This window comes from Melanotaenia boesemani, chromosome 8, assembly GCF_017639745.1.
Source record: "Melanotaenia boesemani isolate fMelBoe1 chromosome 8, fMelBoe1.pri, whole genome shotgun sequence".
NCBI classification, from domain to species: Eukaryota; Metazoa; Chordata; class Actinopteri; order Atheriniformes; family Melanotaeniidae; genus Melanotaenia; species Melanotaenia boesemani.
In genome coordinates this window covers 33,631,753-33,743,411 of record NC_055689.1, presented here as the reverse complement: position 1 = coordinate 33,743,411, position 111,659 = coordinate 33,631,753, and the positions used below count along the sequence as shown (strand labels likewise).

At 41.2% G+C, this 111,659-nt stretch overlaps 4 protein-coding genes and 1 long non-coding RNA gene across 6 annotated transcripts; 2 read left to right on the top strand and 3 right to left on the bottom strand.

Annotated features, from left to right (window-relative positions):
• Positions 1-2,786: 2,786 nt before the first annotated feature.
• LOC121645000 lies at positions 2,787-13,793 on the bottom strand. Its single transcript, XM_041993275.1, has 7 exons — positions 13,606-13,793; positions 13,193-13,513; positions 7,201-7,248; positions 5,294-5,589; positions 4,021-4,039; positions 3,283-3,582; positions 2,787-3,159 (listed from the first exon to the last, which is right to left on the bottom strand). Exons 1-7 carry the CDS (start codon positions 13,646-13,648, stop codon positions 2,858-2,860), a joined length of 1,329 nt encoding a protein of 442 aa, XP_041849209.1. The 5' UTR covers positions 13,649-13,793; the 3' UTR covers positions 2,787-2,857.
• A 2,850-nt stretch (positions 13,794-16,643) lies between these two features.
• LOC121645167 (immunoglobulin lambda-1 light chain-like) lies at positions 16,644-43,183 on the bottom strand. Its single transcript, XM_041993578.1, has 5 exons — positions 42,965-43,183; positions 42,552-42,872; positions 18,895-18,963; positions 17,322-17,621; positions 16,644-17,198 (listed from the first exon to the last, which is right to left on the bottom strand). Exons 1-5 carry the CDS (start codon positions 43,005-43,007, stop codon positions 16,885-16,887), a joined length of 1,047 nt encoding a protein of 348 aa, XP_041849512.1. The 5' UTR covers positions 43,008-43,183; the 3' UTR covers positions 16,644-16,884.
• Positions 43,184-45,321: 2,138 nt separating this feature from the next.
• On the bottom strand, positions 45,322-103,377 carry LOC121644999 (immunoglobulin lambda-1 light chain-like). The gene is made up of 6 exons (XM_041993274.1): positions 103,252-103,377; positions 102,830-103,159; positions 74,303-74,347; positions 72,398-72,706; positions 45,786-45,848; positions 45,322-45,506 (listed from the first exon to the last, which is right to left on the bottom strand). The coding sequence occupies exons 1-6, from the start codon at positions 103,292-103,294 to the stop codon at positions 45,322-45,324; spliced, it is 975 nt and encodes a 324-aa protein (XP_041849208.1). The 5' UTR covers positions 103,295-103,377.
• LOC121645172 lies at positions 60,351-91,113 on the top strand. Of its 2 annotated transcripts, XR_006011360.1 has the most exons (4): positions 60,351-60,688; positions 62,266-62,565; positions 62,681-63,084; positions 90,840-91,113. XR_006011360.1 is itself a non-coding variant. In XM_041993583.1 (3 exons), exons 2-3 carry the CDS (start codon positions 62,274-62,276, stop codon positions 62,992-62,994), a joined length of 606 nt encoding a protein of 201 aa, XP_041849517.1. In that variant the 5' UTR covers positions 60,352-60,688; positions 62,266-62,273; the 3' UTR covers positions 62,995-63,235. The 2 variants fall into 2 exon arrangements, 1 of the variants encoding a protein (XP_041849517.1); XM_041993583.1 differs by lacking the exon at positions 90,840-91,113 and having other exon boundaries at positions 60,352-60,688; positions 62,681-63,235.
• Positions 97,944-100,423, top strand: LOC121645195. Its single transcript, XR_006011363.1, has 3 exons — positions 97,944-98,062; positions 98,125-98,185; positions 99,491-100,423. It is a non-coding gene; the product is annotated as an uncharacterized LOC121645195 (long non-coding RNA).
• Positions 103,378-111,659: the final 8,282 nt, after the last annotated feature.

Genomic DNA, 111,659 nt, shown 5'->3' with positions numbered 1-111,659 from the left:
GAGGATGTAAAACTCTACGCTGATGACACTGTTGTTTCCACACATGAACAAACAGCAGAGCAGAGATGTTGTTTGAAGCTACAAATAAACATCCAGAGGTTTGACCAGTCAGGACTGTAGGTAGAGAAAAAAGACAGACAGCAGAGAGGGAGGGGAGGAGATGAGTGTGTTCAGCAGCAGATATGAATCTGTTCACAGTGGTTATTAGAAAAGAAAAAACTTTTTTTTTTTTTTTTTTTTTTTTTATACCTGTCTTGTCCAGCATCGTTGCAAACAGAATGATTGTCTGGCTGCTGTCTGGTGCTGGGCAATTTTACTCTATCAAGCAGGGATTTATACTACATGTATAAAGTCCCTCTTGATGAAAAACTTTATTAAATCAGACTCTTAATGCTGGACTCGACCGGAGGGGACAGAGAGAGAGAGAGAGAAAAGAAAGTAGAGAGAAGAGGGAGGGGAGAGAGAGGGACAGAAAGGGTGTGGGGAGTGCGGGTGGGGACTTGAAACATCATACAGAAGACCATGTAATCCATACTACTTACAACATATATAGCTACGATCATCCTGGCCAGTAGGTCATTACACAACTAGTTGATAATAGTAACAATAATAATAATAAGAGTAAGAGTAATAATAATAATAAGAACAGAAATAATTAAAAAAAGAAACAAAATATGATAATAGATATAAGTGAAACTGCTGTATTCAAGAACACGCGCAGAGAAACCTGTGTGGATGTGTTGGAGAACTCGGCCACACGGCGACTCAAAGACTGCGTGGAGACGTTCAGGAAGGAGTAACCATGCAGAGTGATCATGCAGATGCCACCTCACATGAACAGAGGCCAGAGTCAGGCCAGCGGTCCCGAGACCCAGGCCACCAGCCCCCCCCGCAGGCAACAGATCCCGACCGGTCCACAGAGACGACCACTCGCCCGCCCAGGAAGGCAGCAGCAGGAGACCCCAGCAGGAGCCGCCCCGCGGACACAGGGCACCGGCCCCGGCGGGCCGAGGCCAGCAGTCCCCGACCCCCCCGGGCACCGGCCGCCCGGGACAGACGGGGCAGAGGGCCCGGGCCCAGGAGCGCAGGGACACCCCCCACCCCCACAGGCCGAGGGCCAGCACGCCACCCGGGGGGACCCGGCCCGCCCAGACGGCCACCACCAGAGGCCAGCCCCACACCCCAGCGCCCAGCCGCACACCCCGAGAACCAGTCCTGCCCCCCCCCAGACCAACACACACACACACAAACACACACACTCTCCTTCCACTCCTCCATTTATCCTCCCACGCATACACCATTCAACCCTCACATACTCTGTCCTCCCACACACACACACCATCCTTCCACCATCCATCCTTCCACACACACACCATCCTTCCTCCCACACACTCACCATCCTTCCACCATACATTCTCCCACACCTACCCCATCCTCCCACACACTCACCATCCTTCCAAAAAAAAAAAAAAAAAAAAAGAAGAGAAAAAACTGCTGACAGCCAATCAAACTTCCTTTCCTGCAGCCGTGTGGCTTTCTGCTCTGCAGCCTCCACACCGTTAGCTGTGGCTTTTCACCTTAATAACACAATGACAGTTACAACCATCGACTGTGCTTAAAGAGTCGTTCCAGGAAACATCTGTGTTCTTCATCTGTGAGAGAAACAGCTCAAATCCTGAACTCAGAGCTGAGAAATGAACTTTGATGGAAGAAAAGGAGAGATGAGAAACCTCCTGCTGAACATTTGTTGCTGAACATTAATAATAAATCATTTAAAGCTCATCTTCTCAGACATTTCTGCTCTTTCAGCCGACTGTACTTCTGTTATCATTCATCAGAGCAACACAAACCACACTGAGACAGACTCACAAACCACCGACACAAACAAGTCATGTTGTTTGGTTGGTCTGAAAACAAAAGCAGGATAAGACGTCCATGTTGGTTCAGCTCAGGTCTCATTTTTTTCACCGGCTGATAGTTGATTGAAAACCTCCTGCAGAGCCGTCAGAGGAGTCTGTTGATCTCAATCACAGCTGAGTTTTTATTGACTTCTCTTCAAACTGGTTCGGCCTCTGTGAACCTGCTCTCCACAACTTCATTTAAGCTTCTGTTGATCACTTTTAAATCCTTCATGGTCTGGATCAACTTTCCATGTCAGAACTCTTCATTCTGCACTTCGACCCCTCAGATCAGAGACTCAGCTGTTGTTTAAAGTTCCACAGTTCACACTTAGAACAAAGGGAACCATGACTCTACTGTTTTAACTCTAGAACTAGAACGTGGAACAAACTCTCCGTCAGCATCAGAACAGCTGATGGGGCTTATTACTTTATTACTTATTACTTTTAGGGTTATATCAGTGGTTTTTGTAAAACTTTATTGCTTTAAAAAATTATTTTTAGCTTGTTATCATCAATATTATTATAAATAAACTCCACTGAGCGAAGAAATACATAGACCTGAAGAAAAGAATCATCTTGTGATTTAATGTGATTTAATATGAAAAACCTTTATTTTGTTTTTTTTTTTAAATCTGTTTATTACAGAAAAACTATGTAATATAAAAACAGAAAATATGGAAAGAAAACTTAAAATAATCTAATATGTAAAAGACAGAAAGCAGATATAAAATAAACTATGAAGATCAAACTTTCCTTCAGAATTTACAGTTCATGACAGCAAATATAAATGTTAATAAATGGATGGAAATTCTGAAAATAACTGTAAAATCTGCATAAAAAGAGACATTTTAAAGCAACTACAACATGTCATAACTAACATTTGTGAATCCTGATCAAAGTGATGAATGAGATGAATTGATGAGATTTGATGGAGAGAAAAGTCCAGCAGAAAACAGTCAGTCAGCATGTGTGCAGTTGGTGGACGGTCCCTTGTTTCTGAGGATCATCAGCAGAGAGAGTCCACAGCAGTACACCAGACTCTTCACTATCAGCACTGTGGACAGCAGCAAGAGCAGCTTCACCCTCAACTCAGACTGGAAGGACACTGACAGCTTCACAGGGTGGAGAACAGGAACAGAGGTTGTAGCTGGATCAGATGGTGGAAATATTTCTTCCTGCAGAAGTGGAGGAACTGTTGCATGAACTGGTGGAGGAGAAGCAGGTGGAGGAGGAGGTGGTGGAGGAGAAGCAGGAACCTCTGGAAGAGAAAAATGTTGGAGTTAAAGTCAGAAATGTCAGTCCTCTGCTCCTCTGCTCTCTTTGACAGCGTCTCCACATGAAGCTGAATCTCTGCTGAACACAGTCTCCAAGCCTTCATTACCTTGTTGTGTTTGGGCCTCCACTGTTCCCCCCTCATGCTTGACGTAGCAGATGTATTTATATCTACAGAGAGCATCACCATCAACCACTCTGATGACGGCGGATTGTCTGGACCCTCTGAACTGTCCCTCAGCAGGGAGCAGCTCCTCCAGAGAGCCGTCCTCCTTCTGTCTTTTCCAGGAGAACTGGACCAGAGGAGGAAACATGGCTGAGGCCAGACACAGCAGGGAGCTCTTCCCCTCCTGGTGGACGTTGGATTCAATGGGGCAGACGTTCACCACCTGCTTCACCATCTGCGCATCTGAAGTTTGACAGCACAAAGTTCACTACATACAGGGAGATTTCCAATGTAATGAAATAAAATACTTGGGTCAAAATGCACTTGAGAAAAAGTAAAATTACCCATTTCAAAAACTACTTGAAAAAATTACAAATTACTCACAAAAACTACTTACTACTTAGTTACAGTAATTTAAGTAAATATAATTCGTTACTTTCCTAGTCTGTTTTAATAGATTCTTCGTCTTGTGACCTTCTCATGGAGAGCTGTATTATGGAGCTTTGGGACCACATGGGAACACCAAGATTTTTTTTTCCAGTTTATGTGTGAAACAAGTTTGTAATTAACATCTAAATCAACATGTCGATAATCTGAAATAATACAATAACACAAGCAAAGAAATCACTATTAGCGCCCCCTGGTGGGTCCATGATGCCATAACATCACTGTAGAAAATACCAGGATTTCCTGCATCTGCCTACAATGTGAAAACAGCTGAATCTGGTGAAAATTAAAAATGCCAAATATCACAGCTTTTTTGCAAATAAAATGCTAACATTAAATAATGAATAGTTTTAAACTGTGATTACAAATAAATTAAAATATATAGTTGTAACCAAAATCAATGGAACAGTTTTACCCAAAAGTCTCAAGAAGAAGCATTTGATACTACAGTAAATATACAAGGAAATTTTTTTCCATTCATTTATTTATTTATTTAGCTAATCTTAGACATATCCAAAACTCCAATTGTTATATTTGTTTTACTTTAAAAAGTGAATAATTAGTAAATAAGTCATTCAAACAAAATGTCATTTAAAGGGGTAAAAATGAACGAGGGTCACCAGAGAGGGCAAAATGAAGTTGTGTACGAGTTGGGTTATGGGATTTGTTATGTATTTTAAAATTTATGCCCAACGATGTGTCCACGCGGAGGCGTTTGCGTCAGACCGTTTCTGATATTGGACACCTTGAAGGGCATTATCCTGCTTATACCATGGTCACTTACGAAATAAATAAATAAATAAATATTAAATCAATTATTTATACATTATTGTTGTTTTTTACCGTTAAAATTGTAAGTTTTTCACAAGAAGCAGCTGAGTGGACTATTTAATATCTCTCATTGTGACGCGTTGCCAGGACAACCGGCTCTGACGCGGAACCTGCAGCTTGGTCAGCCGAAGTTGCGTAACACAAACATAAGATTTCAGAGGGCGGGTGCAGGTCTTACAGTTTGTGTGTGTCTAGAGGATGATGCGACATTTTGTTTCAAACAAAGTCCACAGATAGTTTCCTACATCATTTTTATTGCAAGAAATATTATTCACCATTAACTCTGATGATTAAATGTGTATCAAGCTAGTAAGTCTATCCTAAATCGTTTTTATAATGTTATCCACCGTTCACTTTGTATCAAGTATGTAAGTAAGGTAATCAAGACAGAAAGACAGGCGACGACATGTTTAAAATTAAATGCAACATGGCCGTTGATCATGACGTTTGAAGGACGGAGATTTAACTGCGACAGATGTGTATACGGAGAATACCATACACTAGGATTTCTTAAAGTTGTGTATATGGTGGGTATCCAATGCTAGGATCTATCACAGAAGTGTATCCGCGGCATATCCTGTACTAGGATTTGCTAGATGTGTATACGGAGGGTATCCTATAACAGGATCTGTTACAGACCAATCTTCCCGTATATCCCCGGAAACAGTCAGGATACGGAGACTTGTATCCTCTTGGATCTCTCCGGATCTTGGGTCTGTTTGTCCAGTGAGAAAGCATCACGATCGACCACCCTGATGGCAGCGGAGCGTCCTGACTCTCTGATCTCCAGCTGATCTCCCTCAGCAGGGAGCAGCTCCTCCAGAGAGCCGTCCTCCTTCTGTCTTTTCCAGGAGAACTGGACCAGAGGAGGAAACATGGCTGAGGCCAGACACAGCAGGGAGCTCCTCCCCTCCTGGTGGACTCTGGATGCTGCTGGGTACACGCTCACCACGGGCTTCACTACCTGCTCATCTGAAGTTTGACAGCAGCAACAAGCAGCACACACACATTCACACAGTCAGCAGCAGCTTCCAGCACTGCACTGCATTCAGTCTGATCCTGGAAACATGGACTCTGATCAATAAACTCCTCATCAATACAGCACAAAGTTCACTTTCACTACATACACTGGATTCAGCTTCATATCACACACACTCATCACCTCATGGCAGCAGGTGGACCACGTGGAAATCTTCCTTAGAAAGTCAATAAAGTTATTTTAAAACTTGATTATTTTTTATTGGTGATTTCTAAATGAAAATAATAATAAAAACTATTTATAGTGGTATGTTTGTTATTTTTCTGCAACTCTTTTCATATATTAACCATTTCATGCATGAATTATAAAAACTACATTGATGCTTTTAAATGAAGAAATTCATAATTAATTTTTATTCTATGAAAATATTTATTTAAATATAAATATTTCTTTTTCTTTTCCTGTTTATTACTGATGCAAAGTACTAATTACAATCTGTGTATCTATATAATATATTTATATTTTACAGCTTTTACACGACACATGAAAATGTTTAATGAAACATGTAATAAATGTGTTTCTGCCGAGGAATTTAATAAAATAATGAACACATTTAGTATTTACCAGCAATTAGTCCAGTCAATGAAAACAGATCAAAATCTTTTAATTTATTTTTTTTTACCCTTTAACTATCTTTTATATTAAAATTTATGAATAAAAAATAATAATATTTGAGGACTGCTAATTATTTTTTAAATAAGCTAAATGATAACACGTGAATTCAAATCTAAATTCATATTTTATGTTTACGTTTTCTCAGAAAGATTTTTCTCAATTTTTCTATTTATTTCCATAAGAGACTTGAACAAGTTGTACACAAAAATTTTAATGAATTAATAAACAAATATTTACTAAATCGAACATTTTTAGTTTATTTTTAAAAAATAATTTAGTCAAAGTTAAAACAGTTAAATATGTTCTCTAAAACATTTTCAGATGATTTTCAAGGTTTAAATCTTTGATTAAAAACCAGAAGATTTTAGTTTAATTTTTCTGCTTCAGTGTATTTATTCTTATTTCCAACATGGAATTAAAGCTCATGTACCATTAAAATGTTACTTATATTTTACATAGAAATTTTACTGAAAAGTTTGTAAAACAATTCATCAAAGCTTAGAATTTTATTCCAATTTCACATTTGTTTTAGTTCCTTTTTAAAATACAATTTTATTCACATGTTAAACATTTGACCTTTTAATGTCAAGTGACATTTAATTTAGTTTTGTCCTCTACAGAAAATTTAAACTATTTTTTAAGTAACAAAAACCAGCAGATGTCAGAGAATTACTGAGAAGATGAAAAAGTAAATGTTTGTATCATGACTAATATTTGCAGAAATAAAGAATAAGTTTAGTTGTTCAGTGAGATTTGAACATGTTCTCAGGAATTATTGAGCTTTTCTTCTGTAACAATGGCTGCATGATGAATTCTCTACTACTGATGAAAAAACTAACATGTAAAGCCTGAAGCAGCAGAAACTGACTTTAAACACATTTTAACTTCTACAAGAAAACAAGTGAAGGAAAAGAAATGTTTGTTCTTACCTGTTACATACAGTTTAGTCCCAGAACCAAAGATGAGGTAGCTCCATCCTCCACACAGTGAGAAAGACTGGTACAAAAACCTGTCTGCTGGTGAACGTGTCAGCTGAGGTGAAGGAGTTGAAATGATGAAGCAGGATCATATTTCAGCTCCATGATGTGTTTCTCTAATGTTCATATCAACATGACTGTCTCTTCTTCTCTTCTCTTTTAGCCACACTAGCAGCATGGCTCTGATGTTAATGTCAGTCTGTTGGTCAGTCCACTACTTTAGTCCAGATGGACTGGATCTGGACTAAAGGATGGAGGGATGGATTGACATGAAACCTTTAACAGACATTCTTGGTCCCCAGAGGATTAACTTCATGAAGGGACTTTGTTGATTTTGACTTTTTATCTAGCGCCACCATCAGGTGGACATTTGTGGTTCAGAGTGAAATATCTCAACAGCTACTGGATGGATTGTCTGGTTCAGATGTTCATGTTCCCTCAGGATGACCTGATGACCTTCTTCTTTTGTTTGTAGTGTTGGTGTATGGGACGGTGAGGAAGCTGCCTAGGCCGTTGAAATGCCCTTTCTGACCTGCCGGTCGGATACTAATTCCTTTAGATTATTATAAATAAACTTTTGTATTTCAGTATTTTCAACTGGTTTGTGGTGGGTGCTGTTTTGCCTCTGAAACCGGACCAGACCAAACAAACAAAGGTGGTGGCAGCTTATAGCGTTTAATAATGGAAATGGGAGTTATGTGTCACTAAAAGCAGCTTTGTCAACGTGTTTAGATCCCCGCTTTGGTGATGAATGGAACAGGGTTACTTTTTCTAAAAGGAGACGATTGCCGAATGAGACTGTGTTTGGGAATGCTTTGTGTAGGTTGGTGGCTAAAGCATAACCTTCTGTAGATGAACATACCCGGGACTTATTGGCTAGAGACCATTTTATCACCCATTTTACCACCGGGGATTTCTGGATTAACCTTCATGCAGCAAAACCTAAAACTTTAGAATCTGCAATTCAGCTGGCTGCTGAGATGAAGCTCCTTAGAGCCTTGGAGCAAACACGTGTTGCCCCGATACTAAAGGTGGATTACAGAAGACCCCCACAGAACAGATGACCACTTGGAGGCATTAATAGAGACTGTTAAAGGCCTGTGTAAAGAGGTCAAAATAATACAGGCTGCGGTACAGGGGTCTAAAAAGCCATCAGGTGCAGCAGCTTCTTCGAGTTTCCCTAGGCCAGGGACCTTGATACCAGTTCTGGAGCTGTACCAGGATCTGCCTCTAGGTGGAGGGTTAATAAACAGGCTCCGTGTGCTGGGAGTGTGGGTGTGATCGACACCTGCAGCGCGATTGCCCCTATGATTGCCTATAGATAATAGATAATAGTGTTTGTTGTGGCTCCGATGGGAAGTCATACAATTATACATAGAAGTGGATGTAGCTCAAAAAGTTTGAGAACCTCTGTCTTATAGGATGTATTTTTGGAAGTCTGCCATAGTTTCCTCCAAGTATTGTATAAAATACATGATTCAGCTATTTTTCTAGAGTAAAGATACCAGTACCATCACCAGTATATGATGCAACTATTTCCCCACGTTTATCTAGATACCAGTACTGTGATCATCTGAGCAAGTCCATCAAGTGTCGTTCTTTCTCTCATTTTAAAGGTTTCCATGTTCGAGGAAATATTCTGTGCTGCTGTGTGTTGGAGAAAACATTAAAATTGCACGAGTAATAAAGAACAAGTACTTCTTCCCACATTATTAAATTAGGCAGGTACTAATTTCCCACTTTCCTAATTAATCAGGTACTGTTCCACACAATTTCTTTATACCTTTCTCTTTAGATTCTTCTCCTGCGTGTTCTTTGATGGATCAAAATATGACAGACTACTTCTCTCAGTTAACTAATTTATTAATTACAATAGATATGAGAAATGTGCAAATACAGAACTCTGGATTCGTATTACCTGTCCCCTGGATGAGCTGGACTCAGACTCCACAGAGCATCAGGTGATTGGCTTTCTACAAGCCAAAGGAATCAAATGGACAGTAACTACACTGAGGCATGTCACCCTCAGAAAAAGAGAAACGTCAGTGACGGACCAACTCTACTTCTGAGATTCACAAATAGAAAATACAAGAATGCACTTCTGAAACAAAGAAAAATTTAAAAGGAACAGAGGTGTTCATAAATGAGCACCTAGCCAAACACAATGCTGACATTAGCCAGAAAAGCACATCAGCTGAAGAAACAGAAGAAAATACAAACACCTGGACTACAACCTGCAAAACCTTCATTAAACTTATCGGATCATCCGAGGAAGCCAAGGTGATTTATATTAAGGAACGTTGAACAACTGGAAAAGTCCAATGACTGACAGAATCTGGTCTACAGCTAGAGGAACAAAGATCAGCATGGGTGAACTGCTCTGGACTCTGAGGTAACTAACAGAACTAAACTATGACAACGATGGAATTCACTCTATATCTGGGGATTCAGTCTTTACACAGAGGATAAGTTAAAATCATCAGTTGGAGCTGGAAGTATTTCAATATACTGATCCCAACATCATGGATGTGGAACAGGATTTAGATCCAGAAAATAACTTTTTAGCTGCCATAAAAAATAATTACTGCTACTACACAGATGATCAATACAACCAGAACATTGACTCAGGGAGTAAATTATCACCTCTGCATTTTAATTGTAGAAGCTTATATGCTAACTTTAATAATATTAAAAGCTATTTACAAACATTTACTAAACCATTTAGTATAATAGTATTATCTGAAACATGGATGTCTATTGACAAAAGTATAGACTTGGAATTAAATGGCTATGAGCTCAGGTATAAGAATAGACTAAATAAAGGTGGTGGGGGTGGTGTCATGTATGTAGATGCATCTTTGAACTTCAGGGTTTTAGAAAGAATGACATCTGTGACTAATAGCTTACGTTAATACTTAATAATTGAAGTCTTTATGGAAAAAACAAAAACATTGTTAGCTGTGTGTACAGAGCACCTGGGTCAAGCATTAATACATTCAGTGTGTGGATGGAAAGTGTGTTTTCAAAAACAGGTAACAAAACTAGTTTTGTGTGTGGGGACTTCAATATCGACAAATTGAATCCCAACAATCACAATGGTACTGATGCATTTATTAATACAATATACAGTATGAACTTATTTCCAAAATTCACTAGACCCAGCAGAATCATGTCTCATTCTGCCATTCTGATCATATTTTCACTCATGACATTAACAATAATGTTATAAATGGATTGTTAATCAATGACATAAGTGACCATCTGCCAGTGTTTCCAGTTCATGACGTCAAGTTACAAGAAAGAGTCAAAAAAGCAAATAAAATATAGACAAGTAAGAACTGAGGAACGCACTAAAAATGAATTACTGGAAAACAACTGGGACATAATATACAGAGAAAAAGATTTTAATTTAGCATATAACAAGTTTCTAAAATATTTTCTCCATTATATAATAAGTGTTTTCATATTTTGAAATATAGCAGAAAAGTAGCCCATGAATCACCGAAGGAAACACCTGTAAAAAGAAAACTTTACTTTCCAGAGACGTCCTAAGAACGAAAACTAAAGAGACAGAATATAAACATAAAAATACAAAAATTAATTAACTTAAATCATAAAGGCAAGAATAAAAGATACTATAAGAGGATATTAGAGGAAAATAGCAGGAATACGGAAAATACTAAATAATATTAGAAGAAATAGATTCAAACAGAATAGTTTGTCTAAGTATTTCATGGATGATGACGTTGGAAATTACAACATGAAAGAGGTAGATAATAACTTTAATGAATACGTTGTTAGTGTAGGACCTGAACTTGCTAAAAAAAATCCCTGATTCAGGAACTTATGATCATTAAAGTGAGAGAAATCCTTGTTCATTGTTTCTTCAAGCAGTGGATGAAAAGGAAATTCTGAATATTGTTATGAAATGTAAGAAGAAACAGGCCACTGAATGTAATGATGTTGATATATTTCTAGTAAAAAAGTCATTGAGGGCTTTTCTAAACCATCAACATACATCTTTAATTTATCATTTCAAACTGGTACATTTCCCAATAAAATGAAAACATCTAAAGTCATCCCCCTGTTTAAGGCTGGAGACAAACACTATTTTAATAACTACAGACCGTCTCCTTACTACCACCATTTATTTTAAAATGCTGGAAAAACTCTTCAATAACAGATTGGACTCTTTTTTTAGAAAAACACAAAATTCTTGCAGAGAATCAGTTTGGGTTCCGGTCAAACAGATCAACATCACATAACGCTGTTTGGTAATAAAGCAAATAATACACTGTTATTAATAACAATAGAAGCAGTGGAAACAGACAGAGTGCATGAAATAAAATGTTTGGGGGTAATCATTGATGACAAACTCAACTGGAAATCACATTTTAAACACGGACAAACTAAAGTCTCAAGAAGTATTTCTATAATAAGCAAAGCTAAGAAGGTCCTGGATCAGAAATCCCTCCATACACTTTACTGTTCTCTAGTCTCACCGTACTTACAATGCTGTGCTGAGGTACGGGGCAACTACTACAAAACATCATGACGGCCACTGACTACTATTCAAAAAGAGCAATACGGACATTTCATAACAGCTATCAGGAACACACACACTCATTATTCCTTCAGTCAAAATTATTACAATTTACTCACATTGTGGCCAAAATATCAAACAACCTCAATAATGTTCAAAGCTAAAATAATCTATTATCAAAAAATGTACAGAAATTATTAACAATTCATGAGGGTAATTATAATTTAAAGGGGAAAATTAACTTTTATATCTCCTTAATTCGTACAACCAGGAAAAGTTTTGTGTTTCGTTAATGGGGTGAGACTATGGAACAGGGTCACCATGGATTTGAAGCAGCGTCCAAGCATGAAACAATTTAAAATGAGCTGCAAAGACACTGTTTTCCAGAGGTATAGGGATGAGGGAGGTGCTGGGTAGCACTAATGGTTAAGAGGATAGTGTGCTGGTGTTAATTCTTTCTTCAGGGGTCATTTTTCTGGTTTCGTCTTCTGATTGTATGTGCATGTGTGTATGTAGGTGTGTGTATGTACAGGTATGTGTATATTTACATTTAACATTGTTGTATTATGAGTATATTAATTAAGTTTACATATTTATGAATAAAAGGCCAGAAACCAAATTTATTTAACTGCTAATATCAGGCCTTGGCTTCTAGACAGATTTAAACCAGGAAACTTATCACCAGTATTTATTATTTAATGAGAAGAGGTCAAAGTTCACAAGTTAAACTTCTTCTCACTCCCTTTCAAATATGTATTTGTATGTCTTATTTGTTTTCTATGTCTTCATTTGTATGTTTTTAGTTATTTTCTTTCTTTATTTTTTTATCTTATATTTTTCTTATTAAAAATTAAATAAAAATTGAGATCAGTCCAAGATTTGTCTTTTAAAATGGAATAAAGTAAAATGATGAGCTGGAATCTGCTGAAAGCTGTTGAACAACAAGAGCTGCTGGAAGTGTTTTCATGAAGAGATCATTAACATTGTGAAGGAGGAATGGACTTTATTCCAGCAGCAGCTCAAAGCAGCAGATTCATATTTATCTGGATATTTGAAGGAAAACATTCATTATTAACCAAAGATGCTGAAAATGGATTGATTTGATTGATGGTGTGTTGAGGTTTCATTTCATCATTTAACACTGCAGATATCTGAAATCTTCACAGAGTTGATGGTTTGAGAAAATTCTGCTAATAAGAAAAAGAAGAATAAAATGTTAAATCCATAAAGACAGCAGTAAAGAAGAAACTCCCTCAGCTCAGTGTGTTTGTGACTCTGTCTGAGATGGAGGTGAAATATGTGAACCTGGGCTGTGCTTTACTGCTCTCTTCCTGTCACTAACACTGCTTGACATCTGCTCATCTGAAGGTTTTTGTACAGGCTGCAGGGATCATTTCTCACTGTGGAGAACAGATTTATAACAGCTACAGTAGTAGGTGGCTGAATGAACCAGTTTAACTTTCTCTATCTGCAACTCACAGCCGTTCTGAATATTCACAGCTGAGAAATCATCTTCCTGAGGATGGTTGAAAGGTTTGTGGACAGAACCAGAATTTTTATCAATTAAAAGAATTGCTCTGAATGTTTCTTTCTTCTGGTACCAGTATATATAGGTTTGATCACACAGGTGAATGTTTCCACACCTGAAGGAGACACTTTGACCAACTCTCCTGGTCAATGTTAAATCATCCTGAATCAGCTCTGCTGCCATGGCAACCAGCGCTGTAGAGACACAGCCAGACAGATGAAGGTTAGTGTGACAGTGTTTGTTCCAGGTGGAGTTTGTTGGCTCCTGATTGGCTGGAAACACTCACCTGAACACAGCCAGCACAGAGCAGCAGCTGGGAGGAAAAGCATTGTGTGCAGTGGTGTTTCCTCTGGTGAACCTGGGGAGAAGTGGTGCTCTGATGCAGCTGAGGCCAAACAAGGACGAGCTGTGAGATCAGAGCAGGACCACGTGCTTTCTAACAGGTCCTCAAAGCTCCCATCAGCCCCTGCGGCCCACAGATCAGACTGCTGCTGCTGATTGACAGCTCAGCTGAAGCTGCTGTGTGCTTTCATGCTCTTGATTTCAATCTGACAGCAGATGAAAAAAATCTGCCTCACATGATGCAGAAAGACTAAAAACATTCATGTTCCCACAAACACGTTCAGGTTGGTGGTGAATTTAGTACCACACACTGTTATCTGTTGTTTAGCAGCTGGGATGAAAATACACAACTACAAACCCACACAGCTCCTCAACTCTCATTCAGCTCTTCAATGTGGGTCTGTGGATCCTCACTGGGAACACAATCAAACATACTGGGACATGTGGGAAAGCATCCCAGTGTGCATACTGGACATATATTACAGCATCCACAGGAAGACACTTTCTTATCATTTCCATGTACTGTAGATTCTGTCATTTGAAGCTCTTTCACAGTCAGATCTGGACTATAAACCATGTTCTACACTGTATGTTGACATGTAGAAATAATTCCATTCTGCTTGTAAGAAGCTCTTCATAGAAACAAACATGGCTACACTGGTGTTACTGGATTATGTTGATGCATGAAAACAGCTTTGCTGCACAGCTGAATGATTGTGCTGAAAACACTGAGAACAAACTGAAGATGGAGCTGTTGTGTTACTTTGGCTTCACAGTCAGTGTAGACAATATACAAAGCAGCTTCAAAGATAAATGTGGAATCAAACAGAGTTCAGGAGCTGCAGCTTCCATCTTCATGGAAAACAATCAGCTGATTATTTCATTATTCTTCATATAGACGACTCAATAAAGACGAAACCACTTGATTTCCTAAATGTTTACTGGTTCCAACAAGTTTCTCCAGTCCGACCCGACTTGGAACAGAAGCAAATATATTGGGACATGTGGGAACGTCAGCTGGAATATTCTGGAGCCTCCAGACAAAGAACTTTATCATTGATCTCTTTACTATTGAACATGTTTAAAAAGGGACTTTGAACATAATTAACATTCATCAACATGATGATCAAACTGGATTTTTCTCCAGTGTTTCATGTTTGTGTTTCTTTGGGAATGATTGGAATATTCTGTCTTCCATATTTACACATTCACTGTCTGAGCATAAAAACGTCTCCACCTGGATTTAACTCAGCAGATGATCTGGAGCTGCTTCAGTTGCTCAGGTCCAGGTTCAGCAACATGATGTTCCAGAAAAATCCGCTCAGCCGACTGTCAAAAGAAACTGGAAGCAGCTTTTTCCAACCAGAGTTTTTCCTCTGAATGATTGTGCTGAAAACACAATCTGTTTTTTTTTTCAATTAAAAATGAAACAAATGTTTTTTTTCATGTTAAATCACAACATGATTTTTCTTTCTTCAAGTCACAATATATGTCTTTACTACAAAGTTTGTTCATAATTATATTCATGATAACAAGGCAAAAAGTTTTTAAAGCACAAAAGTTTCACAAAAACCACAGAAATCATTCCCAAAGTAGAAAAAGTAGAAAGAGCAACAATAAAAAATCAGAACAGAGATTAGAAAATATTCTCCAAATTCAAGTCTGTACAGGAGGGTTTATAAAATCTTTTAAACTGGCTCTGACTCAGCTGTTCTGATGTTGACTGAGAGTTTGTTCCACGTTCTTGGAGCTAAAACAGTAGAATCATGGTTCCCTTTCTTCTAAGTGTGAACTGTGGAACTTTAAACAACAGCTGAGTCTCTGATCTGAGGGGTCGAGGTGCAGAATGAAGAGTTCTGACATGGAAAGCTGGTCCAGACCATGAAGGATTTAAAAGTGATCAACAGTAGCTTAAATGAAGTTGTGGAGAGCAGGTTCACAGAGGCCGAACCAGTTTGAAGAGAAGTCAATAAAAACTCAGCTGTGATTGAGATCAACAGACTCCTCTGACGGCTCTGCAGGAGGTTTTCAATCAACTATCAGCCGGTGAAAAAATGAGACCTGAGCTGAACCAACATGGACGTCTTGTCCTGCTTTAGTTTTCAGACCAACCAAACAACATGACTTGTTTGTGTCGGTGGTTTGTGAGTCTGTCTCAGTGTGGTTTGTGTTGCTCTGATGAATGATAACAGAAGTACAGTCGGCTGAAAGAGCAGAAATGTCTGAGAAGATGAGCTTTAAATGATTTATTATTAATGTTCAGCAACAAATGTTCAACAGGAGGTTTCTCATCTCTCCTTTTCTTCCATCAAAGTTCATTTCTCAGCTCTGAGTTCAGGGTTTGAGCTGTTTCTCTCACAGATGAAGAACACAGATGTTTCCTGGAACGACTCTTTAAGCACAGTCGATGGTTGTAACTGTCATTGTGTTATTAAGGTGAAAAGCCACAGCTAACGGTGTGGAGGCTGCAGAGCAGAAAGCCACACGGCTGCAGGAAAGGAAGTTTGATTGGCTGTCAGCAGCTTTTTCTCTTCTAATAACCACTGAGAACAGATTCATATCTGCTGCTGAACACACTCATCTCCTCCCCTCCCTCTCTGCTGTCTGTCTTTTTTCTCTACCTACAGTCCTGACTGGTCAAACCTCTGGATGTTTATTTGTAGCTTCAAACAACATCTCTGCTCTGCTGTTTGTTCATGTGTGGAAACAACAGTGTCATCAGCGTAGAGTTTTACATCCTCACTGTCACATGTTTCCTACACAAGCTAAATGATCAGAGGACACACACCCCATGACATGCTGGTTTCCATAGAAACACTTCATCTTAATACTGAATCAAAATGGCTTCCTTCTTCTTCCTGTTTATATATTTTTATGATGTGAAACTCGTTGAGGTTGGAAGAGAAAGAAACTTACAACCACAGTCTAACGGTTGTCAACATACCGAACCTGTAAACAAGCAGAGAAACAAACACCAACAACCCTGTTTTACACTTTATTGAGATTATCTGAGTGAATAAATGTGGAGAACCTACCACACTGTGCAGATACAGGAGATTACAAAGAAAAACAAGATAAATGCTGAAATATCTACAAGGCAGCTAATAATTCAGCTTCATTTAGTTTCTAACATGTCATATCTAACATTTGTGAATCCTGATCAAAGTGATGAATGAGATGAATTGATGAGATTTGATGCAGAGAAAAGTCCAGCAGAAAACAGTCAGTCAGCATGTGTGCAGTTGGTGGACGGTCCCTTGTTTCTGAGGATCATCAGCAGAGAGAGTCCACAGCAGTACACCAGACTCTTCACTATCAGCACTGTGGACAGCAGCAAGAGCAGCTTCACCCTCAACTCAGACTGGAAGGACACCGACAGCTTCACAGGGTGGAGAACAGGAACAGAGGTTGCAGCTGGATCAGATGGTGGAAATATTTCTTCCTGCAGGAGTGGAGGAGTTGTTGCATGAACTGGTGGAGGAGAAGCAGGTGGAGGAGAAGCAGGTGGAGGCGGTGGTGGAGGAGAAGCAGGAACCTCTGGAAGAGAAAAATGTTGGAGTTACAGTGAGAAATGTCAGTCCTCTGCTTCTCTGCTCTCTTTGACAGCGTCTCCACATGAAGCTGAATCTCTGCTGAACACAGTCTCCAAGCCTTCATTACCTTGTTGTGTTTGGGCCTCCACTGTTCCCCCCTCATGCTTGACGTAGCAGATGTATTTATATCTGCTGAGAGCATCACCATCAACCACTCTGATGACGGCGGATTGTTTGGACCCTCTGAACTGTCCCTCAGCAGGGAGCAGCTCCTCCAGAGAGCCGTCCTCCTTCTGTCTTTTCCAGGAGAACTGGACCAGAGGAGGAAACATGGCTGAGGCCAGACACAGCAGGGAGCTCTTCCCCTCCTGGTGGACGTTGGATTCAATGGGGCAGACGTTCACCACGGGCTTCACCATCTGCTCCTCTGAAGTTTGACAGCACAAAGTTCACTACATACACTGGATTCAGTTTCATATCACACACACTCATCACCTCATGGCAGCAGGTGGACCACGTGGAAATCTTCTTTAGAAAGTCAATAAAATGATTTAATAACATGTTTATGTTTTTATTGATTATATTTAAATGAACCCTTTCATGGATGAATTTTTAAATAAAAATGCTTCATGTTTTTAAGTTAGAATATTTTACAGATGTAAACAGTGATACTTTATTTCTTCATCATATTTTACTTTTTATTTATTTTATTTACTTTATCTGTTGTCTAAAATATGTAGATCATAATATTTATTATATAATACATTTTCTCTTCCTTTTTATTACTAAAGCAAATTTACAGTGTATGAAAATACAAATATACCGTCGTTACCCATGAATTTCAAATAGACGTCCACTGTAGTGGACACTACACATGAAATAGTTAGAATATGATTGAAAACTATTTATAGTTTAATATTTAAAATTTTCAATAACTTTTTTAACCAGCAAGTTGTCTAATGTGTTAGAAAATGAAGAAATCTGATTTAAATTGTTTAATTAATTAACTTTACTAATGAAACACAAACAGTAAATTATAAATCTATTATATGAATCATTATAGATTAAATAAAATAAAAAAAAATAATTCTGTATTTTTTATTTCTGTATTTATGTCTGCTTCAGTGTTTTTATTCTTATGTCCAACATGGAATTAAAGTTCATGTAACATTAAACTGTTACTTCACATGTACATAGAAATTTAGCTGACAATTTTGCACATAAATTTATCAAAATGTAGATTTTTATTCCACTTTCATGTTTGTTTTAGTTTTTTTAAAAACACAGATTTGTTCACACGTTAAACATTTAACCTTTTAATTTCTTAAAACACATTTTTCAAGTGACAATTAATTTGGTTTAGTCCTCGACAGAAAATTTAAACTTTTTTAAATAAACAAAACTCTCTTTTTCCCCAAAAAACCAGCAGATGTCAGAGAATTACTGAGAAGATGAAAAAGTAAATGTTTGTATCATGACTAATATTTGCAGAAATAAAGAATAAGTTTAGTAGTTCAGTGAGATTTGAACATGTTTTCAGGAATTATTGAGCTTTTCTTCTGTAACAATGGCTGCATGATGAATTCTCTACTAATGATGAAAAAACTAACATGTAAAGCCTGAAGCAGCAGAAACTGACTTTAAACACATTTTAACTTCTACAAGAAAACAAGTGAAGGAAAAGAAATGTTTGTTCTTACCTGTTACATACAGTTTAGTCCCAGAACCAAAGATGAGGTACCACACATCGTATCCATATATATCCACCACACAGTGAGAAAGACTCGTACAAAAACCTGTCTGCTGGTGAACGTGTCAGCTGAGGTGAAGGAGTTCAAATGATGAAGCAGGATCATATTTCAGCTCCATGATGTGTTTCTCTAATGTTCATATCAACATGACTGTCTCTTCTTCTCTTCTCTTTTAGCCACACTAGCAGCATGGCTCTGATGTTAATGTCAGTCTGTTGGTCAGTCCACTACTTTAGTCCAGGTGGACTGGATCTGGACTAAAGGATGGAGGGATGGATTGACATGAAACCTCTAACAGACATTCTTGGTCCTCAGAGGATTAACTTCATGAAGGGACTTTGTTGGTTCTGACTTTTTATCTAGCGCCACCATCAGGTGGACATTTGTGGCTCAGACTGAAAAATCTCATTGGACGGATTGTCTGGTTCAGACGTTCATGTTCCCCTCAGGATGAACTGGAATATCTTTTCCGACTTGGAATATAACTCTTTGTTCACAACTTAAAATGGATAAGCACACAAATGTTGCCCAGGCAACAATACCTGGAAACAACCCAGTAAATCCTGGTTTCATAATATGTATCACAGCTAAAGATCAGCTAACAACTAACAGCTAACAGCTAACGCTGCTGACGTTGTTCTCTGAGAACACTTCGTGAGTATTTTAAGTGTGTAAATGATTAATGATAAATGGTGTGACCAGTGGGATGTTGTGAATAAACATCTCCACATATGCTTCTAAACACTTTGAAAATTACACTAGTTTGTATTAATTGTGTCACCTTTATATAATTAGCCTTGCTGCTGCTAATTTCCTGTTTTATTTAGTAGAGTTCATCTTTCTATGTTTTCTTTACTTCCTGTTCTTCACACATCTGAGGTCTCATTTATAAAGCTGGCGTAGGTACAAAAACCGGCGTACACCAAGTATAGCCAACTTTGGAGATTTATAAAAATGAGACTTGGCAGGAAAATGTTTCTAACTGCACAGCAACTCTGGCCCTCCCATACATACAGAATCTAGAGAAACTGGAAACTGCAACACCACCGGCACAGAATACAATTGAGGAAATGCTGAGAAATGTGAGACATTTGTGGTACTGACCAAAAGCGAAGTCATTTCCTACTTTCATCTATTCTTGGTAAACCATCACCACCACCATGTAAGCCGGCTGGCCAGAGTGTCTCTGAAACAGTGACGGAGATAAAGAAGTGGAAAAACTTAAACCACCTTAGACAAAAGACAAAACGAAGAATCTAAAAATAAGACTTAGTTAAACAAACTTTTGTTTGGTGTCTGTCCCTGTTACTCCACAGCTCAGTGGGACAATTTGTGATAACAGCATTGAAAAGTCACCAGACCCAACGGGCAGCCCAAGAGACAACAAAACTAAACATTTAACAAACCAAAAGCACATTTTTAGCTGAAGCTGAGCTGCAAGCACTTACTGGTAGCATAGAAAAGCAGCAAAACTAGCAGTAGAGCAAGCAGCAAAATGTTTGCAAAATTATTCTGCGACCCCCTAAGATTAATCATTACAAGGAGCTCAAGCTGTCAGGTGTCAAGATCGGGAGACACAAGACAACTCAGAGACCCGAAAACAACAAAGTACAACAAGACCCTGTTCCCTCTGACACTGAAGTTGCTCCAGGGCTCTATGGTGGTGTGGTGGCCTCACAGCAAGGAGGATGCTGGTTGCAGCCTGAGGGGAGGCCTTTCTTTGTGGAGTTTGCATGTCCCCATGTTTGCGTGGTTTCTCTCAAGGTTTTCACCATCAACCATCATTTTAATGGTGGCAACCCTTTTTTGTGTTTGACTGAAACTTGGCAACAGCCAAATAACTACGTCTCTCTGAATGAAGCTAACTCGCCTGGGTTAACATGACTCTGGCCCGGGAGGAGGTCTTGCACTGTTCTCCCGCGAGAAGTGGAGAATCTCGTCTGTCTCTGTCCCGGCCTCCCTCTCCTTTGAGTCTGTGGTCTCAGTGGCCCTGTTCCCACAACTGTGGCAGCAGTGGCCCTGTTCCCACAACTGTGGCAGCAGTTTACCGTCCACTTCAGCCTAATAAGGAGTTCATAAATGAATTTATTGTGTTTCTGGCTGAGCTCTCTTTACTCTTACCCAATATAATAATTCTCTGTGATTTTAATATACACATGGACAATGTAAATAATACTCTCACCAGGGATTTTACACTTTGTCTTAGCAGTCTTGGCTTGTAACAGTTTACTACCGTTCCAACTCATTCAAAAGGACATACTCTCGTTTTAATTTGTTGTTCAGGTGTAATTCCCACAGGTTGCAAAGTTGATGTACTTCCCTTCTCTGATCACATGTTAATTTCTTTTGATGTTAATCTGGTTCTCTCAAAACACAAGCCCTCTCGTGATATATTTTTTCGCAATATTAAGGACATTAACCTGGACACTCTTTCAATCGGTATTAACTCTCTACCCCACCCTGAAATTCTCTTCAGCCCTGACGAACTTGTTTCATATTACAACAATAATCTCCAGAATCTTCTCAACAACCTAGCTCCCCTGAAAACCAGATCTGTCACTTTCATTTGCTCTTCACCCTGGTTTACCCCAGCCCTCACACAACTCGAAGCCAAAGGACGCCAGCTGGAACGCCTCTTCAGGAAATCTGGTTTAACTGTTCATCAGCAAATGTATCAAAACCATATGACCTACTACAAGGACTGCTGCAAACCCACCAAATCCACCTACTATGCCAGTTTAATCAGTTCCAATGAAGGTAACACCAAAGCCCTATTCTCTGTTCTGAAAACCATCACCCAACCACCTGACTCTCTTCCTCCACACATAGCCTCCTCTGCATTCTGTAACAGCTTGATTTCATTCTTCACCTCCAAAATTCAGAATATTCATCAACAGCTCGTTCCTACAGGAAGATCTCCTACAATCCATCACCAATATTTCCATCTCTGCCTCCTTCCCTCTCCCTTTCTGCTTTTACTCTTCCCCCTGTCTCTGCCATTTCCAAATTAATAGGAAAATCCAAATCATCCACATGTTGATTAGACCCCCTCCCAACCATCCTTGTCAAAGCATCTGCTGTGGAAGTAATTTTAATGCATATGGTAATCGATCATATTTACTCATATAACAATCACAAGTGGAATCATTCTTTTATTCATATGATACATTTATTCATTTATTATCCTATATTACATTTTATAATGTGTATTTCCTTATACAGAACATTGAAGTTATTATTCTCCTGTTGTGTTCTTGTGTGAGGTCAGGCTGACCACTTTCCTTCCAGACTCGTGATATGGGGAAAGGTTGAGACTGATGGGCAGTGGCTAGACATGAACAGTTGTTTAGAAAATATCAGCCTGTTTGGGCGAAACAATAAGGGAACGGCGCCTCACAGTCTCTCCTTCCTTTTATCAGTTCAGAGACTGGCCTTCAGCTTGGATCAGGTTGAATAAAACTGATTCCTAAAATGTAACAAGTCAGAGTCCTCTTGTTTGCCTCCGGAGTTAACAAGACAGCTCTCGCAAAGTTGCAAGTATGGACTATATTTTTCTTATACTTCTCCTGTAATAAACTTCATATACTCTTACTCGTTCGGGACTCTTGGTAATTCTTCTACAACACCGCGTCCTCACTGGCACCTCTAATTACCCACATCATTCATGCCTCCCTCACCACTGGACTGGTTCCTTTACTGTTAAAAACATCTGCCATTACCCCTACACTTAAGAAACCTGGTTTGGATCCAAACAATCTCAACAACCTCCATCCCATTTCCAATCTCCCATTTATTTAAAAAATCCTGGAAAAAGCAGTTGCCTTTCTGCTCCAAGCCCATTTATCCCACAAAAATCTGTATGAACATTTTCAATCTGGTTTCCGCCCACTCCACAGCACAGAATCCCCATTACTTAAAATCACTAATGACCTCCTCCTGGCAGCTGATTCCCGTCTCTTATCTATTCTCATCCTCCTTGATCTGAGTGCGGCCTTTGACGTCATTTCCCACTCCATCCTCCTGGCTAGACTCTCCTCCATCGGCATCAACCACACCCCCCTCAGCTGGTTCAAATCATACCTCTCTGGCCGCACTCAGTTCATCCAGTTGAAAACATTTACTTTCCAGTCACTCCCAGTCACCACTGGTGTGACCAGGGATCTGTCCTGGGGCCCCTGCTGTTTATCATCTACCTCCTCCCCCTCGTTATATTTTTTAGAAACACCACATACATTTTCATTGCTATGCGGATGACACCCAGCTCTACCTCTCCACCAAGCCTAACTCTACTCTCCCACTATCCTCCCTCACAGATTGTCTTCAAGAGATTGAGTCCTGGTTCACCTCAAACGTTCTTAAATTAAACAGCAGCAAAACAGAAATGTTATTAGTAGGCACCAAATCCACTCTCTCTCCAAATCTGACAGTTTCTCCATTTCCATTGATGAATCTTCCATTTCACCCTCCCCTCAGGTAAAGAGTCTGGGTGTCATCCTCGACAGCACTCTGTCTTTTACATGACATACCAATAACATAACCAGGTCAGCATATTTTCACCTTCACAATATCAAACGCTTCTGCCCCTTTCCCTCACCCCTCACACCGCCGCCATACTCGTTCACAGTCTTGTCACCTCCCGTCTCGACTACTGTAACCCCCTTCTGTTCGGTCTTTCCCAAAAAACACTTCATAAATTTCAGCTGGTTCACAATGCAGCAGCCCGGGTCATCACAAGAACCTCATCCACCCATCACATCACCCCTGTTCTGCAGCAGCTCCATTGGCTCCCCGTCACCTACCGCATCCACTAAAAAATCCTGCTGTTCACCTACAAGGCCATCCATAACCTCGCTCCTCCCTACCTTTCTGATCTCCTCCATGTCTCCATACCAGTCCATTCCCTCAGATCCTCCTCCTCCATCCACCTCACCATCCCCCCAGCCTGCCTTGTTACCATGGGGAGCAGAGCTTTCAGCTGCTCTGCTCCTCATCTCTGGAACTCCCTCCCCCCAGACCTCCGTAACTCTGATTCTATACAACTGTTCAAATCCAAACTCAAAACACATCTTTTTAAACTGGCATACTCACTGTAATATTTCACACTGCTTTTATTATTGTTTTATGCATCCTTTAATTTATAAGTGTATTTATTGATTTGTTTTATTCTCGTGTTTTATCCTGTGAAGTGACCTTGAGTATCAAGAAAGGCGCCCACAAATAAAATGTATTATTATTATTATTATTATTATTATTATTGAGTGATATGGGTGTTGTGGAGAAAGCAATGGACAGGCTGGAAGGGGCTGACTCGGGGTTTGATCACCAAGTTCACACGGGGTGCTGGCCAGAGCACTTCTTCACCCACCGTTGCCAGCAGGTGTGGAGGCGGGCCCGCCAGGCTCTTCTAACTACTTCTGCTGTCTATTCCAGGACCGCTAACAGGCGACGGACTCCTGCTTCTGACTACCGGGTTGGCCAGGAGGTGTGGCTGTCCACAAAGGATCTCCCTCTGCATGTGGAAAGCCGTAAGCTGGCTCCATGCTTTATTGATCCTTTCCCTATTTTAACCTGGTGGCTGTTCATCTTAGTCTTCCCAGGACTCTTAGAATACATCCCACCTTCCATGTCTCCCGGATCAAGCCTGTCGCTACTTCTCACCTGGTTCCCGCCTCTGCGCCCCCTCCTCCCGCCCGGTTCGCTGATGGGGGTCCGGTCTACACTGTGCGGCGCCTCCTCCTCTCCTGGCGCCATGGCCGTGGGTTGCAGTATCTGGTGGACTGGGAAGGTTAAGGGCCGGAGGAGTGCTCTTGGATTCCCTCCCGTTTCATTGTGGATCGTACGTTGGTCCGGGATTTCCATCGCTCTGATCCTGCCATGCCTGGTGGTCCGTCCGGTGCTGGACCTTGGGGGGGGGGGGGGGTACTGTCATGTTTGCTGCTCTGCTGGGCCTCCAGTCCCTCATCAAGCTCATCTGCTCCACCTGTGGCACCCCTGATTACCACATTACCTACACCTTTGCTCTGCCCAACTTAAACCCTCTCTCGTTCATGTTTCCCTGCCAGATGGTCATTTACCTTCCCTGTGAGATATCCTGCAGTAATTCCTTGTCTTGTTCTAGATCTCTGTTGCCGACCTTGCCACCGCACCTGGACTCCCTGTTGCCTGATCCCCTGCCGGACTTACCTGATCTCTGCCTATCTAGAATTGACCTCTTTCTGGACCGACCACCTCTTTCTGCCTAGCCCCACTTCCCGAACCTGGTTGCTGTGCCTGCCGTCAACCTGCTCCCTTCCTGCCTCTACTCTTCAGCGCCAAATAAACTGTTCAAACTCATCACCGTGTGTGAGCTGAATTTCCGGGTCTTCCTGAGATGATCTTTACACATTCAGTACAGAGTTTACAGTCTGGTCAAGTCACCATCAATAATAACAATAGCACTTCCAGTAACGGAACTTGCAAAGCGCTCTTATTGTGAAGGTCTACATTTGCTACTTCCAGTAACGCGTTAAAATTGCTTTGCAAGTTTGCAGATTAAACACTACACTCTCACTATTGTACTGAACCCAGACTATGCATAAACATACATAACTCTATGAACAGAACACATTTACATCCAGTCCAGATTATGTAGAGTAGAATAATCTGTTATGTTAATTAATCTGTGCATGTTAGTAGAGGAATGTCTACCTTTTAATAAAGCTTGTTTCGTCAGGAGAATTATTAGAGGGGTTATTTTTTCTATCCTTCTGGCCAAAGCTTTGCTGATTATTTTCAAGATACATTTATAAATGAAATTGGACGGTAACTGGATGGAAGTGTCGGGTCTTTTCCTGCTTTTAATAGTAGAGTAATATTAGCTAGGCTCATATTTGGAGGTATTTTTTTGTTTTTTTCTTTATTTCTAATATCATATTGTAGAAAGTGGGTGCCAGCATTGTCCAGAATTCTTTGTAGAATTCTGCTGGGTAACCATCTCGACCTGGAGCTTTATTGTTGGGCATATGCTGGAGAGCTTCAAGGAGTTCGCCAACTGAAAGAGGTGAATCCAAGGTTATTTAATTTTGATGTTTTAATAATAGAAGATTGATGTTATTTAAAAAAAATCATCAGTATAATATAATATCTGTTGTAGTTAGTTGTGATGTATATAATGTTTTATAGAATTCTTTGAAAGTGTTATTTATCTTGTCAGGGTCGTGGCTGATGTTTCCTTCTGGATCTTTGACAGAGGAGATGGTTGTTTTCTCCTTGGTTTTAACTCATTAGCCAGCAACCTTCCAGATTTGTTTAAATTTGCAATGTTCAAAGTTCTCCAAGCGAAGTCTTTGCACCAAGAATTGTGTCTTTTTTATCTCTTATTTTGTTAAGTTCAAGTTTAGATTTCCTTATAGGCAGGGTGCGATTTGTGAAAAAAAAAACAGCAGGAGGGATAATTCTAAACATTTTGAGCAACATTTTGATAATTTTGAGAAAAATTACCACAACAGCGGACCAACAGTATAACAGGATAAAAATGTTTGTTTCTCCTGTAGGCTATATAACTACGGCGGTAGGGTCTCTTTTTTTTAAAACTAGAACTTAACCCCTGCATTTGCAGAAATATTTGCTCATTATTTTGAACTTAAATTTGTGCCAAATAAAAATAAGTGAAGTTAATTTTTTAAAGTCCTTATATAAACTTAAAATAAAAATATGGCAATGTCTACCATAATGTGCTGTCAAAGTGTTATTTTTTTTTCTTTTGTGGTTAATTGGGTAGCCGATACATTGCTACAAAAACAGTCTGCTCTGATAAAGCATCTCGGCCTTTTTTACTGCTTTCCGGTTGGTGGATCAATAGCAGCGTGGTGTCACTGCTTCAACCACACCTCCGCAAATTTGCGGGCCGGGAAGGAGGCACCATTTGGTCCATTTACAGCAATGAAAAGCAGATTGTTCAGTGTGGACACATTGATTCTGTTTCTGCCACTGGTAAGAATGCGGTTCATCACACTGACACCTCGTTCACACTCGGCTGTGGACACTGGGAGCGTGGAGACAACAGTCAGGAGACATCTTTCTGCTTGTTCTCTCCTGTGAGACAGTGACTCCTTCAGGAGTATGGGACTGGTTGTGGTCTCAATCGCAAAAGTTTTGTGGATGGCGGGAAGTTTCTCATCACATAGAGGATGCGCTCATCTTCATCAGAGAGCCTGTTCGATGGACTAAGAGCCGCAGCAGCAGAGATTATGCAGACATTCTGCGCTTAGTGTTGTCAGCCAGGGAGACAGGAAGTTGCACACGAAACTCCTCTGCTTTGCGAAGCCTCCACCACCTGGCTGAGACACACTGACCCCCTTGAATTATGCTAAATTTTCTATTTCCTCCCTCGTGCGTTTTGTGTTCACGCGTTGACACGCTGTGTCACGCCCGCCTCTGACTCGCTTTCACAGCCCAACCAGAGTGAACACGGATCCCCGGGCTGGACCAAGATGGCGGCTTGAGCGGACGCTCTTTTTCAACCTGTCGCGCCAAACTCTCTAAAATAGTATGGAAAAGTTTTAGTTAGACGCTACTTTGCAGGTATAAACTAAAAAGGAAGCATTTTCGACGATCCAATGTTTTCTCGAGACAGGAAAAGAGTCTCTAAAGAGAGCAAAAACCCGGCTACTAGCAACAGAACTGTTGATGCGGGCGCGGGACACGACTACACCAAAATGGCTAATGCTAAACAAGACATAATATTCTCGGGTGAAGAAGACTTCCCACCCCTGCCTCTTTCACCCGAAGGGACCCCATGTAAAGAACCAGCGCACAAAAAAGCTCTACTCACAACGCTAAAAGGTGAGGGGAAAAGCGGCAACGGTCGTGATAAAGACGTCATTGATGTTCTATCAAATCTGATTATTACCCGCTTTGACGCCATGGAGAAACTGGTTAATGATAACTCGCTAAAAATTGAGGGCCTCAAGAAATCGGTCGACTTTGCCTTTCAAGAAATTAAAGATGTAAAGAAAAGGGTCGATGTAATTGAAAACAAGACAAACAAAGATGCCGCTATCGTTGTCCGACTGCAGGAAAGACTCGTTGAGTCTGAACGCTACTCAAGACGGTGGAATTTGAAACTGTACGGTGTACCAGAGACGGTACCCAAAGAAAATGTGAAAAAAGAAACAATCTGAATTTGCCAAACTATTTTTCCGGAAGGAAAACAGAAACTGCCTGACATGATTGATACTGTACACCGTTTAGGAAGGCTGAAGGACAATGAGATCAAACCGAGAGGGATCATTCTCCAGTTTTCGTCCAGAACCTACAGAGACTCCGTGTGGAAAGCCGCGAAAAATAACGCCTTTCCGAAGGAACGCCATCTTCGCTTCACAGAGGACCTGTGCGGCGGACCGGGAAACCAGAGCAGTGCTTTGGCCACGGATCCAGGCAGCGAGAAGAGAGGGGAAGATCGCCTACTACGTGGGTGCTCGTGCCTATATCGACGGTAAAGAAGTTGGTCTTCCTGGGGAATGAGAACTACCCGCCTTTGGTAATAGCTCAACCTTTTTATTTTTTTTTTATTTTTTTTTTTTTTAACTTGTCCTGTCCAGCATCATAGCAAGCAAAATGATAATCTGGTTGCTGTATCGTGCTGAACAAATTTGCTCTGCCAAGGGGAGGCCTATGGGTAAGGCTCCTCTTGATAATCTGATTCATTTATTTATTTATTTACTTTGAATCACGGAATCTATGTAATCTTTGCTGGACCTGACCGGAGGGGACAGAAAAAGATGGAAAATAGCAAAAATAGCAAAAGGGAAAGAAGAAAGGAGATCAGACAGAAGGACGACCCTTCAATCCATACCATCACCAGACAACAAACTGTTAAACCTGTACATGAACACACCAAAAAAAATTTCCTACAACTTTTACAAAAGCAGAAACACACACACAGAAAAAAAAAAATAAATAAATAAAAAACAGGGCAGCCTGTCATTAAGAGTTTTTAAATAATAACCAAATCAAAAAGACATAACAGCGACCAGATACTGACTCACAGAAAAAAAAAGAAGAAAATTTAATAATTATCGCTTTGTATTAAAACCCACTAGACAACTCAGTGACTGTGTCAGCATGCAGAGCATGAGAAACATGGAGTGATCAGTGATGAAGAATGGTGAGTGAGATCATGCAAATGCGACCACGCCCCCACGGAGGCCAGAGGCAGACCAGGGCCTGGGCCAGGCCCTCAGCAGTAGACCCGGAGCACCAATCCAAGCCACCCCACCACCAAGACGACTCCAGCCCCACCCGAAGGGCGACAGAGAAGAGCCCCAGCAAGAGCCCCCCACAGTCTCGGGGCACAGGTCCCAGTGGGCCAAGATCAGCAGCCACCGGCCCCGCCGGGGACCGGCCACCCAGGGCAGCCCAAGCGAAGGGCCCAGGGCCCCAGGAGCCCAGAGGCGGCCGCCCCACCCCCCAAAGGCAGAGGGCCCGCAACATGCTCAGGAGGACCAGGCCCCCCCCAGACAGCCACCCGGCGCAAGCCAGCACACACCCCGATGTTCCAGCCGCACACCCCGGGAACCAGGGTGCTATCGGCCCCCTCCCCCCACTCCCCACCTACTTCAATCTGTACCCCATATAACCCCATACTCACACCCTCCCCCGTGCCGCACCCACAATCACTCACCACCACACAGTCACGCCACACACAACCCACCCACCGTGCCCCATGGGGGACACCCCAGGCGGACCAGCAGACAGCGAGCCCCAAGCACCCCCCCTTGACCCAACCCCCACAGAGCCAGCAGCCCACCAGTGCAGCTACCCCGGTACCCGGCCCCGGGGCAACCACCCCCACCGCCCGCCCCCCAGCCACACACAGGGGGAGCAGGGGTGTGAGAGGTCCCCAGTACCCTCCCCCTCCCCGCTCCTGACTGTTTATGTAGTGTGTGTTGTGTGCAATTAAAATTGAGGGGCAGTGACTGCAATGAGCTGGGAGCCGGGCCACCTACAGTAGTAGCGGTTTAAAAGTTCCCATCCAAGCTGAAAGCCAGCCGAATACCTGCTGGCTTCCAGCCCAGTTCCATTCCAGTTCCAGCCAGCTGCCTTCCAACTTCCAGCCGCCAGAGAGGCCCCCTCCTTCTCCTGGGAGTGTCGATGTTTTAATCAAACTCCACCCATTCCTTGTAATATAGGGTAGACCCAGAAGATGGCGCTTCTCTCACAGACTTCTCATCGCCCGTAGTCTGTCAGATTTTATCTGAATTTACACTGACCGGCAGAGGCGCCACTCAAAGCACCTCTGATGGCCAGTCACAATTCATAAAAATGCATAAAACTTAATACATAATCATCGTTTGACGTGGAATGTGAAATTGTAACATGCATGTGCGCTGCCAATTGTTTTATTCAGAAATGAATGCTAGTAGGTTAATAAAACCTTTCAAATACTGGATCACAGCCCCTAGCTCTATTCTCAATAGGATGTATTTATCATACTGATTAATCTTTTAATATTAGCATTATTAACATAGACAAATCAGATTTGGATCAAGCAACACAGAATCTGTTTGAGGTAGCTAGGAAGGGTTATTTTATTCTCATATTATTTATTTCACCTCCATAAGAAGACAGGGCGACAGATAAAAGCCCCACGCAGGATCGGAGATAATTTCTTCCACTTCAATGTGTCTAATCGCGGGGGGACATCCAACACTCGCTGTGCTGCGACTTCCTGCTCGCCGGGAATCCCGATTACGTCACCCCTCCAGGTGGGCTATTCCCCGACACGCTCTGATTACCATTCCAAAAGGTACTGTATGCAGCCCCCAACTTGAACATGCGCCTTCTTCAACATTCGCACTTGCTCCAGAAAATTACCATCTCTTAGGCTCCTCCACCACCACTTTGACTGTGGATTGATACGTAAATGAGCCGCAATGAGGCAGCTGAACAAGTGACCCAGTTTTGTGATTGTTGCACATTGGGTAAGAGTGGTAGTCAAACGAGTCCAGTTTGTGTTGTCATGCTACCAGAAATTCAGTAGGCTAGTCGGTCCTAATGCAGTGAATTTCCATGTTAATGTTGCCAAATTCAATAGCATAGCAAGAGATGAAAAAAGAAACAACGATATTTCTTCAACATGTTAACCAAAATATTTACCTCTTAAAGCATAAACCAAGTATTTACAACAAGCAATGTGCTTTTTAACGTTAACGTGTGCCATAGCCTACTGCACCGCTGTTCCTCCTTCCAAGTCTTCTTTTTTATTATATTGTTGTTTTATCATCTGAATATTACGGAAGCGTCCAGCTGCCACAGCCATGAAAAAAATATCGAAGCAGTTTCTCGTTATAACGAGATAGATTCTCGTTATAACGAGATATAAATCACGTTTTAACGAGATGTATTTATCTCGTTATAACGAGAATCTTTCTCGTTATAACGAGATAAGTTAAAAATGTATTTATCTCGTTATAACGTGATAAGTTTATTATAAGAACATAGCCTGTACTGTATGCAGATGTTGTTACGACCTATATTGGAGCAAAATACATTTCATGGAAAATATACTCATCAAGCAGAAACTTTTCAGTTCTTTTTGACAATGATTAATTGTTCTACTCTGGTTTATTGCTGTACAGAAATGTGGGACAGTTATGAGAAACACGTAGGTCACCTGCCTGCGCACAGTGAGACGGTGGGTGCCTGTGTGTCTGAATTGCCACAGAGCAGGCTTCCCCAACTTGGGACCTCTTGAGCCAGTGTCCGGCAGGTTTTCAGTATGTCCATACTGCAGCATACCTGACTCAAATAATGGGTCGTTAACAGGCTGGTGCAGACCTTATTCTTGCACACAAGACCGTTATAAGCAACACGGTGCGTCACCTGCCTGCACGCAGTGCGACGGTGCGTGCATGTGTCTGAGTGACAATAGGGTGTGCGCGCTGCTTTCAGTTAATAATATGTTGTCTCCTGACAATAAAAATGAAAATTATAAAGGCTATATGCACCGCTGGGACTGGGAGAAATAAGTTGCCGACATAAAGACGTGGTCCTGTCTACTTAAAGAGTGCAACGTCAACAAGTGTCCTCCAAGCTTCATCAAATCTCTCCAATGAAGTAAAACTTAATCCCATGTAGTAAATTAGGAATTTCTCTGGAAATAATAAACCACACTGAAAACCTTCAGGACACTGGCTCAAGAGGTCCCAGGTTGGGGATGCCTGCTCTGTGGCAATTCAGACACACACAGGCACGCACCGTGTCACTGTGCGCAGGCAGGTGACCTACGTGTTTCTCATAACTGTCCCACATTTCTGTACAACAATAAACCAGAGTAGAACAATTAATCATTGTCACAAAGAACTGAAAAGTTTCTGCTTGATGAATATATTTTCCATGAAATGTATTTTGCTCCAATATAGGTCGTAACAACATCTGCATACAGTACTATGTTCTTATAATAAACTTATCACGTTATAACGAGATAAATACATTTTTAACTTATCTCGTTATAACGAGAAAGATTCTCGTTATAACGAGATAAATACATCTCGTTAAAACGTGATTTATATCTCGTTATAACGAGAATCTATCTCGTTATAACGAGAAACTGCTTCGATATTTTTTTCATGGCTGTGGCAGCTGGACGCTTCCGTAGAATATACTACAACAACACAGAGAAAATATATGAAAGTTTATTTTACGCTGGTATTTGCGCAGCAGAGTTTTCTGCCGCCGGATTTGTAGTCCAGGAACGGAGAACACAGCTGCTGCCAGGAAAGGTGGATTACATTTTGTTAAAGCACAGCAATCTCCGAGTAGCCTATTATAACCTCTCAGTGGCAAAATAAAACACACTGGTCTGGTTTAGTCTTCACTCTGAAATGGTTCAGTCAGAGGAATATAAAGCTGTTTTAAAAATGTTGAGCAAGCTTAAAATAAACATTCATAGGCTATCTATGTGTTTTAGATTAACACAATGATAAAACAACAATAGGCTATAATGGAAAAGAAGACTTGAAAGCAGGAGCAGCGGTGCAGCATGGCAATGATGCGTTAATGGCTCGGGTCGCGGGTTAAACATCAGTCTGGTTCGGATTTAAATGGAATAAATACATTGGTGACGAGTCGGGTTCGGGAGTCATTCTAACGGGTTAGAGCAGGTATGCATAGCAAAACGGAACCGTGCAGGACTCTGCTCTAAGCAGTTCGGACTTGGTTGACCTGGAACCATTTGACAATAAAATCTGGAGCCATCCTGCAACGCGCTCGCTTAGGCGTCCAGTTAAACCGTGTTTATTCAACCAGTCCCTACTTCATTGCATTCATTCTTTCCTCATAGCCTACGTGCACATTTTTTTCAAGATTGTTTATGTCAGTTTTGTTTTGGAAAATGAAAAAGGAGTCTTTGCGCAGAACTTATAACATTATTCTAATCTTGCCACTTGCCTATTTTATTATTGTGTATTTTTGTAATAACATGTAAATTCACTGCATAGGAACCAACTAGTCTACTGAATTTTGTGTGACAACACTAACAGAACTGTTTTGACAATGCAACAATTACAAAACTGCGGCTCATTTACTTATCAATCCATAGTCAAAGTGGTGGTGGAGGAGCCTTGGAGATGGTAATTTTATGGAGCAAGTGCGAATGTTGAGGAATTTAGCCTTTGTTCAAGTTGTGGGCTGCATATATGCAGCCCACAACTTGGTATACCTTTCAGAATGATAATAAACAGAACAAGACACACCAAACCAGGAGCTAAGACCACCGAAGTTCAGCATCATGCTTATCTATCTTTGGCGTTTTTACACCAACATTTTTATACACTGGATAATGATAATAATTATCGATTAAAGTCACGGATAAAACTGCTGTTGTTAAAACACACCCATCTCTTACAAAATCTAAAATGTAAAACAAAAAAAACAACAAACAAAAAATCTGGATCACTGTAGAAATATCTTTATTCATTGCTGATCATCTGGCCATTGAAGCGTTTTTATTTGGAATTGGGAACAAATATTTTCCACCCTGTTATATTCTGTTCCACTCTGTTGTGTTCCATTCCACCCTGTTAGTAAGGTGTTTTTTAATTTTTTTTTACTAAAAACATTGAGGACTGTGAATCTTGTTGCACCATATTAGGAAGTGAGGAACATTAAATTGATTTTGCTTTTCTGTTCCCAGGTCAAAAGGAATGTAATTATCTCTCATTTGAAATACTTGATTATGCTTTCCTTCTTGCCTTTGTGGAAACAGAAACGTGATAATCTCTCACTTGAAAGCAAGCTGGGCGTACAATAGTGTGATGACGATGAAAACTCACATGACCAATGCTCAATAAAGGGTACATGAAAATGTGAGAAATGGTCAAAAGCACAAATACCGTTTGTGGTGAGTGAAACTATACAGCACAGTCCACAAGGCTCTTTCCAAGCACACTCCTCCCCCCAAGGAGTATGCTTGAACAGCTAACGGCAGGTAATGGCTGTGTTTACAAATGTAAAGGTGCTAATTGTTGGCCATTGAATTGTTAATTTCAAACCGGGCAGCCTTTTGGTTGTACTCTGGGCATGGTAGAGGGGTAAGAAATCTCTGGGTTTTCTAGTGTTAAACACTGGAAGCGCCGCCAGCGGTCTTTTGATGACCGCCAGTCACGCTACCATGCTTATAGTGTATTAAAAACTAAACGGCTGAACCTGGTATTTTAGGACTTTTATTATATAGTTGTTGTCTATAGTTTTACCTGCTTACTTGTTTGGAAAAGTAAACACATCAATATTTACGAGCAGTTTAGCACGTCTAAACTTCCACAGAGCCGCTCAGGGAGACTCTTTCTCAGCCAAACTGTCGTATATCACGGCTATGGAGTTGTAATAAATGGCCGCCCTACTCTGCTTCTGATTGGCTGTAAGATCACAAACCCTGTGTGCTGATAGGCTGCTGGTTCCTGTCATTCCTACCAGCCTTTGCGCATGTGCCTGCTTCAGACAGCGGGCAGGCAGCTGTCCCACCGCTGAGACACAGTTGTATGACGTTTTATCACGTTTTATCACTAGATCGCTATGAATAAAATCCAGGGACACTTCATTTCACAGTATAAACCATTTATTTACTTATCTACTTAGGATAATAGCACTTTGAGGCCTAATTCAGAATATAGGTTGGGCTGGGTCCGGACTTTTGTGATCCCTGCTTTACACATTATCAGTATTATGTTATTTTTACCTGCCGATATTACGTTATGATTTTGTCAATATTCAGTTATGCAGCAGCTGTATCAACCCCCACTGTGAATAACTTACGTTGCAGTCAAATGACCGCTGGCAGCGCTCCTCGGGATGTTTAGAAAGCTCGCTGCTAGTGACATTCACCACTTAGCCGACTTGAGGAGGTTGTGCTTTGCCTCATAACACCATTAGCTACACATGTCGGCTTTTTTGATACATTTATTTGACGCCATTTTCAAATCAAATCATTTTTTAAATGTTGGCAAAAATGCAACAAATGAGCGACACAGCTCATTATAAACTGTTTAGAGAGCAGCAAGATCAAATCACTGCTCCTCCCCGTGGACAAAAGAGGGATTGCAGCTGTTTTTTTACTTGGGCTGCTTAGGGGGCAGAGCCTCGCTGACGACGTCATTGCGGGGGATTACATTACCCCCACAGACCTGTGAAGGATCGGCCAAGGATCAGTCAAGGACCAGTCAAGGACCAGTCAAGAACCAGTCAAGGACCCATCATGGAAACAGGGGAACTTTTAAACCGCTACTACTGTAAGTGGCCCCGCCCGCCATGCCCCGCATGCCATGCCCCCCAGGTGTTGTTTGTGTGTTGTGTTTCTTGTGTTTTGGTGTCTCGGTGCAATTAAAACTGAGAGGCGAGTCGCCACGGGGGGGACCCAAGGAGACCATTGAATGGTCTCCTCCGTTCCACCCCGCATGGCTCCACTCCTCCCAACTCCCTACGTGTGTGTGTGTGAGACAGAGAGAGCGGGAAGTGAGAGGGGTCCGGGGATGCCACCCTCCCACACCCCTAACGGGGAAGGAGAGGATGGGGACAGACCAATGGCCCACCACCCCCAGGCCCGCCCAGCCCCCCCCCCACATGCGCACTTAACCCCACCCCAACCACACACCCACACTCACTAGCTCAACCTTTTTAGACTGATGGAGCATCTGAGTTCCTGAGGAAGACAGAACACCTGTCCTAATGCCATTAATATCCGTTAACCTGCATTTGCAGTTATAACTGTGAGTTCTTAATGTGTTAATGCTATTTTGGCAGCTAAGAATTGAGTTCTGACTGAGTTATATTTGCACTTTTTTCTGTTGTTAAGCTACACTTACAGTTTTTATTTTATTTTATTTTTTTTATTTTATAAGTAGCGTGAAGTTGGTTTACAATGGGGTTTTTCTACTTTGTTTGTAAACACTGGCGCATGGCTTGGAAGTAACACAGCACACTCCTTTATCTTCTCAGGTTTTCCTTTCTCTAACCTGTCTTTATCTTTAGGTTCCTTGAATGCCAGGGGGTTAAAAAATGCCACAAAACGTAAAGCCTTGTTTCTTTTTTCTAAACAGCTAAATACAGACTTTTTTTTCTTTCAAGAATCACATTCTACAAGTAATGACACAAACTTCGGGAGATCTCAATGGGGTGATAATACACTGCTCACAAAAATTAAAGGAGCACTTTAAAGAAACACATTAGATACATCAGATCTCAATATGAAGTTGGATATCTATACAAATAACGACAGGGCAATGTCTTAGGAACAAAAGGATGCCAAGTCTTTTAATGGAAATAAAAGTTTTCAGCCTACAGAGGGCTCAATTGTGTAGACACCCTAAAATCAGAGTGAAATGAAGATGTGGCAGGCTAGTCCATATTTTCAAAAACTTAGTTTCTGCAACTCAAAATGCTTTTCAGTATCTTGTGTGGCCCCCACGAGCTTGTATGCATGCTTGACAACGTCGCGGCATGCTCCTAATGAGACGACGGATGGTGTCTTGTGGCATTTCCTCCCAGATCTGTGTGAGGGCATCCCTGAGCTGTTGTACAGTCTGAGGAGCAACTTGGCGGCGCCTAATGGATCGAAACATAATGTCCCACACATGTTCTATTGGGTTTAAGTCAGGGGGTCGTGAAGGCCATTCAATTGTTTCAATTCCTTCATCCTCCAGGTACTGCCTGCATACTCTTGCCACATGAGGCCGGGCATTGTCGTGCATTAGGAGGAAACCAGGACCTACTGCACCAGCGTAGGGTCTGACAATGGGTTGAAGGATTTCATCTCGATACCTTATGGCAGTCAGAGAACCATTTCCTAGGCAGTAGAGGTCTGTGCGTCCCTCCATGGATATGCCTCCCCAGACTATCACTGACCCACCACCAAACCTGTCATGTTGAACGACGTTGCAGGCAGCATAACGTTCTCCTTGTCTTCTCCAGACTCTTTCACGTCTATCACAGGTGCTCAGGGTGAACCTGCTCTCGTCTGTGAAAAGTACAGGGCGCCAGTGGCGGACTTGCCAATTCTGGTGTTCTTCAGCAAATGCCAGTCGAGCTCCACGGTGCTGGGCAGTGAGCACAGGGCCCACTACAGGACGTCGGGCCCTCAGGCCACCTTCATGAAGTCTGTTCCTGATTGTTTGGGTAGAGACATTCACACCAGTGGCCCTCTGGAGGTTATTCTGTAGGGCACGAGCAGTGCTCAGCCTGTGCCGCCTTGCACAAAGGAGCAGGTATCGGTCTTGCTGATGGCTTGAGGACCTTCTACGGCCCTGTCCAGCTCTCCGAGAATAACCACCGGTCTCCTGAAATCTCCTCCATGTTCTGGAGATTGTGCTGGGAGACACATTAAACCTTCTTGCTGCAGCACGTGTGGATGTGCCATCCTGGAGAAGTTGGACAACCTGTGCAACTTCTGTAGGGTTAAGGAATCACCTCATACTGCCAGTAGAGATGATTACTCAAGCCAAAACCAGCACGAGTGAAAAATCAGCCAAAAAAGATCAAGAGGGAGAAACTTGAAATGACCTCCACATGTAAAACCAGTCCTGTTTTGAGGGTTTTCTGATTGTTGCCACTGTGGTGCACCTGTTGTTAATTCCATGAACACCAATACAGCTGAAAGTGATTAACGATGCCCTCAGCTGCTTAACCAACCAGAAAATTATCAGACAGGTTTAACTGATTTCATGCCAGGCCCAATAAAAAAAGTGTTCCTTTAATTTTTGTGAGCAGTGTATATATCCTTCACATGGAAGTCAGCATTCAGCTTGCACTCTTACAGTTAAAAACAAATTTGGAGGTGACATCCTCGTGAACAATTGTGATAGTCAGGGACATTTTGTGTCTATGATAATATCCATTTATAAAAAGATCTTTATTACCCTTAACTTATATGGTTACAACTCAAAACGTGAAAACTCTCAACTTCTTTCTCTGATTGAGAATTATATAATTGATGGTCTAAACAAATTTCCTAATGCAATTATTATAATAGGAGGAGATTTTAATATGGTATTAGACAATCAGTTGGATAAATGGCCACCACGAGCTCTTACTTCCAATAGTCACTTAAGTTTATTTATGCAGAGATATAACTTGAAAGATGTCTGGAGAGAAAAATTCCCTTCAGACTCAGTTTTTACTTGGAGTAATAATGATGGATCCAAGCAGTCTCGTATTGATTACTGGTTGGTGTCTGATTGTCTTGATGCAAATGCTATTGAAGTTAACATACTTCCTACCCCACTCACAGATCATAAAGCATCTACATTTCTATAAAACTATCTGAAAACGAATCCCAAAACAAGAAAGCCTACTGGATTCTAAACAATTCATTGCTTAAACTAGACATAGTACAACAAAAGATTTCTGAAACAGTCTCTTACTTTTTTAATCTTGCTAAAGAAGAAAACTGCTATGGTAAATACTGGGAACTTTTCAAATTTGAAATTTCCAAATTTCTCAGAAAATTCAGTTCTGATTTACATAAAGCAAAGAAAGCTGAAGAAAATAAAATAATTTCTGACATTATGAGAATGTCCAAAGAAAATACTACAGACTTGTCAGATGATGACAAAATTAGTTTAGCCTCTTTACAAAACAAATTAGATGGTATTTATAAGAATAGGGCTGAAGGAGCCTTCGTACGATCAAGATTTAAATGGTTGGAAGAGGGTGAATGTAATTCCTCCTATTTCTTTCAATTGGAAAAACATCGTGCCAAGACAAATACTCTGCAGCAGTTAAATATAGAAGGCCAGGTAACCGCTGACCCCCAAATTATCGCAAATTATGTTAGCTCTTTTTATAGCAAACTATATACATTCAATGAACCTAATGAAAGCGCTGAACAATTTTTGAGCTTTGAAACACAGAAAATACAGACTTCTGAACGTAAAATGTGTGACTCTCCCCTTTCAATTAATGAAATACTTTCTTCTATAAACCATTTGAAAAACAATAAATCCTGTGGGTCAGACGGGTTAACTGGGGAATTTTATAAACAATTTAGTGACAAAATTGCTCCCTTTCTAACTCATGTATTTTTAGAGAGCATAGAAAAAGGCTTCCTTCCTTCAACTTTAAACCAAGGGGTAATTACCCTTATACCTAAACCCAAGAAAGACATACTTCTTATTGACAATTGGCGCCCTATATGTCTCTTAAATAATGACTATAAGATCTTTGCATCAGTTTTTGCAAAAAGGCTTAAATCAGTCTTAAATTCAATTATTGGAGAAACACAATCAGGATTCATGCAAAATAGACACATCTCTAAAAATATTTGTCTTGTTCTTGATATACTGGATTACTCACACTTGGTTGCTGATAACAGTCTTATACTCTTTCTAGATTTTTACAAAGCGTTTGATTCTGTTAATCACAACTTTATCTTCAGCTGTCTTCATAAATTTGGTTTTGGCTCTTTATTCTGTAATACCATCAAAACATTGTATAAAAATGCTAACTGCTCAGTCAAATTGAAAAATGGTACCTCCCCTAGATTCAGTCTTAATAGAGGGATCAGGCAGGGGTGCCCAATTTCACAATATCTTTTCCTATTAGCCACTCAAACCCTTGCTGACTATATCTCTATAAATCAATTAAAAGGTATTTTAGCTTCCGGTAAAGAAATTCTAATCAGTCAATTAGCTGATGATACTACCCTTTTTTTAAGAGACAGCAGTCAAGTTTCTTGTGCTCTAAACCTAATCCAGACTTTCTCTCATGTCTCGGGACTTCACCTTAATGTTAAAAAATGTGAACTACTCCCTGTTAAAGACTGTGTTTTGAGATCCGTCTGTGACATTCCTGTTAAAGAGAGTGTAACATACCTGGGCATTGTTATTTCCAAGAATGATTTAGAAAGATGCTCGTTAAACTTTGCTCCCTTAATTGATAAAACCAAAAAACGCTTTAACCAATGGCTTCAAAGAGACTTAAGTCTGAGAGGTAGGGTACTACTTTCCAAAGCGGAAGGAATTTCACGGCTTACTTATTCTGCTTTATCTCTGCATCTAGACACTCAGACTCTTAAATCTATTGACCAAATGTTGTTTAACTTCATCTGGAAAAACCGTATTCATTATTTAAGAAAATATGTGGTAATGAACTCCTATGAAAAAGGAGGTTTAAATTTTCTTGATTTTACAACTCTAAATAATACATTCAAAATAAATTGGATCAAATCATATTTAAAAAATCCGTTGTCCATTTGGAATATTTTTCCTTTTCACATTTTTTCAAGTGTGGGTGGGCTCAGCTTTCTTCTCCTTTGCAATTATAATGTTGAGAAAATTCCAGTAAAACTCTCTGCTTTTCACAGACAGATGCTTCTTTCATGGGCACTGATTTATAAACACAATTTCTCCCCTCATAATTTTTATATTTGGAATAACAAATACATACTTTACAAAAACAAATCGTTATTTTATCATAATTGGTTCAACAATAATATCTTACTGGTGGGACAGCTCTTTAACAAGAATGGACATTTACTTAGATATGAAGAGTTCAACCTTAAGTATAACCTGGCTGTACCTCCGAAAGAGTATGCTATTGTTTTTGATGCTGTTACTAAGGAAATCTGTGAACTCTTTAAGAATACTGTAACTGATGAAGATGTGTCCTTGTTAACTGTAACTGACACCACTGTTGGGAAAACCTGTTTCAATTTTGCTCGGAAGTCATACGTGCCCTGTTTCAACAAGATGTAATCTCTGCACCTTCTGCTCTTTTATTGAAAAAATTTTGTTCCTGACTCACAATGGAAAAATGTTTGGACATTGCATCAGAAGCTGTTAACAATAAGATGAGAGATGTCTCTTTTAAACTTTTGCATAGAATTTATCCTACTAATCAGTACATGGTAAGATATATTAAAACAATTGATCCCAACTGTACGCTATGCAAAGAACACCCAGAAACAATCAGTCACTTATTTTGGAACTGTGATATCACAAAAAAATTTGGGAAAAAATGTACACATTTCATTAGATGTAATATTGACACCAAATTTCTGCTAAAATTCGAATATATCATATTTGGTTTTCATGGGAAAAACATGGACTCAAACAAAAGAGTAGCAATTAATCTACTTATTACATTTAGCAAATTTCATATTCATAAATCAAAATTTTTAACATCCCTACCTTTTTTCCCTGTATTAATTAAAGAAATCAAACTTTATCTATGCACTATATCTAAAAGCTTAAACAAAAAAGCTATAAATACATATGAAAGCTGTCGGTCCTTGAATGTTTTTAATTTATGATAATGTATTTTTTGTCATTGGTAATACATGTACCACCCCTTGGCATTGTCTTTGTTAATGTTCTTTGTGTTTTGTTCTATATGTTCTATCTTTGTACTTGTAAACAAAGAAATTTTCACAATAAAAAAAAAAAAAAAAAAAACACGGATCCCCTGTATTTTGGTTGTTTATGATTACAATGTGTCATGGTTTATGGTTTCGGTTCTGACTTTGTGTTTAGTTTTGGTCATGTTTCTAGTTTTTGTTCTTGAGTTTTTAATCTTCAGGGCTTAGTTTTGTGTTTCTTTGTTTTTTGTTCCTTAGTGCACCTTGTCTGATTACTCATGCATGTCATCTGTTTTTAACCCTACGTACATACATATCGGTGCATCCTCTCACACACCTAAACAGGAATTAAAGTCATTTTTACTCTGGCAACACAGTGGTAGAATGAAACTTTGGTGGTTTATTTGGAATGTTGGCTGTTCTATTGTTAAAAAATATAAAGATAGTAACCAAAGATGCTGAAAATGGATTGATTTGGTTGATGGTGTGTTGAGGTTTCATTTCATCATTTAACACTGCAGATATCTGAAATCTTCACAGAGTTGATGGTTTGAGAAAATTCTGCTAATAAGTAAAAGAAGAATAAAATGTTAAATCCATAAAGACAGCAGTAAAGAAGAAACTCCCTCAGCTCAGTGTGTTTGTGACTCTGTCTGAGATGGAGGTGAAATATGTGAACCTGGGCTGTGCTTTACTGCTCTCTTCCTGCCACTAACACTGTTTGACATCTGCTCATCTGAAGGTTTTTGTACAGGCTGCAGGGATCATTTCTCACTGTGGAGACCAGATTTTTTCCTACAGCTACAGTAGTAGGTGGTTGAATGATCCGGTTTAACTTTCTCTATCAGCAACTCACAGCCGTTCTGAGTATTTACAGCCCAAAAATCATGTTTCTGAGGATGATTGGAATCTTTTCCAACATAACCATTAACTTTATCAATATAAAGAATCAACCTGAATTGTTCTGTCTTCTGGTACCAGTATACCGAGTCATTTGAATCACACAGGTGAATATTTCCACATCTGAAGGAGACACTTTGACCAACTCTCCTGGTCAATGTTAAATCATCCTGAATCAGCTCTGCTGCCATGGCAACCAGCGCTGTAGAGACACAGCCAGACAGATGAAGGTTAGTATGACAGTGTTTGTTCCAGGTGGAGTTTGTTGGCTCCTGATTGGCTGGAAACACTCACCTGAACACAGCCAGCACAGAGCAGCAGCTGGGAGGAAAAGCATTGTGTGCAGTGGTGTTTCCTCTGGTGAACCTGGGGAGAAGTGGTGCTCTGATGCAGCTGAGGCCAAACAAGGACGAGCTGTGAGATCAGAGCAGGACCACGTGCTTTCTAACAGGTCCTCAAAGCTCCCATCAGCCCCTGCGGCCCACAGATCAGACTGCTGCTGCTGATTGACAGCTCAGCTGAAGCTGCTGTGTGCTTTCATGCTCTTGATTTCAATCTGACAGCAGATGAAAAAAATCTGCCTCACATGATGCAGAAAGACTAAAAACATTCATGTTCCCACAAACACGTTCAGGTTGGTGGTGAATTTAGTACCACACACTGTTATCTGTTGTTTAGCAGCTGGGATGAAAATACACAACTACAAACCCACACAGCTCCTCAACTCTCATTCAGCTCTTCAATGTGGGTCTGTGGATCTTTTCATCTTTGTTGTCACCAGACAAAGGAGCTAAATTTACTTTATTTTTACTGGTCCTGGAGTTTCTACTCAGCTGAAACGTCTTTGTAAAGCTTAAAGTTCTGTTATCTGGAGAGATGGCTGTTTGTGTCACAACAAACTGGGGAAGTGGTGAAAAACCACAACTGAGGTCTGAAGCTGCTTCATCACACTGTTCATTCTTTGCTTTTTGCATCTTTCTGTAGATGTGTGTGCCTGTATGTGCAGCACAAGTGTTTAAAACAATTCAACAGACATATTTTATACCCACCTGTCATGATTACAAATAGCTAAGAACATCCAGAAAACACGTCTTCATCCACAACCAGTTGGGACGGATCAGAATTATAAACATGTGTTCTAGATTAGACTAAAAATGTCATTTCATTAGTTAGAAATAGCAGCTTATGTATAATCTGGCTGATAAACACTCAAATGACAATGAGCTCATGTCTCCTAAAAGTAAGGAACTTCTTAAAGTCAAACACAATTTCTATCTTCAGCCGACTATTAGCTGCAAATGATCAGAGTCAACATGAAGTTCACAACAATCCCATAACAGCCACATTCACAACCTGCATTGTCCCATTTCATGATCAATATCAGCTGCTATGATTGTGGAAAGAGGAAATCATGGTGGTTAGTTCTTCTTCAGACTGGTCCTACCTACAGAAGAAGGATGTTGAAGCTCTGTCTGGCCTTGAAAGGAGTGTGTGCTGCAGAAAAATGAATTGTAATGATTATTTTCACACATTGGAGCGACACAGATGAACAAGATCACTTAATTATGACGTCCCATCTTGTTTGAATTCATGCTTGTGCTGTTCTTACTCTCAAATGTAAGTCGCTTTGGATAAAAGCGTCTGCTAAATGACTGTAGAATAGAATTGTCACGGTTCTGCTGCATGTCTTTCTCTACCTGAGGTTTAGGTGGGGCTGTGCAGGTTTCAGTGAGCTTGGGGCGGAGTCCGGTCTGCTCCTTTCTCCGCAGCTGCGTTCCATCAACCCTCATCAAACCTCCCTTTATGAGGACTGCAGGAGCAACCAGACCTCGCCAGATTATCTCACTGTTTTTGTGGTAAATCAGGCCGCTACTAGTTATTCCATTGTTCCTGTCCAGTATACTTACCTTTGCTTCCTCACCTCTTCTCCAGCATCGATACACTCCAGCATTCCAGTGATCTGACCTCCAGTCTTCCTCCTCCAACCGCCAGCTGTGTACCTCGCCACCTGCCTGCCTGCCCTTCATTCTTCAGCTCAGCATCAGCCGTGACAGCCTACCTCCTCCTTCACTCCGGAGTTTCATTTGGATAGTAAGCCGCTCACCAGCTTGGAATCACAGGACTTTGTTGCATAGAACTCCACTCACCATTTTCCTCTTCCCCCAGAGAACCTGAACCCCGGACCCTCTCCAGCTCAGACCACCCAGATCCCTCGTGTTTAATAAACCTGTTCTGTTATCACGTCTGCTATTTGGGTCCTGCTTTCCTCCCTCCGACGGCTGAACCCAGCCGTGACAAGAATAAAATAGAATAGAAAAGAATATTAGCAGTTAAATAAATTTGGTTTCAGGTACTTTTTTTATAAATATGTAAACTTAATTAATATACTCGTAATACAACAATGTTAAATGTTAATGTACACATACATACACACACCTACATACACACATGCACATACAATCAGAAGACGAAACCAGAAAAATGACCCCTGAAGAAAGAATTAACACCAGCACACTATCCTCTTAACCATTAGTGCTACCCAGCACCTCCCTCATCCCTATACCTCTGGAAAACAGTGTCTTTGCAGCTCATTTTAAATTGTTTCATGCTTGGACGCTGCTTCAAATCCATGGTGACCCTGTTCCATAGTCTCATGAGATTTGACGGAGAGAAAAGTCCAGCAGAAAACAGTCAGCATGTGTGCAGTTGGTGGACGGCCCCTTGTTTCTGAGGATCATCAGCAGAGAGAGTCCACAGCAGTACACCAGACTCTTCACTATCAGCACTGTGGACAGCAGCAAGAGCAGCTTCACCCTCAACTCAGACTGGAAGGACACTGAAAGACAGACAGATCAGATCGTTGATAAAATGTAAAGTCCAAATCTAAAAACAAAGAATATTATAAGCTGAAGTTTATTTAATAATTTTCTTTTACGTCCACTTGGGGGCAGCAGAGCTCCACAACAACTACCAAACTGATCTCTGACATATTATGGTCTGTCTGCTGTTTGCTGCTGAGCAGGTAGTGTACAGTGGCTTTAAGCCCCTAAAGTACTTCTAGCGTCCTCATTGGACATTGGAGCTGTCCATGCAGAGAGGCAGCAGGAGATCTTACAGTCAGCTTGCAGGTCTGCTGGTTCTCTCTCTGGAGGACAGGAGGCTGCTGGAGCTGGAAGCTCTGAAACAGAAAAGGAGTCAAATGTTGGAGTTACAGTGAGAAATGTCAGTCCTCTGCTCCTCTGCTCTCTTTGACAGCGTCTCCACATGAAGCTGAATCTCTGCTGAACACAGTCTCCAAGCCTTCATTACCTTGTTGTGTTTGGGCCTCCACTGTTCCACCCTCATGCTTGACGTAGCAGATGTATTTCTTTACTTTGCTTAAATTCTACTCAAGTAAAAGTTATAGTACGCACCAAAGATCTACTCAAGTAAAAGTAAAAAGTACTAGATTTATTTGAGTTACTTTAAATTACCAGATGTAAACAAAAGAAGAGTCATAAATCCAATCCAACACTGTTTTTAATAAAAACTTTTAAAACACTACAGTAAAAGAGAGAAAATAAAACCAAATCAAAGTATCCACGATGATGAAAGTTTTAAGCAACTCCATATTAACAAAACTGTGTTCTTTTTTTCTTTATAGCACAAACATAAATAATCAGTTGTCTTAATGAACAAACACTGACAGCTGATATAAGAAATGAAATAAAGTACCATGCCCCACAGAATATTCTGCCAAGTGAATACGACAACATTAGACTGTAAAGCGCTTGTCCAGCTTGAGCAGGGGTTGATTTTCAAAGTTTGTAGCGTTAATCCGCGCTCTCTTCTCTGTGAACAACAAACCAGTAGAGCCGGAAAGAAGCTTGCAAGCGGCTGAGGCCAGAAGGCCGGTGGTGAGTTTCAGACAGTTTTGTTTATTTTTAGAAAAGAGTTCAGAAGATCCAAACGTTCTAGACGCAGACAAGGTAGCCTTCTAACTCCTCTTTGACCTTCTGGACCTCATGATAGAGAAGAAATCCTCTTTGAAGTTGTATGATTATTTTCACACATTGGGGCGACACAGATGAACAAGAGACAAAATCAAAGCAAAGTGGATCTTTTCAAATATAGACGTGATGTAAACTTTGGAAATAAGTCTTCATGTTTCATCTGAATGTCGTCCTCATTCATTCTAACACGTGTCTAAGAGGAAATGACTGAACACCAAAGTGATCTGGAAGCTTTCTGTCTGAAAGTTGGACACAAATGAATTTAGCTTTTCTTGTTGCTTCCACAGGTCTGCAGTACTTACCTGTGGAATGTGGGATGAAGTGTGTGTGGATGACGGCCAGGAGTTTTATCTCAGGTTGTTCATGCAGGAGCTGCTGTCGACTCATGGCTAGAATCAGGAAAGAAGGCCTCATCTGCAGACTTCATCCACAACTTTGTTTTCTACAAGAACATCTGACTTATTTTCTGCTGCTTTCACTTCATGCTGGAATTCTGGCTTTTAGCATCATTCTGGCTTTTGCAGCCATTATCTACATTTTCTTTCCTGTTCCAGTCCTGTCTGATTTGAAGAGGAAACACGTCATTAAACAGCATGAAATCAACAAGAACAACTTTCATCACATCAAGTTCATCCTGAACATCTGCAGAAACATCCACACTGGAGTTTATTTCCACTTTTTCCTCCTAAAACTGATCCTTTTCTAGCACAGCTGTCAGTGTACACAGTATCTGGTTGGTCAGTATGCAGAGTTCCAGCTTCATGAGCAAAGCTGCTGTTTATGGAAATGTTCATATTTAATGAGAATTCAGCTTCAGGACATTTTTCCCTCTTTGACTTCATCATGTCTATTTTTTATTAACTGAGCAGAAGAAATGAAGTGAAGACAAATCTGTTTCCAGAAGCAAAGAGTTGAAGGAATCTGGTCAGAAGTCTGGTGTCAGTTCCACCCTGAAGACGGTCCTTCTGCAGCTGGAGGATGAAGAGGAATTAGACATGGATGATAATCTGCTCAGACTCTGTCTTTCCAACCTGACTGAGCAGTTGTTCCTGATCCTGAAATGTTCATCTTGGAATATGCTGCTTCCATCAGAGGAAAAACTCTGGATGGAAAAAGCTGCTTCCAGTTTCTTCTGACAGTCGGCTGAGCTGATTTTTCTGGAACATCATGTTGCTGAACCTGGACCTGAGCAGCTGAAGCAGCTCCAGATCATCTGCTGAGTTAAATCCAGGTGGAGATGTTTTTATGCTCAGACAGTGAATGTGTAAATATGGAAGAGAGAATATTCCAATCATTCCCAAAGAAACACAAACATGAAACACTGGAGAAAAATCCAGTTTGATCATCCTGTTAATGAATGTTAATTATGTTCAAAGTCACTTTTTAAACATGTTCAATAGTAAAGAGATCAATGATAAAGTTCTTTGTCTGGAGGCTCCAAAATATTCCAGCTGACGTTCCCACATGTCCCAATATATTTGCTTCTGTTCCAAGTCGGGTCGGACTGGAGAAACTTGTTGGAACCAGTAAACATTTAGGAAATCAAGTGGTTTCATCTTTATTGAGTCGTCTACATGAAGAATAATGAAATAATCAGCTGATTGTTTTCCATGAAGATGGAAGCTGCAGCTCCTGAACTCTGTTTGATTCCACATTTATCTTTGAAGCTGCTTTGTATATTGTCTACACTGACTGTGAAGCCAAAGTAACACAACAGCTCCATCTTCAGTTTGTTCTCAGTGTTTTCAGCACAATCATTCAGCTGTGCAGCAAAGCTGTTTTCATGCATCAACATAATCCAGTAACACCAGTGTAGCCATGTTTGTTTCCATGAAGAGCTTCTTACAAGCAGAATGGAATTATTTCTACATGTCAACATACAGTGTAGAACATGGTTTATAGTCCAGATCTGACTGTGAAAGAGCTTCAAATGACAGAATCTACATGGAAATGATGAGAAAGTGTCTTCCTGTGGATGCTGTAACATATGTCCAGTATGCACACTGGGATCCTTTCCCACATGTCCCAGTATGTTTGATTGTGTTCCCAGTGAGGATCCACAGACCCACATTGAAGAGCTGAATGAGAGTTGAGGAGCTGTGTGGGTTTGTAGTTGTGTATTTTCATCCCAGCTGCTAAACAACAGATAACAGTGTGTGGTACTAAATTCACCACCAACCTGAACGTGTTTGTGGGAACATGAATGTTTTTAGTCTTTCTGCATCATGTGAGGCAGATTTTTTTCATCTGCTGTCAGATTGAAGTCAAGAGCATGAAAGCACACAGCAGCTTCAGCTGAGCTGTCAATCAGCAGCAGCAGTCTGATCTGTGGGCCGCAGGGGCTGATGGGAGTTTTGAGGACCTGTTAGAAAGCACGTGGTCCTGCTCTGATCTCACAGCTCGTCCTTGTTTGGCCTCAGCTGCATCAGAGCACCACTTCTCCCCAGGTTCACCAGAGGAAACACCACTGCACACAATGCTTTTCCTCCCAGCTGCTGCTCTGTGCTGGCTGTGTTCAGGTGAGTGTTTCCAGCCAATCAGGAGCCAACAAACTCCACCTGGAACAAACACTGTCACACTAACCTTCATCTGTCTGGCTGTGTCTCTACAGCGCTGGTTGCCATGGCAGCAGAGCTGATTCAGGAGGATTTAACATTGACCAGGAGAGTTGGTCAAAGTGTCTCCTTCAGATGTAGAAACATTCACCTGTGTGATGTCAACGATTATGTGTTCTGGTACCAGAAGAAAGAAACATTCAGAGTAATATTCGATATTGATAAGACAAATGGAAAAATAGATAAAAGTTATTCGACTCATCCTCAAATAAATGATTTTTCAGCTGTAAATATTCAGAACGGCTGTGAGTTGCAGATAGAGAAAGTTAAACTGGTTCATTCAGCCACCTACTACTGTAGCTGTTACAAATCTGGTTTCCACAGTGAGAAATGATCCCTGCAGCCTGTACAAAAACCTTCAGATGAGCAGATGTCAAACAGTGTTAGTGGCAGGAAGAGAGCAGTAAAGCACAGCCCAGGTTCACATATTTCACCTCCATCTCAGACAGAGTCACAAACACACTGAGCTGAGGGAGTTTCTTCTTTACTGCTGTCTTTATGGATTTAACATTTTATTCTTCTTTTTCTTATTAGCAGAATTTTCTCAAACCATCAACTCTGTGAAGATTTCAGATATCTGCAGTGTTAAATGATGAAATGAAACCTCAACACACCATCAATCAAATCAATCCATTTTCAGCATCTTTGGTTAATAATGAATGTTTTCCTTCAAATATCCAGAAAAATATGAATCTCCTGCTTTGAGCTGCTGCTGGAATAAAGTCCATTCCTCCTTCACAATGTTAATGAGCTCTTCATGAAAACACTTCCAGCAGCTCTTGTTGTTTAACAGCTTTCAGCAGATTTCAGCTCATCATTTCACTTTATTCCATTTTAAAAGACAAATCTTGGACTGATCTGAATTTTTATTTAATTTTTAATAAAAAAAAATATAAGATAAAAATAAAGAAAGAAATATAAAAAAAAACATACAAATGAAGACAGAAAACAAATAAGACATACAAACACATATTTGAAAGGGAGTGAGAAGAAGTTTAACTTGTGAACTTCGACCTCTTCTCATTAAATAATAAATACTGGTGATAAGTTTCCTGGTTTAAATCTGTCTAGAAGCCAAGGCCTGATATTAGCAGTTAAATAAATTTGGTTTCTGGCCTTTTTTTGATAAATATGTGAACTTAATTAATATACTCATAATACAACAATATTAAATGTAAATGTACACATACATACACACACCTACATACACACATGCACATACAATCAGAAGACGAAACCAGAAAAATGACCCCTGAAGAAAGAATTAACACCAGCACACTATCCTCTTAACCATTAGTGCTACCCAGCACCTCCCTCATCCCTATACCTCTGGAAAACAGTGTCTTTGCAGCTCATTTTAAATTGTTTCATGCTTGGACGCTGCTTCAAATCCATGGTGACCCTGTTCCATAGTCTCACCCCAATAACGAAACACAAAACTTTTCCTGCTTGTACGAATTAAGGAGATATTAAAGTTAATTTTCTCCTTTAAATTATAATTACTCTCATGAATTGTTAATAATTTCTGTACATTTTTTGGTAATAGATTATTTTAGCTTTGAACATTATTGAGGTTGTTTGATATTTTGGCCACAATGTCAGTAAATTGTAATAATTTTGACTGAAGGAATAATGAGTGTGTGTGTTCCTGATAGCTGTTATGAAATGTCCGTATTGCTCTTTTTGAATAGTAGTCAGTGGCCGTCATGATGTTTTGTAGTAGTTGCCCCATACCTCAGCACAGCATTGTAAGTACGGTGAGACTAGAGAACAGTAAAGTGTATGGAGGGATTTCTGATCCAGGACCTTCTTAGCTTTGCTTATTATAGAAATACTTCTTGAGACTTTAGTTTGTCCGTGTTTAATATGTGATTTCCAGTTGAGTTTGTCATCAATGATTACCCCCAAACATTTTATTTCATGCACTCTGTCTGTTTCCACTGCTTCTATTGTTATTAATAACAGTGTATTATTTGCTTTATTACCAAACAGCATTATGTGATGTTGATCTGTTTGACCGGAACCCAAACTGATTCTCTGCAAGAATTTTGTGTTTTTCTAAAAAAAAAGAGTCCAATCTGTTACTGAAGAGTTTTTCCATTATTTTAAAATAAATGGTGGTAGTAAGGAGACGGTCTGTAGTTATTAAAATAGTGTTTGTCTCCAGCCTTAAACAGGGGGATGACTTTAGATGTTTTCATTTTATTGGGAAATGTACCAGTTTGAAATGATAAATTAAAGATGTATGTTGATGGTTTAGAAATGCCCTCAATGACTTTTTTTACTAGAAATATATCAACATCATTACATTCAGTGGCCTGTTTCTTCTTACATTTCATAACAATATTCAGAATTTCCTTTTCATCCACTGCTTGAAGAAACAATGAACAAGGATTTCTCTCACTTAAATGATCATAAGTTCCTGAATCAGGGATTTTTTTTAGCAGGGTCAGGTCCTACACTAACAACGTATTCATTAAAGTTATTATCTACCTCTTTCATGTTGTAATTTCTAATGTCATTATCCATGAAATACTTAGACAAATTATTCTGTTTGAATCTATTTCTTCTAATATTATTTAGTATTTTCCGTATTCCTGCTATTTTCCTCTAATATCCTCTTATAGTATCTTTTATTCTTGTCCTTATGATTTAAGTTAATTAATTTTTGTATTTTTATGTTTATATTCTGTCTCTTTAGTTCTCTTTCTTAGGAAGTCTCTGGAAAGTAAAGTTTTCTTTTTACAGGTATTTCCTTCGGTGATCCATGGGCAACTTTTCAGCTACATTTCAAAATATGAAAACAATTATATAATGGAGAAAATATTTTAGAAACTTGTTATATGCTAAATTAAAATCTTTTTCTCTGTAAATTATGTCCCAGTTGTTTTCCAGTAATTCATTTTTAGTGCTTTCCTCAGTTCTTGCTCGTCTATATTTTATTTGTTTTTTTGACTCTTTCTTGTAACTTGACGTCATGAACTGGAAACACTGGCAGATGGTCACTTATGTCATTGATTAACAATCCATTCATAACATTATTGTTAATGTCATGAGTGAAAATATGATCAGAATGGCAGAATGAGACATGATTCTGCTGGATCTAGTGAATTTTGGAAATAAGGTCATACTGTATATTGTATTAATAAATGCATCAGTACCATTGTGATTGTTGGGATACAATTTGTCGATATTTAAGTCCCCACACACAAAACTAGTTTGGTTACCTATTTTTGAAAATGCACTTTCCATCCACACACTGAATGTATTAATGCTTGACCCAGGTGCTCTGTACACACAGCTAACAATAATGTTTTTGTTTTTTCCAGAAAGACTTCAATTATTAAGTATTAACGTAAGCTGTTAGTGACAGATGTCATTCTTTCTAAAACCCTCAAGTTCTACATACATGACACCACCCCCACCACCTTTATTTAGTCTATTCTTATCCCTGAGCTCATAGCCATTTAATTCCAAGTCTATACTTTTGTCAATAGACATCCATGTTTCAGATAATACTATTATACTAAATGGTTTAGTAAATGTTTGTAAATAGCTTTTAATATTATTAAAGTGAGCATATAAGCTTCTACAATTAAAATGCAGAGGTGATAATTTACTCCCTGAGTCAATGTTCTGGTTGTATTGATCATCTGTGTAGTAGCAGTAATTATTTTTTATGGCAGCTAAAAAGTTATTTTCTGGATCTAAATCCTGTTCCACATCCATGTTGGGATCAGTATATTGAAATACTTCCAGCTCCAACTGATGATTTTAACTTATCCTCTGTGTAAAGACTGAATCCCCAGATATAGAGTGAATTCCATCGTTGTCATAGTTTAGTTCTGTTAGTTACCTCAGAGTCCAGAGCAGTTCACCCATGCTGATCTTTGTTCCTCTAGCTGTAGACCAGATTCTGTCAGTCATTGGACTTTTCCAGTTGTTCAACGTTCCTTAATATAAATCACCTTGGCTTCCTCGGATGATCCGATAAGTTTAATGAAGGTTTTGCAGGTTGTAGTCTGTTACACTGGACTCCTCAGAGACAAGGGCAGGTTAACATTCTTTATTAACAAGACAGGATATATCAGAAGACGTCTTACTGTGACAGGAACCATGGAAGGGAGTAGGGGTGAGTCCGCTGTGTGTAGATTAAGGTCCGACCATGAGTGACTGAAGGGCTGGTGTTTATAAAGGCCTGGGGAACAGAGGAACACAGGTGTGGCAGGTTGACTGGATTATAATGAGTGGATCAGGAACAGGTGTGGAGGATGAGGGAGGTGAGGAGTGAATGGAGGAGCAGAAGAACAGGGAGTGCTGTAGGATCAGGGGAGTGGCAGGACAGATCGTAACAGTACCCCCCCCTCCAGAAGGCCGGATTCCAGACGGCTGGGAGGACGACAGGAGGGCGGTGAGGACAGGAGCCCTGGCAGACGACCACAAGGGGGAGACAAAACACCCCAAAACGTCGGTGGGCGTCCAGGAGGACGGGAAAACCTGGACCGGATTTCTGGAGGACGGCCCGGAGGGTGAGTGGACCAGGGCCGGGTCATGGACGGAGGACGACCCGGAGGATGAGCGGACCAGGGCCAGGGCTGGATCTCTGGAGGACGACCCGGAGGACGAACAGACCAGGGCATGGATGGAGGACGACCCAGAGGTCGAGCAGACCAGGGCCGGGTCATGGAAGGAGGACGACCCAGAGGTCGAGCAGACCAGGGCCGGGTCATGGAAGGAGGACGACCCGGGGGACGAGCAGACCAGGGCCGGGTCATGGAAGGAGGACGGCCCGGGGGACGAGCAGACCAGGGCCGGGTCATGGAAGGAGGACGACCCGGGGGACGAGCAGACCAGGGCCGGGTCATGGAAGGAGGACGACCCGGGGGACGAGCAGACCAGGGCCGGGTCATGGAAGGAGGACGACCCGGGGGACGAGCAGACCAGGGCCGGGTCATGGAAGGAGGACCCGGAGGGCATGTGGGCCTGGGGCTGGCCCCTGGCGGACAGGCTGGCTCGGACCGGAGCTCTGGAGAACAGGCTAGGTGGATCTCTGTCGGCGGCAGAGCAGGCTGGACCCCTGGTCCCCTGGCCCGAGCAGCCAGAGGGCTGCTCGGGCTGGAGCTGGACCTCAGGCGGACGGCCTGAGGGAGGCACTGGCTGGAGCTGGATCTCTGGCAGGCGCGCTGACTGGAGCTGGATCTCTGGCAGGCGCGCTGACTGGAGCTGGATCTCTGGCAGGCGCGCTGACTGGAGCTGGATCTCTGGCAGGCGCGCTGACTGGAGCTGGATCTCTGGCAGGCGCGCTGACTGGAGCTGGATCTCTGGCAGGCGCGCTGACTGGAGCTCAGAGAGGTGTGCCGACTGAAGCTGGAATGCAGGGAGGCACACAAACTGAAGCGCAGAGAGAGGTGCAGACAGGAGCTCTGTAAGACAGACATGTTAATAATAAGTCTGGTGGGCGACCGGGAGGTCGCACTGACAGGAGCCGAGTCTCTGGTGGGCGACGGGAAGGTCGCACTGACAGGAGCCGAGTCTCTGGTGGGCGACGGGAAGGTCGCACTGACAGGAGCGGGGTCTCTGGTGGGCGACGGGAAGGTCGCACTGACAGGAGCGGGGTCTCTGGTGGGCGACGGGAAGGTCGCACTGACAGGAGCGGGGTCTCTGGTGGGCGACGGGAAGGTCGCACTGACAGGAGCGGGGTCTCTGGTGGGCGACGGGAAGGTTGCACTGACAGGAGCGGGAAACAGGAAAGACCCAGAGGCTGGAGAGGAGCGTCCCACTTGGAGACCCCCTTGGAAACTGGAGTCACTGGCGGGAGAGGAGCGCAGAAACCATCTACCTCCTCGGAGACAGGAACTGACAGGCTGGACAGAACCAGGGGCTGGAGAGGAGCGTCTCGCTCTGAGACCCCCTCGGAGACTTGAGCTGACCTTGGACTGGCAAGCGCCGGGCAGGACCGTTGCGCTGGTGCCGGAGGTAATGGTGCAGCCCGTGGAGCAGACGTCGGAGACCGAGCAGGAACAATCCGTGGCATCGGTGTATGACGTGGGAGATCCGGTGAAGACCGGGGAGCAGGCACGGGAGGCTGCAGGACAGGAACAGACCGGGGCTGTGGTGTCAGACGCAGAAGAGCCGGGACTGACCGTTGCTGTGGCGTCTGGCACTGTAGAGCGGGACCGGACTGGGAAGCAGGCGGAGAAGGCTGCAGGTCTGGTGCAGACCGGGGCTGTGGTGTAGGACGCTGTAGAGCCGGGACTGACCGTTGCTGTGGCGTCGGACGCTGTAGAGCCGGGACTGACCGTTGCTGTGGCGTCGGACGCTGTAGAGCCGGGACTGACCGTTGCTGTGGCGTCGGACGCTGTAGAGCCGGGACTGACCGGGGAGCAGGCGTCGGAAGCTGCGGAGCAGAACTGGACGGGGAAGCAGACATGGGAGTCTGTAAGACCGGGGCTGATCGTGGCTGTGGAGCCGGAACTGACCGTTGCTGGGGCGTCGGACGCTGTGGAGCCAGACAGGACCGGGGAACAGGCTCAGGGGACGTGAGCCTAGGAGCTGGAGGCGACACAGGGGACGTGAGCCTGGGAGCTGGAGGCGACACAGGGGACGTGAGCCTGGGAGCTGGAGGCGACACTGGGGACGTGAGCCTGGGAGCTGGAGGCGACACTGGGGACGTGAGCCTGGGAGCTGGAGGCGACACTGGGGACGTGAGCCTGGGAGCTGGAGGCGACACTGGGGACGTGAGCCTGGGAGCTGGAGGCGACACTGGGGACGTGAGCCTGGGAGCTGGAGGCGACACTGGGGACGTGAGCCTGGGAGCTGGAGGCGACGCTGCAGACGCTGGCCTGGAAGCCGGGGGAGACGCTGCAGACGCTGGCCTGGAAGCCGGGGGAGACGCTGCAGACGCTGGCCTGGAAGCCGGGGGAGACGCTGCAGACGCTGGCCTGGAAGCCGGGGGAGACGCTGCAGACGCTGGCCTGGAAGCCGGGGGAGACGCTGCAGACGCTGGCGTGGAAGCCGGGGGAGACGCTGCAGACGCTGGCGTGGAAGCCGGGGGAGACGCTGGAGATACCGGCGTGGAAGCCGGGGAAGACGCTGGAGATACCGGCGTGGAAGCCGGGGAAGACGCTGCAGACTCTGGTGTGGAAGCCGAGGGAGACGCTGCAGACTCTGGTGTGGAAGCCGGGGGAGTTTCTGGTGGCGCTCTCAACCCCACATTCACCAATTGAGCCTCCATATAAACCTCCCAAGCCTCCTTTACCAGTTCAGCCAGGTCCGGAAAGATAAGGAGGAGGGTTGGTCTGGCTTCTAACTGGGTGACCAGATCCATAGCGGAGCGGAGCCTCACCAGGGGTCCGGGGAACTCAGCCAGTGTGTCCACGTAGGTATCCAATGCGGTGTGGACCACACTGAAGTCCTTCAGGGAAAGGAGGACCTCCAGGTCTGGCAACAATTCCACCAGAATGCGTTTCCTCCAGCACATGTCGTCAGTTTTAGGTCGGACCTTCTGTTACACTGGACTCCTCAGAGACAAGGGCAGGTTAACATTCTTTATTAACAAGACAGGATATATCAGAAGACGTCTTACTGTGACAGGAACCATGGAAGGGAGTAGGGGTGAGTCCGCTGTGTGTAGATTAAGGTCCGACCATGAGTGACTGAAGGGCTGGTGTTTATAAAGGCCTGGGGAACAGAGGAACACAGGTGTGGCAGGTTGACTGGATTATAATGAGTGGATCAGGAACAGGTGTGGAGGATGAGGGAGGTGAGGAGTGAATGGAGGAGCAGAAGAACAGGGAGTGCTGTAGGATCAGGGGAGTGGCAGGACAGATCGTAACATAGTCCAGGTGTTTTGTATTTTCTTCTGTTTCTTCAGCTGATGTTCTTTTCTGGCTAAAGTCAGCATTGTGTTTGGCTAGGTGCTCATTTATGAACACCTCTGTTCCTTTTAAATTTTTCTTTGTTTCAGAAGTGCGTTCTTGTGTTTTCTATTGGTGAATCTCAGAAGTACGGTTGGTCCGTCACTGACGTTTCTCTTTTTCTGATGGTGACATGCCTCAGTGTAGTTACTGTCCATTTGATTCCTTTGGCTTGTAGAAAGCCAATCACCTGATGCTCTGTGGAGTCTGAGTCCAGCTCATCCAGGGGACAGGTAATATGAATCCAGAGTTCTGTATTTGCACATTTCTCATATCAATTGTAATTAATAAATTAGTTAACTGAGAGAAGTAGTCTGTCATATTTTGATCCATCAAAGAACATGCAGGAGAAGAACCTAAAGAGAAAGGTATAAAGACATTGTGTGGAACAGAACCTGATTAATTAGGAAAGTGGGAAATTAGTACCTGCCTAATTTAATAATGTGGGAAGAAGTACTTGTTCTTTATTACTCGTGCAATTTTAATGTTTTCTCCAACACACAGCAGCACAGAATATTTCCTCGAACATGGAAACCTTTAAAAATGAGAGAAAGAACGACACTTGATGGACTTGCTCAGATGATCACAGTACTGGTATCTAGATAAACGTGGGGAAATAGTTGCATCATATACTGGTGATGGTACTGGTATCTTTACTCTAGAAAAATAGCTAATCATGTATTTTATACAATACTTAGAGGAAACTACGACAGACTTCCAAAAATACATCCTATAAGACAGAGGTTCTCAAACTTTTTGAGCTACATCCACTTCTATGTATAATTGTATGACTTCCCATCGGAGCCACAACAAACATAAAAATACTCTGTTAACAACTATATTGTGGATATTCTGGAAACGTCTTCACAAAGACACAATGTCCCTCTCTGTGATCATGTTAATGATGCACCGGAGCCTCATGTTGAGGAACCGGACCAACCTCCGACATTCTGTCAGAATGAGGGACTGACTGGACGTGTGGTGAGGGATGCAATTATTAGACATTATTCCTGACAGGATTTTCCCTGAATGTGCAGCGATGAATGACAGGAGCATGGATTGTTATATTTGTTTTTGTTATTGACATTTGCTTCGGGATTTACTTTAACTAGAAGCAAGAAAACAGAGCCCACTATTCCTGTTTAATCCTCTTTTCTTTGGTCCCAGTGTGTTTAAGAAGTAATATTAAGATCTTATCATTGACTTTTAGGCCAATTAATGGTATTTCACCCATAAGCCTGCCTGCCACATCCTCCTCGTTCTGCTGCTCATCACCAGTTGAATAATAAACATTTTCACATTCTCAGCTCTGTGTCCACGCTTGGATCCTTTTCTCACCCTGAACACACAATTCAAACCAGGTACTGAGTTCATATGAATGACTATACACTTCAGATCAGATGATCAACGGTTCTAAATTCAATTTCTTTTCTTTTCTTGTTTTTTTGTATTGATTGGTGTTTTGGGTCAGTTTCGACCTGCCAGTAACCACTATAAAGGTCTAGGGTAGAAAACCAGCAAGCTTTATGTAAGCTGTCTAAAGCAGCATCAGTTCTGGGGAAGGGATAAGCATCCTTACAAGTGAGGTCGTTCAGCCTACGGTAATCAACACAGAACCACAGGCCTCCATCCTTTATGCTCAGAAGAACCAGCGGAGCAACCCATGGGCTACAGGGAGGCTGAATAACACCACCCGCCTGCATCTGTCTAATGTGCTCTGCACACTCTTCCTGTAAATGAAGAGGGACACGGTGTGGGTGCTGTTTAATGAGCTTAGCGTCCCCCGTGTCAATTGTATGTCTTACAAGCGGGGTCCTTCCTAAATCTGTATCACCAGTGCTAAAAATAGAAAGATGCTTATTTAACAGATTCTGGACAGCTTGACGTTCAAAATTTTCCAGCCCCTTCTGATTCAGTCCCAACGGCTTAAACAAGTCATCTAGAGACCAAGAGAACTCCTGACCCCTGGTCCCCTCAGCCTGTTCTAACCCATCCCACACCTCTACATCCGAGTACAGTGTGCCACTAACACATAAGAATCTACTCCGCCCACTTTAACGGCTATATGGCTGCAAAGGGGCCAAAGCTTGAGTCTTAATAGAGGGGACAGGCGTCTGGCCCACCACCTCTAGTTTCCCGACACATCGGGGCAATCACGCCGCAGGTGTCGATCACACCCACTCTACCAGCACACGGAGCCTGTTTATTAACCCTCCACCTAGAGGCAGATCCTGGTACAGCTCCAGAACTGGTATCAAGGTCCCTGGATGGAAACTCAAAGAAGCTGCTGCACCTGATGGCTTTTTAGACCCCTGTACCGCAGCCTGTATTATTTTGACCTCTTTACACAGACCTTTAACAGTCTCTATTAATGCCTCCAAGTGGTCATCTGTTCTATGGGGGTCTCTGTAATCCACCTTTAGCATCGGGGCAACACGTGTTTGCTCCAAGGCTCTAAGGAGCTTCATCTCGGCAGCCAGCAGATTTGCAGATTCTAAAGTTTTAGGTTTTGCTGCATGAAAGCTAATATGGAAATCCCCAGTGGTAAAATGGGTGATATAATGGTCTCTAGCCAAAATGTCCCGGGTATGGTCATCTACAGAAGGGAATGCTTTAGCCACCAAACTACACAAAGCCTTCCCAAACACAGTCATTCAGCAATCGTCTCCTTTCAGAAACAGTAATCCTGTTCCATTCATCACCAAAGCGGAGATCTAAACAGCTTGACAAAGCTGCTTTTAGAGACACATAACTACCCTTTCCATTATTAAACGTTTTAGGCTGCAACCACCCTTGTCTGTCCGGTCTGCTCCGGTTTCAGAGGCAGAAGAGCTCCCACCACAAACCAGTTGATAATACTGAAATACAAAAGTTTATTTATAATAATCTAAAAGAATCAGTATCCGACCGGCAGGTCAGAAAGGGCATTTCAACGGGCCTAGGCAGCTTCCTCACCGTCCCATACACCAACACTACAAACAAAAGAAGAAGGTCATCAGGTCATCCTGAGGGAACATGAACATCTGAACCAGACAATACATCCAATAGTTGTTGAGATATTTCAGTCTGAACCACAAATGTCCACCTGATGGTGGCGCTAGATACAAAGTCAGAATCAACAAAGTCCCTTCATGAAGTTAATCCTCTGTGGACCAAGAATGTCTGTTAAAGGTTTCATGTCAATCCATCCCTCCATCCTTTAGTCCAGATCCAGTCCATCTGGACTAAAGTAGTGGACTGACCAACAGACTGACATTAACATCAGAGCCATGCTGCTAGTGTGGCTAAAAGAGAAGAGAAGAAGAGACAGTCATGTCGATATGAACATTAGAGAAACACATCATGGAGCTGAAATATGATCCTGCTTCTTCATTTGAACTCCTTCACCTCAGCTGACACGTTCACCAGCAGACAGGTTTTTGTACCAGTCTTTCTCACTGTGTGGAGGATGGTGGTACCTCATCTTTGGTTCTGGGACTAAACTGTATGTAACAGGTAAGAACAAACATTTCTTTTCCTTCACTTGTTTTCTTGTAGAAGTTAAAATGTGTTTAAAGTCAGTTTCTGCTGCTTCAGGCTTTACATGTTAGTTTTTTCATCATTAGTAGAGAATTCATCATGCAGGCATTGTTACAGAAGAAAAGCTCAATAATTCCTGAAAACATGTTCAAATCTCACTGAACAACTAAACTTATTCTTTATTTCTGCAAATATTAGTCATGATACAAACATTTACTTTTTCATCTTCTCAGTAATTCTCTGACATCTGCTGGTTTTTGTTACTTTAAAAATAGTTTAAATTTTCAAAGAACAAAACTAAATTAATTGTCACTTGAAAAATGTGTTTTAAGAAATGAAAAAGCTCAAATGTTTAACATCTGAACAAAAAATGTATTTTAAAAAGAAAATAAAACAAACATGAAAGTGGAAAAAAAATCTACGTTTTGATAAATTTAAGTCCAAATGTTTCACCAAAATTTCTACATAAAATATAACTAACAGTTTAATGTTAAATGAGCTTTAATTCCATGTTGGACATAAGAATAAATACAATGAAGCAGAAAAATAAAACTTTTAGTGATAAAAATGAAGACATACTAAAATGTTTCATTTGAATTTTTATTTTATCTATATTGATTCATATAAAAGATTTATAATTTACTTGTTTGTGTTTTATTAGTAAAGTTAATTAATTAAACAATTTAAATCAAATTTCTTCTTCTTTTTCTAACACATTCGACAACTTGCTGGTTAAAATTTCTGGATGAATGTTATTGAATTAAATTAATACAATGGAAATTTAAATTTATTGAAAAATATTAAATATTAAACTATAAATACTTTTCAGTCATATTCTAACTATTTCATGTGTAGTGTCCACTACAGTGGACGTCTATTTAAAATTTATTTTCTAGATTATTCATGGGTGAGGACGGTATATTTGTATATTCATACATTGTAATTAAGAAGCTTGCTTCAGTGATAAACAGGAAAAGAAAATGTATCATATGATAAATATTATGACCAAATGTTTAACATGTGAACAAAACTATGTTGTAAAGAGAAACTGAAACAAACATTAAGGTGGAATAAAAAAAAAATACATTTTCAGGAATTTACTTGCAAATTTTCATCAAACTTTTTACGTAGAATAGAAGTTACAGTTTAATGTTACATGATCCTTAATTTCATACTGGACATAAGAATTATACACTGCTTCAGTGATAAACAGGGGAAAAAAAGTATTATATGATAAATATTCTAAATATTTTATAAAAAAGATAAAGAAAATAAAATTTAAATAGTAAAATATGATGAAGAAATAAAGTATCACTGTTTACATCTGTAAATTATTCTAAGTTAAAAAACATGAAGCATTGTTATTTAAAAATTCATCATGAAAGGGTTCATTTAAATGTAATCAATAAAAACATAAACATGTTATTAAATCATTTTATTGACTTTCTAAAGAAGATTTCCACGTGGTCCACCTGCTGCCATGAGGTGATGAGTGTGTGTGATATGAAGCTGAATCCAGTGTATGTAGTGAACTTTGTGCTGTCAAACTTCAGAGGAGCAGATGGTGAAGCCCGTGGTGAACGTCTGCCCCATTGAATCCAACGTCCACCAGGAGGGGAAGAGCTCCCTGCTGTGTCTGGCCTCAGCCATGTTTCCTCCTCTGGTCCAGTTCTCCTGGAAAAGACAGAAGGAGGACGGCTCTCTGGAGGACCTGCTCCCTGCTGAGGGACAGTTCAGAGGGTCCAGACAATCCGCCGTCATCAGAGTGGTTGATGGTGATGCTCTCAGCAGATATAAATACATCTGCTACGTCAAGCATGAGGGGGAAACAGTGGAGGCCCAAACACAACAAGGTAATGAAGGCTTGGAGACTGTGTTCAGCAGAGATTCAGCTTCATGTGGAGACGCTGTCAAAGAGAGCAGAGGACTGACATTTCTCACTGTAACTCCAACATTTTTCTCTTCCAGAGGTTCCTGCTTCTCCTCCACCTGCTTCTCCTCCACCACCTCCTCCACCTGCTTCTCCTCCACCAGTTTATGCAACAACTCCTCCACTTCTGAAAAAAGAAACATTTCCACCATCTGATCCAGCTGCAACCTCTGTTCCTGTTCTCCACCCTGTGAAGCTGTCAGTGTCCTTCCAGTCTGAGTTGAGGGTGAAGCTGCTCTTGCTGCTGTCCACAGTGCTGATAGTGAAGAGTCTGGTGTACTGCTGTGGACTCTTTCTGCTGATGATCCTCAGAAACAAGGGACCGTCCACCAACTGCACACATGCTGACTGACTGTTTTCTGCTGGACTTTTCTCTCCATCAAATCTCATCAATTCATCTCATTCATCACTTTGATCAGGATTCACAAATGTTAGTTATGACATGTTAGAAACTAAATGAAGATGAATTATTAGCTGCCTTGTAGATATTTCAGCATTTATCTTGTTTTTCTTTTTAATCTCCTGTATCTGCACAGTGTGGTAGGTTCTCCACATTTATTCACTCAGATAATCTCAATAAAGTGTAAAACAGGGTTGTTGGTGTTTGTTTCTCTGCTTGTTTACAGGTTCGGTATGTTGACAACCGTTAGACTGTGGTTGTAAGTTTCTTTCTCTTCCAACTTCAAGTTTCACATCATACAAATATATAAACAGGAAGAAGCAGGAAGCCATTTTTATTCAGTATTAAGATGAAGTGTTTCTAAGGAAACCAGTATGTGATGGGGTGTGTGTCCTCTGATCATTTAGTTAATGTAGGAAACATGTGAGGATGTAAAGCTCTACGCTGATGACACTGTTGTTTCCACACATGAACAAACAGCAGAGCAGAGATGTTGTTTGAAGCTACAAATAAACATCCAGAGGTTTGACCAGTCAGGACTGTAGGTAGAGAAAAAAGACAGACAGCAGAGAGGGAGGGGAGGAGATGAGTGTGTTCAGCAGCAGATATGAATCTGTTCTCAGTGGTTATTAGAAGAGAAAAAACTGCTGACAGCCAATCAAACTTGCTTTCCTGCAGCTGTGTGGCTTTCTGCTCTGCAGCCTCCACACCGTTAGCTGTGGCTTTTCACCTTAATAACACAATGACAGTTACAACCATCAACTGTGCTTAAAGAGTCGTTCCAGGAAACATCTGTGTTCTTCATCTGTGAGAGAAACAGCTCAAATCCTGAACTCAGAGCTGAGAAATGAACTTTGATGGAAGAAAAGGAGAGATGAGAAACCTCCTGCTGAACATTTGTTGCTGAACATTAATAATAAATCATTTAAAGCTCATCTTCTCAGACATTTCTGCTCTTTCAGCCGACTGTACTTCTGTTATCATTCATCAGAGCAACACAAACCACACTGAGACAGACTCACAAACCACCGACACAAACAAGTCATGTTGTTTGGTTGGTCTGAAAACAAAAGCAGGACAAGACGTCCATGTTGGTTCAGCTCAGGTCTCATTTTGTCACCGGCTGATAGTTGATTGAAAACCTCCTGCAGAGCCGTCAGAGGAGTCTGTTGATCTCAATCACAGCTGAGTTTTTATTGAATTCCCTTCAAACTGGTTCGGTCTCTGTGAACCTGCTCTCCACAACTTCATTTAAGCTTCTGTTGATCACTTTTAAATCCTTCATGGTCTGGATCAACTTTCCATGTCAGAACTCTTCATTCTGCACCTCGACCCCTCAGATCAGAGACTCAGCTGTTGTTTAAAGTTCCACAGTTCACACTTAGAACAAAGGGAACCATGATTCTACTGTTTTAGCTCCAAGAACGTGGATCAAACTCCATTTAAAAGATTTTGTAATCCCTCCTGTACAGACTTGGATTTGGAGAATATTTTCTGATCTCTATTCTGATGTTTTAATGTTGATCTTTTTACTATTTTACTTTGGGTTTCTTTCTGTGGACTTTGTGCAGCTTTAGTGCTTTAAAATTTTATTCTAACTGTATTATTATCAATATTAATATAAATAAACTCAACTGAATAAAGAAATATGTAGGGATTAAAAACATTTTATTTTATTTTAATGCAATAAATCTGGTTATTAGAGAAAAGCTGTACAATATAAAAAAGTAGAAAACTAGAAGAAAAACTTAAAATAAGCAAATATGTAAAAGACAGAAAGCAGATATAGAATAAACTGTCAAGACCAAACTTTCCTTCAGAATTTACACTTGATTAAAGCAAATATAAACCTTAATAAATGGATGTAAATTCTGACAATAACCGTGTAAAATCTGCATAAAAAGAGAAATTGTAAAGCAAAAATCACACGTCATAACTACACCCTAAAAAATGCTGGGTTATTTAATTAATGTAAGTGATGGGTTGTTATATGGGTATTGGGTTATTAACTGGGTTATTGTTGTGAACGCATGCATTGGGTTAAACCTTGGTTAAAGACAGTTCAGTTATATACTATCTTTACATCAACCCAACAAACATTAGTTAACCCATCACCTGGGTTGTTTATGTTTTGAACGTCTCCACGTCATACGTCATGACATCGATTACTTCAAACGGAGCACTGGACGGCAATCTAACCGATCGTCGTTGACCCAGCAATCAAAGTGGCAAGGTTTGTTGTACATTTTCCTTTTAGGGTTCTCTATTGAAGTACAATTAAATCACACACAAATGCTGTTGCCATGCATGGAATGCCGCATGAATTAACGAAACATCCACAATGACTTCTGGCTTTTGGATAATTTTCACAGAGTTAGCCTAACTGCCACAGAGTTAGCCTAACTGCCACAGAGTTAGCCTAACTGCCACAGAGTTAGCCTAACTGCCACAGAGTTAGCCGAACTGCCAGTTGCCGGTGTGTTGGGTGCGCGCGACAGGCTTGCTATCAGCAGTTGCTTTACTTAACAGTTATTACGGTTATGTAATCCTAAGGGGTTGTGTGTTAGTTAGTTAGTTAGTTAGTTAGTTAGTTAGTTAGTTAGTTAGTTAGTTAGTTAGTTAGCAACATAACTCAAAAAGTTACGGACGAATTTTGCTGAAATTTTCTCAGAATGTCCAGGAAAGTACGAGTAGCGTGATTAGATTTTGGGGGTGATCCGGATCACTGTCTGGATCCTATGGCCCATTAGCGGTTTGAGGTGGGGGTGGGAGAGACAGCCTCTCTATTTATCAGGAACGTTTTTGACGTTATTTCCGCTCATCTATGTATAAAATAATGTTTGGTGGTAATATAAGTCAAATAAAACGTTTACAAAAAGTAATAACAGCGGTATACAGAGTTACGCACACAATTATAAGCTATTTCTTAGCCAAATTGTGCCTTTTCATCCCTTTTTTCTGTTATTGTTGCAGGTCAATGGACAGTTTTGTGGTGGACAAACTAACTCAATGGCAGCTGACAGACCTTATTGATATTTTTAAAGGTAAGAACATAATTTTTTTAATGTTCATAGCTAGATAAAAAGATTATTTTAAAAGTCATGTAATTAACTGCCTTGTATTATAGTGCTCATATAGTGTTTTTTGTGTTGTTACTTGATAAATTGCTTCTGAAAATAATAGCATCATGTAATTAGTTCCATCAATTTAGCTGTTCTGTTTTTAAACGAAATGTCTTGTGTTTTACTCTGTCTTTCAGACGAGGGAATTGATGAGGAAAGCTTTCTTCTTTTAGATGAGGGGACCATCAAACAATTAATTCCAAGAGCAGGCCCCAGGCTTAAGTTTCTCAAAAATATTAGAGGACTTGTAAGTACTTAATTTCAACGCAGACGTGAGAGACTACTTGGACAGATGGCATACACTTGCTTTAAATGCAACAAGCAAATTCCGGGGGATGCAAAAAATCTCTTTATACATTTACGTACAGTACACCATGTAAACCATTCATCGACTTACTTTCAGTGCAGTGAAACTGGTTGTGGTAGAACGTTTTCTTTCATACGGTCTTATAGAAGACACCTAGTAAAGGAGCATGAAAACAAGAGAGAACAAACTCTAGATATTCTCCTTGAAGGCCCAACCCCTCCCACTGATGTACAGTTTGATGAAACAGAGCCTGTGCAGGGAGATGAAGTTGTGGATGAATGGGATGAACTTGAGCACGAGGACATGATCAACCGGGTGGCTCTATTTTTAGCTCATCTAAGGTCCAAGTCTAATTTGACATACTCTGATTTAAACTTTATGGTTAAACACACCTCTAGTTTAGTTGGTGATATTGTGAGTAACCTTGAATCAAAGACTATGTCTGTATTTCGCCGTTTTGGCCTGGATCATAGCCCAGAGGTAGAAGTGCTTAGACTGGAGTTCTTGGAGTTAGCTGAGCCTTTCAAAGGACTAGACACAGATTACAAACAGTTGCAGTATTTTGCTAAATCAGGAAATTTCATTCAGCCAGTTGAGGAAAAATTCCGTGGGGGGACGTCCTTTTTGCAGCAAAGGGCCTCTGCCACTGGGACCGTCCGGCAAGTCTCGGTTCCAGATTCATATCAGCGTATTCCGCTCAAGCCTCTCTTAACCAAGATACTGGAAATTCCTGGAGTTTTACAGGCTATGCAAGAATGGCAGCAGAGGGAGAGAGATTCACTTAAGGATGTTTTTGATGGGGAATTTTGTAAAACACACCCACTGTTTTTAAAAGAGTTTTCGATCCCACTTGTGCTTTACCAAGATGACTGTGAGACAGTCAATCCACTTGGGTCTAAGACTGGAGTTCACAGGTTGGGATTTATATATTTCAGCCTGAAAAGCTTACCACTAGACTTGCTATCAAGTTTGCAGTCACATTTCCTTCTTGCAGTATACAAATCAGATGACGTTAAGACCTACGGGCTTGATGCAGTGCTTCGCCCAATTGTTGATGAGATCAAGTGTCTTGAGAGGGATGCCATCACGGTTGATACCCCAAACTTCCAAGGTGTTGTGAAGTTTACTGTGGTCCAGGTTGTGGGAGACAATTTGAGTTTGAATGCAATGCTTGGATATATTGAAAGCTTCTCTGGAAACTATGTTTGTCGTTTTTGCAGAGCAGACAAGGAGGCCCTGAGGTCTCTGACACTGGAAAACCCTGCTTTATTGCGTGATGTCCAAACTCATGAGGCAGATGTGCATACAGCCAACCCCTCTCAGACAGGCCTGAAAAGAGACAGTGTCTTAAATGACCTCTCTTTCTATCACATAACTGACAATGTGACACCTGACATCATGCACGATGTTCTTGAAGGTGTAGCACCATTTGAAGTCAAGCTTGTGTTGAATTCGCTTATTGAGCAAAAACATCTCACACTTGACAAACTTAACTACAGAATCACCAGTTTTGATTACGGCTTTTGTGACAAGGGTAACAAACCCTCTGTAATCAGTAAGACTGATCTAAAAAACACTGAAGGTGCCATGCGACAGTCAGCAGCTCAGATGTGGTGTCTACTTAGGTTGCTGCCGACAATGATTGGTGACCTGATCCCCATGCATAACAGGGAATGGAAACTTCTCCTACTGTTACTGTCATGTATGGAGTTCATCTTCTCTCCTTCTCTTACTGTTGAAGCAACGCTGTATCTGGCCAAACTCATTGAAGAGCACCACTCCCTCTTCCTAGAGCTCTATCCTCACCTTCATTTGCGGCCAAAGCACCACTTCATGCTCCATTACCCTAGAGCTATTAGAAAACTAGGACCCTTGATTCAGTTCTGGACGATGAGATTTGAAGCCAAACACAATTTCTTTAAAAGGGTTAGCCATGTAACATGTAACTTTCGAAACATTTGTAAAACCATGGCATTTCGCCATCAGATAGCACAGTGCTACAATTTGCTGTGTGGAACTGTGTTGAGCCACAATATAGAGGTTGGTCCAGGGCACACTACCTTTCTTGCAAACATTGAGAGAGTCAAAGACATCCAAAGTGGTCTAGCAGGCATTCCACTTTTCAGTGAATTGTATGAGCCAGCCTCAGTTACCTTTAAAGGAACTACATATCGAGCAGGCATGACTGTATTTCTGTCTCATGACTCAGAAGGGGAGCCCCAGTTTGGTCTGATAAAGTCCATTTTAGTACTAGACCAAACATCACGTACACCAACAATAAAATTTGTTGTACAGAAGTGGGAAACAAAATGGTTTGATAGGCATTTCTTTGCATACAGTGTGATTCACACTCAAGTTTTGGCAGCTATTGATGTGAAAGAGCTGCTTGATCACCATCCCCTACATGCAGTCAAGTCATTCAGTGATCATGATGACAGTTTGTACATTTCACTTCGCTATAGACTTTTTTAAAAAATCATCTTACTGAAATCAGGTGTGTACATTAGTTAAAAAAAACAAGCAAAACTTTACTTTATTTTGACTCACTCTTAATTCCCAACAAGCCAGTAACCGCCCCCTCACCCCAACACCCCCCCCCCCCCCCCCCCCCCCCCCCCCCCCCCCATGTTTAATGTTTAGCTATAAATGCTGCCCAAAAGGTGCCTTTGCCTTGAGGATGATTAATATAAGACTAATAAATTACTACTATTATGGGATGAGCCTCTGGACTCCAGGGATACAATGGGAGAACTTGGATGTTTCTGTAACTGTGACAAAGTGGGTGAGCCTGAAGTTCACCACTTGTCCCTATTATTTGGACTTTATTTCTTTTGTCATCTGGTATGCTCCTGTTTAACATTGTCTGTGTTTGAACCCATATTACAGGCTAGGAGTTTGGGAGTGGCCAACCCAGTACTTCAGAGCTACAGGTGTGGGTGATTTAAGAAAGTGGTTTAGCCTAAATCAGAGCAGGTGTGTTTTTACAGGGGTATATAATCAGTTTGTTGGGGAAGCTCTCGAGGGGAGTAAGGAACCCGAGAATGCTTGTGAATACGTCCGGATTAATAAACCTTGCTTCATTAAGAAACCCCGGACTGCTGATTCTGTTTCTTCCTTTTATTCGACCAGTTTGGCCCCTATCCTACAAATGGTGGCAGTGGTGGGATCCAGGCCATTAAAGCGCAGTAATGCAGAAATCAACTAAAGGAAGAAAACAGCAGGTATTAATGGAGGAGCCAGTGGAAGATTTTCCAGCTGAAGGGGATCTCCAGGGCGCAGTTGGTGGACAGTCGACTGAGGGCCATAACCTGACTGAACTTTCCAATTTGATTCGGGGTTTGATCCAGCAGCAAACGGATCGTGAGACAAAATGGGAGCAGGAGAGACAACTTCAGGAGGAGCAGTGGAAGAGAATGCAGCACCAGTTCAGCCAGCTCCAGCAGGAGGTACAGTCGGAACGCCAAGGGCGCCAGCAGGCGCTAGGGGGAGCAGCTGCTGGGCTCGGCGCCATCCAGAGGCCTACTGCCGGGCAGTCTGTTTCTTCTCCAGATCCAGGGGGTACGCAGTCCTTGGATATTTCCGGAATTTATCAGCCACTTAGCGTCATGAGGACCCCCGGCTGGAAAGGTCCCAAGATGCACCCTTATCGGGAGGATGAGGATATTGAACATTACTTAACAACTTTTGAGAGAATTGCTAATGGATGTCAATGGCCGAGGGCAGAGTGGGCGTTGCATCTTGCACCTCTTCTTATGGGTAAGGCACGAGCTGCTTATGTAGCTATGGACACTGCAGAGACAATGGATTATGACAAGGTGAAAAGTGCGGTGCTGGAAAAGTTTGAGATTAGCGCAGAGACTTACCGGATGAGATTTCGGGATACAACAGTGAAGGACGAGGAGACCCCCAAAGAGTTGCACACCCGTTTGAAGGATCTTTATGAAAAGTGGATCGTTCCGAAGGAGAAAACAAAGGAGCAAATAGGAGATGCCATAGTGATGGAGCAGTTCATGAGATGTCTCAGCCCTGATCTTCGCACATGGGTTAAAGAACGGAACCCCACTTCTTCAAAGCAGGCTGCGGAGATGGCAGATGCTTTTTTGACAGCGCGGCGTACACCTAAAGGTTTTACTAGTACACGATCTAGGCCAGCAGTTGGCAATGGGCATAAATTTAGGAATTCAAAATCAGGTTTCCCCACCAGGGATGGACCCCGGATTCAGGAGTTTAAACCCAGAGGTTCCTTGGCATGTCATTTATGTGGTCAAGTAGGTCACTTTAAAGCAGATTGTCCGAGTCAGCATGTGAGTAAAAATTGCATATCCCTTTCACCAGATTGTATAAATTTGCAACAAGGTGAGGATAATGTATGTATAACCCCTAGTGAGCCGGAGCGGACTATGTGTGTTTTTATAGAGGGAAAGCCTCATGTTGCTCTTTTAGATTCTGGCAGCAGTCGCACCCTGGTGAGAACTGATTGTCTTCCACGGGATGTGACATTCTCAGGTAAAGTTAAAGTTTGGTGTGTACATGGAGATGATGTTGACTATCCAACAGCTAATGTTAATCTACAAGTGGATGGATGCCAGTATGTGCTAGCGGCAGGAGTTATGAATAACCTCCCTTACCAAGTTGTTTTAGGTCGTGACCTCCCTGTTCTGAGGGATTTAATAGCGCGGAAGGAGGATAATCCAGGTGCTTCATGTGCAGGACTGGTAGCAGTTACCCGATCCAAGCACCGACAGCGTGATTCAGAGCCAGGTGAGGTTTGGTCTGAGTTACCTTTTGCTAAGAGTGATGCACTTGACATAGATGTTGATAAGAAATGTGGGGTGAGAAAGAGTAGAATGCAGAAGAGAAAAGATAAGGTGAGGGGAACAAAAGTGGTGGAGCTAATTCCAGAGCCAGAAATTGAGGATTTGACAGTACTGCCAAGTGATTTAGCTCAGCTTCAAAGGTGTGATCCCTCAATATCACCTCTGTTTTCTAGATGCGTAGCTGAATCAACCCCGGTTACTGAAAAAGAACGGGAAATATTTATTCTGAAAGGTGAGCGCTTGTATCGACGTAGTAAAGTGGGAGATCAATTAGTAGTGCCCACAAGTTTGAGATCCACAGTTTTGCAGTTGGCTCATTCAGTACCTTGGGCTGGACATCTAGGTCAGCTGAAAACTTTTTCTAGAATGATATCTAGGTTTTATTGGCCACGGCAATATGAAGACACAGTGCAGTTCATCTGTGAGACAAACAGCTCAAATCCTGAACTCAGAGCGGCATTTATTTTATTTTGTTTAAAAAAAAAAGAAAAGAAAAAACAAACAGAAAAACTGCAATATAAAAGAAAATAGCAGACTGGAAGAAAACCTAAAAATGATCAAATATGACAATGACAGAAAGCAAATATAAAATAAATCATCACGATCAAACTTTCCATCAGAATTTACACTTCATGACAGCAAATATAAATGTTAATAAATGGATGTAAATTCTGAAAAAACCTGTAAAATCTGCATAAAAAGAGACATTTTAAAGCAACTACAACATGTCATAACTAACATTTGTGAATCCTGATCAAAGTGATGAATGAGATGAATTGATGAGATTTGATGGAGAGAAAAGTCCAGCAGAAAACAGTCAGTCAGCATGTGTGCAGTTGGTGGACGGTCCCTTGTTTCTGAGGATCATCAGCAGAGAGAGTCCACAGCAGTACACCAGACTCTTCACTATCAGCACTGTGGACAGCAGCAAGAGCAGCTTCACTTGGTTTAAGAGCGTCTGAAGCCAGGGACAAACATCTGAAACAGAAAAGGAGTCAAATGTTGGAGTTACAGTGAGAAATGTCAGTCCTCTGCTCCTCTGCTCTCTTTGACAGCGTCTCCACATGAAGCTGAATCTCTGCTGAACACAGTCTCCAAGCCTTCATTACCTTGTTGTGTTTGGGCCTCCACTGTTCCCCCCTCATGCTTGACGTAGCAGATGTATTTCTGTGTGTAGAAAGCATCACGATCGACCACCCTGATGGCAGCGGAGCGTCCCGACTCTCTGATCTCCAGCTGATCTCCCTCAGCAGGGAGCAGCTCCTCCAGAGAGCCGTCCTCCTTCTGTCTTTTCCAGGAGAACTGGACCAGAGGAGGAAACATGGCTGAGGCCAGACACAGCAGGGAGCTCCTCCCCTCCTGGTGGACTCTGGATGCTGCTGGGTACACGCTCACCACGGGCTTCACTACCTGCTCATCTGAAGTTTGACAGCAGCAACAAGCAGCACACACACATTCACACAGTCAGCAGCAGCTTCCAGCACTGCACTGCATTCAGTCTGATCCTGGAAACATGGACTCTGATCAATAAACTCCTCATCAATACAGCACAAAGTTCACTTTCACTACATACACTGGATTCAGCTTCATATCACACACACTCATCACCTCATGGCAGCAGGTGGACCATGTGGAAATCTTCTTTAGAAAGTCAATAAAATTATTTTAAAACTTGTTTATTTTTTTTTATTGGTGATTTCTAAATGAAAATAATAATAAAAACTATTTATAGTGGTATGTTTGCTATTTTTCTGTAACACTTTTCTTATATTAACTGTTTCATGCATCAATTATAAAAAAACTACATTGATGCTTTTAAATTGAGAAATTTATAATTCATTAATTTTTATTCTATGAAAATGTTTATTTAAATATAAATGTTTCTTTTTCTTTTCCTGTTTATCACTGATGGAAAGTACTAATTACAATCTATGTATCTATATAATATATTTATATTTTACAGCTTTTACACTACACATGAAAATGTTTAATGAAACATGTAATAAATATATTTCTGCCGAGGAAATTTCTATAATTTCATTTGATTAAATAATAAACACATTTATTATTTACCAGCAATTAGTCCAGTCAATGAAAACAAAGCAAAATCTTTCAGTTTATTTTTCTTTTATCATTTCACTATCTTTTAAATTTAAATTCATAATTAAAAAATAATATTTGATGACTGCTAATTATTTTTTAAATAACCTACATGACAACAAATTTATTCAAATATAAATTCATCTTGTTTGGTCGCATTTTCTCTGAAAGATTTTTATCCATTTTTCCATTTATTTCTATAAGTTGTCACAAAATTTTACAAAATTAATAAACAAATATTTACTAAATTGTACATTTTTAGTTTATTTTTAAAGAAAGATATTTTAGTTTACAAGTAAAAACGGTTAAATATGTTCTCCAAAACATTTACAGACATTTTCAGATCATTTATAAGTTTTAAATCTTTGATTAAAAACCAGCAGATTTTAGTTTTTTTCTGCTTCAATGTATTTTTTCTAATGTCCAACATGGAATTAAAGCTCATGTAACATTTATCTGTTACTTACACTTGATCATAACTTAAGATTTTTATTCCACTTTCATGTTTGTTTTAGTTTCTTTTTAAAATACAATTTGTCCACATGTTAATTTTTCAAGGGGCAATTAATTTAATTTTGTCCTCTACAGAAAATTCAAACTATTTTTAAAGTAATAAAAATCTCTTCTCCACAAAAACCAGCAGATGTCAGAGAATTACTGAGAAGATGGAAAAGTAAATGTTTGTATCATGACTAATATTTGCAGAAATAAAGAATAAGTTTAGTTGTTCAGTGAGATTTGAACATGTTTTCAGGAATTATTGAGCTTTTCTTCTGTAACAATGGCTGCATGATGAATTCTCTACTAATGATGAAAAAACTAACATGTAAAGCCTGAAGCAGCAGAAACTGACTTTAAACACATTTTAACTTCTACAAGAAAACAAGTGAAGGAAAAGAAATGTTTGTTCTTACCTGTTACATACAGTTTAGTCCCAGATCCAGAGATTGGGTAGCCATCTGTCCCGACACAGTGAGAAAGACTGGTACAAAAACCTGTCTGCTGGTGAACGTGTCAGCTGAGGTGAAGGAGTTCAAATGATGAAGCAGGATCATATTTCAGCTCCATGATGTGTTTCTCTAATGTTCATATCAACATGACTGTCTCTTCTTCTCTTCTCTTTTAGCCACACTAGCAGCATGGCTCTGATGTTAATGTCAGTCTGTTGGTCAGTCCACTACTTTAGTCCAGATGGACTGGATCTGGACTAAAGGATGGAGGGATGGATTGACATGAAGCCTTTAACAGACATTCAAATTCTATGTTTTCTTCTACTTCCGACACATTCTCCTCTATCTCTGGTTCAGTTTCAGTGCCCTCTTCATCATCTGGACCAGAACCTTTTTAACAGAGAACCGCTTGGTCAGTCGGCTGCTCATTATGCTCAGAGTAAAAGGAGTGCAAGGCAAACATCAAGCTATATATATGGGGTCTGTGTGAAGACGATACATTGATTAGTCTGAAAGTTGTGGTTCACGTGGGGAATAGGCACAAAGTGTGGGAAAGAGATGGGTTCACATAACAGACACCTGTCTAGTCTGTGTGGAGATATGATACATGGTTTCATCAGGAAGTTGGTTCACGTGGGAGGATCGGCACATAAGCGTGAGAAAGAGATGTGTACCCGCAAAAGACATTGTAAATGGTCTGTACTTATATAGCACTTTTATCCAAATCATCATGATCATCACTTTTATATGTTTAAGTGCATAGTGTGGAGGATATTGTGACGCAGGTGCTTCTGACCAACCAGTAAGAGGTGGACAAAAATGTGCAAAGTCCGAACCAAGTCAAAAGATAAGTTTATTACAAAAAAGGGTTCAGGGAACACTAACAAAAGGAATAAAGTCTTTAAATGCAGGTGTACTGCTGGCCCTGTTAGGAGGGGGAAAAGAGTCAGCGGAGGACATTGGGTCCGTTACTCCTAGTCATCAATCTGTAGCAACGTGCTACAGTCGGCCAAGCGATGCTTGTGTTTAGGCTGTATTTAGGGTCAGACAGCCCAAGACCACCGACTCAGGCCCATACAGTTCCTCCTTCTAGGCAAAACCAGGATACCCCTCCGAGCACACCTGGACACAGAGTTCACCACGCCACAAAGAGGAAGAAAAGCATAACCATGAAATGTCTCAACATAACCCCATTATATAAATACAAGGATAAAATAAGTACCAGAACAATGTGTGTTATGCCAATATGCAGTTACCTGGACACAGAGTTCACCACGCCACAAAGACAAAGAGCATTGTGTGTCTGCTGCTTAAATAAAGTAGTGCTCCCCTGAGCAGATTGAAAACACCTGGTTCACCACACCCACAAACACTCCCACAGCAAACCACACAAAAGAACATAGGCTGGATACAGCTCTACCAGGTTACAATATCATGAGTGTTTTAAGTTGTAAATCTTACTTAACTTCCTGCTTTGCTGCCGTGCGGACGCTTCCTGCTCTGCTCTCCTTTCTGCTTGCATTTTTCTTCTTTTTTTTCTTCTTTTTTCTTATCCTTACCAGCAAGAAATTTAGGAACAAGGACTCCTGGTCACTTATAAATCACTGGAACGAATATATTTTTGATAAATTTAGTTGATTGCCATCGGAGAACTAGTGGAATGATGTCTCCTAACCCTGCAGTATCAGTGAGCTGCACTGAGTGTGAGCAACTTTCTTTGAGGATAACACAGCTGGAGAAGAGGATTGAAACACTGCAAGACATTCGTGTGAATGAAGAATTTATTGACTCTGTAGTAGCTTCTGTACATGCTACTGAGTTGTCAAATGGATTGAGTCACATCTTCATACGCGAAGGCATGTCGAATGTGGAGCCTCCCGCTACAGACCTGGCTGATACACTTCCCTGGATGTGTTCAAATGACATTGGAATAGCTGAGGAAAATCCCAAACCGGACCATCAGACTGATCTCTCCTTCTGGAACACTGTTGGTGCCAGACCAAAGTCATCAACCCCGGCCAGAACCTGGTCTGATGTTGTTCGTCGCAGAGGTAAATCCAGCAGGAAATTTAAAGCTCCAGCACTCACTCCACCATCTGAAGTCTCACTGCATAATAAATATGATGTGTTGAGTCATATTAAAATGAATGATGATGAATGTAATGCAAGGATTTATCAAAATTCAAGAAATAGCCCTAAAACTCAGCCCAGGGCTAACCAGACCAGGAGGAGAGGCCAAAATCCCACAAACAGGAGGACTAGAGAAGCTATCGGCGCCTCCACACAAAAACAAATAGACACAATTCTGATTGGAGACTCTATAACAGCATGTAAGGATGGCAAAGACGGAAAATTTAACACTTTTTGATACATCAGTCAGAGAACTGACAGAGATGTTGCCGACCATTCTGTCTTCACATCCAGATGGTATGAAGATTATTGTCCACACAGGGTCTTTTGATATTCTGAGGAGGAAAATTGGCTCTGAGATCCTTAAAAAAGACTTTTCTCTGCTGTTGGAGAGACTGTGTCAGTTGGGAGCACACCATGTTTACATTTCAGGACCCATTCCTACAGCGGGTAAAGGAATTGAACTTTTCAGTAGACTTCTTGGCCTGAACACATGGTTATCAAACGCATGTATCACCCATGGGATAAAGTTCATTGATAACTTCAATATCTTTTGGAACTGTAAGGAGCGATTCAGACCTGATGGTGTGCATCCAAATCTAACTGGATGCAGATTACTTGGTGCACACTTGCGTCATGCTGTTGGGACGGCAAACCCAAACATGAGTGTACAGATAAGAGCGAAGGACACAGCAGAGAAGCGATCAACTGCCAGCTCTCCCCCCTCACCAGACCCTCTTCTCCACATCACCCAAGGTCTTAAAAGGATGTCTCTATCCAGGTCTGAACCCCAGCGACCACCATCTACCAAGAAATACAGGGCTCCCCCCCCCTCCCCCTCCTCATCCTCCTATTAGATCATCTGTCCTGACCGAGCAGGGCATGGGAGGAGGTTCCCAGAGCAGCAGAATTCACAACAAAGATAACATGCCATGATGCGTTCAGGGTCCTTGCTGTAGTTTTGCTACTACTGACAGCTGTTCTGAGATCAAGCCTGGACCCAGTAGGATTCCTGTGTTAGTTAGTAAAATAAGGAATCGAACACGGTCAGCTTGTGGGGTGAATCGATCTAATCTGTTAACTGTACCTTGTATAACTCAGAATACAACAGAGACCAGTGTAAACTTCATAAAGCTAGCTGTACTAAATGCTAGATCTCTGTCCAACAAGTCACTGTTAGTTAATGACTTCATCATTTCTCAGTTTAGATTTTCTTTTTCTGACAGAAACATGGTTAACAGAAGACACAAGTGCTACAGTTCTTAATGAAACAGCACCCCCTCATTTTAGTTTCATGAATAAATGTCGAAACGGGAGGAAAGGGGGAGGAGAAGCTGCCTTATTTAAAGATTCATTCCAGTGTAAAGAAATGTCATTTGGTGATTTTACTTCTTTTGAATATCTTAGTTTTATTTTAAGGGGCATTCCTAAAATCCTATTTTTAATCATCTACAGACGTCCAGGACACTGTGTAAATTTTATTGATGAATTTTCTGAATTATTGTCGGTTATCTCTACTGATTTTAACCATTTCATCTTAACTGGGGATTTTAACATTCACATAGATAACATGACGGATGGTAATGTCAAGGAATTTTGTTCCATATTGGACATGTTTGGTTTGTGGCAACATGTTAAACAACCGACCCACATTCGAGGGCACATTCTGGACCTGGTTATTTCAAAGGGTGTTGATATTTCTCCGGTTGTGGTCACTGACTTGGCCTTGTCTGACCATTTTTGTATTTTGTTTGATTTACTGATCACTCAGAATGTTCAACCAACCTGCTTCTCCGTTAGGAAGAGGTACATTAATGAAAGAACAAGTGCTAAGTTTGTGGAGGCCATAGATATGTTACCAACAACCAGTGCAGAGTCAGTTGATAGACTCCTGGATAATTTCAATCTGAAAATCTTGAATGTAATGGATGCTGTTGCACCGATAAGAATCAAGAGCACCTTGAGCAAACAGAAAACACCATGGAGAAACACCACTGTGGTTACCAGCCTAAAAAGAGAATGCAGAAAAACTGAGCGGAAATGGCGGAAAAATAAACTTCAAATTTACTATGAGCTGTACAAACAAAGCCTGCGTAACTATAACAATGAGCTGTGCAAGGCCAGAGAGCTGCATTTATCTGAAATGATTAACAGGAATGTCAACAATTCTCGCACTCTGTTTGCTATGATTGAAAAACTTACAAATCCTCCTAAACAGATAAGCCCAGAGCTCCTTTCCACTGAGAAATGCAACCAATTTGCAAACTTTTTTAGCCAAAAAATTAAAACAATTAGGCAAAATATTAATTCCACACAGTCAAACAAGAAAATTAGTCTGTGTCTAAAACCCTGAAATAATTCTGATGTCATGTCACAATTTAAAATGGTGAATTTAAAAGTCCTACAAGAAACAGTTTGGCATTTGAAATCAACAACATGCACTCTGGACATGATACCATCCGACTTTTTAAAAACAGTTTTTACCTCAGTAGAAAGTGATCTCCTACTGATAGTTAACAGCTCACTGGCATCAGGCATTTTTCCCCAGTCACTAAAGATAGCTGCTATTAAGCCACTCCTAAAGAAAAGGACTCTAGACGCCTCTATAATGAACAACTATAGACCGTCTCTAACCTCTCTTTTATTTCCAAGATTATTGAAAAAGTTGTATTTCACCAGCTTCATGACTTTTTAAATGAAAGTGGAAATCTTGATAAATTTCAGTCCGGCTTCCGACCTCATCACAGCACTGAAACAGCTCTGGTCAAAGTGTTAAATGACATTAGGTTGAATACTGATTCTGGTCAAGTATCAGTCCTGGTTCTGTTGGATCTCAGTGCTGCGTTTGATACTGTAGATCACAGAATCCTGTTGCACAGGCTGGAAAACTGGGTTGGACTTTCTGGAGCGGTTCTTAACTGGTTCAGGTCCTATTTAGAAGGCCGGAGTTATTTTGTTACGATCGGCAGCTATGAATCCGAGCGAGTGGCCATGACTTGTGGAGTCCCCCAGGGGTCAGTCCTTGGACCTCTTCTGTTCAACTTGTATATGCTCCCTTTGGGTAAAATATTACAAAACTATAGCATTAGTTATCAAAGTTATGCAGATGATACACAACTTTATGTGTCTCTGTCACCAGATGACTGCAGTCCAATAGACTTAATGTGTCAGTGTCTGGAGCAAATAAACACCTGGATGAAGGAGAATTTTCTACAATTAAATGAAGACAAAACTGAGATTATTCTGTTTGGTAGCAAAGAGAAGAGGGTCAGCATTGGCAAACACCTGGAGACTCGGGCTCTTAAAATTACCAACCAAGTTCGTAACCTGGGAGTGTTGATAGACTCAGACCTGACTTTCAGCAGCCATATCAAAGCTTCACTAAGAAGCTTTTTACCAGCTCAGAAACATCAACAGAATTAAAAGTTTAGTCTCCCAGAAAGACCAGGAGAAACTCATCCATGCATTCATCTCCAGTAGGCTGGATTACTGTAATGGTCTTTTAACAGGACTTCCTAAAAAGAGCATTAAACATCTGCAGCTCATCCAGAACGCTGCTGCTAGAGTTTTAACCAGGACTAAGAGATCTGAACACATCACACCAGTTTTAAAATCTTTACACTGGCTTCCAGTCAGTCACAGAATAGATTTTAAAACCCTTCTGATCATTTACAAATCCCAGAATGGTTTAGGCCCAGAATACATCTGTGATATGTTCAGAGAATATAAACCTAGCAGAGCTCTTAGATCCAAAGACTCTGGTCAACTAGTCCAGGCCAGAGTCCAGACTAAACATGGAGAAGCAGCATTTAGCTGTTATGCTGCAAACAAATGGAACAAACTGCCAGTGGAGATTAAACTTTCCCCAAATGTAGACATTTTTAAATCCAGGTTAAAAACTTTTCTTTTCTCATGCGCCTATGCATGAAATCTGCACGGTAACTTTTTTAACTTATCTTGCTTTTAATCATTTTAATGTAATTTATTATTTTATTGTGATTATGTGTTGATTATGAGTTGATGCCTTTTACTATTCTAAATATCTGTAATGTCTTTGTTTTATGTAAAGCACTTTGAATTGTCCTGTACATGAAATGTGCTATACAAATAAACTGCCTTGCCTTGCCTAAATCGGTCAGATTTGACCCAAACACAACAGGAAGGTTAATCGTGCTTTCCAGTTGTCTCGGATCTCTGAGGAAATGATGAAGTGATCTCGCTTTTCTGAACGGCAAACTTGTCAGTTTCAGAGGACCTGAAGAGTCCACATTCAAAGATGGCTGCACCCAGAACCACTTCTAGTCATTGTTGTCTTTATTAAACCATTAATCAAAAGATGAAGCTTTGAAATGAGCATCTTAATTGTTTAACACATTAATGCATAAACAACAAAGTTAGTACACAATAAACGTCTGAATTTCACATTATCTCCATGAGAGAAGCTGATTTTGGGCATGCAGGTTCCTCGTCACAGCGGTGAACCACCAAAAACCACTTTATCCTCCTTATTTATGAAGATTCAGTTTTCCAGCCTTACATTTAGAGGATGCTTCAAGATGATCACACAATTAATCAGTAAAGCTGGGCTTACACCAAACCACTTTCATAGTCGCAGACTAAAAACTGAAAGTCCACAGTAAATCTAGGAGTCTTACCGGAGTCACAGCACACTCCCGTCATCTCGATTGTTAGGTTTAAGCTGATAATCTGCGATATTTCATGTCGGTCTTTTCCTAGTCTTGGGTCTGCGACAATATCAAACATGTCTGAAATTAACACAAGTTGTAGTGACGTAACACACTCAACGACCAATATGAGCTCTGACAAAAGCAGAAACAGGAATCCTGACAGAATAACGACAAAAATGGAAGAAAGATAAAGAATAAAAAAGACAAACAAGAACCGGTGACGAAACGTAGGTGGACCGTCCAGACGGAAGAGCGGATGGTTATTAAGAAGTAAATATCTGCTGTGGATCATTTATGTTCTTCTTTGTTTTTGGCCAGTTGTTGCTCTGGTTCTTCTTCTACGTGTCAACGTTTGTTCAGCTTGGAGGACTAGATTGTAGATGAGTTGCTGGACAGCATCGTCATCTGTGTGTTGTTCCGTAATTACACTTTCAGAGCCCACCACACACAGTACAATCGAAACAGATTTTTTTATCTTCACGTGTGAGGTCTCGACCAGATAAAAAATCTTACAAGATTATAAAAATTGTTATGTGTGTATCAGGCTTGAGGTAGTATGTGGGTCTGTGCAGTAATCAGTGCAGTAGTCTGAATGTTTAGTCATATTTAGTTATCTAGAAAGTGATCAGCGCAGGAGCATCAGTACATGACATTAGTGCAGGTTTGAGCTCAGTACGGTAACAGCTTTGGGAAAGAAGCTGTCTCTGAGTCTGTTTGTTCTGGACCATATGGACCTGTAGCGCCTGCCAGAGGACAACAGGACATAGAGGTGAAAACTGGGGTGAGTGAAGTCCTTCATGATGTTTCTGGGCCTGTTGAGACAATGGAGGTTATGGATGTCAGACATGGAGGCTGCAGAGGGCAGCCGATGATCTTCTGCTGTGTTTACCGCCCTCTGCAGCCTCTTCCTGTCAGCCTCAGTGCAGCTGGAGCGCCACACCGCAACAAATGAGAGAAGAATAGAAACTCGTTCATCCCTCCAGATGCTGACGAGTAACACCTGGTGGAGATGCAAAGGAGCCGAAAGGAACCTAAAAGAGCATCTTATTTCACTATTCATCCAACAGCATGCAACTATGCCCCCTTGAGGTGAGGAAGAGTACTGCCTGTCTCACTTCTGACTTTTCTCTGTACTTTATTCTACGATAAGCAGGAATAATTCTGTCACACACACATTAAAGACATTACACAGACTGTAGAGTCATGTTGTATAACAACTATTTCTGTAACGTTCATATTAGCGAAATGCTGAGGAACAGAAACGGGCACGTGTCATGCAACCCAGTTTGTATTGGATCAGGCAGTCAGAGAAGAAGCAGCTCGCCACTGCCTCACCCGAGATTTCTGCCCTGGATTTGATCAGGAAATCCTCAAATTCGGCAATTTTTGTGTAGTCGTACTGAAAATACATTTTTAACACAGATCAGTGGAAAATATTAATATTTATTTTATGTACTTTTTTCTTTATTTTCTTTTTTATCATGACACCTCTCCTGACCGCACGTCACTGCTGTCAGTTGTTGATTTTATTGTCCTCATTTATTTATGGTCTCCTCTTGTTATAAATCTGTTTACATAAAGCAGCTGGCCCTGTTCAATTTATTATCCAATTAATAATAAATTGGATTAATCAATATGCATAATCTTTGTGATTATTGTGTGTGTGTCTGTGTGTGTGTGCTTGTGCGTGTGAGACCTACATTAATTCTGCACTTTTACATTGCAACAGCAGCAATCTTAACAGTGAAAATCGTACCTGCAGCAGGTGAAAGTAAAAGAACATATTTCAGAGTGGGAGGTATCTTTGAAGAAATGTGTTTGTTCGAAACGTGTTGAGCTGTAAATATGTTGCTCTGTAGCTACCAAAACAACGTCAGAGACCACTGCTACTGGTGGGGGTCCTTCCCCTGAAAACCCGTAGAGATGGGGCCTGAATGAACTTTGAATTAAGCGTGCGCTCTCTGCAGGGACATCAATAAAAGACCAAGCCATGGTAACCAAAAAGGAACTCTGTCTCTATCTATCTATATCTTTCTCTGTCCATCTCTTTAGATTAGCTTTCTCTTTCTCTGTCTCTCTGTAAATACCCTCGGCCTGTATGGACGCGGCTCAGCTGATCCCAGTTTTACTGTTAGCCAACCAGAGGCAGTGGAGGCTGAGTTTTAGTGTAATTGGGGAGGGTGTTTAATAAGGTATTAATTAGTTTAAATGAATACCATGTTCTTTTTTATTTAATTTCATGTTCAATGTTTTTCTAGAGTAAAGATATCAATACTGTGGTCATCGGAGCAAATCCATCAGTGTTATTCTTTCTCACCTTTCTGTGTCTCCTTTTACTTTTAAAAGGTTTCCATGTTTGAGAAAAATATTCTGTGTTGCTGTGTTGAGTGTTGCTGCTGTGGAGGTCTCAGATGACTTTTTATTGATGCGGTGAGTCTTTAAAAATATCATTCACTCAATCACAATCTGTCATTTATATGTGGTGAGACAGTGGGAGTAGGTAAACTTCAGTCAAAATAAAATTCAACAACACCACTCTGGTACTTTCACTCAGAGATTATCAACTTTACTCAACGTAAGGCCTTCAAGTTTGTTATACTAATGAGATATGAGACAAGGATCCAATTACAATGAAAACAATCTTTATAAAAAATAAATAAAAATAAGAGCTGAGGCTTACAGGGGGCAGGTGGGCTGAAACAATGTGAGGGAACCCAGTGAAGGGCCACCCCTAGCACACATACCAAACATGCACACTACCAACCAACATAGGCACATGTAATAAGCATGCAGAAGACAGAGGGTCACACTAAAAAGAGAGCCGACACCAAGGAGGCACCACCACCCCAAGGTCTCAGACCACTGGAAATAAAACAAATACAATAAAGTGGTAACACACAAACTAAGTAAAACTGTCTTAATTTAAATAATCAAAATAAAAGCCAGCTGTACAATGCAGTGCTGGGCCTATGGAAGCTAATGCTGAGGACGAAAGCCCAGGCCCTCTTCATGAGCATGAGGTAACACGACTCACAGGTTTACCTATAAAAATACCGCCATTTAATGTTACATTACATCTTTGGATCACTCCAAAAATGTAATTACTTGTTCCTTTATTCCATTTCTGATATTTCCTGAAAACTTAATGATTTAGTTCAGAAAGACGTTAAAGAGCTAAATTTAAGATTTGCTGTTTTAACCAGTTTTTTTTTTTTTTAACTTGTTCTGTCCAGCATCATAGCGTGCAAAATGATAATCTGGTTGCTGTATCGTGCTGAACAAATTTGCTCTGCCAAGGGGAGGCCTATGTGTAAGGCTGTTCTTAATAATGTGATTAATTAATTTATTTATTTACTTTGAATCACGGAATCTATGTAACCTTGCTGGACCTGACCGGAGGGACAGAAAAAGGTGGAAAATAGCAAAAAAAAGAGCAAAAGGGAAAGAAGAAAGGAGACAAAAAGATCACAGACAGAAGGAAACGACCTTCAATCCACACCATCACCAGACAACAAACTGTTACACCTGTACATGAACACACCAGAAAATTTCCTACAACTTTTACAAAAGCAGAAACACACACACAGAAAAAAAAAAAAAAACAAACAAACAAAAAAAAAAAAGGACTGCCAGTCATTAAGAGTTTTTAAATAATAACTAAATCAAATCAAATCAGGAGCCCAGAGGCGGCCGCCCCACCCCCCAAAGGCAGAGGGCCCACAACATGCCTAGGAGGACCAGGCCCCCCCAGACAGCCACCCGGCGTAGGCCAGCACACACCCCGATGTTCCAGCCGCACACCCCGGGAACCAGGGTGCTATCGGCCCCCTCCCCCCACTCCCCATCTACTTCAACCATGCATCCCATATAACCCCACACTCACACCTTCCCCCCGTGCCGCACCCACAATCACTCACCACCACACAATCATGCCACACACAACCCTCCCACAATGCCCCACGGGGGACACCCCAGGCGGACCAGCGGACAGCGAGCCCCAACCCCCATAGAGCCAGCAGCCCACCGGCGCAGCCATCCCGGGACCCGGCTCCTCCCACACCCCTAAAGGGGAATGAGAGGATGGGGACAGCGGCAGACCCCCGGCCCACCACCCCCAGCCCCCCAACCCCCCACAAGTGCACTTAACGCTGCCCCAACCACACACAGAAACACATGCACACACCTATTTCCTTGCACACTCCCACTCATCATAACTCACATATGCCCTCTCAGCCCCACCCAAAAAATATAAACACTCGCACAGCATCCAACCCTCCCACTCTCACTCCCCAGACACACCCCCACTCATCCTAACACATGCATACGCACGCACACAAACATACCCCCCATTCACACAAACATCCAAAGTATAGACTGTTTTAACCAGTTAACTAAACCAGTTAACCAGGTAAAAAAAACAGCTGTTTTATTTGTAAACAACTAGCGTATTCAATGCTAATTGTTAGCATGTTCACCCCTAATTTGCTCGTATGGACCAGACTTACTGGGTTTACTGGGACTCTTTACTCATAGCAGGAGATCAGTGATTTAGAGCAGTGCAGCTTACCATCATCATCATCATCATCATCATCATCATCATTATCATCATCATCATCATCATCATCATCATCATCATCATCCACAGCAACAGATGAAGGTCCTGCTGCCGTCAACCTGTCAATCATTCTAGGAGCTTCCACCGGCATCATTTTTTTCTTATTAACTCTTTTCCTCCTCTGACCTTAAATGTCGCTGCATCCTCTGACACAAAGCCAGACGGGGATTAAAGTCATTTCTGCTGTGTTGGTATAAAAATGACCCTCTGGTGGTTCTGGGGTTACTGGAGTGTTGGTAGTTCTAGTGTTAAAAAATTCCTACATCCAGACGGTAATCCAGATCAACCTCAAAATCAAATATTCGTGAATCCATTAAGAAGATTTCGTGAAAGTTTCCTGAAAATTCGTTCATTACTTTGTGAGTAATGTTGCTAACAGACTGACAGACAGAGAGACCAACGTACAGCGCTGGAAACACAACCTGCAACTTGGCAGAAGAAATGATGAGCTGGAATCTGCTGAAAGCTGTTAAACAACAAGAGCTGCTGGAAGTGTTTTCATGAAGAGCTCATTAACATTGTGAAGGAGGAATGGACTTTATTCCAGCAGCAGCTCAAAGCAGGAGATTCATATTTATCTGGATATTTGAAGGAAAACATTCATTATTAACCAAAGATGCTGAAAATGGATTGATTTGATTGATGGTGTGTTGAGGTTTCATTTCATCATTTAACACTGCAGATATCTGAAATCTTCACAGAGTTGATGGTTTGAGAAAATTCTGCTAATAAGAAAAAGAAGAATAAAATGTTAAATCCATAAAGACAGCAGTAAAGAAGAAACTCCCTCAGCTCAGTGTGTTTGTGACTCTGTCTGAGATGGAGGTGAAATATGTGAACCTGGGCTGTGCTTTACTGCTCTCTTCCTGCCACTAACACTGTTTGACATCTGCTCATCTGAAGGTTTTTGTACAGGCTGCAGGGATCATTTCTCACTGTGGAGACCGATTTCTTTCGCACAGCTACAGTAGTAGGTGGCTGAATGATCCTGTTTAACTTTCTCTATCTGCAACTCACAGCCGTTCTGAATATTCACAGCTGAGAAATCATCTTTCTGAGGATGATTTTGACCTTTTCCAACAGAACCAGAATTTTTATCAATATCAAGAATTTCTCTGAATGTTTCTTTCTTTTGGTACCAGTAAATATAACTGCTATCACACAGGTGAATATTTCCACATCTGAAGGAGACACTTTGACCAACTCTCCTGGTCAATGTTAAATCCTCCTGAATCAGCTCTGCTGCCATGGCAACCAGCGCTGTAGAGACACAGCCAGACAGATGAAGGTTAGTGTGACAGTGTTTGTTCCAGGTGGAGTTTGTTGGCTCCTGATTGGCTGGAAACACTCACCTGAACACAGCCAGCACAGAGCAGCAGCTGGGAGGAAAAGCATTGTGTGCAGTGGTGTTTCCTCTGGTGAACCTGGGGAGAAGTGGTGCTCTGATGCAGCTGAGGCCAAACAAGGACGAGCTGTGAGAGCAGAGCAGGACCACGTGCTTTCTAACAGGTCCTCAAAGCTCCCATCAGCCCCTGCGGCCCACAGATCAGACTGCTGCTGCTGATTGACAGCTCAGCTGAAGCTGCTGTGTGCTTTCATGCTCTTGATTTCAATCTGACAGCAGATGAAAAAAATCTGCCTCACATGATGCAGAAAGACTAAAAACATTCATGTTCCCACAAACACGTTCAGGTTGGTGGTGAATTTAGTACCACACACTGTTATCTGTTGTTTAGCAGCTGGGATGAAAATACACAACTACAAACCCACACAGCTCCTCAACTCTCATTCAGCTCTTCAATGTGGGTCTGTGGATCCTCACTGGGAACACAATCAAACATACTGGGACATGTGGGAAAGGATCCCAGTGTGCATACTGGACATATGTTACAGCATCCACAGGAAGACACTTTCTCATCATTTCCATGTAGATTCTGTCATTTGAAGCTCTTTCACAGTCAGATCTGGACTATAAACCATGTTCTACACTGTATGTTGACATGTAGAAATAATTCCATTCTGCTTGTAAGAAGCTCTTCATAGAAACAAATATGGCTACACTGGTGTTACTGGATTATGTTGATGCATGAAAACAGCTTTGCTGCACAGCTGAATGATTGTGCTGAAAACACTGAGAACAAACTGAAGATGGAGCTGTTGTGTTACTTTGGCTTCACAGTCAGTGTAGACAATATACAAAGCAGCTTCAAAGATAAATGTGGAATCAAACAGAGTTCAGGAGCTGCAGCTTCCATCTTCATGGAAAACAATCAGCTGATTATTTCATTATTCTTCATATCGACGACTCAATAAAGACGAAACCACTTGATTTCCTAAATGTTTACTGGTTCCAACACGTTTCTCCAGTCCGACCCGACTTGGAACAGAAGCAAATAAATTGGGACATGTGGGAACGTCAGCTGGAATATTTTGGAGCCTCCAGACAAAGAACTTTATCATTGATCTCTTTACTATTGAACATGTTTAAAAAGTGACTTTGAACATAATTAACATTCATTAACATGATGATCGAACTGGATTTTTCTCCAGTGTTTCATGTTTGTGTTTCGTTGGGAATGATTGGAATATTCTGTCTTCCATATTTACACATTCACTGTCTGAGCATAAAAACGTCTCCACCTGGATTTAACTCAGCAGATGATCTGGAGCTGCTTCAGTTGCTCAGGTCCAGGTTCAGCAACATGATGTTCCAGAAAAATCAGCTCAGCCGACTGTCAGAAGAAACTGGAAGCAGCTTTTTCCATCCAGAGTTTTTCCTCTGATGGAAGCAGCATATTCCAAGATGAACATTTCAGGATCAGGAACAACTGCTCAGTCAGGTTGGAAAGACAGAGTCTGAGCAGATTATCATCCATGTCTAATTCCTCTTCATCCTCCAGCTGCAGAAGGACCGTCTTCAGGGTGGAACTGACACCATTGTTGACTTCTGACCAGATTCCTTCAACTCTTTGCTTCTGGAAACAGATTTGTCTTCACTTCATTTCTTCTGCTCAGTTAATAAAAAATAGACATGATGAAGTCAAAGAGGGAAAAATGTCCTGAAGCTGAATTCTCATTAAATATGAACATTTCCATAAACAGCAGCTTTGCTCATGAAGCTGGAACTCTGCATACTGACCAACCAGATACTGTGTACACTGACAGCTGTGCTAGAAAAGGATCAGTTTTAGGAGGAAAAAGTGGAAATAAACTCCAGTGTGGATGTTTCTGCAGATGTTCAGGATGAACTTGATGTGATGAAAGTTGTTCTTGTTGATTTCATGCTGTTTAATGACGTGTTTCCTCTTCAAATCAGACAGGACTGGAACAGGAAAGAAAATGTAGATAATGGCTGCAAAAGCCAGAATGATGCTAAAAGCCAGAATTCCAGCATGAAGTGAAAGCAGCAGAAAATAAGTCAGATGTTCTTGTAGAAAACAAAGTTGTGGATGAAGTCTGCAGATGAGGCCTTCTTTCCTGATTCTAGCCATGAGTCGACAGCAGCTCCTGCATGAACAACCTGAGATAAAACTGCTGGCCGTCATCCACACACACTTCATCCCACATTCCACAGGTAAGTACTGCAGACCTGTGGAAGCAACAAGAAAAGCTAAATTCATTTGTGTCCAACTTTCAGACAGAAAGCTTCCAGATCACTTTGGTGTTCAGTCATTTCCTCTTAGACACGTGTTAGAATGAATGAGGACGACATTCAGATGAAACATGAAGACTTATTTCCAAAGTTTACATGACGTCTATATTTGAAAAGATTCTCTTTGCTTTGATTTTGTCTCTTGTTCATCTGTGTCGCCCCAATGTGTGAAAATAATCATACAACTTCAAAGAGGATTTCTTCTCTATCATGAGGTCCAGAAGGTCAGAGAGGAGTTAGAAAGCTACCTTGTCTGCATCTAGAACGTTTGGATCTTCTGAACTCTTTTCTAAAAATAAACAAAACTGTCTGAAACTCACCACCGGCCTTCTGGCCTCAGCCGCTTGCAAGCTTCTTTCCAGCTCTACTGGTTTGTTGTTCACAGAGAAGAGAGAGATTAACGCTACAAACTTTGAAAATCAACCCCTGCTCAAGCTGAACAAGCGCTTTACAGTCTAATGTTGTCGTATTCACTTGGCAGAATATTCTGTGGGGCATGGTACTTTATTTCATTTCTTATATCAGCTGTCAGTGTTTGTTCATTAAGACAACTGATTATTTATGTTTGTGATATAAAAAAAAAAGAACACAGTTTTGTTAATATGGAATTGCTTAAAACTTTCATCATCGTGGATACTTTGATTTGGTTTTATTTTCTCTGTTTTACCGTAGTGTTTTAAAAGTTTATTAAAAACAGCGTTGGATTGGATTTATGACTCTTCTTTTGTTTACATCTGGTAATTTAAAGTAACTCAAATAAATCTAGTACTTTTTACTTTTACTTGAGTAGATCTTTGGTGCGTACTATAACTTTTACTTGAGTAGAGTTTAAGCAAAGTAAAGAAATACATCTGCTACGTCAAGCATGAGGGGGGAACAGTGGAGGCCCAAACACAACAAGGTAATGAAGGCTTGGAGACTGTGTTCAGCAGAGATTCAGCTTCATGTGGAGACGCTGTCAAAGAGAACAGAGGAGCAGAGGACTGACATTTCTCACTGTAACTCCAACATTTTTCTCTTCCAGAGGTTCCTGCTTCTCCTCCACCTGCTTCTCCTCCACCAGTTTCTCCTCCACCAGTTCATGGAACAACTCCTCCACTTCTGCAGGGAGAAATATTTCCACCATCTGATCCAGCTGCAACCTCTGTTCCTGTTCTCCACCCTGTGAAGCTGTCAGTGTCCTTCCAGTCTGAGTTGAGGGTGAAGCTGCTCTTGCTGCTGTCCACAGTGCTGATAGTGAAGAGTCTGGTGTACTGCTGTGGACTCTTTCTGCTGATGATCCTCAGAAACAAGGGACCGTCCACCAACTGCACACATGCTGACTGACTGTTTTCTGCTGGACTTTTCTCTCCATCAAATCTCATCAATTCATCTCATTCATCACTTTGATCAGGATTCACAAATGTTAGTTATGACATGTTGTAGTTGCTTTAAAATTTCTCTTTTTATGCAGATTTTACAGAGTTATATTCAGAATTTACATCCATTTATTAACATTTATATTTGCTGTCATAAACTGTAAATTCTGAAAAAAAGTTTAATCTTGATAATTTATTTTATATCTGCTTTCTGTCTTTGATATATTTGATCATTGAACGTTTTTCTATAATAGAGATTTTTCAAAACAAAACAAAATGTTTTTTTTTTTTTTTTTACTTTAAATCATAACATGATTCTATGCATGTCACAACATATATTTCAATAGTGGAGTTTATTTATAATAATAAATAATATTCATAATAATAAGGCTAAGAATGTATTAAAGTTACATAAAAACCACAGAAATAATTCCCACAGTGAAGAAGTAGAAAGAGCAACATTAAAACATCAGAACAAAGATCAGAAAATATTCTTCAAATACAAGTCTGTACAGGAGGGTTTATACAATCTTTTAAACTGGCTCTGACTCAGCTGTTCTGATGCTGACGAAGAGTTTGTTCCACGTTCTTGGAACTAAAACAGTAGAATCATGGTTCCCTTTGTTCTAAGTGTGAACTGTGGAACTTTAAACAACAGCTGAGTCTCTGATCTGAGGGGTCGAGGTGCAGAATGAAGAGTTCTGACATGGAAAGTTGATCCAGACCATGAAGGATTTAAAAGTGATCAACAGAAGCTTAAATGAAGTTGTGGAGAGCAGGTTCACAGAGGCTGAACCAGTTTGAAGAGAAGTCAATAAAAACTCAGCTGTGATTGAGACCAACAGACTCCTCTGACGGCTCTGCAGGAGGTTTTCAATCAACTATCAGCCGGTGAAAAAATGAGACCTGAGCTGAACCAACATGGACGTCTCGTCCTGCTTTTGTTTTCAGACCAACCAAACAACATGACTTGTTTGTGTCGGTGGTTTGTGAGTCTGTCTCAGTGTGGTTTGTGTTGCTCTGATGAATGATAACAGAAGTACAGTCGGCTGAAAGAGCAGAAATGTCTGAGAAGATGAGCTTTAAATGATTTATTATTAATGTTCAGCAACAAATGTTCAGCAGGAGGTTTCTCATCTCTCCTTTTCTTCCATCAAAGTTCATTTCTCAGCTCTGAGATCTGGATTTGAGCTGTTTCTCTCACAGATGAAGAACACAGATGTTTCCTGGAACGACTCTTTAAGCACAGTCAATGGTTGTAACTGTCATTGTGTTATTAAGGTGAAAAGCCACAGCTAACGGTGTGGAGGCTGCAGAGCAGAAAGCCACACGGCTGCAGGAAAGGAAGTTTGATTGGCTGTCAGCAGTTTTTTCTCTTCTAATAACCACTGAGAACAGATTCATATCTGCTGCTGAACACACTCATCTCCTCCCCTCCCTCTCTGCTGTCTGTCTTTTTTCTCTACCTACAGTCCTGACTGGTCAAACCTCTGGATGTTTATTTGTAGCTTCAAACAACATCTCTGCTCTGCTGTTTGTTCATGTGTGGAAACAACAGTGTCATCAGCGTAGAGTTTTACAACCTCACTGTCACATGTTTCCTACATTAACTAAATGATCAGGGGACACACACACCCATCACATACTGGTTTCCTTAGAAACACTTCATCTTAATACTGAATAAAAATGGCTTCCTGCTTCTTCCTGTTTATATATTTGTATGATGTGAAACTTGAGGTTGGAAGAGAAAGAAACTTACAACCACAGTCTAACGGTTGTCAACATACCGAACCTGTAAACAAGCAGAGAAACAAACACCAACAACCCTGTTTTACACTTTATTGAGATTATCTGAGTGAATAAATGTGGAGAACCTACCACACTGTGCAGATACAGGAGATTAAAAAGAAAAACAAGATAAATGCTGAAATATCTACAAGGCAGCTAATAATTCATCTTCATTTAGTTTCTAACATGTCATAACTAACATTTGTGAATCCTGATCAAAGTGATGAATGAGATGAATTGATGAGATTTGATGGAGAGAAAAGTCCAGCAGAAAACAGTCAGTCAGCATGTGTGCAGTTGGTGGACGGTCCCTTGTTTCTGAGGATCATCAGCAGAAAGAGTCCACAGCAGTACACCAGACTCTTCACTATCAGCACTGTGGACAGCAGCAAGAGCAGCTTCACCCTCAACTCAGACTGGAAGGACACTGACAGCTTCACAGGGTGGAGAACAGGAACAGAGGTTGCAGCTGGATCAGATGGTGGAAATATTTCTCCCTGCAGAAGTGGAGGAGTTGTTGCATGAACTGGTGGAGGAGAAACTGGTGGAGGAGAAGCAGGTGGAGGAGAAGCAGGAACCTCTGGAAGAGAAAAATGTTGGAGTTACAGTGAGAAATGTCAGTCCTCTGCTCTCTTTGACAGCGTCTCTACATGAAGCTGAATCTCTGCTGAACACAGTCTCCAAGCCTTCATTACCTTGTTGTGTTTGGGCCTCCACTGTTCCCCCCTCATGCTTGACGTAGCAGATGTATTTATATCTACTGAGAGCATCACCATCAACCACTCTGATGACGGCGGATTTTCTGGACCCTCTGAACTGTCCCTCAGCAGGGAGCAGCTCCTCCAGAGAGCCGTCCTCCTTCTGTCTTTTCCAGGAGAACTGGACCAGAGGAGGAAACATGGCTGAGGCCAGACACAGCAGGGAGCTCTTCCCCTCCTGGTGGACGTTGGATTCAATGGGGCAGACGTTCACCACGGGCTTCACCATCTGCTCCTCTGAAGTTTGACAGCACAAAGTTCACTACATACACTGGATTCAGCTTCATATCACACACACTCATCACCTCATGGCAGCAGGTGGACCACGTGGAAATCTTCTTTATAACGTCAATAAAAAGATTTAATAACATGTTTATGTTTTTATTGATGATATTTAAATGAACCCTTTCATGGATGAATTTTTAAATAACAATGCTTCATGTTTTTCACTTAGAATATTTTTCAGATGTAAACAGTAATACTTTATTTCTTCGTCATATTTTACTTTTTATTTATTTTATTCACTTTATCTGTTTTATAAAATATTTAGATCATAATATTTATCTTATAATACATTTTCTTTTCCTGTTTATCACTGAAGCAAACTTGTTAATTACAATGTATGAATATACAAATATACCGTCCTCACCCATGAATAAACTAGAAAATAGATTTTAAATAGACGTCCACTGTAGTGGATACTAAACATGAAATAGTTAGAATATGATTGAAAACTATTTATAGTTTAATATTTAATATTTTCAATAACTTTCAAATTGCATTAATTTAATGAGACAATACAATAACATTCATACAGCAGGTTTAACCAGCAAGTTGTCTAATGTGTTAGAAGATAAAGAAATTTTATTTAAATTAATTAATTACCTTCACTAATAAAACACAAACACGTAAATTATAAATATTTATATGAATAATTATAAATAAAATTTCAAGTGTAACATTTCTGTATGTTTTTATGTTTATTACTAAAAGTTTTATTTTTCTGCTTCATTGTGTTTATTCTTATGTCCAACATGGAATTAAAGCTCATGTAACATTAAAATGTTACTTCTATTCTACATAGAAAGTTTCATGAAAATTTGCACGTAAATTTATGAAAATGTATTTTTTTATTCCACTTTAATGTTTGTTTTAGTTTCTCTTTAAAACAGTTTTGTTCAGATGTTAAACATTTGAGCTTTTTCATTTCTTAAAACACATTTTTCAAATGAAAATTAATTTAGTTTTTTTCTTTGAAAATTTAAACTATTTTTAAAGTAAAAAAAAATCTATTTCCCCCAAAACCAGCAGATGTCAAAGAATTACTGAGAAGATGAAAAAATATGTTTTTATATGTTATGTATAAAAAAATGTTTGTATCGTGACTAACATATAAAGTAGTAATTACAATCTATGTATCTATGTAATAGCAGAATTGAGTTTTTTTCTGCTTCAGTGTATTTCAACATGTAATTAAAGCTCATGTAACATTAAACTGTTATTTACACTTGATCAAAACGTAAGATTTTTATTCCACTTTCATGTTTGTTTTAGTTTCTTGTTAAAATACAATTTGTTCACATGTTAATTTTTGAAGTGACATTTAATTTAATTTTGTCCTCTACAGAAAATTCAAACTATTTTAATTTAACAAAAATTTCTTTTCCCCCCAAAACCAGCAGATGTCAGAGAATTACTGAGAAGATGAAAAAGTAAATGTTTGTATCATGACTAATATTTGCAGGAATAAAGAAAAAGTTTAGTTGTTCAGTGAGATTTGAACACGTTTTCAGGAATTATTGAGCTTTTCTTCTGTAACAATGGCTGCATGATGAATTCTCTACTAATGATGAAAAAACTAACATGTAAAGCCTGAAGCAGCAGAAACTGACTTTAAACACATTTTAACTTCTACAAGAAAACAAGTGAAGGAAAAGAAATGTTTGTTCTTACCTGTTACAAACAGTTTAGTCCCAGAACCAAAGATGGGGTAGTTATATCCTCCAAAGATGAGGTACCTCCATCCTCCACACAGTGAGAAAGACTGGTACAAAAACCTGTCTGCTGGTGAACGTGTCAGCTGAGGTGAAGGAGTTCAAATGATGAAGCAGGATCATATTTCAGCTCCATGATGTGTTTCTCTAATGTTCATATCAACATGACTGTCTCTTCTTCTCTTCTCTTTTAGCCACACTAGCAGCATGGCTCTGATGTTAATGTCAGTCTGTTGGTCAGTCCACTACTTTAGTCCAGATGGACTGGATCTGGACTAAAGGATGGAGGGACGGCATGACATGAAACCTTTAACAGACATTCTTGGCCCCCAGAGGATTAACTTCATGAAGGGACTTTGTTGATTCTGACTTTTTATCTAGCGCCACCATCAGGTGGACATTTGTGGTTCAGACTGAAATATCTCAACAACTATTGGATGGATTGTCTGGTTCAGATGTTCATGTTCCCCTCAGGATGAACTGGAATAACTTCTCCGACTCAGAATATAACTGTGACTGTTTATTATTTGTAGGCTGGGTTTACACTAGTCTGGCCTAAGTCTTCGGTCAGAAAGACTGCAGTGGATCCGTATGGTTTGATGACTTCTTTAATAAATCCACAGTAAGGAACAGTACAGGTTGTTTGGGTTTGTGAACATGTGTGTGTATGTGTGGTTTAGCTGTAATGGAAATTTGAAGAAACATAATTAGCATAAAGTACTCAGTAAGAAGGTAACAAATGGTGTATCAAATAAACATCTATGACAAATATTATGACCAATATGTACATTATTCACATAGAAAGTGGGAAAAACACAGTTATATTAGCAAACAAAAATTACTAAATTGAACATGTCGTTGCGCTAGCTATCCACAAGAGGGTGCCAGTGCGCCACCAAATGACGGTAGGTATAAAAAGGAGGGCTCTCGTGGGTAATGGCAGCGGTGACAAGGCGAAGTTTGAAACTTATGGGACGAGACATTAAGGTGTACTGTCTACAAACTATATTCCCACAAATAACTACTATAAACAAATTAAAATAATACTTACAGAGGCATTTACGCACAACATTGATAAACATGAAGTCAGAGTCACGAAGTTCACTCTTGCCTGCTCTCTCATACAACTGAACACCGGAGCAGCAGTGTGCATGTCCTCTGAAGGCAATAGTAACGTAATACAGCGGTTCCTTAAAGGCGCTGCTGCGTTATTGCAGGGAAATTTGTACAATAACTCTTTTTTTACAACTTAAAATGGATAAGCACACAAATGTTGCCCAGGCAACAATACCTGGAAACAAGCCAGTAAATCCTGGTTAAGAACAACTAACAGCTAACAGCTAACAGCTAACAACTAACAGCTAACAGCTAACAGCTAACAGCCAACAACTAACAGCTAACAGCTAACAGCTAACAGCTAACAGCCAACAACTAACAGCTAACAGCCAACAACTAACAGCTAACAGCTAACGCTGCTGACGTTGTTTTCTAAGAACACTTGGTGAGTATTTTAACAATTTGTAAATAACGATGAATGGTGTGACCAGTGGGATGTTTGTGAATAAACATCCACAAATGATTCTAAACAAGGAGAAAACTATAAGCGTTTCTATTAATTGTGTCACCTTTATACCTGTAGGGACCTAAATGCAAGTTTTGGTTAATTAATGGTTTAAGTTATCAAGGTAAAGATTTCATTCATGTTTTCAGATTATTTAATTTGATCTAAAAATAAGAAGAAAACTTTAAAATTCTTTATATAATTACATGCAGGAATATTTTTGTAACTTCATATTGTGGCTTTAAAATTATTTACAGATAGATTGGCTTGGCGTGCTAGGAGGGGTGGGGCTGTTACCGGATCAGACAAACAGTCAGGCAAACATTGATAGAACCGCACAGTTTTTTTGACTTCTCGTTCTTTTATTTGATTTCTTGGAATTATTCTTTATTTATTTTTATTTTTCCTACCATGGGGAGCTAACGTAACATTTTAGTTTGAACTTTTCAAGTAAACTTTTCAACTGAATCTGAAGGATCTTGTGGAGTTTTTTACAAGTGACACGTGAATAAAAGCGAGGGATTAGAGCATCAAACTAAGGCTTTAAAAGAAAGGAAAATACAATATCATTAGCCTAGCTACTGCTAATTTCTTGTTTTATTTAGTAGAGTTCAACCACATGGACCGGTTGTTCAAACATAATCTGATCGGATTTTGGTTATTGGATTGGATCAAATCTTGAAAATGGGTTGTTCAAAAGAGAAAGAAGGATTCTGAAATCTGACTGATCATGTAATCCAATCCTGGTTGTTATCCAGATAAAACCCTCAGTTTGTGCTTGAGCTGAATACTTTTGAGTAAGATCTGGATAACTTTGATCCAAAAAAACATGATTATCCTGATCCCAACAGAGGGTAGGATTGCAAGCTGGATTTCAGGCGGAAACTGCAGTAAAACCTCAAATTTGAACAAATAATAGTATCTTTTCAGTCAGTGCATATGCTAATATTTATATGTTGCACCTGACTTGTTTAAGCATTACAGTGTAACCCACATGAAAATTCCTCTTAAAGGTCATGGTAGATATCCCTATTGAGTTTTCCTGGTTGTCGATGAAGGCACCATTTGGTCACATGACATCTGTTCAGCCAGTCCCACTTCCTGGTAGTCTCCATACAAGCCATCTGTATTACTCCACCAACAGATGTGTGGGAGTATGGGAATGGGAAGGCTGCAACAGGTGAGTCTTGTCCAAATGCTTTCTATTTGCATGGTTGATTATTGTTTAAAACTACGTTGTAGACGCTGCAAACTCACTGCTGACACCAGGGCTCTCATGTGGGATGGATTTTTAAGAGGATTGGTGAGTCTGTTTGGTTTGCTACATGCTGTTAGCATTAGCATGCTTGTGCCTTGTCCCACTAGCATAATGCTAGTGTAGCATTATACTACATTAGCTTTGCTTTGAATAAGTTATGTTCATTGTTAGGCTAGAGCCTTTTAAAAAGCCATGTTGGCCTAGCATGTATTTTAAATTTACTTTTGGTTTTATTAGTATTTCTGTCAATGCACTTTGATGTCAAATGGTGCAACATTATTTGAATTGTATTTGCATTTTTGTACGCACATGGAAATGACTTTCAGTGTTTGATGGTCGATGGTTTATGATTCAAAGAAATTTAAAGGTCCCATATTATGCAAAATTCACTTTTTAATGGTTTTGGAACAGTCATACTGGTCCCCCCGCATGTGTAGGAGACCCGTAAGTGTGAAACTCTTTCAGGCGCTCTCTCTCCCCCCTGCTCCACCTCTAGGGAAGTAAGCGTTGAAATGAGCTTGTTTGAAAGCGTGTACGTTATGACGTCATAAGGGACAATAACCACTCCCCACAGAGCGATGGACCCGCCTACCGGCTCTCAAAGCCCGCCCTCTAAAAATCACCTAGCGCCCAGTGTTTTTCCCTCTTCGGCAACCCTCGTTAGCAGACATGGCTAAGCGACAGAAGCACTGTTCTGTTTGTGGCTGCATAAATGAACACGAAAACGTTTTTTTACTTCCATCCACTGAACCCACGAGGACTGAGTGGATTAATTTTATTTTTGGAGGAAATGTACCCGGAAAACTTCCAAAGGTTTTGCATGTCTGTGGCCAGCATTTCAAAGAGGACTGTTTCCACAACATGGGGGCATGGAAAGCAGGCTTCGCCAACCGTTTGAAGCTGAAGCCAGGTTCAATACCAACTGTCCGTGACACAGCTGGAGAGGTAAGAGCTGGCAGTTATTTTATCGTTTCGGCCTTATTAGTCTGATAGCTTGAAAATATATTAGCACTGTTGTAAATGTAGCCAAGTCACTGGCATCACGGGCGATGCGATGGGCGGAGCCAACAGCTGAGCTGCTCCACCAGGGTTCCGCCCACCATAAACGGCACATTTCTGAAGCTGCTAAAAAGAGGGAGGTGAAGAGAAGCCGCTGCACTCAAACTGAGGGTCGATTTGTCCATACCATGGTGGAAATATTTCATTTAGATATTAATGAATGGTCTCAGATTGGGAATAAAGTGTATAATATGGGACCTTTAATTATTTAATGGGTGTACACCAAGATAAAACTAGCTAGTCGTTATGAACTTTGAATGACTGAATGTTGGCCTTGTTTGTCTGATGCAGGCCAGGTGTGCCCTGTTGGGTACAGATCCTTCCGGATGGCGAGCTAGACTCAAGAGTTTGAACCCTGTAAAACACACCAACCTTCTGCCGTCTGGTAGGAGGCTGTTTGAAAGCCAGTCCACTCCCATCTTTTTGCCCTGCTCACCGCTCACATTTACACTGGTTGAATAGCGCGCATATGGACATTTATTCAATTTTCATGGACTCTGTTTATTATTGGACAACTCATACATACTACATTGTGAAAGGTGGACAGAATGATTGTAACCTAACTTGGTGATGATGATGGAACAATTTCAGCTGGGTTGAGTTTGCATACTGGCTCATTATATGTTGTGAATCATTTGGAAGAGTCAACTCTTGAAATTGAACCTTGTGAACATGTTTTTCCCCCTTTATTCTGCAGATTGTAAATATCGTACATACTGTTTTTTGGGGGGGGGTTCCACCGTATTGTGATATAAATTCACTGAAAGACAAAATTCTGCCTGTGTGATTGCTGTACCTGCACCTCCCTGAGCTGACATCTAGAAACTTCTGATTCAAGCCCAGACATTATTTCCTTTTTCCCATAGCAAATCTTAAAACATGTTACACAGGGATAAAGTGGTTAAAGTAGCACAGGCTACCTATTAAGCCTGTTAGCATAGTACAGCAACAATTAAACATAACATTAACTCGTCCCCATGAAATAAACCCTGAAGTAAATGTTAATAACAAAAACAAATATAACAATCCATGTTCCTGTCATTCATCGCTGCACATTCAGGGAAAATCCTGTCAGGAATAATGTCTAATAATTGCATCCCTCACCACACGTCCAGTCAGTCCCTCATTCTGACAGAATGTCGGAGGTTGGTCCGGTTCCTCAACATGAGGCTCCGGTGCATCATTAACATGATCACAGAGAGGGACATTGTGTCTTTGTGAAGACGATTCCAGAATATCCACAATATAGTTGTTAACAGAGTATTTTTATGTTTGTTGTGGCTTCGATGGGAAGTCATACAATTATACATAGAAGTGGATGTAGCTCAAAAAGTTTGAGAACCTCTGTCTTATAGGATGTATTTTTGGAAGTCTGCCGTGGTTTCCTCCAAGTATTGTATAAAATACATGATTAGTTATTTTTCTAGAGTAAAGATACCAGTACCATCACCAGTATATGATGCAACTATTTCCCCACGTTTATCTAGATACCAGTACTGTGATCATCTGAGCAAGTCCATCAAGTGTCGTTCTTTCTCTCATTTTTAAAGGTTTCCATGTTCGAGGAAATATTCTGTGCTGCTGTGTTGTTTATTGATGTGGTGAATAAATAGTCCATGAAAATATCACTAAATCTGTCATTTTTTTTCATTTTAATATTAATTAATTATCATGTCTCACCTCTATTCGTCTCTGTCCTTTTATCAGGATCCCATCATACGCTGTACATTGTTCAGGACATTAACTAGACCAAGCAGTCTTTTAGTTTCCACTGAGTACTACATAGAATAATGAGACTGGGAGGATGGTGTAGTTTAGGTTCATTAGACAAGCACATATACAACAACAAGACGGTGTACAAGCACTGTCACAAGAAAGTTTCTTTTCATTTATAGTCGTTGTCTTTTCATCAATACCTGGGGGGTATTCCATGAACGTAGCTAAAGAAAGCCAGGCTGTATCGGGAAAGCCTTGCTTAAACTAACACCATCTCTGAATTAAGGCTCAAACCGTTCCACTAACACATTTCAGCTGCATCTACTTGAGGCTAATTCAAGCCAGGCTTACATAGCCTGGCTATGTGGAGGTCCTGAGGAACGTAGGAAGTCCTGACGAGTGGATGGTGGAAAAGAGGAGCTACAGAAAAAGAGAGCAAGCCGAGAGCTTCATTTTCTCAGCAGCTGAACAAAGAATGGAGATCAGTGACGTGCGGTGGAGTTCATGGCTGGTGAGGCACTGACTCCTCTGGAGTCAGATTTATAATGTAGGAACCGAAAAGAGCTTCTTATTTCACTATTCATCCAACAGCATGCAACTATGCCCCCTTGAGGTGAGGAAGAGTACTGCCTGTCTCACCTGCTGACTTTTGTCTGTACTTTATTCTACGATAAGCAGGAATAATTCTGTCACACGCACATTAAAGACATTACACAGCCTGTAGAGTCATGTTGTATAACAAATATTTCTGTAAAGTTCATATTAGCGAAATGCTGAGGAACAGAAACGGGCACGTGTCATGCAACCCAGTTTGTATTGGATCAGGCAGTCAGAGGAGAAGCAGCTCACCACTGCCTCACCCGAGATTTCTGCCCTGGTTTTGATCAGGAAATCCTCATTCGGCAATTTTTGTATAGTTGTGCTGAAAATACATTATTAACACAGATCAGTGTGAGATTTTATCCTGTAAGGTGACCTTAAGTGTCAAGAAATGCGCCCACAAAATAAATTTATTATTTTTAGTGGAAAATATTAATATTTATTTTATGTAATTTTTTCTTTATTTTCTTTTTTATCATGACGTCTCTCCTGACCGCACGTCACTGCTGTCAGTTGTTGATTTTACTGTCCTAATTTATTTATGATCTTTATGGTTCTTTAGGGAGTCTGTATCAGACCCGTGAGACACAGCTAAGCTAAGCATGAACGTTAGCCTGCCCCCGAACAGGCTGGTTCTGGTGCATCAGTTACCATGGTTACTCAGCGGGCATTCACGTTAATTGAACAGAACTTTGGCTTAAAGTTACAAAGATATGAACCCTGTCTGGTTTTCTTACTGTCAGCTCACACAACTCAACCCTCAACAGCTTCCGAACATCATCAGTAGTATTTACTTCTCTGCTCTCATCATGGGATAAATATCTGGTTCTGGAGCTCAAGTCAGCAGTTAAACAACAAGAGCTGCTGGAAGTGTTTTCATGAAGAGCTCATTAACATTGTGAAGGAGGAATGGACTTTATTCCAGCAGCAGCTCAAAGCAGGAGATTCATATTTATCTGGATATTTGAAGGAAAACATTCATTATTAACCAAAGATGCTGAAAATGGATTGATTTGATTGATGGTGTGTTGAGGTTTCATTTCATCATTTAACACTGCAGATATCTGAAATCTTCACAGAGTTGATGGTTTGAGAAATCTCTGCTAATAAGAAAAAGAAGAATAAAATGTTAAATCCATAAAGACAGCAGTAAAGAAGAAACTCCCTCAGCTCAGTGTGTTTGTGACTCTGTCTGAGATGGAGGTGAAATATGTGAACCTGGGCTGTGCTTTACTGCTCTCTTCCTGCCACTAACACTGTTTGACATCTGCTCATCTGAAGGTTTTTGTACAGGCTGCAGGGATCATTTCTCACTGTGGAGATCACGTTTTACACAGTTACAGTAGTAGGTGGCTGAATGATCCAGTTTAACTTTCTCTATCTGCAACTCACAGCTGTTCTGAATATTCACAGCTGAGAAATCATCTTTCTGAGGATGATTGTAATCAGAGTAAATTTTATTAGTACTTTTATCAATGTCAAGTATCATCCTGAATGTATCACCCTCTTTATACTGTATCCAGACCACTCTCCCATTGGTGTCACACAGGTGAATGTTTCCACATCTGAAGGAGACACTTTGACCAACTCTCCTGGTCAATGTTAAATCATCCTGAATTAGCTCTGCTGCCATGGCAACCAGCGCTGTAGAGACACAGCCAGACAGATGAAGGTTAGTGTGACAGTGTTTGTTCCAGGTGGAGTTTGTTGGCTCCTGATTGGCTGGAAACACTCACCTGAACACAGCCAGCACAGAGCAGCAGCTGGGAGGAAAAGCATTGTGTGCAGTGGTGTTTCCTCTGGTGAACCTGGGGAGAAGTGGTGCTCTGATGCAGCTAAGGCCAAACAAGGACGAGCTGTGAGATCAGAGCAGGACCACGTGCTTTCTAACAGGTCCTCAAAGCTCCCATCAGCCCCTGCGGCCCACAGATCAGACTGCTGCTGCTGATTGACAGCTCAGCTGAAGCTGCTGTGTGCTTTCATGCTCTTGATTTCAATCTGACAGCAGATGAAAAAAATCTGCCTCACATGATGCAGAAAGACTAAAAACATTCATGTTCCCACAAACACGTTCAGGTTGGTGGTGAATTTAGTACCACACACTGTTATCTGTTGTTTAGCAGCTGGGATGAAAATACACAACTACAAACCCACACAGCTCCTCAACTCTCATTCAGCTCTTCAATGTGGGTCTGTGGATCCTCACTGGCAACACAATCAAACATACTGGGACATGTGGGAAAGGATCCCAGTGTGCATACTGGACATATGTTACAGCATCCACAGGAAGACACTTTCTCATCATTTCCATGTAGATTCTGTCATTTGAAGCTCTTTCACAGTCAGATCTGGACTATAAACCATGTTCTACACTGTATGTTGACATGTAGAAATAATTCCATTCTGCTTGTAAGAAGCTCTTCATAGAAACAAACATGGCTACACTGGTGTTACTGGATTATGTTGATGCATGAAAACAGCTTTGCTGCACAGCTGAATGATTGTGCTGAAAACACTGAGAACAAACTGAAGATGGAGCTGTTGTGTTACTTTGGCTTCACAGTCAGTGTAGACAATATACAAAGCAGCTTCAAAGATAAATGTGGAATCAAACAGAGTTCAGGAGCTGCAGCTTCCATCTTCATGGAAAACTATCAGCTGATTATTTCATTATTCTTCATATAGACGACTCAATAAAGATGAAACCACTTGATTTCCTAAATGTTTACTGGTTCCAACAAGTTCCTCCAGTCCGACCCGACTTGGAACAGAATCAAATATATTGGGACATGTGGGAACGTCAGCTGGAATATTTTGGAGCCTCCAGACAAAGAACTTTATCATTGATCTCTTTACTATTGAACATGTTTAAAAAGGGACTTTGAACATAATTAACATTCATTAACATGATGATCAAACTGGATTTTTCTCCAGTGTTTCATATTTGTGTGGAAAGTGGAAATAAACTCCAGTGTGGATGTTTCTGCAGATGTTCAGGATGAACTTGATGTGATGAAAGTTGTTCTTGTTGATTTCATGCTGTTTAATGACGTGTTTCCTCTTCAAATCAGACAGGACTGGAACAGGAAAGAAAATGTAGATAATGGCTGCAAAAGCCAGAATGATGCTAAAAGCCAGAATTCCAGCATGAAGTGAAAGCAGCAGAAAATAAGTCAGATGTTCTTGTAGAAAACAAAGTTGTGGATGAAGTCTGCAGATGAGGCCTTCTTTCCTGATTCTAGCCATGAGTCGACAGCAGCTCCTGCATGAACAACCTGAGATAAAACTCCTGGCCGTCATCCACACACACTTCATTCCACATTCCACAGGTAAGTACTGCAGACCTGTGGAAGCAACAAGAAAAGCTAAATTCATTTGTGTCCAACTTTCAGACAGAAAGCTTCCAGATCACTTTCGTGTTCAGTCATTTCCTCTTAGACACGTGTTAGAATGAATGAGGACGACATTCAGATGAAACATGAAGACTTATTTCCAAAGTTTACATCACGTCTATATTTGAAAAGATCCACTTTGCTTTGATTTTGTCACTTGTTCATCTGTGTCGCTCCAATGTGTGAAAATAATCATTACAATTCATTTTTCTGCAGCACACACTCCTTTCAAGGCCAGACAGAGCTTCAACATCCTTCTTCTGTAGGTAGGACCAGTCTTGGAGACAGCCATGCATCCATCTACTCATTGTGTCTTGGCTGGACTACTGTTGTACTCGTAGTTGATGGAGGAGACAACACCACCCCTGTGTTTGCTGCTCTTCGTGGCTCCAGCTGCTGCACCAACATGCTCCAGTCAGAGCTTTGAGGATTCCTGATGGAGGTTTTAGCTTCCAAGCTTAAATCCAGGGATGACGGAACTTGTTTGGTGGCTGCTTCTAAATTATGAATCAGTCTCTCGTTCACATCCGAGATGCTGACTGACTTGAGTAACGTTTCTCTAGAACCAGATATTGTCCCATCATCAGAGCAGAGAAGTGAATACTACCGATGATGTTAGGAAGCTGTTCATGGAAGGGAAGGATGGTGTGTGTGTGGGGGAGTTGTGTATGTTTGGGAGAGTGGGTGATGGAGGGGTGGTGTGTGTGTGTGGGAGGGTGGGGTACGTGAAGGTGGATGTTTGGTGTAGGAGAGGGAGGACGGTGTATGTGTAGGAGAATGATGTATGTGTGGGAGGATGGATAGTGGAAGGATGGTGTGTGTGTGTGTGTGTGGGAGGTGTGAAGGTGGATGAATGGTGTATGAGAGGGAGGATGGTGTATGTGTGGGAGGATGAGTGGTGGAGGGATGGTGTGTGTGTGGAAGGATGGATGGTGGAAGGATGGTGTGTGTGTGTGGGAGGACAGAGTATGTGAGGGTTGAATGGTGTATGCGTGGGAGGATGAATGGAGGAGTGGAAGGAGAGTGTGTGTGTTTGTGTTTGTGTGTGTTGGTCTGGGGGGGGGGGGGGCAGGACTGGTTCTCGGGGTGTGCGGCTGGGCGCTGGGCTGTGGGGCTGGCCTCTGGCGGTGGCCGTCTGGGCGGGCCGGGTCCCCCCGGGTGGCGTGCTGGTCCTTGGCCTGTGGGGGTGGGGGGTGTCCCTGCGCTCCTGGGCCCGGGCCCTCTGCCCCGTCTGTCCCGGGCGGCCGGTGCCCGGGGGGGTCGGGGACTGCTGGCCTCGGCCTGCCGGGGCCGGTGCCCTGTGTCCGCGGGGCGGCTCCTGCTGGGGTCTCCTGCTGCTGCCTTCCTGGGCGGGCGAGTGGTCGTCTCTGTGGACCGGTCGGGATCTGTTGCCTGCGGGGGGGCTGGTGGCCTGGGTCTCGGGACCGCTGGCCTGACTCTGGCCTCTGTTCAAGTGAGGTGGCATCTGCATGATCACTCTGCATGGTCACTCCTTCCTGAACGTCTCCACACAGTCTTTGCGTCGCCGTGTGGCCGAGTTCTCCAGCATATTCACACAGGTTTCTCTGCGCGTGTTCGTGAATACAGCAGTTCACTATATCTATTATCATATTTTTTTCTTTTTTTTTATTATTTCTGTTCTTATTATTATTATTATTATTACTCTTACTCTTATTATTATTATTGTTACTATTATCAACTAGTTGTGTAATGACCTACTGGCTAGGATGATCTTAGCTATATATGTTGTAAGTAGTATGGATTACATGGTCTTCTGTATGATGTTTCAAGTCCCCACCCGCACTCCCCACACCCTTTCTTTCCCTCTCTCTCCCCTCCCTCTTCTTTCTACTTTCTTTTCTCTCTCTCTCTCTCTGTCCCCTCCGGTCGAGTCCAGCATTAAGAGTCTGATTTAATAAAGTTTTTCATGTCATCAAGAGGGACTTTATACATGTAGTATAAATCCCTGCTTGATAGAGTAAAATTGCCCAGCACCAGACAGCAACCAGACAATCATTCTGTTTGCAACGATACTGGACAAGACAGGTTTAAAAAAAAAAAAAAAAAAAAAAAGGAAGCTGTTCATGGTTGAGCTGTGTGGGCTGACAGCAGGAAAACTGGACTTTGATCAGAACCAAATGGTAAATGTTCTGTACTTATCAAGCACTTTTACCCAAAGTGTTTACATATACGTCACATTCACATACTGATGGCGGAAGCTTCTATGCAAGGCGCTTAACCACAACCCCTCAGAAACAATTAGGGGTTTGGTATCTTGCTCAGGGTCACCTCGACATGACCTCTCCGGGCCAGGATCGAACAGGCAACCCTTGGGTTACAGGTCGACCACTCTACCCTCTGAGCCATGCTGCCTCAAGAGAACCAGACTGTGATTACTCAACCCAGTCTCACAGCTAAATGTGAAGTAGTCACCATACAAACATCTTTGTAATCATCAGATGGAGACGAATTCTCTTCTTTTTAGCCATCCTGTACAAATTTAACATCATGTATTTCTGTGTTAGTCGCCAGCTGTGATAAAGATAATGAAACCAGGATTTACTGGTTTGTTTCCAGGTATTGTTACCTGGGCACAGTGGTACCTCCAGAACATTTTCATAGGGGTGGCCAGATAGGAACCAGAGATCAGTTCACCTTGTGGTCCAGGTGCAGGTGGACTGGCTGGCCTAGCTCTAGCTCCAGTACTAGAGGGAGGCGTCTGTCCCCTCTGAAGTCTACCATCATCTCCTTTGGTCTTCTTCATGTTGATACAGAGGTTGTTTTCTCTGTGCCAACCCTCCAGATGCTCCACCTCCTGCCTAGGAGTCAGACTCGTTGTTTTCTCGATGCGTCCACCACAGCTGTGTCATCTACAAACTTCACAATCAGACATGTTTGCTGAGCAGTCATATGTGAACAGGGTGATCAGGAGTGGGCTCAGCACACAGGCCCTGGGGGGAGCCAGTGCTGAGTGATGGGGGAGGAGGAGACATCGTGGATCCTAACGGACTGTGGTCTGTGTTGTGGTGTGGTGGACTTTCTCTTCATTGTCTGCAATTGACATGGAAGGAGTGCAGTTCAGTTTCATAATGACTAACGTTGCTCACAGACGATGACAACTTCTGTTATGTAACTGTGGAACTGTTAGAAAATTATCCTGTAATGTTAAACTTGGAAACTCCCTGAATGTAGCTGGTGGCACCGTGGAGTGTCGCTCTGGTCTTAGGTAGTGATGGTAAGTTTGACTCTTTTCACTAACCCAGGTCTTTTACTCTCGAACAGTAAAGTGAACGAATCTTGAACGAATCATGTCGTTCATTTTTACAGCAGGTGGCGTTGTAAAAAAAGTCTCAAGCAGTAAGTACTGAAGGCAACAAAACTACTGGTAATGCCACAAGCAATTCAAACCATGTGAAAACGTAGGAAGCAAATACACCCCACAATAAAGTGATTTGTGTCCTACATCCTCCCTGCCATTGTTTAACAGCGCAACAGTGACTCGGTAGCTATCACCTGACAAATGAACAAGAGACCGAGCCGAGAGCGAACGTACTGCTGAGCTTGATACAGCTTGAGCTGTGAACGAACAAAGGAAGACCCGTTCAGAGACCGAGTTGCCTGTCACGTGACAGAGAGAAAACTAGAGAGACCAATCCGAGAGCGAACGTACTGCTCGCCACACAGCCTGAATGATGAACTGAGAACGAGACCAAGAACGAGAATGAGACCGTGCAGCCCGACTTGCTGCTCGCCACACAGCTGAGCAGCCTGGCTGTCACGTGACAAAGAATGAGGCCCTGAGGACGGACCTGAGCGAGTCCTGAACGGATCATTTCTGTTTCCTGTCCTGACCTACTGACTGAGTTTATGCAGCTGCCTGCCATGTGGCGAGAGGAGGTACCGCATGAAAATGAAACGAATCGCTCACTGAGAGGACCCGTTACTCCCGAGTCATATAGGATTAGTTCATACTGAACGAATCGGTTCGTGACCGATACATAACTAGTCTTAGGGCTGTCCTCTATAAAAAGAGGAAGTGGCTCTTCACCAGGCAGTGCCAGTTTCCTGTTGAGTGTCCAGGGTGTTGCTGGGTCACATCAGTCTTTGTCCATGTTGACCTTAATAGCGATCGGGTAAATATGTTTTTTATAATAATAAATTTTATATATTTTGGATGGGTTGGTAAGTGTATTTTGTAATGCAGGGTTGGGGGTCTGATAAACATCGATCCACTGATTGAGTGTTTGACTGGACGCGGGAATTCAACGCTGCAGGTACGCTGGTGTATTTTGACATGTTTTCTTAGAGATCAATAAAATGTTTTTGGTTGTAGTAACTTTGTGTTTTTCTTTGCAGTTTTCAGGTACCGCCACCTGCTGTCCGTGTTAGATTTAAAGTCTGGCTTTGTTTTTTCACGTTAGTCGCTCCTGGTCCGAGTTGTTTCTTTTGTGTAGTGCAAGTTGTAAGAGCAGAATAACTGTTTAATCATTATGTTTAGGTATGTTTTGTTCACCTGGGTCACTTCCCTTAAAATCATTTATGTCCTCTACAGGTGGAGAAGGAATCAGATTACACTGACACTGTTATCTATGTACAACAGGACCGGAAAATGCCGCTGTTCTCCGGTAATTTGACGCTGCCGATTGTTTAACACAGATAGAAAGGATGGAGTGAATGAGAGACTTTGTACATGCTTGAGGGCGAACAGAGAAAGAACACGCTCAGATAGTTTTTGACCATCTAGAGCACATATGTCAAACTGGTCCAGCAAAGGGGCCGGTGGCTGCAGGTTTTTGTTCCAACCAAGCAGCAGCACACCAGATTTGACTGATTCAATCAACTGATCTCAGTCTTCAGACAGCTGATTGGTCAAACTGTGTGCTCTTGGCTGGCTGGAACAAAACCTGCAGCCACACGGCCCTTTGCTGGACCAGTTTGACATGCCTGATCTAGAGGGCGCTGCCAGAACGGAGATAAAGTTCTTACTAACGGCTTAAACAAACAAGTTCAATGTATTTTTGATGTCCTTAGGAAGTGTACGGTTGTATGCATTCATGATATCTATACAACGCAGGTTCTATAATCGCAGACATTTAGATGGTGAGTCTTTGCTTGATAATTTACTTGTCTTGATGGATTTAATGGATCAAGTGGGTAAAACAGATGTACAGGTAGCTTCAAAAGATTTATGTGGCCAGTTCTGTGATGGTGTGAGAGATCAGGCCCTGAGAATAAGACTGAAGGATTTGGTAAATGTTAACCCACAGTGGACAATTCAGGATGTTAGAGGTGAAGCCATAAAATGGATGAGTTAGTATGAACATCAGTCCCTAAATTAAACCGGTACACCAGATCCAGTTTTAAAGGAAGCATCTGTTACTGTGAAAGCAATGTGTCGTGCTCTCCGGAATATGGTAAACTGGTGTCTTTGTAACAGACCCAGTTAGAATTGGTTTTGAAGCCTTTAGCTTTAAATAGTGTCCTGCCCTCTGAAGCACGCAGTTTTTTAGAACCCAGAAAACAGCTGATGGGAAACCAGTCTGCTTTAAATGTGAACAAAAGTGGCCACAGTACCTGTAATTGTCCCACCATCATTAAACTGACCCTAAAGATGGTGTTCAGTCCCCAAGCAAGCGGGAAACTAGAATTCGCCTGTGTGCAGAGCCAAACAAGGCTCTGATAAAGCTGTTACTCAAAATGTATGTAACCTGGCTGGTGAATGCTTGGAAGGGGAGGTGGATTTGCTGGGGTTACTGTGAACTGCCTGTTCGATAGTCGATCCATGGTTTACAACTTTAACTGAAAGTTATTTTCAAAGAGAATTTTTCTCAATATATCTGAAAATGGACTGAAAGACTGTGGCTGGCTTGGTTTAAATGATGCAGAGGTTAAAAATCCCTTATATTGGTTACATGGAGTTTGATATCCCTGTGTTTGGGATGTCACTGTCCTCCTCTGGGAGAACTGATAGTTGAAGCCCAGCTGACAGTTATATGAAGCAGAAGAAGACTCCATGTCCCAGGAGGATTGGAAATGAATGTGGTTAACCCTCTTTATGCTGAACTTTATGAGAAAGTATGGCTCTGACCTGTGGGACAGGCCGGTGCTTAAGTCAGCCCCACGGGGATGGAGCGAGCCCTCAGATATTGCCAGATGATGGAGGCCATGGTGTTACGCATGGACTCACAGAGACAAAAGACAGTTAACATATCTTTATTGGATAGGGAATAAACAGGAATCGTCTTACTTCACAGGAGAGGAGATGGGTCCATGAGGGTAAGAGCATCAAGGTCCGACAGGGAGTGAGTGTGGTGCTGGGAATATAGGGCTAGTGAGTCCTTAGGAAACAGGTGTGAAGGTTGACTTGATGGAGTGTGAGGATCAGGGACAGGTGTGGAGGATCAGGGAACTGCAGGTGGAGGAGCCGGCCATGACAGGCTGTATGTGGCATGACAGGATGTAACACATGTGCCAACTCTCCTGACCCTTATCCCATCAGAGTGCAGGGTAAGAAATATATTATATAGATACATAGATTGTAATTACTACTCTGCATCTGTGATAAACAGAAAAAAAAGAAAGTTTATATTTAAATAAATATTTTATAGAATAGATAAAAATTAATCAGTAAATTTAAATTTCTCAATTAAAAGCATGAATGTAGTTTTATGATTCATGCAGGAAATGTTTAATATATGAAAAGAGTTGCAGAGAAAAATAGCAAAAATACCACAATAAATAGTTTTTATATT

What these genes read in the sequence shown, in the direction of transcription:
- LOC121644999 (XM_041993274.1), bottom strand. Translation starts at nt 103,294, where the DNA reads ATGCTTTTCCTCCCAGCTGCTGCTCTGTGCTGGCTGTGTTCAG. An exon ending in TGTAAAACGTGATCTCCACA is followed by an intron (nt 74,348 to 102,829) that starts GTGAGAAATGAT and finishes GTGTCGGGACAG; the next exon opens with ATGGCTACCCAATCTCTGGA. An exon ending in GACTAAACTGTATGTAACAG is followed by an intron (nt 72,707 to 74,302) that starts GTAAGAACAAAC and finishes GTCAAACTTCAG; the next exon opens with ATGAGCAGGTAGTGAAGCCC.
- LOC121645000 (XM_041993275.1), bottom strand. Translation starts at nt 13,648, where the DNA reads ATGCTTTTCCTCCCAGCTGCTGCTCTGTGCTGGCTGTGTTCAG. An exon ending in GACTAAACTGTATGTAACAG is followed by an intron (nt 5,590 to 7,200) that starts GTAAGAACAAAC and finishes GTCAAACTTCAG; the next exon opens with ATGAGCAGGTAGTGAAGCCC. An exon ending in GGAGGCCCAAACACAACAAG is followed by an intron (nt 3,160 to 3,282) that starts GTAATGAAGGCT and finishes TTTCTCTTCCAG; the next exon opens with AGGTTCCTGCTTCTCCTCCA.
- LOC121645172 (XM_041993583.1), top strand. Translation starts at nt 62,274, where the DNA reads ATGGTGAAGCCCGTGGTGAACGTCTGCCCCATTGAATCCAACGTCCAC. An exon ending in GGAGGCCCAAACACAACAAG is followed by an intron (nt 62,566 to 62,680) that starts GTAATGAAGGCT and finishes TTTCTCTTCCAG; the next exon opens with AGGTTCCTGCTTCTCCTCCA.
- LOC121645167 (XM_041993578.1), bottom strand. Translation starts at nt 43,007, where the DNA reads ATGCTTTTCCTCCCAGCTGCTGCTCTGTGCTGGCTGTGTTCAG. An exon ending in CTGTAGGAAAAAATCTGGTC is followed by an intron (nt 18,964 to 42,551) that starts TCCACAGTGAGA and finishes TTTCTCACTGTG; the next exon opens with TGGTGGATATATATGGATAC. An exon ending in GGAGGCCCAAACACAACAAG is followed by an intron (nt 17,199 to 17,321) that starts GTAATGAAGGCT and finishes TTTCTCTTCCAG; the next exon opens with AGGTTCCTGCTTCTCCTCCA.